Below are 128240 nucleotides of genomic sequence, written 5' to 3' on the forward strand. Positions count from 1 at the left end.
CAGAAGGAGCTTTGAAAGTGTTCTTTATTTGGCTGAATTAAAGCAGATGACAAGTTCATCAAGCAAATCTCCCAAGTCACAGCGATACATGAATAAATAAATAAATCAGTTCAGTGAAACCCCCATGTTTTGAAAGTGATCAAATATTCAGTGAAAATTAGAAGGCTTTCCTCTGTGGATAAGATTGATATCAGCCTGTGTAAAATATTTACTTCAGTGAAAGTGAGAGGCTTCGAATAACGTCACCACTGAGGGGACACAGGTGATAGTTTGACCTCTCTTTTGTAAAGCAGAGATGACACGTTTTGATCTTGGTGTGACTCTCAGATGACCACATAAATACACAATTATCTTAACACATCTGGTGTGTGTGAAATAGAAAACATGTTGGCGATGCCTTTTTATTTTTAAAAACACATAGTTTAACAAGATAAGACAGCAAACTGCATGGTGTAGGTCAAGGTTGTCACATTTGATCAAACAAGGGGCCAAATTACCAAATACCAACTGTCTGTTACAGGGAAGAGATTGATCAGAAAATAAATCAGTAACTTTTATTAACAGTGTTGTGAACACAACACAGGAATTGTGATATTACCATTTGTGGAGGTTCAATTTACCTTAATCTTTACCAAACATTGCCAGCAAATTCCTTCAAACATCAGTTTCCCACTTATTAGAAGTATGTATAATCTCTTTCTTATCTTATATTAAACACTAAGAAATGACCATTACTTACTTACTTACTTACTTAAAGTCTATCTATCTAAATACTTCAATTTATTTTCTCTTGTTGCCTTTGATTCCTCGTAACTTTTCTTTGTTTATTTTCAAGGGAATGTTATATTTTTTTTAATACTTTTTACAGATTCAAATTAAATTTCTAAAAGCCCACCACTGTTGTACCTTCCAGCAGCGGTTGTGCTTGGATACTTTATAGAAAGGATGAAATATGGCTCAGGACTTGGATTTGTTTTTGTGCGATGCAGCAGAAATAAAGATGCACCAGATCTGAGGTCCTAGTTTAGATCTTCTACACCCATGAACGGATATTTTTATGTTTGTGTTCCTACTTCCCTCGTTTCTGCGGGTAAGGCTGTGTTCATCCTTCCCTGTTAAGAACCTGCCCTTCCACACACACATAGCGACCGTATTTATGGGGAAACTTATCTCACCGCAAGATCTAATGAACCTTTAAACACTCGGTTGATCGGTTCACTCTTGATCCCTGGTGTATAACAAGTCGGCTACACAACCGACAGCTACAAGCCTGGCACAAAAACAACTACTTTCGACACACAAACTGCTTCAGGTTTTAAACATGTCCCCATTAATTAAAACTCTAACAACAAGAGTCCTCGTTTGATCCCGCAACACACGCTCGACCTAGATTCCCCCCAAAAACAGAACAAAATAACTTTGATATCCTCAACCATCCTTCACCTACCATTCTTCTAACCCCCCCCCCCTCCGACCAGATATAGCCATCCTTTTTCATCCCCCCATTCCTCCATCTGTCTTCCTGGATGACACGGAGCAGCAGTAAAATACAATGTCAGCCAGGATAAACATGTCGTGTTGCAGGCGAATCATCACATTTACATACTGGGAGCAGAGGCGTTTTATTAGCACAGACGCCTGGAGCTCGACCGGGACACCGCGACTGTTACAGGATTAATCTCTTTTGAGACTCTTTGTTGATCAGCCATGTGTGGCCGCTCACGCACAACGATTAAATATAGTCTAGAAATATTTTGGTGACGTATGGCCATCATCGAGTGTCCGACATCGAATATTAGCGTAGATATTTTTACACAGTTGGTCCATATTTTCCACACGTTCTCTATTAAATCGGACGATCTTTCACTTTTCAGGGTTGACAACATCCCGTCATTTTTGTGCCTCAAATAAACTAGAAAAGCACAGAGACAGTGCATACTTCTTCCAAGGATTCATCATGTCACATAACTAAAAAAAAACACAGAAAGATTCGATCATATTAACGGCTCTTTATTAATTAAATGCAGTGTTTTATGTAGTCAAGTGGTTGTCATAGTCATAGTCATAGTTGTTAGCTACGCAAAGTGCCTTGTTACTAAAATGCTGCACCATAAGACGTCTTGCTGTCCCCACGAGAAATATGGAAGTTTATCATCACTGTTTATATCTGTCGCTTGATCAGACGAGAATGGTTAAACCTTGCTCTAGGTAAAGGGGGGCAATAGATTGGGTTTCTTTCTCACTTTTCCTCTCTTTCTGCTCAACAATCATGTCTGTGATTTCAACTAAAGTGATATTGAGTCCATCCCAAATGAATCACTTGAGACCTCTGGCGGCACACGCCACCCCTAAAGACATCGGTTGTGTCAGTTGCGAAATGAACCAAATGACAAAGAGATTGCGAGACATTTTTGAGGCGACATTAAAACTTGAGGGGGACAACAAACAGAATTATTATCGAGTCGACAAAAATTACTTTATTATTTCTTTATATTTGAATTTCTAATGAGTTATACTAATAGATTTATATTCATATATGTATTTCAAAATGTGAAAATATAAATGTACATTTATTTGCTGACCCTTTATCTGGAGCCTCCATTGTATTTTAACCCTTACATTGTGTCGCCACATTTTTTTATTTCCTCTCTAAAATGCAACAGTTCAGTTCAGTGTATAATAAATAACTATGTTGTAGGAGGTAACAAGCAAACCAGTAGCCAAGATTCTCCTGGAATGAGAATTAGATCCTTTATGGTCTTATTTATTTACACCAAATCATATTTTGATCAACTGCAGTCCTGAAGTAAAGTAGAAACAACAAAGAATTAACTAGGATTGTATCCATTTAAATATCAGTTTTGGCAAATTTTGCACGCAAATGTTTGATAATTGTGTCGTGGTCCTGTTCGTCCCCAAATAAATATTTTATGGACCTACATTAATAAAATATTAAAATAATTAAAGGTAATTAAAAACAGAGATTTAATATTTTATAGAGGTGGACATTTGGTCTTTAATGACTACAAAATGTAGTAAATTAATTTGTGTCTGTTATTTGAAACAAAATACTATAAGACGCTTCTCAAAAGACAGAAGCATCTTTGTTCACAATAAGTATTTTATAATCCACTTAGAAAAACAAAACAAAAAAACGTTTTAACCCCAATTCTTCAAAATGCCTTGGATGTACTTGAAACCATATTTAGAATTGAACAAAGGATGTGTTAGGATAAAAGAAAATGACATCATAAAATAAATAAACTTCAGATAAGATCCATTTAGCCTGAAAAATAACTAGTTACTGTTAAAAGTAATCTCTGTAAATATCAATACATCAATGGAAAGTTGATAACTTTGACAAAAACTGGATCTAAACCGGTCAGCCTGGTTGTTTTGAATATCTACAGATTAACGTGGAGAGAATCTCAACAATGCAGAAAGGATAAACAATAATTAGACGGACGTATTAGGAACGAGTATTCCTCATCTCACGCTGCCTCTCCTCCGCCTCTGCGAAGAGATGGAGTTTCAAAGGTTTGAAGGAGGATGATTTCCTCGCTAATTACAGCCTTCATGACATCTCTGGCATTTCTTCAGTGAGACGAACACAAACACGAGCGCTCTCTCTGTCACTGCGTGGCTGCCTCCTCCTCGCCAGACTCAGGTTAATTGGCTGGTCCTGGTGAATGACCGCAAGTTTGTCTGAGGAAAGGAGGATGAAAGAGGACGAGAGGGCGCATCGGTCTGCTCTCTCAAATCTGAGTGAAAGAATGGTTGGCACAGGACGGAGGCAGAGGGACACCTGCCCGAGGTAGCAGATGGCAGAACAAGGAGAGCAGACATTGAGAGAGTGGGAGGTGAAGGAGAAGCTTCTTTTTTTTTTTTTTAAGTAATAATTCATTTGGTAATGAGAAAACAGAGAGGACACACTCGGAGGAAATTGCTTCCAAATTAGCATAGATAAGCTATTTCATTTCTTAATGTAAAAGTGGTGGTAGTGACTTGGAATACATTAGAAAGAGTGAAGGTAAATGTCGATTTTCAATATCAAAATGTGGCTTTTAATAGAAGGAGATTGGCTGAACAGAACCCCAAACAGATGCCATTGAGGTAGAAGGGATCTAACGTGGTAGGATTTCAACACACGTGGAAGAAGCAGGTTCTGTGTCAGCGACAGAAGACGAGGCCAGTTGCCAGGGAACAGAGGAGCAGACAAATACGATGCAGGAAGTGGACAAACTGTGTGCAGAAGTGATAAGTTGTTTACTGATGACTTACAGATGTGATATGATGTCATTAAATTGTAATAAATAAATTTAAGTAGCCAGTGGTGGTACAGCTTCAAAGCAAAGTTTAAGGTTTGTTCGGGTATGAGGGGCCGTTTGAGACAAAATTCAGTTTTTCTCTCAGACTTACTATCAAGTTCTCTCACACGTACTATCAAGTACTAATACACTATTAAGTGCTAATAAAGAGTTTGAAAGTAGAGGTGAGCAAGTTTGATAGAAGCTGTGAGAGGGTTTAATAGATCTGTGAGAGAACTTGATAGTAAGTCTGAGAGAAAAACTGAATTTTGTCTCAAACGGCCCCTCATATTCGGGGCTGAGGGAAACTTTTGGAGCAAACCCAGTCATTTTTGTGTGGCTCTCATACACCCCCCCCCCCCCCCATGCTTGCGTCGGCTTCCTCTAACTCAATTGTCTTTTTTAATTTAAAATAAATAATTCTCACAAGTATTTCCCTATAAATGGTCTGAGTTAAAGTCAAATTTCAGTTCAGTGTCATGCATGAACATCTAGGTGTGAGGGAATTGAGTTTGAGCACGTAGATGCTCCTGCCACAGGAGAATATTTTAGCATTCACTCGGGAATCCTGCTTCACAAATAAAACCACCTTAGCTGTTCTGTATTCATGCCGTGGGACTTGTTCTGTTGAGTCTGAAAGGTCAGTCGTCCTGAAGACTGACTTCCCTTCACGATGCATGAGGTAAACGTCTCCTGTGTCCGCCTCACTCGCAATCCACCGGGGAGGGTTTTTAATGGAGCATCAATACATAAATATATACCGTATTTTAACTTGTGGTGAAGGAATGTTTCAATTCAAACTCATTCATTATCAATGTTTAATTTAAATCCTAATACGATTAATTCAACTGTACACTGGATCTCATTAGAACTGATTAGAATCTTGATGTCGGAGAAGAGCGATGTACGCTTTCTGCACTCGTTTGTATTCACGTGATATTCACGACCAACAGGGAACACTGATTACTTTGAGAGGATTGGAACCTCCGCCCCCAAATGACTGAGACAACAGTTTATATAATAATTAGATGATTGTTACGCCTTGAGCGATGCAGAGCAACGTCTGTGTTTCAAGTTTCTGTGCAGATGTGCTGGTTAATATCATGGATGAAAAACAAATGCATATATTATTTAAAGAATAAAATACTCAATGTATTCTTTTTCTTTCTTTTTAGTTGTATTGTTTTATCCTTCATTTTCCAATGTTACTTTTTCTTTAGTCCTTGTGGAAGAAATGAAAAGTCTCATTTGAACGTACAATAATAAGAAAAAAAAGCAGAAGAAATCGTAAAACCAAAATTCACATACATTCATTTCAATTTCCATTCATCTTAACATGTTTATTTTGGGTTATTTTGCTTATATTTCAATTACGAGTATTGACATTTACATTTCCAAAAAATTGTTCTTTGAATAAAAAAACATCAACACTATTTGATTAAGTCGTTTTTGGTTTCCAAATATGTTTTTTGTTTATTTTTATTTATTGGTGTCAAATGAGTATTATTGTACATCTTGTGTATGTATAAACATTGACTGTTTTTGAAAAAATTGCAAATGATTTTCAAAACTTACCTCTGGTAATGAGCTGCTGTAGAAGTCTTTTGCTGACATTCTGGAAATGTCTGGACGAGTTTTCACTGAAATGGGTGTGATGTTGTGATATTTTTATAGTTTGGTGCTGCGAATAAAATGCACGTGGCGTCAGAATAACAGGAACGGGCCATTTCAAACTTTAGGATCTAGTGACCTGAAAACTTACTGCAAAGAGAACCAGCATGGACGAGGATTTAACTCCCACAGAGACGCTAATATTTCTTCACTGGCAAGAAAAGATACAATTGTATTTATTGGAATTTTTAAAAAAAAAAGTGAGCTTTGTCCCATCATGTCAGGCTCTTCACGCCAACTCGCAGCAGTTTATAGTGGCTGTCCTGCCCACTCATCCATGCTATTTCTACGCATTGGCCGACAGACAAAGAGCGCAGCAGTTTGTGGAGAAGCTTCCAGGATACTGGGATGCAACAGAGTGCGGCAGCCATCCAAGCGCCAAGAACAACACAGGAGGGATTTAGTCAAGTGCTCATTTAAATGTGAGCAAGCAACAGACTGTGGAATTTGAATGAGATTATAAAGAGAAAGCGGGTCGGATGAATTTCAATTTGAGAGCATTACACGTATTCTCCCTGTCTCTCTCCTCTCCTTGCTTCACCCTCCCAGAGGTGAGATAATGACTCCCAACAACGAGTAGGGGGGAGGCAGTTGGCAGCCTTGTTGCCATATAGCCAAACACAATAGTTATAATAGCATGTCCGCTCCTCCCCTCCTATTTACCGTGCACACACACACACACACTCACACACACACACTCCTACTATCAGACTGGGAACTAGGTTAACACATCTGAATGCATCTCATTTGCAGCATCTCTGCAGTGGTACGCATTGCACCTCCAAACCTATTCAGACCAAAACTCAGCCTCTCTCAGAGTGATGAAGATGATGGTGAAGATGATGAAGATGATGATGATGAAGATGATGAGGAGGAGGCTCGTCTTCGACGGTCAAATGAATGCAAGACGATGCAGAAAGAAGCAGATAGAGACAAATAAAAGACGATGAGGGTCAGGGATAAAAAGAGTGTAGCATGGTAGCAGAGAAAAAGAGGAGGGGAGACAGGAGAGAGAGAGAGAGAAATAAAGAGAGAGGGAGGGAGGGGAGGTTCATCCAAACAGACCGAAGTTGCATCTCCACGCTTCACTCAGTCAGGACAGAAGAATCCATCGCACAGGTGAGACAACTCTCTTGTTGTGGCTTGTTTTCTGAATGAAAGTGATTGAAAGTTTGTTGGAAGAGAAGGAAAAAAGGGGGGATAACATCAGAGGAGGGGGATATAAAAGTGTCACAGAAAGATGGAGAGAAGGATACGTGGGATACGAAGGTGTTCGTGCCATGGCGTTCGTGTGTGTGTTCTGCAGTCGCCTGCATTATTAATCTGCCCCCAAAACACTGACACCTGAGCAGAAGCACGTGTTGGCTCTAAAGCCATATGTGACAGCAATATTGATATGTTTGCAGCAGGCGCAGGGAACCCACGGCGCCCTCCTTGTTCCCGCCATGAAACACTTGCTCAGGTCTTGTTCCTCACATCTCAGGTTGTGGCTTCAGCGAGCGCGGGTATCCTATGGTTTATTTATTGATGGCAGTGACGGGGCTGTGGGGGGAGGACGCTGTGATCCAGTGACTAAAGCTCTGCCGATAGAATCTCTTTCATCATAAATGGGCTCCGCTGGCGGTGGGCTCTGCAGAACCATCTCCATCAGCATCGTTGTGACACGCGGCAGGAGGCTCATGTTGTTAGTGGGAACATGTTGTTAGTGTGTGGATATTTAAATGAGAAATTAGTTTAGTTTTCACAGCATGTGTATCATAATTAAGGAACTTCATGGTTCATGAGATGTGCTGCCTCCGCACTGAGATTTAAATGACCTGTCTACACAAATGTATTTCTCTAAGTTTCTTGTTCGGGGAGAAGAATAAGAAATGCTTTGGTTAAAGATAGCTCCAAAAACTACTGAGAAATGTTGGAAAAACAAGAATTATTTTTAAATATTGTTGGATTTTTTGAGCCTGTAACACTGGGACGTCATCAACCTTTGTTAGTTGTGTTTCTTGTGTTGTACTCTGCTATTACTGTAATTATTTCCTTTGTCATAACACTTGAATGTGTTTTGATTCTTTTATTTTCTTCACAATAGGTGATTGCTTTTTCCACTTCACCACAAACTAAATCCTTTTTCAATCACTGGCCATAAAGCTTTTGTCTGATTCTGATCAGATTTACTGTTAAAACCCAATGAGACGTACAAACGTGTCTTGAAATATAAGTCTTATTATGGCTATTTGACATAATCTTAGGACTGGAATGGAAATTCCTAAAAATTGTGCTAATTGTTTAGAAGCACATCAGGACGTTACATTAAACAGACCTCTTTTGTACGACTTCCTTTTGTCTCAGATGCTATAAACACTTTAGTCTGCAGAGGAAAAGGGATTTGTGGGTTAAAGGTTGGGAAGACATTCCATAGATAAATATGCTTTGTTTCCAACTTCTGAATCAGATGATTCTTGGTATGATAATAATAACTATAACACCTCCAGTTACCACCAAAAGGTCAAAATATTGCATTAATAACGGTGTAATAACTCAAAGACCCTTTAGGAATGTTGGGGTCACAAATGTCAATCATGAGCCAACACACATTATTACATTAAGAGTGGGTGATAATTACAGTTTTATATTTATTCACTGAACACACACCTTCAGTGATATTTTAAATACCTTTGTTTATAAGTGTGTTAAATATTTTATAACTAGTTTTGAGTAGTGTAGTAAGATTTCCCCTGGAGTACTGCAGCAGCCAGAGAGACCTGCACTGGAGGATGAACAAGTGGACTTTATTTGGCTAATGAAGCAGCTGATGTTGTTCTGGACGCTGCGGGACAAAGTTGTGTTGTAGGGAATTGAAGCGTGACGCTTTTTTGTTTTAGTTTGGGAGGGAAAACAGTAGAGGGCGATCATTATTTTAAAACTAAAAGATGACATATTCACCAAACTAAAAGTTGTTTTTCTTAGGAAAATGTATTTTCTTCCATTTTCCTACTTCAATTTAAACGCTATTATTTCCACTACGGATATGCCATCAACAAAAGAGAATAATGGTCAAATTAGAGCTGAATAAACTGAAAAGAAAGAAGAAAGAAAGGAACCTTGTTTGGCTAAACTCACCACCCAATATCTAATAATATAATATATTAATATAATCATTTTAAAACATTTTTTGCAATTGACAATAATCATGATTGAAATGCTGAATGAAGGAATTGTGATGAGAAAGGGAACAAATGTTTGTGCATTTTGTATGTGTCCTAAATCCGAGATAAAGAAGTGGAATTTACATATTGACACCAAACATGGAAATGAAGCTAAATCTAGCCTCCTAGCAAAAACAGTTAATCACCACAAATTTAAAAGGCAAAGTAGTCCAGCATTCTTTTCTCACGACAACATTGCCAGTGATCAATAAAAACCCTATTGGAGCCATGCAAGCATAGAGATAGACGAAGGGATTTTTTTTTGATTCCTCACACCAAAGGTGTAGTAAAGTCTTGGTTGAAAACATACTTTACAGTCAGTCACGCAGAGAAACCCTGGAAGCTCCACATTATTTAAGCAACATTACGAGAACGAAAAACTTCTCTGCACCAATTTCCCTCCATCTCTAAAAGGAGAAGTCTTCCAGGGCTGCTGAGACATGCGGGGCGTCATCTCCTGATAATCCCCTTGTCGCTGTAATCCAGACGCACCTTTAACATCAGTCTTAGAAAGCAAATCTTCCACAACGGCTCAACAAAATCTATCCACAAACACCTCCAAGCATATTGTTCTGCTGCAGCCTGGTGAGCAATAGTTTGTGATGAAGCGTTGGCGTGCTTCTATATTTGCCGACTAGTTCCTGGAACTGTGACGTTGCTGCATTTGCTAATGGGATTTTGGCATCGCTTCATTGAATAAGTCGGGAACCAGTGCTGAACCGTCGGCTGGATTCCTTTGGCAACTTCCAACATATCGATTACAAAACACTTTAGTGACTTTCCTGCTTTGGTTTGCATTTAAACATGTGATGTTTGGCCAAAGATAGGTCGGTCCGGGGGATCTGAGGATGGATACTCTGTCTTCTCAGATGATGGATTACATGTTTTTGCTGCAAAACCTGGCCTGGGAGCCACTTGCAAGTTTTTTTCTGGCCCATTAGGTCAGTGCATGAAGCATAAGCATAAGGAAATGTTACTTTTGTTTGTTTGTGTTATTTATTATGGATGCATTTGATAAAGACGCACAGATAGTGCCGGTGTGTAAAAAGTGTGTATTTCTGACTTGAGGATGCGGCGGAACAGAACTCATTACATGCTGGGAGCCTCGCTGTGCAAAAGCGAGCCCTGGCTGCATACAGCAAAGATCAGGAGCTTGCCGCAGCATTCACTTCACAAGAGTGGGTTTTAATAGAGAATATTTTCTTTCTCTCCATAGGTCAAGGCAGCTGTATATAACCTGCATCATAAACGTAATGGGTTTTTTCCATCAAAAACTATTTTTCCCTCCACATATGTTGTAATTCATAACAAATACCATCAACCTACACACACCTAGTTTCAGATCATTAGAGTGATTCAAATGTAGCTTTTTTTTATTCCATTAACATTTTACCTAAATAGTTACTTTTTGGAGACTGGGGGCCGCATCTGGACCTTTGCCTGTATTTATACGGCCTTTTTAAGATCAGCGTAGAACTGATGATAATGATCGTGCAGAAATGTCTATAAGTACTAACTTAATTTAATTTTGGATAGTCTCTAGTTTAACTCTAAAAAAACATTTTGTTTGTTTAAGGACTTCTATTGTCTTTTTTTTCTCCTTTCTTTTTGAGTATTATCATTTTTTTTAAATAAAATTTTCATTTTGTCATGAGATCATTACGCTTAAAATATATTCTTAATATATAATAATATATATATATAATATAATATTAATATTAATATTAATATATAATATATATTATGTCTTTTTTTTTTACTTCTTTCGATCGTGTTTTGGCTTTACACTTCTTTCTTATGGCTTGACTGCCCCTTACAACAGTCTATAATGTGGCCCTTGAGAAATTTGAGTTACACTCCCTTGTTTTACAACAATGCGTTTCAAAATTAATTACAAACATTTCTTTAAGAAGGTGGTCTGAATTGGTGTTGTTACCAACTTATGTGGATCTTAATGCTATAGACAGTATTTCAAATAAAGGGAAAAAAAGAAGTATATTACTACAAAAATTAAATCCAAGATCTGTTTTTCGACTTTTTGTATAAACAGCATCACTTCGTGGCACTTATTAATGTATAGCTAAGCATCTAAAAAAATGTAATTTCTCTCTCAAAATAATGAATCTGGAAAAGGTCTGCTGAGAATTCGGGACGAACTGTTGATTTCTTTCTGACAAGAGACTAGGAATGATCAGTAATGTCACGGTAGGAAGCAGGAACACAATAAGCTATTATGAATCCAACATGATTCCTCCGCCTGTTACCTGTCTCACTTCCTCTCTGTCAGTTCTGCAACCAAAGCCTGATCATTAGTGAAGTAACTCGTAGTCAGCTTTACGTTGAAAAAAATATGTTTTAGGAAAAAAAAAAAATCAGTGTCTTAACTGTCTTGCTGCAGATGACAAAACTTGGCTTAATGCTCAAAACCTGACTTGTGGGTCTCGGTTTGTGACCATCCTTGGCCACAGCTGAGCAGGCAGCTGACAGCCAGTGTGGGGAGAGAGAAGGAGGGACTAATGAGGGGGACGACAGCAGCAGGGGACTGTCACTGCACCTCCAGATAACACCCCTGTGGGCGCCTTGATATCTGTCCCGAGTGACCAGGTCGCTGTGCCGTCAGCTTGTTCTGAAGGAAGGGGGGTGGAGGGGCTTATTAGCCATGGCTGCTCTTTTTCTTTTCACTCTTTGTGCGGGGAAGAAGGAGGAGGATGTGCGATCTCGGATCAAAACCCGCTGGACTGAAGAACAGACAGGGAAGAGAGGGAAGAGAAGTGTGGAAGGTTTATCAGCACTTGGTGTGGAGTTTTCAGATAGTTCCAGGAATGTCGTAAATTGAATTAACTAAACAAAGAAGAAATCCGTGAAATTTAAGGTGCAGGAATTAACTAATCCGACACATTGTTTCATGTGGTCATTATCTTACAGGAAACAAAAATACAAAGCACCAACACAATTGAATTATATAAACTTTAATATGAGATCTTCTCGACACCAGGGGCCAATTGTCAAACTTTTTAAATCATGTTTTTTGCCATGTAGGAAAATGTAATCCCAGTGTTTTTAGTATTGGATTGAATTAACCTGATCCAGATACACAGTTTTTAGGGATTACATGATCCATATCACCTGTGCTCTAAATGGAACAACTTATCAATGTGGGCTTCTAGTAATGAAATAACAAAAAAGAAAAGTTGTGGGGTTACTTTAAAGAGATAGCTCACCCTAAATTCAAATTTCAAGAATGAAACGTGAGCTCCGGTTGCAAAGCCTTATGGACACACATTTTTGCACATAACTCAAGAAAGACACCCTGAGCCAAGACAAATAGCAATGAGGAGATAGAATGGATATTTTGAAAGCCTTTAATTAAAAGAAATGCTAAATGCTCAGTGGTCCATACAAAATAAAGAATGTTCAGGATTCTTCCAGCTAGGAGAGACCAGTAAGTTCTCGCTATCAGGAGTTAGTGTTTATTGAAATTATTTTTAATAAAGGTTCATTTCTTAGGATTGTTTCAATATTAATATACAATGAAAAGAAATCTATTTAAAATATTATATATTTTTTTATTTCATGGGTCAAGATTTTTATTTTATTTTTACTTTACTATACTAACCTTTATCTACTTCATCACTGTAGCAAGTAAACAAATCAAGTTGAAATAAAGTATGTACAAAAGTACCAAATTTAAAGGTTTGGTAAATTTCCTTCCTGAAATTCACTCTGGAATCTCTACTACAAAGTTTCAAACAACACAAACTGAAGGTTTGATCCAGAATAAAACTAGGATTGTGTTACATGATCCAATCCTTCTTTCCCTTTTGAACAACAGATTTTCAAGATCGGATCCCATCCAACAAGTAAAATCCCTTTCAATCACCTTTGAACGACTGGCCCAAGAAGATTCCCTCTTCAATAAAGTTGAAATAGACCTTCCATGACATGTTAAACCCAATTGTTCTTCTTGACCTCAAGCCAATTCTCTAGGGAGAGATCGATGTGCAGCTAACAAACAACTGTCAGTTACATGTTTTCCATTTGATACCATCTTTGTCTGGAACATCCAATATTTGGAGTAAATTATGCATAACTGAATCATTAATGTAAGAAGCAGGCCAAGGTTTCCATCGCCGCTTCTCCGAGATGTTAATCGTGACTGACTTTGATAACAGTGTGTTCTTGAATTTCTGGCAGAATTATTTCTCAGGTTCTGGTTAATATTTTGTATATAGTCTCTCTCCTCTCGCTGTTGGTAGACGTGGTCCCTGCTTCATACAGAGGGCATGACAGATGTATATAAAATGGGACTATTGTGGCTGTTCTCAATAAAGGAAATGTTTGATGAGTGAAACAAAAACCAGCACCTGCGGCCATGGTGAGTCGATGAGCCTGAGATAAAACATTCATTAGATAACCATCAATAAATAAGTCATTCTCTCCACTGGACAAACTATTCCTCACACAGATGAAGACAAAGGTTGTATCAAAATGCAAGACAGGGTTTGGTTTCATGAGCAGATATTTCCTCCTTCAATAAAGTCTGTAGAGTCAACATTATATTCAGAACAATCTTAATATCATATTTAAATCCTGCCATGATTGGTGTTTCCTCAGGATATCCTGTTAAATATTGGACCTAAACTTATCTGGACTTCTCTCTATAGAGCGATTATGAAGTGAAGCCTCTTTTCTCCACCTCCCCATGTTTCTCTTCCTTTTCCCTCTCTCCCTCTCTCTCTCTGCACATCCTGATAAAGGCGCTGGACTCAGCACTTTGATGTGTGTCTACAACCTAAGTGCACAGTTTGATATAGATTTTTAGCCAGAGGTGTATTGTTACATCTATCCTTCCGCTGGAGCTCATCCCTTTGATTCGACTCCTTCAGAAGATCAGTGACTGTCCGTCCTGTTATGGAGGGATAATGCTCTCATTTTGCTGAATAAAGTCTGTCGTGTAAATCCACAGCAGCGATTATTGTCATCGTGACGGGTCAAACGTGAGGCTTGACTCAGAGGTGCCAGTCTGGGTGAGTCTGCATTCTTTCCCTCATCCCTCAAGTATTTCACATTTGTGACCGACAATTATGTTAAAACTCTCTATTTTAACATAAGACACAACAGTTTTTTTTAAGGGTTACTGTACATTGAAGTACACTTTTGCTCCCATTTTTTATGAGATGTACTCAAAGATCTAAAACGTGTTCTACATACACAAAATAACTAAAATATTGCTTACAAATCTGTGATGGTGAGCACTTCGCATTTGCCGAGATAATCCATCCCACCTCACAGGTGTGGCATGTCAAGATGCTGAGTCGGCAGCATCAGTACAGCACAGGTGTGCTCAGGCTGGCCACTATGAAATGTTCAGTTGTATCACACAACACAACGCCACAGATGTCGCAAGTTTTGAGGGGGCGTGCAATTGTCATGCTGACAGCAGGAGTGTCCACCAGAGCTGTTGCTCGTGAATTGAGTGTTCATTTACCATAAACTGTCTGTAAAATGTTTCAGATTATTTCGCAGTTCAACCAAACAGCAGTACACAGCTGTGTCCCAAATGGCGCACTTCTGCACTCACACTAAATATTTTGAGTGCACAAGTGCGTTGCAATGAGCAGTGTGCGAAAATGTAGTGCGCAATAAGCCAGAAAAGTTGAGTGTGGATCGATGGACACTTTCCACCCTCAACGACCGGCATCTCAGTGTCAAGATGACTCTAAACGGAAGCTGCGTCACTGACAACGCGTCTTCAGAGAAGATACCGGCGTAAATGTCTTGAGAAAACACAACAAAAAATAACACAATGAAACAACTTAATATTTTGTTTCGATTGGTGAAAATTGCTGTCAAGGGTCGGCGATAGTGTTCCAACAGCTGGTTGCAATTTGCACAACTTAAAGTGTACTGTAAACCAGTGCACTTAGAGAAGGGCGATTTGGGACATAGCCCATGTGTAACCACACCAGCCCAGGACCTCAACATCTAGCATGTTCCTTCACAAAACAAAAGGGTTAATATTTTTGTCCAGTGTAGATATTGATGGTAGGTTCCTTCCTCACTACAATACAGTTGCTTTGGTAGGATATATATATATATATATATATATATAAAAAATAAAGTAAAGGGGAAATAATTCATAGTATAGAAACCATAAACTGTCAAACCACACGGCCATATTTGCTATTAACCCTTGTTCAAAATAATTTAGCACAATGTGGAAATACCATAATGTGCAGGCTTATATAGTATTAAATTTAAATTTAAAAAAAGTTCTTTGATGTAGCTTAAATCACAGAATACTTCCATGTTGAATACATATGAATGTGATGTAACCTGTTAATTCATTAGACACTTTCTTTTCTATTGCTATATATTATTTTTCTATTTCTACACATTACTATGTTTCTTCAAGTTGAGTTATAATATGTTAAATAACCGCTTAAATGTTGGGTTCTCGTGTGACACTTTTTGCTAGAAGTAAAGATAAAAGCAACCATCTTTAAACTGAAATGAAAAATAACCTTTACTTTGATGTGTCTCCACAATTGAGTTTTCTTTTCTTTTTCTTTTACCTCCACATTCACATTCGCATTTGTTGTCGTGTTTTTAGACAGACAAGGAGGTGATTGTAGGCAGGCGGAGCGGGTCGCCCTGAGATTGTAAGTCGCCCCATCTTCTGATGTTAGCGTGAGCAGAGATGCGTTCTCGGGTCACTGCGATGTGTTTCATGTCACTCCTCCACAGCAGCGTTTGAAAGGAACAATGATGGTATGTGTCTGACAGAAAACACATCACACTTAGATGACAACGATAATAAACTTTTTTCTTTTGATCTTATTGTTTTGGAAGAAGAGCATAAAAAAGAATGGACTGGAAGATACTAGCACAACAAATTAGTCAAACATTTATACAGATTTTGTTGCATCCATGCAGGTGGTGGAGCGGTGAAGGAAAGAAATTGGACTTTCAAAATAAAACACCTTTCAAAGAGTAATAATCAATACAGCCACAAGTATACACATTTGTTATTACTCTAGTTTTGTTGAAAATTGTTGACGAACCATTGAGAGGATGTAAGATAATAAATAAACTCTCAAAAAGTCTATAAATAGTTCTGTCTATTTAATCCGAACTGGGAATCCGTCACTATACCACACCTTACAAACTATTTAACAACTTTTCCTGAGGCTTCACTGCACCGTGCAGACGCCATCTGTAATTTCCACCTTGGGATTATTAATAAACCTTCCTGTTTTTTCTGCAGCAGAAGATGTGTGGTGAATCCTGTGCGCCCGGTGAGGTTTAAGAATGAAAAGATGATGACTCGGCTGTCACATGTGCACCGAAGCAGGAGAGTGATCAGAACATGAACAGACTCTCCAAAAGACTTGAAGCAACATCCACCATTTATCCTCCAGGCAGCCGGAGACGCTTGTTTGGCTTCAGTCTGAAGGTCTAATGCGTTTGTTATCACCTCCAACAGATGGCCCAGCGTGCAGGGGCTCACGCAGGCATCTTCACAGACGCCTCACCGACAGTACAGAAGGGGCGTATAAATAGACCCATAACTTTCTTTGGCTACTTCCTTAGGGCGAACTTTTGGAAGGTCATTTCAGAAGCTTTAGGGTTTCCTTACATGTGTGTGTTCAGTGTTCACAGACACAATAGGCTGACCTAGATCTAGTATTACAACTATCTTGAAACACAACTCAACACATGATTCATTCATTAAAAAAATGAATTCCCAATTCCCCAAAAGATACGTTTAAGTTTAAAGCAATATAACATTTCACAACAAAATTATCGTCAATACAATAAAGCTCCTCAAAATAATGATGGTCTGTAATAGTTGTGTGTAAATATTCAAGTGTTTAACCATATACGATGTAATAACTCTCTTTTAGTCCAACAATGGACGTACAGTAGATCATTCCTCAGAATAAACTCTGGTATCAATTATGAAATTATATAAGTAATGCCTAAAGCCAATTGTTCAATGTTAAGTTAGCCTATTCCTCAAAACATTGATAATGTTTTTTATGGCTGATGCAAAAAAATATAAATAAATACCCCAACACTGACCAAAAACACATATTTTCTTTTATCTCATTTTGCTTTTCTTTTATCATTGTTTGCCACTGACATGCTTTACAGACAACTTGAAAAATGCTTTCCATTAAACACGGGTACTTTTCCTATATTAATTCCGTATTTTTATGTATTTTTTTTGGCATTTTTCTTTCTCTTTATAATTAATGAATACGTGTGCCAGGGTTCGGCCTTGGATTTGGAACCCTACCTTATCCCAGAGTGTGTTTCCATAAAAAAACAACAAAAAACATTTTAAGTTGTATGGTTAATACTGTAGTGATCGTCAGTTTTAGTCATTAGATGGCTGGGCGGCAAACGTCACAGGAGCTGTCCAAGCGGATTTGGAGTAACCGTTGCCAAGAGTATTGTTTAGAGTGATAGCACCTCACATACTATTTCAATATTTGATGTTTCGATAAATGACCGCCCTTGTCTAAGGAGCTGAACTAAAGACTGTTGGGCTTAATTCTACTCATAGTCATGGTTTTCTGGTGCTCGCTACATGAACTCAAACACCCGGACATGTTAAGGATTTTATAAACTCCCTCTGGATAGGCCAAATAGCTTAAAAGAGAACATAACCAAGAAAAATTGGATTATGGTCACCCTTGGTGAAAGGGATTTAAACGAACCGTCTGTGTAAAATGTATTTTGATCATTTATTTCCTTACGGTGTCATAGAAGTGGTCGTCAAAACTCCTTCATAGTTTGTTTCTGTCTCCTCTTCTACTTTCAAGTATTACTGAGACTCTATTTTTAAATGACAAACCCTTCCAATCATCACAGTAACTACATATTGTACTAGTTAGCATTAAGGCTACCAGGAAAAAAACACATGAATGTTAAAACTCACCAAGAACACCAACTGTCTTCATGGTTTACTTCCATTTCAGGTCATAAAGCATCTGGATACCGGCCACTGCCTCTACTAGATTGACTTTTTATCAAATCCATTCGCTCAGGGTGTAAGTATGAATGTCTTAAAAGTCAGTGTTGGTAAAGTAATGTAACTTAAAGATGGCTATATTTAAATAATTACATTCTGGTTTTAAATGGGTCAATTCCTCCTGTGCTAAAGCTTAAATTCTAGAATTCCTGACACCTCATGAAAGCATCACTAAATAAATGATGACCTTGGAATATAAGCTCAAAAGAAGTAACTCTTCAAAACAATGTCTTTGTGTGCTCAGTGTCTTCAGCATCAATCCTCAAAGCTCGCGGCACTTAAAAGACAGTTCTACGAAACTGATCCGTCGTCGTAAATGTAGACGTTTACTTCTCTGACGTCTGACTTGTCTGGCTCGTGATGGAAGAGTTTTAATTTTAGCTCATTGAATAAGGTTGTTTATTTGAAATAACCTCGGCTTCTTTGGTCCTGTCTTACATTTTAAAGACTCGCTCCATCATCGGTTATTGATCTGTCTTCTGGCGTCTATTTATAGTCGCGGGCAGATCTGGGAGTGTGAAAACAAGCGACGTGGTTGAGCTCTGATGTCGCGATGCTGCAGGGTGCCACTTGGATTGATGGCCGCCCGATGTAAAGTGTCATTTAAGCGTGACTGTTTTGAAAGGCAGAGCCTGCTGGAGCTCTGGAATCTTCTCAGATGTCATGAAGCTAACAGCGGTTTTTGCATTGTTGAATAAGAACCAGCTCAGCCTAAAAATACGGCTCTATTTGAAATGCTGGGAGTGTTGACCTTTTCGTTGACTAAAGGGAGTTCAGCTGTCATCTTTCTGCCAACAGGAAAAACACTCAGATACTTGCGGGCGCGTTCAGTAAAGCCCGTCTTATCTCCCAGAGGGCACGTCAGTCCTTTAAAGCCGAGACAGGCTTTAAATGTCAAACATGGTTTTTATCATAGAGTCGTAGATTCAGTTTTGTCTCAAATCTGAGTCCGACTCTTGATTGGTGGGATAATGAGGCCGCTGACGGCGAGCAGGACCAAAGAAACAACTTCCATCCGTGTAGAATTTCATGAACTCATTCTCAATGCTAGACACCTGCTCCTTGTCTGGCACATCAGCCCCACGGCAGCAGTTTTGTCAAGCGTCGATGGGCAGAACCAGCCGAGCATGCAGAGAGAGAATGTTCTGTGGGGACTACCTCGCCTTTCACGACCCCCTCCCTCCCAAACATCCTCGCTGAAACAATAGGGATAGGACTGGTAGGAAAAGAAAAATACTTTTTTCTTTTTCCAAGTGCTTTCTCAAGAGTGTAGGGATTGACTGTAAAATATACAGTTTGATATAATATTACTAAACGTTCAAATATTGGTCACAACCTAAAAGATAAGAAACATTTCATATCATAAAATTCATGGATGTGAATTCATGTTTAACTAATATTATTATCTAAACAAAAAGGTCTTCATGAATTTTATCCTTGAATCTTTTCAATATGTTCTTCTTAATAGTCTGTGATTGAACGAAATGATGCAAACAGTTCATTTAGGTTCATGAGCTTCAGCTCCAGCAACACTGGTGTGACAAGGTTATTGTGAAGGTTGTTTTTCCAACAACCTCCCTGGCTTCCAGAAATATATATGCAGTGATGGAGGTTGTTCACCTTGACCCTGAGATAACACAAGGGATACCACAAACACATTTGTTTTCGGGCCTCCAGGTAACTTTGACACTAAGATAACAAAAGGGTTAAAAGTTGCAGATGCACATGAGATATTTTCCACATTTTCTCAATCGAAAAACCACTCACGTAAATGAAACAAGCCTCCCTGGAAGGAGGAAATACGACGGGATGTGAAAGTGGACGTGATTCCTCATTATGACGGAGCGGCTCACTCATCAGTTCCGACAGCTCTGTGTCACAAATCTTCCGGCAGAAGTGACACAAATCACTTTCTTTATGAATTTCTACCAGCAGCTTCTGGCATCCTCGGAGGGAATAGGTTCTGCATGTTAATAAGGAAGTGAGCCTCTGTCTCAGGAGGAGTGTTTGACTCCTAAAAAAACAACAAATCGCTATCATTGTGAGCTCGCGCTTCGCATCAAATAGCCACGAACGAGGTTTCATAAACACAAAGTCGTAGGCTGATGGATGTGTACATGTTTACTGAACAGCTTGTCACAGACGCTGGTTAAGCAGGAAATATGAGTCTCAACACAATGTGACATCAGTTCCCCGTTTAGTTGGAGGCTAATTTTAGCTAAAGCATCTCTGGGCTTCTTCAACACCGACTCTGACTCACAGCAAAACATACGCTTGTTTGTTTTTTCTCCCCGCAAACTCACAGGCATCTGATGTTCTTCTCTCGTCACATTCCCTTCCATATGAGGAATCCAGAAGTGTTGAGATTAATTTTTAATCTCCGTTTGAATTTGGAAGCTTTAACTGTAATCTTCAGAGCTCAGGATTTTATATTTTTGGTGCACTTATATAATATTCAATTAAAGCCAAATCCATTTAACGCTTTCGCAGGCTGTTTAAAATGACTCGGCAGACTGGAGCTGGTCTAAGTGTTTAGAGCTTTTACAATTAGAATAAATCACTCTGATCTTTATGTTAGCTACTGCAGATATCTGGCCGAAGAGTTGCTATAGCAACATTAGGAATGTTGACTCACTGCTTTTAGATTTGGTTGTCGATTGTTTTGCCAATACCTGAGTCATTTGTTAAGTTGAAAACTTTTTGAGTAATCTCATTAATGTCAGAGACGTGCTTCTAACAACTTATGTTTTGTGAGTGGGTTGATAAGAGAAGTGCTTGTGTATCTCAATGTTTTACTTTTCTCTATGAATCCTTTTCTTTTGGTTAAACCCTTACCCCTTTTAGGTCCTCTCCCGGAAAGCTGGGACAGTCTCTAGGAGAACTTGTTTTATGACATGAAAGGGTTATTTTGTGATTAAGTATATGTTCATGCTTTACATCAGCAGCTTCATCAGAGAACTAAGTCTAACCCTCGGACTAGAAGTTTGATACACATTCAAAAGTACATACATTGATAGTGATGATCTGTTTGCTCTCTTGGCTGACAACACAAAGACAAATAATAATAGATGCTAAGCAGTATGGAGTTTAGGGATAAAACAGATCATGAATATTTGATCAATCGCTAACAAAAAAAACAGAATCCTTTCTCTTTTTCTACCTCCAGTAATTGTAAACTGAATTTTTGATTACAATTTTGAAGTTAACTCATTAAAAGTACAGTATTTTTTTCAGGTATTTAAGTGCCATAAATAAAACCTTGTTAAGTTAAATGCAATTCCTTTTTTTATTAAAAGTGCATTTAATGTAAAAACCCCAACTCTCCTGACTCACTCACATATTTTAAATGTTGAAGTCTTCCTCTACAAGATGCAGTAAGTCCCGCATCATGACCATGTTTTAAAGTTATTACTTTATAAAGTCCTCCCCTGTATGAAATCTCAGCGAACAAGAGGTTACGAGAATAGAACCGATTATGACCTAATAATGGTCTTCACTCTCCCTCCAGCCAGCTGTAATCATGCCCCGCTTTGTTTATACAACGAGTCCATTGTAAGGACTTCCAGGATTGATGGCGCGCGGTGACAAACATTGACGTTTGACCAATCGTAAAAGAGTGGGCGTGGTTATTGTAAACATGATTTCATCTCCAGTAAAATGAATTACTTTGGATTTAGTTGCCAAATAGTAGCTGTGAAATAAAACTGTTCCGTAACAGGAAACTTTTAATTTTCAGGGTACATTTTTTTTTTTTTTTTAATTTCGTGTATTTGTAATAAATAACTGACAATTCATAAAACATAGCTTAGAAATCTTATATTTTGGTGTATAATCACCTACCGTGATAATAAGAAATGTCCTCTCAAAAGAAGGGTCTACATTAAAGATTCATGCTGGTGTACTTTGGAGAGGATGATCCTGCGCCACTGTTCCTCCTCCAACGCTTCTGTTCTGTTTGACTCTCACGGGAGCTCATTATGGGAGAGGCCTGTTTGATCTGTTCTTTCATTGCCGTTTCAACCTGAGGAGTCTCACTCTCCGAGGGGCGCCATCTGTCAACACGACTGAGGAAAACTGATACAATTACACAGATAAACACACACCAGACAAAAATCCCATCAGACAAACAGACCTCGTCCCCATTTCTTGATTTGTTTGCTTTTTTAATGTTGAAGTCATTCTTATGCAGCAGAATGATGAAGTTGCTCATTAGATGAATATAATTTCAACTCAATTTTATAATAGAAACACACCCGCTGTCCCGGGTGAAATTAATTTGTAAATTAGCCTCCCAAAAGAATGCCCCTGACTTTCAAGTCAGAGAGTTATTGAGCTTTTTTTTTTTCAATTCTTTGTTTTTTACTTAATTTTCTATTACATATTATTGTTTTTGGACAGCAAAATTTTGATTTGTCTTTGTTGTTCATTTCTATTCTGGATGTGTGTACACATAACTGTTAAATACATCCATACAAGTTATTGAAGAGTTTGCTATGTAGGCTAATTGTTTCATAAAGAAATTGTGTCAAATGCAGTACTTTAGTGCTTATGATATTCGTCTTCTTCTCTTTGCTTTACCATCTTTTTCTTAAATTTCCCCCTCTTCCTCTACTTTCCTAAACCTTATATATGTTTTATGCAGTTGCTGCAAAACTCTGCAACGAGAATTCTGACCCGCTCTAGTAGAAGAACTTCTCAGATCCTTAAAACTCTCAACTGGCTGCCAGTTTCTTTCAGGATACATTTTTTAATTCTGGTTCTAAATTTCAGATCTATTCATGGTCAGACTCCTCCTTACATCAGTGATCTGATCCAGCCTTACATCCCAGCTCGGGCTCTGAGGTCTGTGGATCAGGACCAGGACCTCAGGACCAGAGGAGAGAAATCCTTCCAGGCTGTTGCTCCTAAGCGTTGGAATGATCTTCCTCTCTCTCTGTGTTTGATGATCTACTGACTCCTTCAAGAAACATCTTAAGACATTTTTATTCGTCCAGGCTTTTCCTTGATTCTCTGAGACTACTGTGATTGTCTTACAGTATGTGTCTTAATCTTTTAAAGTATATATTTCATTGAGTATTGTTTTGATTGTTTAAGCAATAATTTCAATTTTGAATAAAATCACATAATGACCCAGATTGAGCCCCTGGCTCCTAGAAATACGTATACAGTGGTGGAGGTTGTTCACCTTGACCCTGACATAACACAAGGGTTAATACATATTTTATCTCATGCAAGAGCATAAAATGAAATAAGACCTTGTGTCCAGTCTTGTGAATTGATCAAGAGTAAACCACCTGAGTCCGACTTCTCGAGTATCAGCGGCTGTTTGTACAGAAATATAAACGCTGCTAGATTGGTCGTAAGAACCTCACAGTCATGCAAAGATTCTCCCTGGTCTTAATACTCAGGGGTTAAAAGAAGATGGGGAAAAAAACATTTCTAACTGTATTTCAGTGTAGATGGACAAATAACGTACTTGTTTGAGAAAATACACAGATGACATCAATAGTCATTTCTGTTTCCAGTATCATTTCTCACACCATGTGTGTGAGTGTGAGATAAGGAGACTGAATTGCCTTCAAATGATGACCTTGTTTTCACTAGATTTTTGTGGAGCCTGTGTTTGATCACAGCAGCACAGGACTCACGCTATCTACAACACACAAATGAAAAAGCTTTCCATTAGCTTGAGTATTTCACAATGTTGTCATAATGAATCGAAAGCATTATGTGAGTTTCATTCACGCGATGATTTCATCGAGGCCTGATGAAACTCATATCATCCTCCACACAATGATCCGACCTAATGACTCAGATGCTTCTTTTGTAGGTGTCAATTAGTTTCCATTATGGTGGATTCATCAGTTTTTTATCGTTCTTTTTCACTGCAAATGAAAATTAAACATCATTGATGAATCAATTGTTTAATAATCACAGTTGAAATTGTTTAATCAGAAATACACACTATTGAGATATTTAGCTGTTTAAATATAAGACTGTTTCTCAGCGAGATCAATGGCTGCCCTTTGATACTGATTCAGTTCCTGACTTTAATTGACATCATTTCTAGATGTTGATTTGGTGGTCTCAAGGTTGGATCGCTGCTTTTTGGAGATGACTTGTTCCGGTTTTCATCTGGCCTTGAGCATGACATCTCCCTGAATCACTTCACAAAAGAGTCTGGAGTGAAATTCAAAATCAAAGTTCAAGGTTCTACGCCAGAACGTGTCAGGGATGAGATCTTAGCCCGAGGGTTGAGGAGGGACTTTGGTGAAGCTGCTCCGCCACGACCCAGAGATGATACTGCAGTTCATTAGAGACTTGTGGAACGATCGGTTTACACCAGCTGACATTTAATCCTCAACAAAATCATGGCAAAGGCAGTCAATATTTCTATCACGGTCAGGAAGTGGCCTGCAAGTTCAGCATGGAAGTACATTACACTACAGTATTGGAGGAGTGAAGACCTTCAACATGAAATTCAAAAGAAAATACATTTACTCCATCTCTAAAATATTATTTTGGGCTATACTTTATCTTATCTTGAAGTTCAAAAATGATGATCATTTGTTTCAATCTATAGTGATCCAGAACTGCTCTTAAAAAAACATTATTTATGTTTATTTGCACTGTAATAGATATAAAATATTAAAATTATAATATTTAATTATATAATCGAGCGAGACAGCGATCCCGGACAGGACACCAGGACAGACAACCAGACAACCATTCACACACACACTCATAGCTAAGGACAATGTCCCCAAGTTCCCAATCAACCTCTGTAGTTTTTTGACTGTGGGAAGAAACCGGAGTAAACCCACGCAACACTGAGAGAACATGCAAACTCCACAAAGAAAGGTCACTGGTCGCCAACCAGAGAACCCCCAACCTGGAATATTAACAATAATATTTTTTTGTTATAGATTTAGGGAGGAAGGTTGTGAATGGTTTTACTGGTTTATAGGCTCAGCTGTGGTCGTAAGAGGTCAACATTTCATCCACATTAGTCCACATTTACTATAAAAAATGGACATATGAGGATTTTTATTTTGAAAACTTGGGACAACAGTGACCTTCTCCGACTCACAATGAAGGGAAATCTACTGTTCTGTTGATGAAATCTTCTGTCGTCATCTGTTTGATGGATCTGCACAAAGTGTTCTCTTCATCTGGAGTAAGAACATTTTGTTCTCCTCTTGTGCAGATACGATGCTGCTGCAAACGCTGTTGAGCGCGCTGAGCCTTCTCCTATCGGGAAGCGTGTCGGGCTTCGATCGTCTTCCCGATGCCGCGGACCTGCGCTCTGCGTTCTCGGTGGCCCGCACCAACAGCATGGAGGGAGGGCCGAAGATGACAGTGACCTTTGACACCGTCTATGTGAACATCGGCGGGGATTTCGACGCCAAGGCCGGCATGTTTCGCTGTCGCATCCCCGGAGCGTATTACTTCTCCTTCACGGTGGGGAAGTTCCCGCACAAGGACCTCTCCGTGATGCTGATGAAGAACCGGAATGAAGTGCAGGCCATCGTCTACGAGGAGAACGCTGGAGAGGAGAGGAAGGTAAGTTGCATCATCAGCATATAAAAAACATTTCCTAGTCTTGAAACCCACAAGTCTTCCTGAGTTTTGTCCACCATGTTCACCCCACTTTCTCCTCACAGGTGCAGAGTCAGAGCGTGATGCTGCAGTTGGAGTTCGGCGACACCGTCTGGCTCCGTCTCCACGGCGACCCTCGCTACGCCCTCTACAGCAACACCGGTCACTACACCACCTTCAACGGGTACCTCATCTACCCGGACATCTACGACTTCCAGATGCACCACAACGCCGCCAAACCCCAGCAGGAGGGGACCCCGCAGGCCGAGGGCAACCGGGCCACCACCGAGGGGACGATGGAGGCCCCGGAGGAGGAGGAAGAGGAGGAGGAGGAGGAAGACCGGAGATCAGCGTTCTCAGTGGGGCGCACGGAGAGCATCGTGGGGGTCAACCAGGTGGGTCTCCCGCAGCATCACCCGGTCAGCTTCGACACGGCGTTCGTCAACATCGGCGAGGATTTCAACGTGACGGAGGGCGTGTTCGTGTGCCGCGTCCCCGGAGCCTACTACTTCTCCTTCAACGTGGGCAAGCTGCCGCAGAAGACGCTGTCCGTCAAGCTGATGAAGAACCGGCTGGAGGTGCAGGCCATGATCTACGACGACAGCCAGGGCGAGAAGGCTCTGCAGAGTCAGAGTCTGATGATGTCCTTGAAGGGCGGGGACATCGTCTGGCTCTACTCGCACCAGAGGGATGGCTTCGGTGCCTACAGCAACCACGCCAAGTACATCACCTTCACCGGCTTCCTGGTTTACCCGGATCTGCCCGCCGGCCCGTCCGGCGCCGACAAGAAGCCGTGACGTCTCTCGACGGTGGAAGATTTTTGGAAGGAATTCAGGCACAAATGAACCCACAAAAGATCCAGGATTCGTCTTTATTTGAATTCCTTCTCAAAGTTTCAGGGACGTTGAACTGAGTGAAAAGCTATAATACGTTTTTCTTTTCTGTTATTGGCTTCCAAGGACCTGCATCAGTACGAGAGTGAGGATGGATTTGAAAGGCTTTGGTTCTGATTCAGTTCAGTTAACATCACCTTTCTTTACCAGGAAGAAACAAACACATCCCATCATGCAACATTTCAAGAACACTAACTTAGAAGGTTCATAAAAAGGCTGTACTCAGAAATGTTAACCTTTCAAACTTAGACATTCTCACATTTAACGTTTATTTTGTATGACAATGAAATGATCTGAGGATTGATAACAAATTGTACCTTTGATTTCAGGATCAGAAAACAAACATCTCATAAGTTTAATTTAAAAAGAAGATCATATTTCGATTATCTATGCAAGTTTTCTAAATGTTCTTTTTCTTACTGTTGAATCTTAAATTAAATCCTTCATTTGACATTTTATCATATTATTTCTATCAGGTTTATTCCTACTAACAACATTTTTGAACACATTTTAAGCAAACAAGTGCTTCCACATCACATCAGAAGTTGAACAACACAATAAAGCAGAAGGTTGACATAAAGTGGACATTAAGATTAAAATGTTGAATGATTAAGACAATGAAAATAAAAGAAAAAAACGTATTTAATCGTTATTTTGGCGGCACAAACTGTTCCAAACTCAACATGAATGTCTAATGGTCTCAGTTAAAGGAAACTATATCCATCCATTTCTATATATTAAGCCAATTCATGCAATATTATTCACTCTTGTAAATACTTCAGATCAGACCTTTAAAATCAGTCTAAATTGTAATGCAGTGCACTGAGGTAGTTAATGTGAGAGGGAGTTAAAAGTTCAACCGTGCAAAAAACATCAAGTTCGAAAAACAAGGTTGTCGTCTTTGACCTCTGTGGACCTGCAGGGACACGAGAGCTCCTTCTTTATTTCTAACTCTAGCTGCGTTTAATTCATCGCTGAAGATGGAAGTCGCTGTGGGGAAAATTGAAAGCTACAAAGTGTGTGTCATTTTCATTTCACACTGCCGGGAGCAAGACGACAAACTTGAAAATTGTGTTGAACCCTGACTTGATGAAATTAGTCTCAGTGGGAGAGTGTGGAAGTCGAAGGTGGAGGGGAGGTTGTGTGGGAAACAAACAAGCTCTTCTCACAAACAAACTTTGAGCTTCGACTACTGACATTCTAGACCAGATCAACCAACACAATTTGCATCGTTCTTCAGATATCTTATCCAGTCTCTGAAGGACAATCCACACACTCAAACATGTCAAATGCTTCTCACTAACAACGCCACCAACATTACTAGAAAAAAGAAAGTGAGAACATGTACACGTTAAATATTTAAAATCGTGTCTTAAAGGCTTGAGCTCTTGAAGGAAACTATCAATGATTCAGTCGGTTGGGTTTTCATTTTTCCCTCTGTGTAAGGTAATGTTGTTCAATGAGCTGAAACAATTCAACGGACAGATATCGCTGAGCGTGCATTTTTACTTCTTGATGACTAAAGGAATGTTAAAGTCAACTCATGTAATATTCTTTTATACCGGTGTTATTTTTTTATAAATGTTTGAGATATTAAAAAAAAAAAGATGAAGAGAAGCCCAAACATGGAGGGATGTTTTTTTGTCTGAAGCATGTTGAAGTCAGACAGGTGTTGACTGAGATCCTCCAGCTCGAGGGGAAACAACATCGCACCTTTGAAAACAGGCCCTGGAGCTTCACGCCGTGTTGCCAATAATGGACTTTTTCCTTCACGGCTGCAGAGATTAAAAAAGAGTTGTGAAAGGATGCTGCAACAGCACTTGATGGTGGAATTGTTCATTTTCTGTTGGCGTCATGATGGATCATCATTTATTAGGTGACCCCCAGCAGCACGTTTGTGGTGCATGCATGTAACCGAAAATGCAATGAATTTTAAAAAAAAAAAGAAAAGAAAATAGACTGCTGGAAGCCCAGTCGATGCCTGTTCCTGTGTTTTTATCCAACAGTAAATAGCGTGTAAAGTGACTGACTTCATGTGGCGTCTGTTCCACTCGTGTTTACTGTTGACGAGGATCAGAAATGAACTGAATGTACAACTGCAGCTCTGAAAGCACAAAATCTGAACACAATCTGTCTGCAATATGTCCTCCGTCTGCTGTTTAACTGGTGTCCCTGTGTTTTCGGTATTTCTTATACGTCAATTGAATGCTTCGGTGAAAGTGTTTGACAAAATAAACATGTGGAAAAGTACAGTTTCAAATCCTTTAACTAGACCTTTTAACATACAGATCTACAGCAATTCCAGGACATGGTTAGTTACCGTTCTCAGTGGCTTAACAGTGCCACCTGCTGGCCACGAACCTAATGTCATTTAATTATGAATCGCTGGAGGGGTTGATGGTGACATAATAGCATCTTAAAAAACATCTGCTTAATCAATCAATCTATAATGTACCCGTTTACATATACTGTGCAAATGCACTATTAAGTATCCATGATGAATCAATTTAATTAGGTGAGGTTAGGTTAGGTAGAACTTTATTGATCCCTCAGGAGGTCTCCTTCAGGGAGATTAATGAAGGATTTATAGATTACCGTTTCGATGTTTAGCACTACAGTGTCGTTATTATACGATTTAAATGAGACTCTTAGGGAATTTACTTTAAATTATTAGTGTAAAATATTGAACAGTAAATGCGTAGTCCTGGATTTCAAATAAAAGATGATCGCATGCACCATTTAGTTTGTTTTGAGGAATGATGTCCAAAGTAATCAGAAATAAAGAGCAAAATAAGTATATGAAACAAGCAGGAAAAAAAGAAAAACGACTTAATCCTGATTCATATAATATGAAAGATACCGCTGAACTCCGTCTACAATCAATGTTGAAAATTAATCAATTGCAGACAAAATGGACAGGTTTCCGTTTTCGAAAAAAATAAAAATAAAAAGGACATATTCACACAAATAAGAGTTGTATTATTATTTTTATTTACATAAATATTTCAGGTGGGGCTTCCAGACTGGAAAAGACTTGACAACGATGTCTACAAGCAATTTCACTTTTTCTCCGGCTCGCCAGCCTCCAGTTTAGGTGCAGCCTCTTTGGCCTCCCTGTGAGCTGGGAACACCTCCCAGGGTGTGTTGAGGTCGAACTTCCTAAACTCCTGCGACAGCTCCACTGGTTCAGCAACAACCCTCTTCACCTCGTCGTCATAGCGCACCTGCAGAGAGAGAACAAAGGTTTGATAAAAGGTTTGATACTTGATGTTACCATTTGACAGGCACCTGTCAATCATCCTCATTTTCCTCGAAGCTGTACCAACATTAGCCGTTTCATATTTGGTCCTGAAATCATGTCATTATGTCTTTGTTCAACTAGTCGTTACCTACTCTCTCCCCTTAAAGCTCATATGCTATCCCATAATGCACTTAAACAGGTGACGCTCTGAGAACTGATGTTACACAAATCAAAAGTGTTAAATCAAATTTAAATTATTAATTAAAATGGTCACTTTCAGAAAATCTCTTTTGGCATAAGACCATATTTTGACACTCTGTGGTAGAGGGAAGTGTCCCCCGGGTAATTTGGAATATTTAACACTACTTTCTGCATTTTAAGGACAATTTTTGTGAAATAAAAAGGCAGAAAATAAATGAAAACCCCCCTATGCCGCTTGAGACACAGCGTCAGGGCCCAATTCCCACCGTAGGGGATCAAAATCACCTCCTAGAGGGCCCCTATGCTGAATGGTGCTGGCGAGAACCCAGCACACACCCCAACATGTCCTCTAAAAAAAATAGAATTTAAGGATGCAACAAAAGCAGAACTCACCTCAACATATCCCGAGAGAGGAAAGTCCTTCCTGAAGGGATGGCCCTCAAAGCCATAATCAGTCAGGATGCGCCGCAGATCAGGATGGTTGGAAAAGAAAACACCGTACATGTCCCAAATCTGGAATTCGCAAAAACAAAACAATTTTTATATTAGTTAAAGCTTCAGGTATTTTTATTACTACATAAATTGTTTGAGTGTCTTCTAAACACTAAATTCAAGTCACCAAGTCCTGATTTACCACCTCCATGGACATTATTGATTTTACCATCATTAGCAGTCTCTCCTCCTGTTCAAACAATTGTACATTTTCTCTATAACTTTGTATGAGCTTCTCCACATATGCCGTCTGACATACTGAGTCTCTCAACCACAAGTCATGACTGACCCGACAGCTGTGCCCAACTGTTTCATCCTGCCTACACTCTTCTTCACCACTTTTAATCTCTGTCGATAAGATCTTGATACCTCATCTGTCTGTACCATGATTACCTGAATAAAGTGTGCATTATGAATAAACTCTTGAGTTCGACTCACCTCCCGCTCGTACCAGTTTGATGCTTTGTGGACGGAAACAGAAGAATCCACTGGAGTCAACTCGTCTGTGTAGGTCTTTACACGAATACGGGAGTTAAAGCGCAGCGACAGAAAGTTGTAAACAATCTGCGAATGATGGGGAAGGAAAAAATAGAAAATTAGAATTAATAGAGTACAATTGAACAAACTGTTAAACAAAAAAGTCGAAAAAGCTTTTTGTCATGGGAAATGTGGGTAATTTAATTATATGATCTCTTACAGAAAGCTATGCAAAGAATTCCATTTGTTACATGTTCAAAATATCCCTTTTACTTTGTACACGGCACGTGACATGGTATGCTGTGGCCCTCTGGTTTTTAGGTTTGTAAGAGTGTAAAGCAGAGCAAGGGACTTGTTTTTGTTCAAAGTCATGTCAGTGATGACGTTTAAATTGAATAATTTGTATAGCTTAGATTACATATTTATTATGGTATAGATTTCCAAAAAAATACAAATAGAATTAGATAAAACCAGAATCTATAACAAAGAGACGGATACACCTGTACAGGGTTTGCTTCCAAAGCTCTTTGCTTTTTTTTTTTTTTACCTCAAAGCGATTTTGGCGCGATGGGATGTCCACAGCGGTGAGGTCAGTCATGTTCCTGAACTGAGCATTTGTGTGATCCCTGAGGAAAGTTAACACCGGGATCACTCCATCAGGATGGATCATCACCTCCAGCTCATTGTAGCATGTCACCTAAACACATAATCAAATAAAGGTTGATCAGTTAATCATCAAGGTTACCTAAGGAAATTATTAATTAGAACCTATTGGGAACTATGGATGAATGAGGTAATGCTTTGGATAATTAACTCACCTGGACCTGCTGTACATATTTGGGCATTATTTCAGCCACATATTCTCCAAAAGCTGCCAACTGATTGTGGGTGACAGCATCTTTGGGACGGATGGTAGCTGCAGAAATAAAAGATGACACCTTAAATTTACAAATCTGCACATATGCATAAATATTGGCATGAAACAGTTCATTCTAAAGGATATTTTGATTTAACAAACTGGTACATGGGCAGACTCACGCTTGGTCTCGGTCGTGGAGCTCTGCAGCCGACTCTGCTGCTGAAGAAGGCAGGAGGTCCTCGCAACTTTAGGGAAAAACAAACCAGGAACCATGTTATTAAAAAGGAATTCTAAATGCCAACCAAAAACATAATATTGACGTTATTTTGTGCAGAATGTGATCAATAAATAATGCATTTTTACGTCATTCGTCAAGATAACAAAACCCTTAACCAAAATAAAAACATGTTGTTCTTATAATGCTTTCAATGTTTCAACAGAAGCAACGACGTCAGATTCTCATGTTTTGATTCAGATTCACCACCGTATACCATCAGGGCCATCTTTACACCCGTCTACTCCATTTAAGATGAACAAATATAGCTGTTTTTAACGAGAGCTGGCGATTATGTGATTGTATACAAATATATTAATATATATTATTATATTATAAGACAATTCCGACACAACATTTTGCAGCATGTTAGCTATAGCCACCTCGAAGGTCAAACCCCGGCAAACACACACAAAAATAACATGTAGCTAATATCTTACGCCATCCCCCCTGTCTTCAGGATAGATACGAACACTTTTGCGTTAAAGTAAATCAACACAGACACATGAGTTTGCAGGCTCACCGTTCAAAGTGCGTCCGAGACCTCCACGGACCAGCCTCACCAAAGACGCCGCCATGTTGTGACTCTGCTGCCGGAACAGCGTCTATGATTGAGGTGATGCCCCCTACTGGACTGGAGATGAAATGTCTTTCTTAAATCTCATCACGTCAACGCATTTTCTTAAATACTACCAGATCTACCTGATATTAATGAGACGTTTTATTAAGGCATTAGGTATTAAGGATATTTGACGTCGGACTCCATTGGAATGGGAATGTTTTTAGTTTCTAATCTTGGTTTTTTGTATTCGTATGTTGCAGTACTGCATATAATATTGAACTTTCTAGTAAAATAGATTTGTATCTTAACGAGACTAACCTGAATAAGTTACGGATAAATTAACATTATTCATTTTGGAATATATATATATATATATATATATATATATATATATATATAGACAGCCCACTCAACAACAAAAAAACAAGAAAATCAGCAACTTCCCTTAATAAAATTTTAAACAAAGGCATGTACATTTTATTTTATTTTATTGCAACAATTGTACACTAAATGGATTATATTTGGCGTCGTAGTTCTTCAAATTCCGTTATCAGTGTCTTCTTTTGCAGGTTGAACTGAAAATATGAAAAGGTAAAGGTAAATTAGTGAAGACATGACTTTCAAAAAAGACATGATGTTCAGAAATACTATTTTAATGACTTATCCATGCACTGAGTGGATAATTTATAACACTTTCAAAAATGCATTGTACTCGGAGACAATGCATTGTAAAGAGCTTACCCTGCTTGTGTATCGAAAAAATATATCTGCCTCAACATGCCTGCCCATCTGAAACACATCAAAGATGTTTTTCAAACCAGAAATCAGGGGAATCACGCTTAAGTGCAAACAATAGGAGGATTTAAGGAAAGCTAATCCTTACCTTAAGGTAGGTCAGAGAAAGATAAGCCCAGACCTCTGCATTTTGAGTGTTTAAATGGTTTGCCTTTATCAAAGCTTCTTCTGCCTCATTCAGTTTTCCAAGCTGCACAGACAAGCACCACAACAGAGATGAAGTTAAAAACTGCTGTAAATAAAAACATATTTCAGTGTTGAAGGCCAACCTTGATCTTGTTTTCCACAAAAGGGCAAAATCTAATTCCAAATGTAGGAAAAACATTTAAAAAAATAACAGTAATAATTGTTTTTTCAATTAAAATATATAACAGAAAATTTGAAAGTAATCACATAGTAAAAATGTTTTTATGGAATGTGTGACCTGTTTTAAAACTCTCCATTTAAACTTAAGTAAGCTGTGAAACCTCACAAAAACATATTTCCTATAATGAAATAAACTGCTGTGTTTTCTGTGCAATGACAATAGAAGAAAGTCTAAAGTGTAAAGATTTCAAGATTGGTTTTAAAGGTTCTAAACGTTAAGGTAAAGGTTGGTCAATTAACAGCTGTTGAGAAATAGTAACTGTAAATGATTACAATCCTTTTTAATGCAGCTGTATAATCTCACCCTGTAACAGGCAACCCCCAGTCCCAACCAGGTAAGACAGGTGGGAGAGTCTTCACATGCTTGCAGGTAAATGACTTTGGCCTGAGCAAACTGAAAGTCAAGAAAATATAAAACATGAAGAAACAATTCTAATCATCTTCAGTTGTTCTTTGGTGACCTTTCCAAGTTGAATGTAAATGGAGCCCAAACGTAGGAGAACGAGGTGACAATCAGACGGAGTCTTTGTGAATTCCAGGCTCTGTTCATAGCTCTCCTGAGCATCTGGGAACAGCCCACGCAGGAAGTGACAGTGGCCGATCAGAGCCCACATATCAGCGTCTTGCTAACAGAGAAACGGGAGTTAATATCTTAACTTGTGTAAAGAATTAAAGACTAACGAGCAACTGTCATGTGTATTAAATTGTACAGTTGGATGGCAATTCATTGATTTAGAAAATAATCACCATAAAAGTAAACAACTTTGTACCTGGTCAATGTGCAACAGCGCCTCCCTGAGGCTGTTGGTGGCGCTACAGTAGTCCTCTCGAAGCAACTGCAGATGAGCCAGATGTTGAAGGTAAGAAACGCTTCGTCCTCCTTCTGGAGACAGAAGTTGTTTGGACAAAGCGCGATCTGCCATCTGTCAAAAGAGAAAGATATGTAATAATTTAGGGATCACATCTTTACTGACATTTATATTCTTTAATATATATTGATGCACATTTTAACAGGAACAAATACTTCAAGCCTATTTTAGATGCAACATCTTCCCATCATGCCCTTTCTTTGATACTTAAAGCAACAGTATGTAACATTTTTCTGGATCTACCCAGTGTTAGAACAGTTTAACTACAAAAATTGTGGCTCCTCTGTGGTTATAAACCACATTTGCATTTGTTAAAAAAGAAAGAAAAAAAGCTCTGGTTGCATCTGTTGTTTTATCTTCCTGGTCGATTTGAAAAAATCAGTAATTCCAATGAAAACACTTTCTCTGATCCACAGTTTGAGGTATGAGTTCTACTGCATGAGTCAAAGTTGACTATAAGTTAAATATTAATAAATAATGTGTAACTGTTTATGTGATGCTGCTTTAAGTATTTAAATAATCCACGGTACACTGGGCAGGAGTTGATTCCACTAGGAATTTTGACGAAGTTGTTTTTTCAGTTGTCAATCACAACTCACAACATCTTACAGTACACGTTCAGAAGACAAATATAATGATATGTTTTGTACAGTGTCAAAACATATATAATGTACAATATAATGAGCCACAAGCTAAAAACATTGTTGGCAGTGACAGTTACTCTCTAAAACAAATGTTATAAATAAGTACATTTCCTAATAATACAATATTAAAAATGAAGAAATAACAGTATAAATAAGCCAACAAAACAAGTGGACTAAAAGATAATTTGATGTGTCATATCCATGTCACTTGATGAGCTGAAATATGAAGAATGAGAGAATATTATTTCAGAACTCAAACTTCCTAACGCTGATGTTCAGTTGCAGCGAGTCACTCTGACCTGCAGGGCGTTGTTCTGCAGCAGGAAATGAAGTGTCTCAGTGTAGATCGTTGAGGAGCGTTTTTCACATGATGAAATGTTAGAGTGCGGCGGAGACCCGACGGCTGATTCTGGATCTTCAACTTCTGGATCAATATACCCAGAAAAAAAAACACATTTATTACTTGTGATCACTCAAGTCATGTTCCTCATCTCCAAATAATCATTTTCATTCCCACCTTCCTCCACAGAGGGGGGATGACAGGTAGAAGTTTCATCTTGTTCATTCTTCTTTTCTTGTCCATCAATGTCGTCTTTTTTTTCAATACCTGTTGCCAGTTGATTTTTGGCTTCCAAAAAAGCTGCTTCTGCTTGGAAGTGTTTATTTTGACTCTCCAGGAACAACCCTGTGGATTCATTCATACATAAAAATATCACAATAAACCATGCGACAGATATAATATATTTCTAACATCTTACCAAGTATCGTCCAGGCAGCAACACAAGGGGGTTCAGCGCTTGTTGCCATCTCCAGAAATAGTTCTGCTTCCTCAAACTTTTCAAACATGGTTGCCAGAATCCCACACATCAGTAAACTGTAGAGAAACAAAGCAAACATTCTAATTAAAAAAATATATTTGATAAAATAATCAATAATCAAACACGAGCAACACAATAAAAAGTTGATAATTCACGGCTTTAGTTCTTTTTCTGACCTCGGCTGGTGCGATTGCTCGATGGAAACAGCTTCATAAAAACACTCCTTAGCTTTCGTGTGGTCTCCTGATAGCATAAAAAGCCTCCCCCAGGAAAACCTGTGCTCCGGCTCTGAGGGATGCCGCACCAAGAGCTGCAAAAAAAAGAATGTTAATTTTGCTCCATTATAACTAAAGTTACTTGACTTTATATAGTTAGTATTTGTGTCCCAGCTTGAAGTAGAATGATGCAGAACAGAAATAGCAGAAGAAGGAGAAAGAAAAAATGCTAATAGCATAAAAGTGCTAAATACGCAGGACTTATATTATTAATGCCACAGAAAGAAACAAGGTTGACTAGTAAATTACAGCACATTTTGAATTTAAATATTCACCAATATTTAAATTTCTCTGAAACAATGTGTTTAAAAAAATAATGATATTGAAAGAGGAAAATTCAGATTCACATAAATATGTTACATACAATTAACTACAAATAGAACTTAAAACAAACAAAGGCAGAGTCCAATAATAAATAAAGAATACCTCTTGGTAATAATGAGCAGCCAGCTGAAAGTCTCCAGTTAGTTCAGCTTCTCTGGCGAACAGTCTGAGCTGAGCTGACCTCAACTGGACCTCGCAATTAGAACCTTCCACAAGCTCCCCAAAATAAATCTGACAGTAGAAGAAAATCAAGAGCAAAAATGTGATTAAATTGCAATAGCTTCTTTATGTTTTTACTGCCATTCTGAAATTATTTTATACACAAACAATGGATAGTCTCACAGATTCTTTTAACCCTTGTGTTGTCTCTGGTTCAATGTGAACAACATCCCTGGCTTTCAGAAATACATATGCAGTGGTGGAGGTCGTTCACCTTGACCCGGAGATAACACAAGGGATACCTCAAATACATTTATTTTCGGGCCTCTGCAACACGAGGCACAAGGTTAAACAATACCTATTATGATAAACAAATGTATTTGGTTGTTAAAATACAATGTTGTGTTTTGCAAGTCTTTTCCAATGGCATTCAAAGACATAAACCTTGAGCACACATTAACATTTTATTGAGTGAAGTACCTTCCGGAGAGACGTGTGCATCTCATCTTGCAGGTAAATATAGAGCTCCCGAATAAACGCCTGGAGGTGCTCAGCTTCAGTCAACGGCTGAGTCTTCTCCATCTTGTCACGAACAATCCTCACCACCGCGTGCTGCACAGCAACGAGCAGCATCAGTATTCCCTCCATATTACGACGTGACGGGCGATAAGCTGCACAGCCTGTTTTACCTTCAACTGTTGCTTAAAGGCAAAATATCTTCCGGATATATTGAGAGCTCCCATTAGGTTAACTGTCACTTGCTCTCGACTGCAATGTCGCTCACCTCCGAACAATTCCACATACTGCTCTGAAACCTGAGAGACCACATTTCTCACCTCTTGGTGGAACTCCTGGACGGCCTGGTACGACATTGAACAGAGATTTTAGAGGGCAACACTGCAGAGAACTTTATCATAGTCTTAGTGTTTGAGGGTTGGTTACTCTCTGTGCACGAGTGGTCCCCGGTGGCCTCTGAGATGATGGAGGGATCAGAACCTGCAGCCTGCAGGAGACAAAGATTAATTTTACTGAACAGTACTCAGTAATATACATGTACAAATACACAAAAGGTATATGATGCATGTATGCCCAACACAACTGCAAGCAATGAAAATAAGTTAATTTATTATAGTTTTAGGAACTCTTCCAGTTCCTCTGCAGGGATATCTTAGTTACCTAAAGACATAATCTTCCATATGTACATGCCGATAACCTGAGGCATCCGATGAACTCTTTCAAAGGTGAAGCTACATTTGAGAGCCTCCATGACAGCTAAGCTGAGAGTCCAGTCAAGGCCAACGATCAGCATCGTTGTTTATTTAGTAACTACTACCAAACGTTAGTGACCGTGGCTCAGAGTAGAATTATGGATTGACAAGTAAAATGAGAGTGTTGACCACCTTATGAGGGACAACCATGGTCTTCAGGACAGAAAATGCTGACACAGTAAAACACTTTAAATAATTTCAAAATGGAATGTGGAATATAACAAATGTGGGCTGAACTAAAAATGTAAACATCTTAACAACTTAAACATTGTATACAAACTGAAATGATAAAATGACATAACATGACAGCTGGAATATTGCACTGGTGTGCGTACATATATAATATATATTAATCTGTAATTTAAAGAATATTGTTAATTGCACATTAATGCTGCTCTTAGTATGATTAACTGCTTCAAAATAAAAGTTTCCAAAGTGCAAATACAGGTTTTTAAGGTGTAAAGATACAGTATTAGTAGTAGATCTACAGTGTTACCGTTTGGTCAGCTCCTCTGGGCTAGTTCTGGGTACAAGAGGTTTCTCCAGAGCAACTTCCACAATGATGTATGTTCCAGATCCATCATACGTCTGTGATCATGAGAGAATCCCAGTCAGAGTTGTTTACTACACAGTGAAACACACAAGTAAGTACAATTCTTACATTTGGTGTTCCTTCGTCAGACGTAGCCATTCTGCTCTGTTTGCCTTTCTGGAGGTAAAAAGTACATTTGATATTTGGGAACAATTTTAAGTTTGTAACATTTTCATTTAAACATGGAAGTGAAACAAACACACCAACCCTGTCAGCTGACCTCCTGACTTCTCTGTGGTTTCCATTCAAAGGTAAACTTTTGAGCAGCTGCTGGAATACACTGAGCCTCCTCTGAGTCTAAGCAGGAAGTTCAATGAAAGAAAACAAGATTAGTCGACCATGTGATTCCATCTTTGTCGTTTAGCTCCATTTTTGACTGTGAGTGTTTTAAACGTATGAGGAGCATAAACAGAACATGTGGGTCTAACCTTGTTTGAAAGTTCAGTTGTGGAGAATGAGTGTATGCTGTACAATCCTCTGATTCTTTTGACTCCAGGATACAAGAGTCGACCCAAGTCCATGAACGCAACACCATGGGATGGGATATGAATGTCCTCCTCAGCTGACTATTTGAACGACAAACAAGTTCTATGTGGTTACAGATGTGACCCAAATGTCGTCTACTACCAAAACATTGAAATGCATATATGAGCAGAGGCGTCCAAGTGGAAATTGCCTAAGTGAAGAAAGCCAGATATAGAACATGAATTGATTTAAAACTTTGAATTTATTTGCATTTAATAGACTCGGCAATTCGATAATAAACAATATTATTTAACGATTATCAAATGTATTTTGTAATTTAAACAAACAAAAAAAAACATTTGTGATTTTCTGTGTGGCTGAAGTACTCTAAGAGTAAATGGTAGTAATCCAGAAGAAAGCTAACCATATATTTAAAGATTGCTTGTTGAATAAAGTAGTTTATACAGCGAGTATTATTGTTACCTGTTTGGATGATGAGGTCTTGTCAAGAGGAATCAATGACCTTGTGACCTCAAGGGGCCAAAGTCTCTGCTCAGTGATTCTTTGACGCAACCTTGGGTTATGAGAAAAATACATTTGTTTAATGTTTTCATTCACATTGCTTGGCCGTTTCTTTCTGTCTGATGTTAGCTGACGAGAAATCATTTTTCTGACCTAGATGTTCCTCCTTTATCCAAAAAGCAGGTTATTTCTGTGTCCCAGCACACTCGATCCTTCATCGTCTCTGCTTCACTGCGGAATTTACGGTCCTGTGTACGGAATTCTCTTTTTTATTTTCAGCTTTGGTTATCACACAACTGTTTTGAATAATGTACTTGTTATTAGCTATACTGTAACAGCCGGTTACCTTCACTTCCTCATGATCAAAAGTACCCGCATGTATGTAAGTATTAGGCAGGAAGTGGTTCCCGGGGACGAGCAGGGCCTGATGGGGCCTCTTCTTCTGTCGACCCTCGATCTCCCTCTGCCCTCCTGTCTTCTGCTTCCCGTCACCGAACACCAGCACTTGATCTTTCTGATGGTCAGTAAATGATAAAAGAAAGATGCAAAAGTGAAACTTTTTTCTTCTTGGTTTTATGTCTATCCTATTTATTTACTGCCAGGTACAAATTAGATATATTGTAGACAATTATAAATCATAAATAAGGTTAATTATAATCCATCGATAATTTTGAAACATAGGGCAGAAGATGAATGCATCCATCTGTACCTCATCAGTCAATGGAACCTCAATAGCAGCCGTGTAGATCCACGAGTCAGAACTCGAGGGTAAAGTCCAAGGCTCGGGGAGAGAGTAAGCCGTCTCCACTGTGACCCGCAACAGATTAGATCTTTCCCGATCCAACTCTGCGAGTGAAGGCCCCGACACACTGACACACACTTCCAGCATCGGCTCCTAGAAGTAAAAATCAACACTTGAATCTCCAAAATATCTCTTTATCTTCAATTGGTTTCACACTATGATTACTATAGATGTTCTGTCTCTTTACTCATCAGAGACTCATCATAATATTGTCATTTCTTCCTCACCTTAAAGTCAGAGTCCTGTGTTGACTCCAAAGTAGCTTGTATCAGATGAAGAGGAACCGAAGAGGAGAAGTTACACTGACCTGAACCATGACACAAACCTTTAGTACATGCAGAGGGAACTGATTTATAACTAAATACATTTACTTGGTAAACATTTGTTGTTTTCCCTAATATAGTTCAACTCAATGAAATGTGTATTGAGTTTATTTACCATGCAGCAACGGCAGAAGGTCTATGACAGCCTGTCCAAGAACAAAAGTCTCTGGTTCTGTTTTCTTGTTATTGCGCAGGAATTCTATTAATGAAACTGTAAACAAAACTGGATTTAGAGCAGGTTTTTAAAGCAGGAATTTATATAGATATCCATATAGATATCTCAAGTTTACATTTTTTTTTTCCCTCAAGCAGCGCTTGAACTTTCACCCAGTGAAAGGTCAGGTGTGTTTTTACCTGTGACTGGTCTCTGGGTGACGTCACTAAGATCTTGAGCTCCGCTGACGTAGAAGCCACAGGTGAGGTTAAAGTTGACGGACACGTCCTCCGGGTTTACAAGCGTCTTGTCTGACTCCCCCAGCAGCGAGGAGCCGTGCATGACTTTCAGAAAAGTCTGAAAACATTCCGTTTTTGCAATATTCTGAAAGCAAAACCACAATACCTTGAAATATTCCTTTACATTAGTGGTTCCTCCAGAAACGTGACGAATGAATCTGGCCTCAAGTCAAATCAATGGATCGGGTTTTGTAAGGAATGGTAACTCTGCAGAACACATTTGAAAAATTCTTCCATGTTTTTTGTTTATTAACAAACTTACCAGGTTAGTTGCGCGGGTGATAGTTATGCGAATATTATCTAAATGCACTCGCTCCTCGACATCTCCATTTATTTCCATTGCTTTGGACACGTTTGCTCAAAGATACGTCGATAACCCCAGCTAGAGTCTTGTATCCATGGCAACAGTGATGCGTTCAGGCTCTGTTGACTTGGACCGAGACGCCTCCTTGAATATCGCGTAGTTTTTTCCTTTTTACATTATAAATGGTTTACGGTCGAACGACGAATCAGGGTAAATACCTAGAAGAAAACTATTATTTAATACTTAACAAAATACTTAGTCAAAATGTTTGCGTACACACATTTCAAATCTCAGTAACATTTACCTTATTTTCCTAAATGTTTATGATAAAAACTCACACAAGGATTTTTAACTTATAATAGCGCATTAAATATATGTGCCAAAATGACACATGGTTTACCTAATTTCAGTTTTACAGTGATGTGCGACAAGAAAACTTTTGCCATTCTTTATGGCTAATATCTTGTCTTTTTATATAAAGCCAACTAAGGCTTTTTTAAATTAGTTGCCCAAGTCGATGACTGTAGAAACATTTTTATATTTTAAGTAATTACCTTCAACTTCTTAAAAAACTAAATTAACTAGTTCAACAAAGATTGTCCATTGGATTGCAATGCTCTAGTCATTAAAAAAATGAACCTTCATATGCTTTACTTGATATTTTGAAACATACAACATTATTATTATTATTATACAGTGATGAACTACATTTACAAAATGTATCTTGGTCAAGAACCACAATAGTATTATTAACAAAATGGAGTTTACATTTCCCACAATATATTTTAAAACATGAAAGCGTTTTGTCAAGAATATACAACAACAATGTTTTTTTTTATTCATTCACTGAACAAAAGATATTTTGGTACCAAACTACCTATTCAAAGGTACACCATTCTTCAAACCTCCAACTACATCTGGGTGACATTTCCAAGGTAAACAACAGATAATAGTCTTTAAAAACCCTTTTGGAAGTTCTCAAAAAGTGTCTCTTTGGTAGAAGAAACGGCTGTCAATGGGTTCAGTCCTCCAGCTGTGAGATGGTGCAGTCCAATCTGTCCTTCTGGCCGTCTAACTGGATGATCCACACACCTGCTGGTGGTAGACCCTGAGGACCTCTAGTTGAGAAGAGCGCACCAGGATGTGTGGTCGAACAGATGCCAGCTTCTGACAGGCTTCCTCTGGACCGACGCAATGGAGCTGCAATCACCAAAACAAAAACATTATGCTCAAACTACATAGAATTGTTACTTGAAAAAACCCTCCATGAAGTTCAGGAAATTGAATTAAGGATGATAACTGTATCATTCAATTCATAATGTGTGCTTTTAAACCGACCTTAATAAGGTATGCAGCAGCAAGGGTGGCACTACGAGAACGTCCAGCCTTGCAGTGAATATAAACACTAGTTCCCAGCTGTCGGTGCTGAAGGGCAAACTCCACACCCTTGTGTAGGTTCTCTAGACTGGGCACACCGGTCAGGTCCACTGTGCTAAGCCTCAGCTGTTCCACACCAGCAGCGTTCCACTCCTAAAGCCAAACACATCTTAATTGATTTACACACACCTTAGCTATTGAAATGTTTATTTTACACGCTGAACCAAAGATAACATCTCTTTTTTTTTATATATCTTCCCGTCAATTCTGTTGAGGATAGCATTAATACATAAGTAAACGTTTCAGGGAGAAAATGTAATAAAAAGATTTTAATAATCTGTTTTACAAGTTCTCTTTTAGATCAATATTGTTATAATAAAACGATGAGTGTTTGATTACTTAAAAACAAACTTGACTGAAAATATTACACGTCACTTTTGCAGAAGGAATGTTTTAAGAAGTCTGTTCAAACATGCAAATAACTCACCTCAGCTGAGTTGCAGAAATAATCTGTTTCATAGTTCTCATTCATTGTGATGACCCCTCTGATATTTTCTGTTTCCACCAGCTGCAGCATAAAATATACATCTTCTGTTATTTATTTATATAAAAAGGTGATCAGAAAAGTTTTGATCTTAAGTTATTCCTGTTGATCATTGACAATAGTGACACTATTTAAAAAACAAACATAAAAACAGTACAGACACAGACTGAGATACAACTGTAAACCAGTAACATGTCGTCCCTCATTTAATAATTTAATTTAATTCAGCACGTGTGTCCATCATTTCTGACCTGTTTCGTCATGGATCTGAACGGAAGAGCTCCCAGAACCACCGTCTCGTCCACTCGGTCAAACCACCGTCTCGACGAAACCTTTTCCATCGCAACATTGTAGGCTAATGTCGGGTAAAACAGTACCCGAGCTAAAACAGCGGACATCTTGCACGTTATCAATGCAAACGTAAAGCCGTTTGCAAGACAGGATGACCGGTGTCACTCCACGTCCTAGAGACCGCCTCACTTCTGAAAGAGCCCGCCCACTCAAGCGCTGTTTCCGGAAACAGCTAGGCTTCCGGTGACAGCTTTCCAGAGTAAAATGGAAACTTTGAAAAAAAGTTTTTTGAAAATGTTTTTTTAATTTTTTTTATTATGTTGGTCCTGACGTCATCTACCGTCAGTGATAGGCCAAGAAAAAAATGAAAAAAGGATGAAAATAAATCCTTAATTTGATGGGAAAATAATTATTTTTTCAAATATTGATTTTAAAAACAAATATATACATATATATATACATTAATGGAAATGTCCTAAAATTAGTTTAAATTAGAAATTAATAGTACAAATAAATAAATAAAATGGTTGGTCATCATAATTCAAGTGATCAATTGTATAGTTTTTATGATGACCACACAAGTTTAGTCAAAAGCAAGCATGTGGCCCTCAAACAACACTTTGCAGTGGTACGCATAAGACAACAAACTCTCGACATGCCTGTGGTAACGGAGTCATAAAAAATAATGGAGTCAGTTTCGGGATTTTATTATTCCTTTACATTTCATTGATGGGAAGTGTACAAAACCAATTGCAAATTAACATAGATGCCAGTAGTGTGCTCATTTGTCAACTGAATAAAAGTGAGTAAAGTAGGTATATAAAAACACATGTAAAAGAAACATTAAAAGTTAAAACGGCCCAAGCATTTAAGAACACCAAAGGTGACAAATTACTTGTACTCAATGTGCAAAAGAGTAATAGAAAATACCTTCAATTTACTGCACTACAGTGCAACATTGTTTTAGCCATCAATGCAATAGAACAAGTGAAGTTAATATAACTCAGTATTTACAGGCAAAGACAGAAAAGTAAAAAAGCAAAAAAGAATTTTAGGAAAAAAACTGGGAGCAAACAATTTTGTGCACGTCCACAAAATATATTATCTATATTTACATATACAAGCAGGCGGCAGAGAATGACTCATTGAGAGACTTCATTGGAAGGATTTGGCTGTTGCTAGGAGAGGTCAGAAGTTGGTGGAGTTCAGGATGTTGTGCTGGATCTTGGGGTTAGAGGCCTTGGACAAGTCTCGCTGTGGAAATAAGGAAAATATACAAGTGTTCAAAGATGATGGAAGGCAGACAATGGAACTAAATATGTGACATTAATCAAGCTCATCAATGAAAGTGCCACTGGGTAAACAACCATTAGTCTACAACAATAACAAATACAAAACTGACTTTGAATCTTGTGTGGATAGAGAATGTTCTCCATGTGTATTAAAAAAATAATTAATAATTTATTTTTGCCGACTCTGGACTGTTGGAAGTTGGCATCCTATTATCCCATAGAAAATACCAACCAAACAGTTTACCTTGTTAAAATAATAGTCTTTCAATTGGGTTAGTGTCAAAACATAAGTTTGGGTAGGATTCAAAACTCTGAGTCACTAAGAATGCATAAGTTTTAGTATCAACTTTAGGTTTCACATCAACGTTGTCAGGTCATAGTATATTTTAATCAATTTTACAAAACTTTCTAGATTTTAGTAGGCGAGACATAAAACCAGCCTTAAATTATAATCATTATTGGAATTAATGGCTAGCAAGCATAAGAAACATGCAAAGCTAGCAGACAATTCCATATGAATCAACAGTGTTTTAGCAGGAGTAGCATTGCACTGTAACACCCTAAAAGCATGCAGCCTAGTATGATTAGTGCGCATACAGCAGCGTACGGTTTGCAAAATCACCTTGCCTGAGGGTTCACCAAGTCCATCTAAAATTATAACATGATCATGAAGCATCTTTTTTTAACATATGAAGAGAGAAGAGAGAAGAGAGGAATGTCGCATGCAAAAGCAAAGGAGACAAAAGAGTCAATTACCACAAATTCTGAGTATGTGCTGGCAACTGAGTTTAGGCTGATGTTACACTGTTGACTAGCAGTGGTCGGCAACCCACCACTCGTTGGTGTCCCCTTCACATGGCCATCATTCTCCTTATTAAAGTTCTGCAAACGAGGATGGGGAGGTTTGGCTTGGACCCTTGATCCTGGAACCTGGAGTTGACCGAGAAGAATTTGTTCAACAAACTGGAGCGAGAAACCAAATAAAAACAATGGGCTGGACATTTGGTGTGAGGCGGCAGTAAGAATCGACAAAATGAACACACACCTTGTTGGCGAGAGGTGTCCTGGGCAAGGGAGAACGACAAACGGTTCCACCGAAAACAGAGCGCAGAGTGCCGTTGGAGGTGGCGTTGGAAGAACAGGAGGTGGCATTAATCTGAGGGAAACTAAAGACGTTAGACCTCTGTTTGCGTTCATGAGAGATGTGGCTATAAAACGGTATATTACACCTTTTTTACTTTGTTTGGTGTCATTGTGCCCAAGAGTTTACGCTTGGATGGCGTTTTGGTTGTTCCATACAGCATGTCGATCTCAATCTGTTTGGTCTTCTTTTGTTGCTGAAATTTTAAAAAGAAAGTTTGTTACATGTTCCAAAATAAAAGGAGGATTTTTTTTTCTTACTCTTTCTAGTTTGTCCTTCTCTTTTTCAGACAGGTGAAGCTCCCATTGCTCGGCCACATATGACAGAAACTTCTGTCCGTGGATTAAAAACTCTCGGCTCTGCTCGTTCTCCCACCTGTCTATTTGGACCTTTAGCTTCTTTTCAAGCTGAAAAAAAAAGAAGTAGGGTCAAATACTTGTAAATAAAATCAGTCTTAACAATGGCGAAATCTCACCTTAGGTAGGTTTTTATGCAGATCAGATCTCTGCTTCTCCTCTTTAAGAAGATTTCCACCTCTGTTGGCGAATCTTGAGGGATCGGAGGCCTTTTTCTATGATGTACATTTCAAGTTAACTTCAATCCAAAAGCATTCTCCTTATCTGCTCCCTTACCTCCAGGTCTAGATAAAGCCTCCAGCTTTTCTCCCACTCGTCTACGCTTTCAAAAAGATCTTTGTGATCCTCGTAATGTTGCTTGAGTCGTGCAATCTCAGCGTCGTGCAGGGCCAGGAGCTCCTCAGTAAACACGTCTGAAATACGAAGTTATTCAGAACGGATGTAGATGTCGCACATTGCATGTGATGATTTGGTTTAGGATGGTTTTAGAAGGATAATGCAAAGTATGATAAGATGACAAAAAACACTCACCACTAAAATATGCTTCAAAGGCCTCTCGTTGATCAATGCTGAAGAAGCATTTCTCCCAAAGCACAGCGATCTCGGAGCGTATTGCATCAATGACATGGCGAATATTTTGCAGTTTGAGTTCTTCCAGACGCTGGGCCTCTGTTTGCAACTACGTGACAAAAGTGAAAGCAACAAAATAAATCCACCAATCTGGACAGGAAGTTGTGAAAAGTAATGACTCTTTCGTAGTCCCACCGCGTCCAAATTCTTTTTCCTGGAGTGGACCATGTGTTCGTTGAAAGCTTCCCTCTCCTCCTCTGGGATCTGAAGGCGACTCCACAGCTGCTGGATCTTTTCCCGAAGATTCTCGCACAGCAACTCATTTTCTGCCTTGCGATTTTCCAGCTGCATAATGACAGAAGCACGCTCGGTAAAGACGGAACATTTGTTGAATGGAAGTTGTTTTAATGAATCTTACCTGAGAGAGAAACAGCTTCAGAGAGGTGATATTGTCATTGGAGAGGCAGAAAGCATCCTCATCTTCACACACTACATCCTTCTCAAAGCTGGTCTCCGGAATGTGATCCAATTCATCCATGTAGAGGACAATCTGCTTCTTCACCTCCACAAATTCTGCATATCGCTTTTCCTTCAAATATATCACATGTGGATAAAAAGTCAGAATAGGAAACAGAAATAAATACATCTAAAGCTTCTATTTAGCATCCTGGTTAGCTAGAAGAGGGATCTTACCTTTTCTGCATTCTGTTCTGCAATGTGTTTACGAAAGTTCTCAAGCTGCTCCAGTGAAGGGACGGACTCATTGGAGATGCAGTATGGCAGCGAGCATAGAAGGTCACAAAGGTCATGGTCCTTCTCCAGCAGAGTCTTTAGCTGCTGCATTCGAGTGGCTCGCTCCTTCACCAGAGCCTCCACCTGTGTGCGGATGTTCTTCTCTTGCTGCAGCATGGTGAGCCCTCTTTCCTCCTAGATACCATGAAATCAAAAATGATCAGTTTCCCCCTCCAAATATTCATAAACACATTATTTCATTTTCATTTCCTTTAGACACTATCGTCACCTGGAAGAGTGGACGTTGAAGTTCTTCACACAGTTTCTCCATTTCTGATCTGCATCCCTTAATGCTGTCCAGAAGCCTCCTCTTCAATGACTCCTCTTCTTTGATCATCATGTCAAGTAAACCCTAATGAATCACAGATTGATGTTGAGATGCATCTTACAAACTCAAGGCTGACAAATACATCTTCAAATGTGGGCCCACGATGTCATAGATGCAAAAACAAACAGATCTACTAGACATGTTTTGGGGATGCTATGATCAGACATTTTTGTCACGTCGTCTGCACATGTTATGACCGTTTGATTGATATACCTTTATTCCTTTCGCATTGGGGTAATTTAAGTCACAGTACACAAAAAAGACAAACAAATTATAATAAGTGATTTGTGATCTTTAAGTTCTCTCCATTGGCGAATCTTGTGGGATTGCAGGCCTGGTCTAGAAAGGCGCTTTACAAATAAGTATTACTTACTTACTTAATTATTATCAGTGAACAGAGAAGCAGGAGTTCACAGATTCATTCCTCGTGCTATTACACTTTATAACGGAGTTTTTGGGGCAGGAGCAGAGTAAAGGGATGATGTTATTCTATGTTTGTATTCTCTGTGTTATTTTGATCTATTCTTTTTATATTTTGCGCTTTGTTACCCATTTTCACTTTGGTCTCGCTTTTATGAAACTACTGTACCTTCTATTGTCTGCTGTGAACTGGAGATCTAATATCAACAAAGTCAATCTAAACTTATTGTAAATGTACACAAGTAAAAAACTAGAGGGAGGGAGTTAACATAACAAAATAGCTTGACCGCACTGGGCAAGAAGGGAGCAGTGAAATCTCTCCTTCCTGCAGTGCTGTCTCAGTCACTGAAGGTGCTGTTCAGTGGGATTCATTTGAAGGTCTTGAAATAAAAATAGTGCCTTCAATACCTTATCAAATGTAACAGGACATTGGAAGTTGAAGGTCAAGTTGGATTTTAAAATTATATTGAATACATTGTCAAATACCATTTCTACATTGTTTATTGTTTAGGTGCAAAACTAATTAGGTGTCGTCTATTTTTATCTCAACTATGATGGACTGGAAAACTCTTCACCTTGAGCGGAACCCCTGTCACACCATGACAGAAATGAGCAGGAGAAAAATACTCATCGATTGAACACAGTCGTGTTATGTTCTTTCTTTTCTCCCATTGTCCAAAAATCTAACTCAATTGAAGTGGATTTTTGATGGTTCACAACAACACCACGCTTGTCAACAACAAGTGTCCTTACTTTGATGTGATCCTTGACAACACTGTTCCTCTGCAGCCTCTGCTCCTCGGAGATACCGATCTCCTCCCAGATGTCCTTCAGGTGCCAGAGCGCCTTGTTTAGGGTGGACACCGCCTCTGTGGCGATCACCTCGCTATGGGCAAAACCAAAATCATCAAAGTGTCCCTGAAGTAAACATCCACTTTATCATGATTTTACAGTAAAAAAAAATGGACTGTGGGATTAAGCAATTACATTTAAGCGTTTAAAAGTACTTTCTTAAAAGAACTAACGTCTGCCCTGTTAACGCTTCAGTTCATTCGCGGTTAAAACACGTAATGCACCTTTATAAACATGACAATCTGTATAACAACTACATGTTCAAGTATTTAAACGTACCTTTTTCTCATGTTTGATATCCCCGATGGGCTTGAGGTGTCTTTTTTAAGACCAAATAAATCCGCGTAGCACACGATGCTGCTCCTAACCTCTCTACCCTCGTTCAAATCTCGCAAGTCGCGAAAGGCTCTCCTCTGATTGGACGATTCGGAGAACTGTGCGTGTGACGTCATGAGCGCGACACTCGTTGTCATTATTTGTCTCGAATCTTACGATTTTATTGTGATTAAATTAATATTTGCGTCTTAATTTTGAAATAAATAAGATCGATTAAATACATTTTTAAAAATATTAACTGATGTTTAACTAATGTTTTATTTGAAATACAGAGCCAACCAGTTTCATTCAGGGCGTGGCGGCGTCTGTAGAAACTCCTTAACAATGACGTCTTTGTTGATCAGATCAAATTCATGTGGACAGATTCTGTACTTCGGTTCGGTAAAAAACTAAAAGTCGTAACCACAAAATTACCGTTACTTAGCTCTGTTTCAAGAACACTCAGATATTACTTTTTTCATTAGGAAAAAATGAGCTAATAGGATTAAACCAAAATACCCAGAAATAATAGAAATAAACACACATACAATTACTATATACAACAATTACAAAACCTTTAATCTTAAAAAAAAGAATTTATTGATTTATACATGTTTACAGTTCTTTAGTTTATGGTGAGAAGGAATGTCTTGTTTCAGTCTTCAAGCTTCATATTTGGTTACCAAGCAACACATCGATGAGTCTTGAACTGTTTGTGATGGCAGTCGTTACCACGATGAATTTATAGCCTGTAACGGAGACAGACATTAACAGTTAACAACCAAGATGACATCATTTGCACCAAAAAAAAGGCATTATTGGTTATATGGACACTGTAAACAGGAATAACAAGTGAACAACATATTTATTAACTAATTAAAAGAAGAATAAAGGTCAAAATTCATCTCAGCAACTTTACTAAAAGACAACTCTATGTCTATTGTTCGATATAAAAATCCAAATAGATCGTATTTATAGTATTTCTCCAGAAAAGCTTGAGAAGGTTTCTTTGGAAAATGTAGTGAAACGCCTTTAAAATGATGTTATATTAGAATTAGATTGAGTTTATTAATGGAGAGAGGAGAGTTAAGATCGTTGCTGTAGAGCTATTGGAGAAGCTGCGGCTCTCTTACAGTGCTATTGTTGTTAGAAATATAAGTGAAGAACATTGTAAATTCTTTTATTAGTGCCATGAAAGTGCTTTCGTATTGACCTTTCTCTCTGCCAAGAAAACGCAACGCTGAAATCTCAGAGAAGGTGCAGCCACCGAGAAACATGATAAGAATGAGGCGCTGTGCATCGTTTTGAGCGCCGTTTTTGCCTGCAAAAACAAGAAGCATTTGAACAAGTCAAGACTTTTTTAAAGCAATTCAATGAAAACGAAACAATTAGTTTTTATATTGAAAATAAAACCGGCTCTTAGCATTTCTTGAACTTTATATATCACAACCTTGAAAATAAAACTTTTTAAAATCAAACTATGCAAGAAAATTGCTTTCTATTTCAATGTAATTACTTTTTAGTGTATGAGGTGGAATTAGTCTGTCATTACTTAGTATTTATACAATGTATCAAAGAATAGATTTGCTTTTTACACTTATTCAGCAACATAATGAAGCTAAAAATAAACAAAATATTCAGAAAAGCTTTCAAAACCTGTAACAACAAACTCCTGTCCGTTGAGCAGCCGAGTGACCTCTTCCAGCCCGGTCCAGCTGCCTCGCTCCAACACCTGTCAACACAAGCAGATTTTATGTTTACGATACACCTAAAGCAAAGCTTAAGTGGTGATTTACTAACAACATCTTCAAAGGAAATGTAACCTGTTCGATGAGTTTGCAGCTCAGAGGAACGTAGGCACCGCTGAAAATGTACGACATGTCCCGGGGAACACGTAGGTCATATTCTTCATCTGATTTAGGCACCTGGGAACAACAATGTGGTGTTTCAGTTAGATAGATATTTCAAAAGATACTACAATGACATGTCATTTTCACTCACCAGGTTGAGCTTTTTGCTCAAAGCTCTGAAATTGCTCTTCTTCGCCAGTGAGGAGAAGGTTTCAGTCAACTTCCCTGATTCATATTACACAGAATGAGAGAATCATTTCACGTAAAACAATTCTCACAAAGCAGGCAGTTGTACCTGCAGCCTTGTCGTTGACCAGTTTTCCCACTTTGCTCTCCATGACAGTGAGAGTGTCCCCGGGCTGCTGTTCCGTCAGCAGACCCAGCTGCTTCAGGTTAGCGAATGTCAGCAGGTGTTCGCTGCCATAGCTCTGGGAAAGCCAAGCACAACTTATTACTAGAAATAACATGTTTAAAATGTAAATGTACAATTTTAGATATAGGGCTAAAGGAAAAAATGTTTTGATGCCCTCTATACAAGTCAAGTTTTCGTTTGAACTGTTTTTAACTTGGTAATGACTGCCATTTTGTATATTTCAGAACCAAACAATGACATTGAAATCTTAGAGATTCAATTTCTCACCTGCAGATACTGTAATTTTAGTGATCGGTAATCTTTGGGTAGAAGACCTGCAAGATCACATGACCATTGAATTAACAAATAATGAGTGTTTTAGTCCATCAAACAAACTGAAACTGAACTCGCCGTTTTCTGTGATTGACAGAAGACAAAGTAACCGCAGGCTTTCTATCATGGAGATCTGTAAACAAAGACAAACAAATGTAAGGACAACAATCTTTTTTTCTTCTTCGCCAGAGTCAACACACCTGTCTGTTAATATGCTCTTCGATGTAAGTGATACATTCACGGATATCAAACCCTTCCAGTAAGCCTAGTAGAAGGTAAAAGATTTGAATGAATAAAAGCATAGTAACTTAATCCTCTTGTTAATCTACATAGTTCAACTCACAATGTTCCGTCTTGAGAAGCTCCTGGAAATCCTGTTTGGTTTTCTTCTTCATAATTGACTCACTGGCGCCGATGTCTTTTTAAAAGACGCACTCGTATTAGTGAGATATTTAGTGTAACTTGTTCACAAAGCTGTTTTCTCAACACTCACGGAGGCTCAGCAGACGATGTTCCTGTTTCAAGCCCTTCAACTCCTCCGACACGAACGTCTTCATTTGCTTGATGTCCATGCCCTGTCGCTTCTGAAGAAAGTAGAAAGTAAAAAAAAAAGAAAGTATGAACAATTTACTTCCTCCAAACTCAACTTCTTGGTGAACTTGTACTTGGTGTACATTTTTCTTTGTACTTAAATTGTTTGAAATGTTAACTAATCAGAGAAATAGGGATTTACTCACATCATAAGCAGACTGGAGATTCTTTGCTTTTTGACTGAGGAAACTGAAGACGTTTGAGAAATGCTCATTTCTAATTTCATTGAAGACCTGAAGGGCAAAAGGAAGAAGTGAAGGCGTTGCTACAGAAATTGTCTCTATATGATATGCGTCAACCTTACTTTGTCCTGAGAGTTCAACATCACTTTTAAACTCTTGTCAGACGATGTGACCTCAGGCCCGAATTCAACACAGCCTGAGAAATAGAAGACGCAATAAGACAAATAAACACACACACGCACAAACATGTATACATTAAATAAACACAAACATTTACGTAAATTAACTTGCACCACTTTTAGTTGGTCAATTTGACTTTGTCTTACATTTAACACCACACTCAAGTGCAGAGATCTGGAATATTTTTCAATCATTTTAGTGTAAAACAAAAAAAAGTCAATAGCTGCAGGGAGCTAAGCTCTCTTCGTGAATCTGAGAAATGATTTCATGATATTTTACTATCAAGCCTACTTTAATTGAACTGTAGATGATCATAAAACCAATAACTCAATTCACTTTTGCATTTCAGTTTCATAAAATTTCAGAGTACCATAATGTAATTCGTCATAAAATATTTCCATGAAGCATTGTAGGTTAATGTCAATGTTAAAAATGTTTTTCATTTTAAATATGACTTTCTTAATACCCACCACATTTAATTCTAAATATATCATCCACCAGCCCTTCATAAACCACCTGTGAGCACATCGGGGTGACAAAGTCCACGTCTGTAGAACGAAGAGAGCACAGCTGAGCAAAGCAAAGGTTACAAACAACGAGCAATGATTGAGAGACTTGTCACCTCTGTCGATCAGGAAAACATTCCCTATTTCAGCGTGACGAGGTTTTGAGTCTGCCTCCTCCACCTGTTCCCTCCAACACTCATACACCATCTAGGAAACATTTACTTTTACAGTTTTATCATCCCCTCATTTGGAAAATACTTTTGGCAAACAAACCTTCGAGCATCGTCCGATCCCATACACTTTTGAAAAAGGACCGAAAATGGAGTGTAGTAGGTTGAGAGCGCTGCTGGCCGACCTGACCCACCGTTGATCACCTGCCTGCAAAACATATTTAAACACTCCATTCGAATATGGACTTTTGCCTAGAAAAGATTATCACTAGAAAATGTAAAACTTCATAACATAATATCAGGTAAAGTACACCTACAGTGGCCTCAAGCAAATCCTTCCCACCCTGTAACACTTACTAGAAAGTTGTCTCGGAAGAATTCTGGGAGCTCCATACTAATGACGTCATCATCAAGTGGCAAAAGGTAAAACGCCCATTCATCTGTTGTCACATCTGAAGAGGATAACTCATTTTGTTAGCGCACATACTGTCAAACAGAGTCAGAACGAGAGGGTGAAACATACCACCAAAGAGACCCTGCTCCTCCAAAACAGCTTCACACGCATAAAACTAAAGAAAATAGATAAACAAGCAGGTAAACATCAATTGTTAAAACAAATATCAAATAATAAAAGAGATGTAATACCTTCTGTGGAGTAAATATGATCTTGTATCTTCTAACTCTGCCAGTAGCTTTGTCTGCATTGGCTATTTCTGCAGTAAAATAAGCTTTATTAGGCACACGCTCCGAAAGATAAACAGCTCTTGCATCAATTCTATTTTTATAATGTTAGATTAAATAAAACATCTTAATGAACATCTTCATATTTTTAAACAACATTATCTCCAGTTATAGAAGGTTCAACTGCGACTGTGAAGAAAATTATTTTACTCACCACATATCCATTTCACTGTTTTAATTCTGGGTCGTATGAGAAAGCATAATCTATAAGGAGATACAAATATTTAACGAATTGAACGATAAGCTCTTGGTTAATGTATTTTTTTTTCCAATGTTGGATTTAACCAACAATAAATGGCATTAAAATCCTCTAGATTTTCTAGATGTAAGTGCGGTACTTACTGATCAGAGGTGCTGGTAACAGGTTTGTATTCCACCTTGTAGAGCTTGTCAACTTCATGTTGCTGCAGAATGATGGTAAAAGATTTAAATAAAGGAAGATTTTAAACATTTTTTCATGCGGTTTGCGTCACAGGTAGCTTACCTTTAGTGTGGAAACGTTAGCGATACGATCAAGCGGGCTCATCAAATCTGATTCTATGAAGAGATCCTTCTTTCCTGGAAGCTGGGGAGGAAAAGGGGTGATGGAAAACACATAGGACCGAGGGGTTTAAAGCACAAACTGACCCAAAAGGCCTTAAGTATATGAATGATATTGCTTTACACAAAAAAGAAAGGTTAGAAAATATTGCTGACAGTAGACAGTCCATTTTACTTTTTTCTTTTTATTTATGATACTTTGAGTCACCAACGGTAATCAAACGTGGGATATTTTCGAGATGGATTCATTAACTGATCTCTTTCGTGGAGCTGTGAGGGCCAATCCCAGTAAAATGGTGCAAGATATAGAGGACAACCTTGTCACTTAAGAAAACCCAATTAATATGTGATTTAAATCCATTTTTTAATGAATTCACACTCAATTAATATTCAGTTAACTTCTAGAAAGAACGTAGACAATTACCAAAGACCATTAAATGTATTTGCCTCAACAGTAAATCATATAGAACATTTAAATGTTTATTTCCTGCAGACATAAATACATTTATCTGACAGGGGCCATCACAGGGCGTCCTGGTAAGTGATGAGCCATTTTAATTCAATTTTGATTCCACTAAATAATATGTGTAAGTCACCTGTTCCAGCAGATATACGAGTTGGTCCCTTGCAAGTCTCTTTAGAAGCGTGAAGTCCGGAAGCTCCGGTGGATCACTCCGGGAACTGTGTGCCATGGTAGTCCTCACCCTGTACACGTCAAATATTGCTTATTTAAAATTAAACATGAGGTGATGAGAGGATAAAACATCTATGCTAAAGAAAATTAGCTTGAAAGCTAAGTACAATATGTAAATATTAAACAGGTTAGTGTCTATAGATGTGCTGTGAGACAGTTGACAGTAATCCGAGAATGATAACGCACTAGTGTGAGGTAAAATATGGAAATAATCGGACCTAAATATATAGAAGAAAATGGATTTCAGAAAAATATGACAGGTACCTGCTTCCGTAGCAACAAAAGAGGAACTGGTGACAGTATCCGCTGTTTCTCTCCGGGCATCCAAACAAGCCGGTGTCCAGCGGAACAGCGATGCAAAAAGTGGACACTTGACTTTACTCAATAGTTTCGTTGTTACATTTAAGTGCAGCAATGAATTCGGACACAGCTTTATTTTTGGAGACAGTGTATTTTGCTGCGGAGAAACATCGCAGTCAACGGCGCAAGGACCCTGAGGCCACCCCGTACATCAACCACCCCATTGGTAGGGTTGACTTGACGTGGACTCAACACGGAAATGAACATAGTTATGACGTATTGGAGTGTATTGTTTACCTACAAAAAAAAGATTATAGCTTTACTAACTAAGTTTACCCCTGACTATAACTATATGTATATCTATAAAGTTGTCTGGATGTTTACTAACACTTCCAAGTCTCAGGCCTCAGTTCTCCAAGTACAGAACCAGACCTTGCATTTGGACTGGTTCTGGTACCTTCTAGACAATTTTCTGTTTAAGACATAATTGGATGGCATAGTGGGTTTACAATTTTCTCTTTATTAGTAATTTCAATATAAACAATAATTTGAGCCCCTTAAAATATGTTTTCTGCTTTTCGGTGTTCCTTCCTTTAGCAAAAATAAGTATATTTACGAGTACCGTGAGAAGCATTATTTGTACTAAAATTGATGGGGTATACTTCAAGTTTTTGACATACTTTACTTCACAATAGTACACTAATGTATACTTGAACTTAAGTACAGTAGGCTTTTTACTTTTTTAATATTTGGGCAACAGTAATATTGTGGTGACCCAGAATTGAACTGTGCAAAGGATTATTAGTGTGTGTGATGGATGTACACACATTATACTGTGCACATTGCACAAATGCACAAACACATTGGGAACATGACGGTGTCTTTGTCTGTCTTTCATTTTATGTTTGATGCATCCATTAAGTGCAATATAAAATGACTGGTTTATTGAACTATACTTCAATACAAGTATATGCTTTTTACGTTGGTAGTATAGAGAATAGTGTACTCTAAGTATACGTTTGTAAACTAATCTGTAAACTCCGAGTGTATTAATACACTGGTAATATAGAGATACTAGTTCTTTTGTAAACTTTGAAATGTTCCAATTCGTTTAGAAGTATCAAATTAGTACATTTTTAGTACACTTACAGTACATATACCTTGGTATACTTAATTAACCTATACATAAACTTGATATCATGAACTTCAATTATACTACTTTTTGCTGAGGGTTGTTGTCTTTTACAGGAGTTGCGAGAATCATAAGCAATGAAGGGGGAGTCACAGATATTGAGGTGTTGCAGGTATGTCTCCAAATGACCATTATTACTTAAGACTATCTTCACAAATAATTATCTGAGCTTTGCTTTCTTCCTGACCAGGCCGCTCTGCTTCACGACACCGTCGAAGACACTGACACAACTCCTGCTGAGCTACAGGCTATGTTTGGACCGGTGGTAGCCCGTATTGTGCATGAGGTGACGGACGACAAAAGGCTGCCTAAGCAAGAGAGGAAGCGTATGCAGGTGGAGCACGCAGCTCATTGCAGCCATCAAGCCAAATTAGTCAAACTAGCTGATAAACTGTACAACCTGCGTGATCTGAATCGCTGCACACCAGTCGGTAAGAACACTTCTACACATACCTGTATTCTTTATAAATGATAGTAAACTGTAAAAGTAGTACTTTTCAGGGCACATTTCATCCTCATTAATCACTTTGTTTACTTGTCATCTTTTTTGGACACATTGACGTTTGTCGCAAACATATATTTTATTATTAGAACCAGAAAGTGGTTGCATTTCACCATATCTTGCTAGTGAGTAAGAACTTATCTGGTATAAATGTGCAATCATAGATGAGATTAAAAAAAAAAAATCACAAGATGTTCTAGCAGTATGATGTATTATTAAGAATTTGAATGTTGTATTGACTATGTTTCTAGGACAGAACATACTTTATGTAGAGTAGAAATACCAAGATAAGGACATCAGTTCAGTAAAATGTATTTTATTCATTAAACTCAAAAGATTATATTTGTTGAATTCAATTTACTGGATCAATTGTTGCCTAAAATATTTTTTTCAGGAAGCAAAATAATACTAAAAACGCAAAAAAAGACAGTAGCCAATTTTTCAGGTGTTTATGACATATTACAATCCTGGCTCTGGTAGTAGTATTCATGTCATTTGAAAGAAATCAAATATTCTAATAGCTTTGGTTAACCTTTGGCAGTTCATTATTTGAACATCTCCAAACCTTTAGTTTTTTTACCTTCATAAATGATACTGTCTCTATGTTTTACTACTTGAATCAGGAGGAAAATGACTCTTGTAACATAACTAACTCTTCTCTTTCTCTCCTGTGTGTTTGTGTCATTGTGACAGGTTGGACAGCTGAGCGGGTGCACGAGTATTTTTTGTGGTCATGGGAAGTTGTCAAGGGTCTGCGAGGCACCAACTCTGCTATTGAGGGGGAGCTTATGGAGTTATTCAGACAGAGGGGTGTACAAATGTGATATTTTTCCCACAATTAAATATATTCAAATGTTACATTTGTTATATAATATTAATTTTCGGATTGGGGTTTTTGATGTCGTCTTCTACTACCTCTCCACATGTGCACCATTTTGATCAACACTGATAACTTTTTCTTTTTTTTTCAAAACTCTACTTCCAATATCAGGGTTTCATCAGCATAAATAAATGAAAAATATACAAATATCAATCTGTCCTGTGTCATTCTTTTGTCCAATCGTTTAAACTGGTGGGACAAACTGATATAAAAACGAGTCGCTCGTTTCCCCCATGTATCTCTGACTATGGTAACAAAAAATGTTCTAGTTGTGAAATTAAATTCCATACTTTAAATGTTATAATTGAATTTAAGTTTTTATATGGACTTAAGGTCAAGAATTTAAATTTAGAAGTCTAAAATGAATACGACGAGTTTCTATATGCACTCCACTGACGGAAATAGCTGTCGGACAAAAATATACATCCGTTCCGTTGGGTCCTCACTTCCGCTTACTGGTTACAACTCTAGCGAGTGTACATCTGTTTGGGGGAAAATACAGCTATTTATTTTTTTTGTTAGTAATACGAAGCCGTCGAGCAGACAGTCATGTCTAATCACGAACCCGTCAACATGAAGCTGCCTGCCATCCAGTCCACGGCTGGAGCTGTGCCGATCCGCAATGAAAAAGGTGATCTGGAGTGGCTAGTTAGCAACATGCTAGTTGGTAAAGTTAGCATGATGCTAAATAAGAAATACCTTAAATTGAATCACCATCCACTTCGTATTGCAATCATTATTATTGGTGGTAGTGAACATTTGCAATCTTTTATATTGTTATGTATAATGTTACGTTTTTATTCCCATGAATACCCTCGATATTCATATTATTTCTAAAGATGAGTGATACAAATCCGATGTTTTTTCTTAATAATTAATGAACAAATGATTTGAAAAAATGTGTTACTTGAGAAAATGATGCTTACTTCATTGCTACATTCCAGGCGAGATCTCCATGGAGAAGGTTAAGGTGAAACGGTATGTTTCTGGTAAACGACCCGACTATGCTCCCATGGAGTCATCGGATGAGGAGGAAGAAGATTTCCAGTTTGTCAAGAAGGGAAAAGAAAACGAGCCGGAGATCGAACAGGAGGAAGAGGATGTTTCCGACCCCCGACTTAAACGCTTGCTTAATCGAACCTCTGAGGATGCGGAGGAAAGGTACTATTGGTTTCCCTACTAGAATTATCGCCGCCTTCCATTATCATACAAACGGCTGACATCTCCACCTCTGTGATCTTCACGTAGACTTGCAAGACATCGGCAGATCGCAGAGCCTGAAGTTGTTGCAGAAAGCAGTGAAGAATCTGATGAAGGGACGTGGCGCCCTGAACGACAAGAGAGTAGTGATGATGAAGAAGAGGAGGAGGAAGAAGAAGTGGATGATGAGGTCCATATTTTTTCATTCTGGCACATTAAATAATTCAAGGTCTGCCAGGTGAAAATTTGTGACATGCGTCTTCCTGCAGGAAATTGAGCGACGACGACAGATGATGCGTGTGCGAGCTGAGGAACGAAAGAACGAGGAAATGGAGGTGATGGAAGTGGAGGAAGAAGGAAAATCTGGGGAAGAGTCGGAGTCGGAATCTGAATATGAGGAATACACAGACAGCGAAGACGAAGCGGAACCACGACTAAAACCAGTATTCATTCGAAAGTAAGAGCCAAATCCCAAATCATTTGACATTACTTTTAAATAACAGTGAAACATTGACTTGAGCATTAAAATCTATCAGATTTTTTTCAGATATAAGTGTATGAGAGACATTTAATGGCTACATAAGTTGACCTATATATGTATAGAGGTTGATTTTAATAAAAATATAGTTGTTTCTAGATAAGAAAATAATTGTTCTCCATTGTATTACTGTAACTTCCAGAATATAGAGCACACCTGGATATAAGCGACAGCTGTTGTAACATTTTAAAATGATATATTTATAAAAAAATGTTGTACACATTATCTTTTTTATTATTATAAATGAAAAGGAAACATTGTATAGACTGAAGGCTTTCAACCACGTAAAAATGGTGGCTTATACTCCCTTCTAGTAATAGTATAAGCTTAACATGTTGTCATTGTGTGTAACAGAAAGGACAGAGTAACAGTAGCAGAGCGTGAAGCAGAGGAACTGAAGCAAAGAGAACTGGAAGCAGAAGCCAAACGTATACAAGAAGAGAGACGACGCTACACACTCAAAATTGTGGAGGAGGAGGCCAAGAAAGAATTTGAGGAGAACCGCCGTAGTCTTGCTGCGCTGGACGCCCTGGACACTGATGGAGAGAATGAGGAAGAGGAGTACGAATCCTGGAAGGTCCGTGAGTTGAAGCGCATCAAGCGGGACAGAGAGACTCGAGAAGCGTGAGTATTGATACCTTATTGCGATCATTTTGAAATCAGAGCAAAGGTCGTAACAAACTGGTCTTGTCTGCAGCTTGGAGAGGGAGAAGTCAGAAATTGAGCGCTTCAGAAATATGACCGAGGAGGAGAGACGGTTGGAGCTGAGGAATAGTGGCAAACAGGTCACCAACAAGGCCATTAAAGGGAAATACAAGTTCTTGCAGAAGTACTACCACAGAGGAGCCTTCTTCATGGTGAGTCACTGGGATAGATATGTAGTGCACCAAGACATGAGGATCCAGTTTTAACATCAACAATATGCAGTTGAAATTAAAACAAGATCATAATGAAGTATACTGAATTGTTTTAAATCCTAATGACTTGTGTTTTAGGACGAGGAGGAGGATGTCTACAAGAGAGACTTCAGTGCTCCAACTCTGGAGGATCATTTCAACAAAACCATTTTGCCCAAAGTCATGCAGGTCAGTGTAATACTTCCCTTTACAGACACCAGTGTGTTGGTTTGGATGGTTGCCATTTGAGCAGCGCTGGAGTATTCAAGCGTCAAGATGATGCTTTAATTTCAAAGATGTACGAGCACATGACCTTGAATCTCACCACCTTCATTTCCCTCATCTCAGGTCAAGAACTTTGGTCGGTCTGGTCGCACCAAGTACACTCACCTGGTGGATCAGGACACGACATCGTTCGACTCTGCCTGGGCTCAAGAAAGCGCTCAGAACAGCAAGTTCTTCAAGCAGAAGGCAGCAGGTGTGAGGGACGTGTTTGACAGACCCAACGTCAAGAAAAGAAAGGCCTGAACTAACAACTTGAACTGAAGACTGTTCCATCAGCCCGATTGCCTCCAATCAACAGTTTAACTTATGATGCAGCTTTTTTTCATGTCACTGCAGCATATGTTTTTAATAGTGTTGTGGCAGCAAGATGCAACTTTGTACATACGTGTAAGAACTTTGTTTAGTATGTGAACTTTGACCTCATTTGATCTGTAAATAAATTTTTAAAAAACGTTTGACATTTGTTTCACCTTCAAAGAGGCACAGATGTTTTCAGCGTCGACAAGAAGTGAATTTGTGAAAAGTGAAGACTTGTTGCTTCTAGTACAAACACTTAACCATGGACTATACATTTTCAAACGGACAGTTGGGCTTTAAATAACTTTATTTAAAAAAAGATTTGAGCAGAGAAAGCATTTCATCCCGTTTAGTTTGTGAGTGCCACCAGAGCTTCCACCACATTTCCCATGTGTTCCCTCAGACTTCTCTCTGCTGTTGCCCTGGAGATCTCCATCTCTGACATCTGAAAGACATAACAGTCCATATTTAGTTATTGCATTTATTTAACAACTGATAACTTCAGTGTTCATGTAGCAAAAATCACTGATGTACAAGGTAGTCAATTTGTTTTGCTCTTCAATTCCATATGTATAATTTGTACATATCTTACTTGGACAAAAGTGATAGTTATCTCCATGGTAAATTATCCACCATCTTTGTCTTATCCATGTTAACAAAGTATTTAATTTCTTCAATGTTTTTAATGGATTTAATGTTGTTTTCCAAGGGCAGTAAACACAAGGCGTGCACTTACAATGAGTTCGACGTCTTCTTTCTTAATGGTGACTTTGGCCAGCTCCTTTTCCCTGCAAAACAAAAGCGGGATGAAAAACATTGCAATCTTTCCCTTGACTTCCATTTATGGATTACATTTGAAATGTATAGAGTGAGAAGGTTTTGATTGTCAAACACACCTTTCCTGTTTGGCTTTCTGCTCACGCGATCGTCGATCTCCGATCACAGACATAGCCTGCAACATGGAATAACATTACTATAAGACACTTAAGTGACACATACAGATAAACACTGTAAAGCTTCAGGTTTCCAAGAACACAAAATTATAGAAACATTGTTCATAACAGTTATTCGGTGCAACTCTTCACTGGCTTCCAGTTTCTTTCAGGATCAACTTTAAAATTCTGGTTTTCACTTTCAGATCTATTCATGGTCAGGCTCCTCCTTACATCACTGATCTGATCCAGCCTTACAACCCAGCTCGGGCTCTGAGGTCTGTGGATCAGAATCTATTGATGGTTCCTGAACATGGTTCAGGACCAGAGGAGAGAAATCCTTCCAGACTGTTGCTCCTAAGCTTTGGAAACATCTTAAGACGTTTTTATTTGTTCAGGCTTTTCCTTGATTTACTGGAACTCCTGTTTTGTTATCAGTTTTATCTTGCCCTTTAAGTTATATACTTTATTGAATATTGTTTTGATTATTGAAGCGCTTTGTGACCCTGGTCTGGAAAAGCGCTATACAAATAAAAATTACTTACTGACTTACTTACAATTGGGGAGACAAGGAATGCGAAAAATACATTTCTCATATTTTGATTCGTTTACGATGCCTTTTTAAAAAAAAAAAGTTTGTCTGTAGTTTCTTAGATGTAATGGTCTCATGTAAAGTCAAACATAGATGAAACCCTTTGCTTTTGGTTGCTTAAAGTAATTATTTATTTTTGAAACATGTCTATTCAACAAGAATAAAACCGACATGTTCAAAAGTAATACACCCCGGCCTCATGTTTGCTAGTCCAGTTAGCATCTCTCACCGTCTGTAGATCAGAGCTGGAGATTTCCTTTTCCTCCGCATAGTCTGTGACCCTCTCCAAGTCTGCCGCGCCGCTGTCATGTTTTCGGGGCTTTTCTGAGGGTTTCCCGGTGCAGTTTTCTTCAGCTTCTAGATCCAAATCGACGTCTCCTTCTGCTGCCATGTTAGCTTCACTCAATCCGGAACAAAGAGAAAAGTTCCGGAGCACGGCGGAAGGTAAAAAGTGTAGTACCGGAAAACGCAATTGCTTTTCTACCGGTCTTTTAATTCTTGAAAGAGTCTGGTCATATTCTTTTGCCAAATCTGACCTCAGATATTTTATAGATACTTTAATAAAACTCTTCGTAACAAAGCGACATATTTTTATGGTAATTTCATAATTTATATTTATATATATATAAGAACATAAATTAAAAATAACACGAATGTTGTTAGATCGTAATGTTCTGTAGATAAATGTTATAGTTAAGTAATCGCATATTTTTTGTCCACTAACATTTATCTGTGATTTGTTTAATATTTTTGAATTGGAGTAAACAAAGATACTATCAGTACACGATCTGAGAACGCATGCGCAATGGCCTGTCAACCAGACTCCTCCCACTAAGATTTATTTTACTTGGTTGCGCCACACCTTTGGGGTATATAACACTTTGACAATATACTATACACAATGTATTATCCAACATAATAAACACAACTGAAATATGCAAACTTTGAGCAGAATGTGAAAAAACACAACAAATGGGGTTTCTTGGGTTTCTGAATTTTGAGGGAAGTCCATAGCTGTGTCTCAAATCGCATACTTGCGTACCCAAAGTTAGTATTTTTAGTGTGTAAGTGCGTCTCAATTCTTAGCATGCGAAATGTAGTGCGCCATGCACACTAAATTGTTGTACTAAGAACTATGGTTCGAGGGACACTATCTACTCTAAACAGCTGCCATCTTAGTGACGTTGACGTTGTAAACGGAAGTTACGTCATATATATATGCATATATATATATATATATATTTATATATATGCATATACTTAAAGGTGCGTTTTCAGCCAGCAGTAGAAGGATGACATCGGTGCTGATACCAGCGTAAATATCTCGCAAATATTTGTTTTCTCAAAATGTTTTCTTTATTTATTTTTCCAAACTGGCAAAACGTGCTGCCAGCAGGTGTCGATAACGTTCAAACAGCTGGTTGCAACCATCGTTAAATAGTAGTAGAAGAAGAAGCTGTCGCGTCATTTCCGGTTAGTGTGTAGCAGCAGTGTTTGATTTGAGACGTACTATCTGTTGAGAATTTGCGTACTAGTGAGTGCGTACACAATCCTGATGCATACTAACTTCTAGTATACTAAGAGAAGTATGCGATTTGAGACAGCTCATGTAAGTGATTTGGAGTGGTTCTTTAGTCACAATTTTACAACGAGCAATGTCGTCAATGAATTTTGGCCACAGTGCAGGATCATCTGATATTATTTGAGGGCTCAAAGTACCTTCTGTGGTGTCATGGGATGGTGAAGAGGAGCTGGCAGAAAGATGCAGTGTGGCCTCAAATTGTGAAGGTGCCAATGCTGCTGCTGGTGCAGGGCAGTGACAGGCACATACCCCATACACATTAAAATGTATTAGAAAAGATTAAAAAAAACTGAAATACTTCTTCTCCACATGTTAATATAACTTTAAACATTAAGCTACATCTGAAAAACTGTCATTAAAGGATTTGAATTAAACTTGTATTTGAATTGAGCTAAACATAATTCTTGTCCCAGATGTTCATTTTTAAATTTCCATCAAGTTCCAAGAATGTTACAACATGGTTCTTTTCCTCAGTTGGAAGATGTTGAAGCTGCTGGACTTGAAGATGGAGCAGATTCTGACGATGAAGAGCAGAAGATTCAACGTTGAATTTAAAGTGTGTTGTATGTCGTGAATGTAAACATTGTAATCACTAATGTCTGTCCTGGTGATGTATGATGTAAAACTCTGTAAGAAATGAAATGTATAACTAGCTTATGTTGCCAAGCGAACACTAATTAATGATGTCTTTATTGTGTACGTATACAGTGGTGGTCCCCAACCTTTCCCATCTCACGGCCCACTTTTAAGTCTCAAAAACCTTTGTCGCCCACCTCCTAGCCCATAAATACAAAGGCATTATAATTCGTTCTCATTTCCTTGTCACATGTATAATACTCGCAGGAAAAACAATATAATGAAAAGAACATTTGAATTTTTAAATATCCTTTTAAACTTTATTATACATAATCCTAAATGTTAGCATGATTGTCCTGCAGATCTAATGCTAACTTGACTTTATCTCCTAGCAGATGCTAATGCTAACATGGCCTTTCTGGGTAATGTTCAGTTTCAGTTTATTTAAAAGGACAATTTGCAAGTGTTAGATTAAAATTATTATACACTATATGTATACGCCATACTTAAATTAATGCTAAAAGATAATCAAAATATAAAGTATAAATTACTCGCTTCATCTAAGAGCTTAAACCTTTGAATACACATTCACAATCAACATTACACTCAGACTGATTCACTGGTTCGAGGCAAGCTCGGATCAGAATTAGAGATACGACACCGGTTATTTAAAACATCTGTTTATCTGCAAATCACACCTTAAATCGTAGATCAACGAACGAAGCAAGACACACTTGGGAATGGGGGGCTAAAAGATGGAAACCCCCACTCGAGAACATTTGAATGATTAGATTACAAGAAAACCAATTAGGATGTCTCTAAATGGGGGATCGGGACCCAGGGAACTTGAAAGGACCATTTGGCCGGAAAGGACGACCCCCTGGGCGGGAAATTTGCATTAAATATAGCGATTTTTCTACAGATCGGACCCTTTAGTCCCGGGACTATTGACCTGTACAGTCGCCGGGACAAAGTGCGTCTGATCGCGATCGTAAAGCTTGACTTGAAGCGGTGAATAAACGACCCGTGACACACTCTGGATTGTCCATCTCTCTCCACGAAGCGAAGCATAAGAACCGGAACGGAACGGACTCCTTTTTTTTTATTGTTTTACAAGTGACTTCTGTGCCAAGGATGAGTAGCTAATGTTGACATGCTAAGGCTAATGTTAGCATATTTGATCTGCAGATCTGATGCTAACTTGACTTTCATTCAGAAGATGCTAATGCTAAGATTTTTGCTGCAGGTGAGGTAACTGCTGTGCTAAGGATCAGTAGCTAATGTTGAAATGCTAAAGCTAATTTATAGACTTTGTATAAATATTGAAATGCTAATTCTAATGTTTTACAAGATTTTGCGTTTGCATGATTAACCAGCAGATCCGATGCTAATTGACAGTATTCATATTTGTGTAAAATATATTAACTCTCTCTCTGTAGGTTCTAATGATAACTTTGGCGTCTGCTGGTGATTGACACATACGTTGCTAAGGTCAGTAGCTTCCTTTAAAAGCTAATGCTTATAACTAATTTTGTGTAAATATTGTGTTAGTATTAACATGACATGTTTAAACTTCTAATCTTGATTTGAATCTTAATACTTTTATCTGCTATTAACTAATTTGTGCTCTAACAGGCAAAACCAGCAGATGACTGTTATGTGACCAGATCCTGAGGTCTTCTTGGTTCCTTGATTGAAAGTTTTTTTTTTATTTGTAGTTTTTTCTTCCCCATGAGTGAACACTTAAAGTTCTCTTAAAGGGTGATTCTTGGCCCAGGACGATCAGAAGATATAAGAAGACCATTTTGATGAGACTCTTCACATCCATCTGACCTACTGTGGATAATCCTGAGTGTAACTTGTGCATTTTGTTTCATCATGACTAACACACCTCAGCACACAGAATTCCGAACATTTAAAGGGGCAATAAAACTGATTTAAAATGTCTGTCATCACTTGAGATTTGCTTCATCAGCTCATGATTATCCAAAAATAAATAGAACTAAGACAAACTCCCTGTTTGAACCATTCAGGGTAAAGCATTGAGGGAATCTATTGGTATGCATGTATTGCATTGAAAAACATTTTATTTATCATCAAATCGTCGATTTTATGAAAGATAAATAGGAAAACGAATAATGGAGTCTCTGTTCATTTACTCTTAGTTAAAACATGACACAATTAATTGAATGTAAGTTTTTTACTACGATAATCAACACAAACAACTGGAGTTTACGTCATGTTTTCCTCTCAACTTAAATGGACATGATGAATGAATGGACTATTCCAATAATTATACTAATACCAATAATTTAAAATAATTATATAATTAATTAACAAACTATATTCATAGAGACAATCTAGAGTAATAGTGTGTAAATAAACCAAATTGTCATTAATTTTAAACACATCAGTTTTTTTTATCCAGAGATGAAAGTTAAGTTACAAGAAATTAGAGATGCTAAAGATGTCAGAAATAAAAGGCACCTCAAAATATGACAGCACATAACGGTACCCTCAGAGGTTTCAGGAATCAGAGGCACGTCCTCTTCCTGAGATGCCAGGAATCAGACGAACCTTCTGAGTTGCCAGGAAAGATGCCAGGGATCGGAGGTACCTGAATAGATGCCATGAATCAGGGGTACCTACATAATGGCCATGTATCAGAGGCGCCTTCATAAATGCCATGAATCAGAGGTATCTACATAGATGCCATGAATCAGAGGTACCTCCAGATATGCCAGAAATCAGAGGAATTTTCAGAGATCACAACGACGATGCCAATCAGAGTTTACTCATTAGATGCCATTAATCAGAGGTTTCTCTATAGATGCCATGAACGTGATGAACACAACATTATCTTCAAACAATCTTAAAACAAATGTATTTTTTTCAACAAATAAAGCTTTACATTTTGAAAAAACAGGTTGTACTACACAAGCTGAAGAATGAGCCATATTCATCATTGTGGCATTTGATGTTATGTTATTAAGACGTTTATAAATACCAGGCTTTTCTGTATGAGCTGAACATTATTTTTCATTTTCTGATGTTTACATGATTTGTCTTGTGTTTGCAACAAGAATAATTTTGATTTCAAGGCAAGCTAGGTGAGATGTTTCATCCATAAAATCTAGTTTATTCATCTAGATGATACACTTTAACCATTATATTTCCCAAAATATTACTCTTGTTTCAAACATGTCACCAACATTCATCTTATTTAGACTTGATGATGAGGTCAAAGGTTCAGTCAAGTAAGACTACAAAACCTTTGACAACTATTCATTAACTGGATTAGAGTTTGGGTTGTTATACCTTCTTTTTTTCAAGGTCTTTTAAGAGGTTTAAATGAACAGAAATAAACCAGTCGTCTGATTTCCTGTGTCTGCTCACTTTTCCTGTTGAGTGCTTGAGCGTTTCAATCCATTCTCAGTAATGAGATTAAGGAAACAAGGCTCTGCACTGACCTGTGGACCTCACAGTCTCATCTCTCAGACTGTACTGAGATGTGGATGTGTAGCATGTTAAGGCATGGCAACCTTGCTGCTGAGATATTGTTTTAGCTCTTCCAACCCCTTCATATTACTTTATGATTGACAGCTATCACTGTCTGTGGATATTCTTTGTTGCTCGCCTGTTGAGACTCAGGGATGTCGAGGAACTTTTACCGATCTCAGGTGAGGCATTAAACTCTTCTGGTAGATGGAGCGAGTGATGAAAATAAAGTGAAACAATATTTTTCAATTTATCATTTGTGACTCATACATTGAAGTGGCCTACAGGGCAAAATTACATTTTGTAATTTAACAATATTTTACATTGTACATAAGGTTTAATGGAATACAACAAATGAGATGAATAAAATAAAAGAAGTCTTATAAAAGTAGGCTAGCAATGCATTCAGGTGCTATTTTTTTTTACAATATTTGCATTCAAAGAATAACGAAAGAACAACAAGAAGCAGGATAATCAACCAGTTAAAATCCTCTTCTTCACCAAAATACTAAATTATTCCATTTGAGATCACTACATTATTATTATATAATCTATGTTAGTCTTTGTATCCTTTGTCTTATTTTTCTTTGATACATGTTCTTTATCTTTATCTTTAGACTCAGATTGTATCATCTTGTTCTTTCTCTTTATTTCCCATTGTTCTTGTTCTTATTTTATTTTTATTTATTTTTTTATGAAAAATTGCTGTATTTGCTGTGGATAATTGGAAAAAAACAATTTCCCGAAGGAGACCTCCTTAGTGATCAATCAAGTTCTACCTACATACCTACATTACTAATGTACACAAGCATGACAAAGACATTCATCTGCACGACTCAATCACAAATAGTTACATACAAACTACTTTATCATTTTTTTGATGAACAAAGCTTGGAACTCCGCCAACTGTTCTTGCGCAAGCCTATTGAAACCATAGATTAAACAGTTTCACTCAAGCGCGATTTGCATCCTCTAATTTGCTTTTGTGTGTTCCGCCTGGCACTTCCTCCTCTCCCACAATGCAGCAGCAATTATCCGGCAGAGACAAGGGGCCCCCAGGAATGCTGGGTTGCAACTGACTGCACCATTCAGACTGGCATGTGTTTGTCACGGGGAGCAACTGGTTTAGATGCTCATGTTGGAAGTTATAACAAACAAGAGCATGTTGGAGTGAACACAACGTTGGCTGTTGATTGAATTCATGGTCAACATGGTGCACATATGGAGTAGGTTTATCTGAGGTTGATGGTTGTATGTTGGGGTCTTCAATTCAATGGGTTGACCAGAGAAATGCTTCTACCTGGTGGAGTTGAAAAGGAAAATTAATTTGTGTTGCAAAAAGACTCTTACTAGGAAGGACGTGCAAAGGGGCCATAGAGGGATCTATAGGTTGTTGCGCAACTAGTTTCATACTCTAGGAATGGTTTGTCTTTTTATATTACCATTTACTGTGCTGAGTCAAACATGGAGATTTAAAGAATTGTGGCACTACTTTTTCATATATGATGTGGTCCACCATCCAACAGATCGAACATTAAAAACACCAGAAAAGGGCAAAAATTGCATTTGTTATCATCAAGACCACTATTCATAATTAAAAATGGTGGACTGTGCTGTATGACAGTTTTTTCACAGTCAAACTTTATTTACACTGTGGGGTACCGGAGAAAAATGTGTCTTAATTTTCAGATGATTGGACTAAACTCTGCTAGTTAAAAATGAACCAATGGGCCGCTTTCTTTGTTATAAGGTAAAAAATTGAATTGGTTTTGCTGACAAAAATAGCTGATTTAGCGTTTCAAAGATCGCTGGATTCTACAATGTTCTTATTTGCATCGACCCAGATGACTCATTCAGTGCAAGTCGTAGGGTCAGGTTATAAGAAAAATGTACATTGTTGTGTTGTGCAATGTTGACTTATTGACTTGTCATTTTGACTTGTTCATTTTTCAAGTAGCTTGCTTGCTGAAAAAGTTTGAGCACATGTAATCTAGATTAAGGGTATGCAGGTATGCAAGCACTAGGGTGTGCTCAGGGACCATGAGATTAGCACACGTTCCTGTGCAGAGTCTTTGATGAGTATCGCTTAGCATTTATTTTTACAAATTTATAAAGCATACAACTTTGATTATTTTGTTGCTGGTAGTAGCCATTAACGTCACTCGAAAACCCCTAGTCTAAAGTAGATGATTAGATGTCTGATCTTCTATGAACAAGTTAAGTCATTTGGTTGGCAATTATTTAAGTGCACTTAAACTTTTCTTTTCCACTTACTCTCCTGATCTCACACACTGTCTGACCTACAACTGTTGCTGCGAGAAGCTTCTGTAAGATGCTTCATTCAGTCGGTTTTAAGCTTCTTATCTGATTATTTACCTCTTGTTTGTCATTTACTTCCTAGAAAGCAAGAGTGAACAGTCGGTAGCTTTAAGCAAAACCCAGAACATGCAGCAGGACAACAAGATAATGTTTTTTATTTAAGTCAGTATTGGAAAGTGTTATTAGGGAAATCTTGTATAATAATATAGACTTTTGGGCTCTAGGATTAAGTAGATTGGATTTCACGACCTCACCTTTTTTACACCACTAAGTGGTTTATTGTCAACATTATCTTCACAAACAAGGCTGGTTTGTGTTTGGCAGATACAAACAGCCAAAATTAAACATTAAGTGCAATTGAAAAACTTCTCACGATAAAAGTGAATAAGCAGAAAACTTCTACTGGTTTCTGTGCACAAGATGGTACCATAAATTAACTTTTTTTCTGTCACTCAATTCTGAGTGAGGTTAATGGCACATGCTAATGCTATTTTAGAGACGAGTCATATAAAATATCTCTCTCACAAAAATACAGTTATGTAAATCACGTTTTCGTTGTGTGCTTAGTAACAAACGCCTTATTGACCAGTACATGGCTGTTAAAGAATTCCGATTCCAAAAAGTTTCCTGGTTTCTACCCATCCGGAACACCATAGATCATAATAAATTATAAACATTAGACACATTTTTATCTCTGTCTACGATGACTTACAATACTCAAACCTGAATATCCTATTGTTTTTAAACTATTACCAACTTAACATTTTTAACAAGTGTATACAAAATAAAGATGGTTTATGTTTTATTTTCAAACCCACATTTAATTTCACCCTTTAATAAACTAGGTTGAACACAAGTTAATCCAGCAACACTCTTCATTAACTGCCCACCATGAAGCCGGGGTCAATGAAATATTTCAGACTACACAGGTGGACGAAGTACAGTCGGTGATGCAGGGGAGAGTATTTGCTCTACTTTCCCGCTAGTGTCCCGTCAGGGCAGTTGAAGGTTGTCCTGACTGAACAACGCTGGGATTATCCTGACGCTCCGCCCAGCACACTAACCCAAATCAAATCTGTCTCTATAAACTGAGCTCCGTGATCTATTTTCCTCGGACACAGAACAACACATCTGCCATTCATATTTCTACATCGATGGATACTTTATTGATCCCTCAAGGGGAAAATGATTTTATCTAAAGAGCGGGAGAGAATAATGCAAATATATAAGGTGCATAACTTGAATTCTGGGAGTTTACATGTGAGAATTTCATTTGTCTAGAAAAGCCCAGACACAAGAAAACACTTAATAGGGTTTCTCATACTTTCTCAGTCATAAACACCCTTTTAAACATAGTACATCAATACTTACAATACAATTAAAAACAACAGGATATTGACCATAATCTAAGAAGGTTTTAGTTATTTCAGGATGACCCGAAGAAGCATAAATAAACCAGGTCTATCATTTGCAACAATTCGAAACATAATTTAAAAAGATGTGCAAATTGTTTTTCCTATTAAAAGTATATTGAAGTTTCCTTCGTAGAATTTAATAAAGTCTCCCTATAGTGTCGGTTTAGAGTAACAGCCATGTCTTAAACTCTATGTTTTGCCATAGCCAAATCTCTGCGTGTACATTTGTTCACAAAAACAGAGAAAGACATTTGCTGTGTTTAAATCTTTGTATAAAGAACCATATTAAGTAATTGATATAGGATGTAAATGTATTTACCTCCTCCTGTCATGGACGTTTTAGAAAAAGTATGTAATGGCTAGTCTAGCAATTGTACTTTGAAATCCCCTTTGTCAACCTTGAACTAGAGTTGTCGTCTAAGGTACAGAAACTACATCTGAATTGAACGACAATAATGTTTTTTCTGGGTCTAAATCGTGGTGGGATCACGTAGTTATTATGCACCAACGGTGGGCATCCTGAGGTTTAAAGGTGTGGCAAATAGTATTGAACCATAGCAAGGGGGGTCAGATGCTGATCAGGGAGAGGAGGGACAGATGGGACGGACACATGATTCCGACCGACCTCGTCCTACACACCCCTCCTCCTCCTCTTCCTCCTCCTCCTCCTCCTCTCGCACACTTTGCCTAATCTCAGGGGGTAGGACGGCGAGAGCAAGGGGGAGGGCGGCGGGCATTTGCCACCTCCTCTCTCTTTTCTGGCAGCACCTTACACAGCCGCAGAGCCAAAGCAGGCAGGACATGGGTGAAACAACAAGTTATTCCCAAATGAAGCCGGACGGAGAAGGACTGAAGCGACACCCATGCTGAGGATCTGGACTACAGGGATCCCAGTCCAACTAGATTTACAGCTAATCCATCATAAGGAGCGTGTCGGGACAACCTGCTGCAGATTGTGGGTTTACTTTCTGAAAAACTGAGAGCAGCTTCAGGCCTCGTAGGAGACTGGGCCTCCCGGAGGGTCTAAGGATGCTGAGTTGAAGGCTCTCTAAGGAACATCGGATCCCTGCTGGACATTAATGGCCAAATGTAGAGTGTTTGCTGAAGAAAAGCAGTTTGAAGGAAGCATGTCAGCCAATCAGGGGATGAACCGTAGCGGCATCTACAACTACTTCCTTAACATGGTGGCCTATCAGGTGAGAGCTGGGGAGAAACTACTCGTCCATCCATCCACCCAATATTTTTCCATCCATCCTTCCATCATTTACCTAACCATCCATGCATCCCTCTATCCATCCAAATATGCATCCATCCATCCATCCATCTATCCATCCATCCATCCATCCATCCATCCATCCATCCATCCATCCATCCATCCATCCATCCATCCATCCATCCATCCATCCATCCATCCATCCATCCATCCATCCATCCATCCATCCATCCATCCATCCATCCATCCATCCATCCATCCATCCATCCATCCATCCATCCAAATATGCATCCATCCATCCATCCATACGTCCGTCCGTCCGTCCGTCCATCCGTCCATCCATCCATCCATCCATCCATCCATCCATCCATCCATCCATCCATCCAACCATTAACCCCATCCTTTTTCCATCCCTCCATCCACCCACCCATCTATCCATCCTTCCATCCATCTACCTGACCACCCATCTACCTAACCATCCATGCATCACTCTATCTACCCAAATATGCATTTATCATTCCATCTGCCATTGCATCCATTCGTTCATCCGTCCTTCCATCTATGAATCCGGCAATGTATTTATCCTTCAATCTGCCAATATATCCATTCATTCATAATTCATCCATCCTTCCATCCATGTATCCATCAATCGAGCAATGTGTTAATCATTCCATCTGGCAATGCATCCATCAATTCCTTCATCCATCCTTCCATCTATCAATTTATTCTTCTATCCATCCATTCATCCCTCCATCCATCCATCCAACCATCCATCCACCCAACCATCCATCCATCTATCTTCTTCAGCTTTTGGTGTTTCCAGCATTGTCTCAACAGGTTCTGCTAGAAGAGACTCAAAGCTCAATGTAAATTATTGTATTTTCTTGCATAGGTTTCCTACAGAAATTAAGAAATAAAAAAAATATATATATTTATTGAATTCTCATTTGATGTGACGGGTTGTCTGTCTATTTGCTCATGGTTCCCAAAAACAGATATTTAGTCACATTTCAATCCACCCTTGAGTAAGTTAAATCACTTTATTCTTTACAATACACACGACTATCCAACTTAAGCAACAGCAAAAAAAAAAAAAGATGAATGTTGTTTGCCTCATCATGACAATATAACATCCTGAACAATTTAATCTGCTGCTCTTGTCGGGTGTTCAGGCAGCAGGTTCAGCCGAGGCCAAGAAAACAGATCGTTCCATGTGTTTGGTCGTTTTATTTTTACTCTATAATTACTCTAGCTTGTGTTAATGGACAAGTTCATTCAATCTGATCCTGTTTGTAGTACTTTTGTGACCATCGATCACACATCTATCATAGCAAGAATCTGAGGGAGTTTTTGTCAAAGTTTTTATTCTGATTCTCATCTTTAGCTAACTGTGATGCGTAAACTTATAACAATCCTTGTTTTTCTTTTACGAGAAACATGTTATCATATTCTAAGGTGCTGATCCCCATCCTTGCCAAACAATAAACAGGAACACTGTAGGGAAATCTACTTCTCAGAACCCTAAAAACTATTTTGAAAACGCTTGTTGTGTCGTTTTTATGACTAAGGTTACCCCTCATGCTTGTGACAGTGTGTACGACTCAGACAAGCACCAGTGGTTTCATGTGTTGTTGTTAATAACGGAAGTTAATGATGAATATTCAGAGTTTAAGGCGTCCATGCAGAACACGACGTACATCCTCTAATAATGATTGTTTGCCAGTCCGTCCTCTCTAGTCTGACCTAAATATTCTCAGTGACCCAGCAAAGTATTTTGTGAATGCTTAACTCTTTGTCACATCCCACAGTCATTACCCCGACGAGAGGCTTCTAAAATCTGACCCTGATCCTGAGCTTTGATTCAGGCTGAAGGACCAATATATTCAACTTTAGATAAAGCACTTTATGTTGAAGGGGAGCTGCATGAATTTAAAATAGTTATTAATATTGTGATTATGTAAAAGCATTTGAAGACAATGCATTAGCCTGGGAAAGTGTGTGATCAGTTGTGCTCCTAAAGAAATAGAAAGTTATTTTCAATGATCTGTGCAAGATGAAATCATGTTCGAGTGACTTCCTATGATTAAAGCTCTATTTTTATTCATTATTTCCTGAGAAGATGTTCAATAATCTGTTCTGCTTGACCCATCAGATTATAAGTATCACGTGACGAGTTATAATGCTCTCCCTCTGGATCACTCCGTCCACGAATGACAACTTCGATTCATGGCGTTTTATTGACCATGATTTCTGATGAATGAGTTTTCAACCAATCACAGGCCTCACTGCTCCAATTCCACTCTGTGGCGTCAGCATCTCTTGTGTTCTCGGTGTGATCATGTAAGAGGGAAAATAATGAGTCACTGTACGTTTGTATTGGAACAGATGTAGGCCCAGGTCTTGCTCATTTGTCATTGGCTCACTAAATGCAGCTGCAGGAATTAATCAGACAGCAGCGGAGCTGATGCCAAAATACAATCTAGGTTGTCTGCTGCTCTAAATTCTTTCATGCAGTCAACAACTAACAAATAAACCACTTTAATTTGATGTGAACATTTATTTCATAAATCACATTTAGCCTAACTGAAGAAAATACATTTATTATTAGGTTTATGTTTTTGTAAATCCATTTCTCAACAAGTTTTTCTCTTCTCAGATCTGCTGTTGCTGTGGACCGGCTCCTTGTTCGCTCTGCTGTGCCTTCTGCCCGCCGGTCAAATCTTCCACCAGCACACGGGTCATGTACACCCTCTTTCACATCATGAGCTGCGCTGTGTCCTGCCTCATGCTGTCGCGCACCGTGTCTGAGCTGGTCAGGGAAAATGTGAGTCTGGTCAAACCTTAAGATAAAATAGTACAAGTTCAAGTCGCAAACTTGGTTGCAGTGTTACATATAAACACTCTTAGAGATGCATATGTAAATTAGAACATTTGTAATTGCATTTGCATATATCAATTAGAATCAGAAACTTGTATTGTGAGTGTTGTAAACACAACATAGGATTGTTTTTCTGGCGCCAGTACAGAATAAAAGAATGAAATAAGTTCAGACACAAAATAAGCAATAAGAAAAAACAGATCCAAGCACAGAGGCAGCCATTCTGCTGGGCCATTTTTTTTATTTATGATTACATGTTAATATTATTCTATTTCCCATGGTCCCCATAATTACTAATTTGTGAATGCAATTTACTTTTCTCTAAATCCTGTCTCAGATTTTTATACTTTGACTCAGCTATATTTACATAAAGATATTATTAATATATATATATATATATATATATATATATATATATATATATATATATATATATATATATATATATATATACAAGCTTTATTCTCCACACCACATTGCTTCCCTCAAAGTGTATTTATATATTTGACAGAAAACACAGTATGTTGCTTTTATTGTCAAGACATGTAAACATAAAAACTCTTAATTACAACCCATCTTGTCAGTGACTCTGATAAAAATCCATTGGTATAACAGTTTAAGAGTTTTAAATAGCTCTATTATTTTTCTGTTTTATCATGTTTTTAATCTGTATTAAATGAATGTTCTGTTGGTTAACGATGTGTGTGTGTGTTTCAGGTGCCTTTCTTCAACATGGTGTGTGACCAGGCTCACGGCGGGGGTCACTGTGAGATGTTGGTGGGCTACTCGGCCGTCTACAGGGTCTGCTTTGGGACTTCCTGTTTCTACCTGATGATGGCCATCTTTCTGATCGATGTCAAGTCCAGTCAAGACTTCAGGGCGCTCATACACAACGGGTCAGTGAGTTTGTATGTATTTGGCAGTATCTTGACGTATATTTAGATTAAATAGTTTAAGTCACTGTTGAGTAACGTCTCAATGAAACGTTCTCCTGCCCACTCATCTGCCTACAGATCTGTTTTTAGCTCTGTTATCACTCTTGTCACTACTGGGCTGTCAGTCGGAGCAGTGACGTGCTCTGGATTAGGATTTAAGCAACTGGCTTGCTGTTCGTCTCTGGAATAAATCTGCTCAGAGTAGTAGTCTAATCTGGGACCCAGTGAAAGGCCTCGGGGTCTTTAGTGGAGGTTTAATGGAGCTCGGTGGTTTGCGAGAGGTCAGGTGGTGACCCAGTGACGGACTGGTCGACCCACAAAGGTTGTCTGGATCACACATTTACACAAGGGGCCAATAAAGAAGTTGCATAGAATTATGAAGTGTTAAAATCAATCAGCAAGAGCATTTGAATTGGCTTGATTTTAGCTATAATATGCAATATTACTTTATTTCTTAATTGATGTGTTTTACTTACATTTGTAACTCTCTTTAATCGTTATGGACATTTTTCCCTTTGGTCCGCTTGCTTTTATCAGACCACAGGATACAAATTATATTTTTATTTAGACTAAAGGTTAACTGTGAAATAAATGTATTTTTACTTTTCATGAGGTATATTATAAACCAGTCCACCTTCCAAACAAGTTTGACTTTTAATGTAACAAACATAACATAGTTTTGACTTATTTAACACTTCACGTTTACAAATAATTCATCTTCACGACGACAATGTATTTAGTTAAACATTTAAATGGTTAAATTACGTTTTATTATGTTAGTTATTTAAAATAATGTGTGCCTATACACTCTTGTTGTACGTTTTATTTACACTTTGCCATTGTGTTTTTTTCAATATATTTTTCTAATAAAAGTGCTTGTCTTGTTTGGTAGGTTTTGGTTCCTGAAGCTGATCACTTTGCTCGGGATGTGCGCCGCTGCCTTCTTCATCCCCACAGAGTCTTTCCTACATGGTGAGAACAAGCTTTTTGCTCATGCGCTACACACGAAGCCCTGCTAGAGGGCAGCAGAGAGCTTCAGTCAACTTCATGCTGATGGTAAAAACTTTGGTGACACAATAATCCTGGCCCATCTTACATCTGTCAATAACACCAGTTTGTTTTCATTTTATTGACCACCATGCACTGTTTTATTCTCTCATCAGCTTGGCATTACGTCGGTGTGGTGGGAGGGTTTGCCTTCATCCTCATTCAACTCATCCTCATCACTGCTTTCGCTCACACATGGAACAAGAACTGGTGAGTTGGATGATGAGTTTTATCTCACATGCTTGAAGGCGGAAGATGTTGTCATGGCAACAAGTTTGAAATTAAAAATATGAAAGCCTTAAGGTCTCTTCAGTTGAACAGAATACAATATGAGACGGCCAGTCCAGCTCACTTGCTTCATAGTTTGATCAGAGCATGTTGTTTAAATCAGTCGTATCTTCATCTCTGCTCACTTTGTGCTACAATGGAGTCTAGATCCTAAGACTTTGAGCTTTTTATTTCACGTGTAAACAGTAGAAATTAGTTAAAATGTTCACCCAAAGAAACCAGCTGATCCAGAGTATATTCTGGATTTAATGTAGACCTGATCACAGCGAGCAGAACAAGGGGACCTGCCTCTCCTCTCTGAAGGCTCAGGAACGACACATTCTTCAGTTGTAATTGTTCCACTTGAGCCATTGCTTCCTACAGATGGTACCTGATGTGCTTCCCAGAGCACTTGAGATAATGATCAAACCCTCTTCAGCGGGCTGGAGTGTTTATCTCCAGTTATTAGCGGCAACATACCTTTGTGTTATTAGATACAACGTGGTGTGTGTGTGTGTGTGTGTGTGTGTGTACTGCAGTTGCAAACATGCAGAGGTTCACATCTGGAGATCAGTTTCTTTTGACTACAACTCTCCTGCTGCTGATGGATTCATACTTTGCCCACAAGAACTGAGTAAATCAAAGTCTGGCTTTGCTAACATCTGTCCTAACTTTAGCCGCATCTGGCCCAAATACATAAATACACAGACATGGAGAGAAACTTTCATCTATAGTATTGCATCCAAAAATCTACAGGAGAGAAACATTACTGTATTGAATAGATATTGGTAGTATCTATTTAATTAAAAAAAAAAAATATATATATATATATATATATATATATATATATACTGTGTATGACACACTGCATATATGGAAATTAAAATGCAACTTAAGACGTAACATCACAGCACATAATGACATATTTACATCTTCACGTCTCACACTTGTGTGTGCATGTGTAATTGTGCACACATGGTGGCAGTGATTGGAGTGTGCACAAGGAGAGGTAGAAACAATCAAAGATACCAAGGAAGAATGTTTCGTCCCAAATGGTTAATGCAAGTATATGCAATCCCATGCTTAGATACAAATATCATATATCAAAATATCATTTAAATCAGTGGTTCTGTTAACGGTGACGTGGAGATGAACTCTTGTTTACCATAACCACACCCACTCTGCTGTGATTGGTCAGGCATCGAGGTTTTTCACCACGTGTCTTTAATCATGGACGTCTCTACCTCCAAAGGATTTGTTGTATAAACAAAGCGGGGTGTGATTACAGCTGGCTGGAGGAGGAGTGAAGCCATTATTATGTCATAATGGACTCTGCTCTCGTAACCTCTCATTTGCCTGGATTTCAGAAGAGGGAGAACTTTATAAAGTAATAAGTTCAAAACATGGTCACGATGAGAGACTTATTGTATCTTGGAGAGACACATGAGTGAGTCAGGAGAGTTTGGTTCTCACGTTATTTGTCCTATAAGATTACAAAACATCTATTCGATGAACCACCGCCACCTGCTGGAGATCATCAACACGTGTCATTCTTTAATCAAGATGGTCACTGTTTCGTCAGGTTGACAGGAGCAGCAGAGAACAAGCGTTGGTATCTGGCGGTGACGTGTGCCACGCTCTTCTTCTACACCATCGCCACCATGGCCTTCGTCTTCATGTACAAGTACTACACGCACCCCGTCGCCTGCCACTTCAACAAGGCCCTGCTGTGGATCAACCTGGCCCTCTGCGGCCTCATGTCCTTCATTGCTGTCACTCCCTGTGTCAAGCAAAGTGAGTCAAGTAAACAGAACAACTTTCATCGCCGCCGATTACTGGAAAAATACTTTTCATCTCACACAAACACCAGCTGAAACCCTTGATAATTAAATGGAGGCCATTATTATCATGTTTATCACAGCTGCTCTGATTTGTCGGCACTTGTTCGGGTTTTACGACTACAACAACAGCTGTGAGAAATGTTTCACTACATCTACTCTGTAAGGCTGCAGATCATGTGTTTATTCATCTTATTTTTCAAGGTATTCTGATAAGAAACATATTCTTGATCATAAGAATGTTCTTGAAACATTAAGAGCCTTGTTTAAGTCAAGTTTACTCAAAAGATAAACCTGTAAACCAGTTAAAATGAATGAAACACATACAGTATTCAATTTATTTTGACTGTTTTTATCTGAAGGTTATAAGGCGTGAATAAGATACTAATGTTAAAATGGTGCAAAAGAAGTCAGGAACCCCTTGAATGATGTTTGTAAATGCTGGTTTTGCATTGAAACTCAATGTAACATGTTTGGTTCAAATCGTCTAAGATTAAGCCTGTAGCATCTCTTCATCCTCCATCGTCTCATCGTCGGCCCACATGCTCTCCTTTCTCTCGCCTCTGCAGAACAGCCTCGCTCTGGTCTCCTCCAGGCCTCCATCATCAGCTGCTACGTCATGTACCTCACTTTTTCAGCGCTCGCCAGTCGCCCACCAGAGACAGGTCAGCAGCGACTCTTGTTTGTGTGGATCATAAACAGTTAGAACCCATCATTATTCAAGAGAAGGAGATAGAATTAAACAAATAATAGTTTTAATTTAGATGTCAGGTAAATCCAATATATTAAAATATATTTAATTACTTGAAATATTTAAAACAGCCAGATGTACATAAGGGGCTATCAGACAAAAAACACTTTTAATACTCTTTTAATTCATGTTGATGGAAACAAATACTCAAAAAAGGAAAAATAAAAGGAGGAGAAGCAATGGAAATTACTTACTTACTTACTTGCTTTCTTTTTAATGAATGATGAAAATGAAAATTTACTTTTTTAAATTGTTTAAATTTATGTGAAACATATCAACACGATTATCTTTAGTCTTTTTGAATTCGTTTTTTTAACAGTACTAAGCCCACATCATTGTAATTATTTCAATGTTGTGATATCTACATATTTATATCTTAAGATATTCGATCTCCTTATATTTGCGTTAATTCAACACTAATTATTCTCTGGTAGCGATGGGACAAATAGTTAATTTGTAAGAATGTTACATTCACTTAGTTCACTGAGTCTGGTTCACCAAAACAATGGTCTTTTTTCCAGTTGATGTTCATGACTGTTGTTATTTAATTTAGCCACTAAGTGGATTCATTTGTTATAGAGTGTTTTTCACGTTGGCATGGGAACGTTTCATCTGCTTAGAGAAGTTCTCTTTTATAGCTAAATGAAGGAAAATGTTGACTTTCTTTCATTGATGAAAGTGGTGTTCAAGGTGACTCCAACACAGTCAACAACACAGAGATATAACAATTAATATAATTGTTAAATATAGATTGTTCTCTATCAGTATCTGAAGATACCGATATCCCGACATTTAAAAAAAATGACAGTACATTCATGTCACCTCAGAAGAACACGTTTTTATTGCCTTACATTTCTATTTATTTAGCATCAAAAATAACAAAAAGCTTGTGACAAAAATGTTCCGGAACTTGCCTGAACAACTGACGCACTAGCAAGAACTGGGGCCTGAACTCTTTCTGCACCACAGAGAGTAACACACCTTTAAATGATCCATGGATCTGAATAGTCTTTTCTAAATAATTATTTTAATAAATGTTTATTTACACATTTAGAGGTAATTTAATTGAAATGTTGTGTTTTGTACAGACACAAGGTTGCATAACATCCTTGGTGAAGTTAATTAAGACATTTTAATTTAAATCTAAATACATTTATCTTTTCAAAAGCTGGTTAAAAAATAAGAATAACTTCATTATCTTAACGTTTTTCCAGGTAAAGGCAATGCAGACAGCATTCAACAGTACAGTATGAGATCACTTAGTACCACACACACACACGGGCATACTTAGAGAGTCACATGATGCAATCCTCTATTGTTTGTGTCTACTTTTATCCCATAAATCACCTGGTGGCTCCAGGTGAGACAAGCAGCCTCCACATGACTGAGACATTAGCGCAGCAGCTTGTCAGAGGCCCCATCTTATCCTGGCTTTACATCTGAATAGCAGCTTTTGAGTATAATGCGTACACACACACACGCACACACACACACACACACACACACGTTCAGATAATGTGCGATGAGATGTGCTCTGACATGCTGCCTGCAGGGATTGCGACCTGCAGCGATGGCAGACTAACGGATATTTGTTTCACATTCCTGGAGGATCCATTGACAGCATAATGATACAGGAAACAGCATCATTACACATGTTTCGGGGAAAGATGGACTCGCATGCCAGTTGGTAATGATATATCAGTGTGTGTTTTATGACCGCGGTGGAGGTCACTGAAGCGACAACTAGCACAAATAAGGGCAGCGGAATATGCATGAGCTGCTTTACCTTTAAATGTCATCAGATGAAGACTGAAGGAGAGAAACACTCTTGTCTGCTCTTGTTTGTATAAACATTTTTCAGGATGAAATTACACTTACTATTGTTAGTCAACTCATCCTACGAGATGTTACGTGTGTTTCTGAGATGTGCTTATGATCAATTAACGCGGTCAAATAGTACTTGCCAGAGATTGACATCTTGTCTTGTGAAAAGATGGAAAAGAAATGTCCACTAGAAATGATGATTTTAAAAAAAGGAAAATTTAACCGGTGTGTATGTGTGCCTGTGTGTTCACCTGTGTGTTTAGGTGTGTGCTTATGTGTGTGGGTGTTTTTGTTTGTGAAATTTTAAAATAATGTTTCAGTGAATTAGTTCATTGAGTCTCAATCAACAACATGAAGGAAATTATACAAAGTACGATTAGAAAAAGTAGTGTAACTAAATAAAATTGAGTGGTTTAGATTCATCTTGGTTTGTATGTAGCTGTGTGTGTGTGTGTGTGTGTGTGTGTGTGTGTGTGTGTGTGTGTGTGTGTGTGTGTGTGTGTGTGTGTGTGTGAGAGATAGATGGGGAGATTTCTTTCATAAGACACAACACTATAGACATTGTAGAAAATTGTTGTGGAAACATTTGTCTTTGTAATGAAACACCTCTTATACTGGATAAAGGAACACACAGACAGACACACACACGCACACATTCAGACACACACAACAAACCTTATTGTCTTTCATTTTTCATACAACTTGGTACGTACTTGTCTGATGATATTCAAGGATGTGTAAATACTCTTTGGGTTGTCCTCACCATAGTACACACATTTACAAACATAATTACCTATGATTAATAATCTATTTATTCATTAATTAGTTAATCGCTGATAAACTAGAAACTGATGCCATGTGGCTCTTCTCAGGTGAGAGGCCCGGGACACACTAGGACTTTTTGGAGAACCAAACTATTTGCTGCCACTACAACCGTTTTGATACAAACTTTTTTTTTTATATAGTAAATGATATATCTTATCTTTTCTCTGTACTAAACAATAATCAACATCAACATGTTCTCACAACGTTTTCATGAACACACATTAAACAATGTGTTCAGGTGTTACCAAGAAAGTCAGCCAGACCTTTTCTAGGAAATGAAACGAAGGAGAAAGAAAGTGACACTTGACCTTTGTGTGGAACTCTTTAGCAACATCAAGTGAACAGACGTTTTTTCAACAATTTCTTTCCCAAAGCTAATGTATTCTGTATATAATTGGGCCCAGGTTTAATGACTAAGTATGAGACGAGTGTATCAGTGGAACATCTCATGTGGAAAAGTCTGGAGACCAAGTTATTTCTGAACACTAGGAGAGGATAGTTAAGAGATGAGTCGGGTGAAATTTGTTAAAAAAGGAGGTACCAGGTGAAAGAGGAACCCAGGAAGTTCTTGGATGCAGTAAAGAAGGAGATAAACAGCAGAAGTGCCAAAAGGGATGTATGTGTTTATTGTCCAATGATTGATGGTCATTTATCTTTAAATATGTTGATGTGCTAGATTGTGTGCTTTAGAAGTAGTGATGAAAGTTGTGTTTTGGAAATTTCAAAGTGGTTTGATGTTGAAAATAAATTGCTGAAGATGAACATCAAGTGTCATGAGATAACATTGACACTTATTTGACAATTAAAATATTATTGAATAAATGTTCTTTCTCCGAGTTATATGACTTTTTACGCTCTCTATGATGAAAAAAAATTGATTCAGATTTTCTTCAAAAGCAGTTTAATTACAAATGTATTTCATTGTAATATTTAGTGTAAATATAGTTTAAATCTTTATTTGTAATTCTATATTTCGTCTGGAAATTATATATTATTAAGTCGATATTTTGAAATACTTTTTTGTTTTTCTTTGATGTTTTTTCCTTCTTATTTTTCAATCAATGTCATTTTTGTGAATATTTATTCCTGAAACTGTGTTGAGCTGCATAAGTGTGAATATATTCACATTTTACTACAAACTATGATCAGACAAATATGGAAAACGTTAATTCAATAGATGAAGGTGATGTATTTTATTGTCAACCACCTGCTTTTTCTCTCCGAACACAGTGATGTATCAGGGCATGAACATGACCGTCTGCTACCCCAGCGTGGGTCAAGATGGTATCCAGAACGAGGGCAACGCTGTGGCCATCATTGGAGCCGCCATCATGTACTGCTGCGTCCTCTTTGCCTGGTGAGGAAACAACAAGCACAACTAAGACAAGAAAAGCTCCATGAAAAGTAACTAATATCGTGTGTGTCAACAGCAATGAAGCCTCCTACCTGGCGGAGATGTTTGGCCCATTTTGGATGATCAAAGTTTATCGCTACGAGTTCCAGAAGGCCTCCTGCTGTTTCTGCTGCCCCGAGGAAGAAGAGGGTGAATATAAAAACAAAAACAAACAGATTTACTAAAAAAAAAGGTCCGTTTTGAGAAGAATCTACTTTAAAATCCTCTAAATGTCTCTTGACTTCAGCAGAAGATGAGTTTGTGATCGACGACAACTTCAAGGGCTGCCAGAAGGTGATCCACAACGAGACCCAGAGAGTGGCCTACAGCTACTTCTTCTTCCATTTCGTCTTCTTCTTGGCCTCGCTCTACGTCATGATGACGCTCACCAACTGGTTCAGGTGAGTCACCACCAGGCCTCTCGAAAAGAGAGACAAAAACACCCCCGAACCTAACTTCTCTCACGCCTCTTCTCAGCTATGAGTCGGCGGTGCTGGAAACAACCTTCACGCACGGCAGCTGGTCGACGTTCTGGGTGAAGATGTCCTCGTGTTGGGCCTGCGTCATCCTCTACCTGTGGCTGCTGCTGGGCCCGCTGTGCAGCTGTCAGCCGGACGCCAGGCCTCGACGCTCCCGCATCAAACGCCGCTCGGGCTCGTCCCGCCACGTGACGGTCAGCGTGTGACGGACACGTGAAGATAGGAAGGAAGAGCATCTCTTCACGCTGGAGATGACATGTGACCCAGAGTGCAGCGAGAAGACAATACGAGGAGAACCTTTTATATCTGACCTGCACTCTTTAAATTGCCAAAGGGATGAACTGGTGAAAAGTATGGGAAGTGGCTGGATATGTTCTATTTTTTCGATTAGTATTTTTTTTAATGTTTTAGTTAGTATTGAATTATAGTCACAGTCGTACACGCAAACCTGGTGAAGCAACTTTCCTCAAAAATATATAATAAATAAATGACGGAGAGCTGAAGGAAATAAGGGAAGGAAATATATATCTATGACAAGGTTCAAGGCCAAAATGATGTCTGTAAAGTCTTGAATGTTTACACTGGTGCACATGGAAGACTTTGTAGAGCTTATTGAGAAATATCCACCCACAGTTGACGCTTTCTGTGCCACTTTTTTATAGTAAACTGTTTGACCAACTCATCACTGTGACAGATCTGAGATCATCCAGTCACTGTTTTAGGAACGTATGACTTTAGCTATGCTAGCGCTCTAGATGTTTGAGCAGTTTGAACATGGAAAGATTTGTAGATTCTCAGAAAAATAATAAGAAAGACACTGAAAAGAGAATATTACTGATACTGGGGGTTTTGCGAAGGCCATGACGACTTTAAGCAAGCCAGAACGATCCAAGGTATTACAGCAATAATTCAGATGATGTCATCTGTGTTTTTTTACCCAGTTCAGTGGTGCATGATGTCTTAAGAATGTGCTTCGACTGCTGTGAGAGAAAAGCTATGAAAATGTTAAAAAGCTGCAGCTTATTCGACATCCATTTTTTTTAAGGGAAAACAAATGTGTAGAAAAATATATCCTTAATTAATACAAGTAACACATTTTCTACCAAATGATGACAACTCTAATCATTTTTAAATTCTGTGTATTTAACACCACATTTACAAGTATTTACGAGTGCTATTGGTGAAAGGTACTTTCTGAACAAAAGAACATGACTAATTGTTCATCTTTGGATAAATCGATTTAGGTTGTGTAATTGAAAAGAAGCTGCGGTGGAATAAAACATGTTGTAAAGTCAAAACAGCCTGCATTGGGAAAAGAAAATAGCATTTATGTTTTTGATTTACATTCCTTCTTTTGGTTTTATGTTTTATACTGCGATATAAAAGTTTAATGCCCGAAAGGATTACATTTTTTTTGCTTCTTGCCTTCAGATAATGTAGATTACTGCAGCTCTAAATGGCCATGAGACGTATTAAGAGAGTGGAAGACACGGGTTGATGATATTATGTTTAATACTGGAGACCAAGAAGTTGGTGTTTTTTACTATTGACTCCGAATATTCCACAAACACTGCAAAACTGAAATCTAAGCAAGTATGTTGGTCTTTTTTGGAGTAAAAATCTTATAAGAAAATGTTCCTTACCCTATTTGCAGAGTCAATTAAAAAGAAAACATGCTTTATTTTAGTCCAATATTCTTCAAATAAGGTTAGTAAATCTATCATTGACAATAATGTGATATTCTTAATCAAAACAAGACAAAAACACTTATACACTCAGATTTCAGTTTTGTCAGTGCATGTGAAGGCGAAGTCACCATTTGGGGTCCATACCATGAACTTTCTAAACCTCTTCCTCTGATGTACGGCCGCACTATAAACAGTTATTGTTCAAAACAATGCTCCTGTCGACAGGTTTACTTGCGCTCGTCTCTCTGCTGAAAGAAACTGTGACGGCGGGTGTTTTTATTTCCGTTATTTTCCTCTGTTCTAGCTGTGAGTCATTTTCAAAGTAAATATATTATTTCTTACAAATGCTTTGTCTGTTATTTTGACCATAAATGAATGGACACTTTTCTCATGTTGTCATTTATGAACAAATGTCTTTCATGTGAAGTTTTCAGGATCATTCATCCAATAGATTTCAAAGGTTCTCCAGTTGAATGCAAGACACACATTTACCTAAAAAAGATGCTGAATTCAATCTTATATTTATATTGTTTCTGCAACTGGAGATGATGGAAAGTTACAAAAATCCACCTTATTTTTGTGTCAAAGCGAGGATGAAGTACTGTATAACATGACTCACAAGCCAGAAAATTGGAAACACAAATACACAGACTAATGAAATCAAAGAAAGTAGGAAAGGGAATGCAGACAGGGAGGAATAGGGTAGAAACTCTTAAGCGGAGATCTGTGAATGCAAGTACAAAGACGAATCTTTATAGCAAAAGTATGTATGTTATCTCCATTTTTTGGTTTATGTGAAGCGTCTTTGCTTACCTTGAAAGGTGCTATAGAAAACTTGGGTTTTATTATTATTATTATTATTACTATTAAGTAGAATTTAAAAAAAATGCATCATAAAAATGAACAAACTACTGAAAATGAAAAAGCGAGTATTATAAAAGCACATATAAAACTATTAAAGCTTTATAGTTTGTTTCAACCCATAATAGCTTGACTTTAGGTAAATGAGCACAAATAGATGAACCAAATGTTTAGTAAACATATTATATTATTGACAAACATCAAAAGATCGTGAAGACAAAAAGCATAACAAACAGATATTTTGGCAAACATAGATGAGGTTGAACAAATCACCATTAAAGTAATTCGTTTAAATGTACACTTTAAAGTCACACAGAAATACTTTACAAAAAGGCATTGGAGACATAAGTTGTGTGTCTGTTATGGTTTTTAACACAATTGTTTATACAGGTATACACTGAAGATATTGGTGCACAGCTATTGATGCCATCATAAACCTGGATGTTTAAATGTTTTTTTTTAATTGGTGCTGGTCACGTTGAAGAACACAGAGGAATTTTATCCATAAATATTTCCATGATAATTCATCCTCACCTTTTACATGCCTCTGGTACTAGCTTTGACACGGGCCCAGGAAACGCACATGTCTACAATTTTGCAAAAAATAGCTAGCTTAAGTGCTAATGTGGCAGAAGTGCTTTGTGTAAACAATGTTCAGATGCTACTTATTTTTGACTGGATTCTTGAGGATATTTTCAGAATAAATCGTATAACTATCTCGTACAGTTATTCCGAATAAACGTATGATAACATTAACTGTGGCACTAATAAGTCCAACTGACCCAAACATGATTGTTACTATTTTATGTCTGCAAAACCTGTAGATATAAAAATATGCATTTCCTGATTATGTAGTTTCTGGACCTCAAACTGATGGCCTGTGGGCCAATATAGGCCTGTTCAACAGTAGTGCGTTGCCCGGTTTTGACATCAAAGTTGAGTGTTTTTTTTTTTCTCAGACGTCTCTCTGCCAAGTTGTTCTGCATGTCGTGCCAAGGCTTGTGACAGCCAACGCCAATTAGTCACTTTGTTGCTCATGTCTGCTCAGCAGGGGAAACATCTTGAACAGGAATTGCCTCCCACCTCGCTGGAGCTCCAGAGGGTGTTCAAGTGTGTTCTTTTTGGAAGGGGGGAAAACTTGGAAGGGAAATATTTGCGGGAATACTTGATGCAGGTCAGCGTCACGCCGGCTCTACCTCCAGCGTTTGAGAATTAAATAGTTAATCTAATTTATTATAGTCCTTTGAGAGAAGCTGGGTGGAATATTGTTACAAGTTTACTATCAAGAGTGTAAAAGAGAGATTTAAAAAACACATGCTTTATGGACAATATTAAAAAAAACAAAAAAAGTCAAATTTTCAGTCAAAGATCTTTGGTTTGTGTTTAAAGGTGGCTGCATAAATGCCACCTAAAGTGCTCTGTTACAATAAGCTGCTCATGCTTTTAAATTAAGTTCTGTGAGTTCCAAGTGTCTAATGACAATTGCGTGTCGTCGACATGGAACGACCAGATCCTGTAGCTGGTGAAGGAGGTACGACACTGTGTGTTTTTTTTTTTTAAAGCTTTTCCTCTGGTCATCCTCCACTGGGCGCCGCTTGGTTCTTCAGTCCTCTGTTGCTGCAGAGCTTCTCCAGCTGCCGCAGCAGCTCGTCCTCCCTGGGTCGGTACGGAACCACGTAGCTGTCCTCCTCCAGCAGGATTCGGTTCAGTGTGTGTTCATAGTTGACGTGCAGACGCACCATTATTATATACTGTTTCCCGGTCTCCAGCTGAGGGCAGTCGCACGTATTTGGGGCCCACAGGAACTCTCGGTGCTCCAGGCGGTAGCGGTTCCTGTACGTGTGGACGATCTGGACGTCGTAGCGCGTCTCCTCGCCTCGGTACAGCTTCCCGAAGACTTTAGCGCGGAAAACTAATGGATAGAAGACATTGTTGCGTCAGATTCAGTCTCAAGTCATTTCCACTCAAACTTACCGAAATCCTTGTGACAATACTGCCTCTGGCGTTCCCGTCGACCTTTAACCCGGTAACATTTACCGCAATTTCCTGCAGATCAGAAAATCTAGTTAACCCACGAGTATACACAACTGACTTCTGTTCAGTTACTTTCTGGTCAAACTTTATTTTACCTACTCGGTCACAAACTAAACCATAGAACAGTGTTATGTGCTGATGATAGCAATGAAAGGTCAATTTTATTTATACACATTCGTGTCGGGTATAATATCTGAAAGTTGGATCGAACAGAATCTAAGATGCTTTACATCTTTTTGTTGGTTTTTGCAAATGTGCTGAAAATGTTTAGATTCTATTTATATATCATTTTTACACTTTTATTAACAATTGCTTTTTGGTGGTTTTCTGTAAAAAAATTGTATTTGTACAAAATATTCGAAGGTGTTGACCTTCTTTGATAGCTTCTATATGTAGCTGCTGTTAAGAACTACGGCATCCCTAAAGGCCCAAAACTGGAAAACATGACTTTAAAAAACATGGTTTACAATCATTTATTCAAATAAATGAACTTGCATGTGACTAGTTCTAGCTCAACACTGCAGACAACTGACCAGAAACTGTTTCCTTCAACTGAGAGAAATCTCTAAACTTAAAATAATAATGTCACAACACAATCTGGTGCTTATAATCCATGGGTTTATGTCTTCTTGTTTAGTCTATTGTAACAGTTTATTTTCGTGTCTAAACAAGAAGGAGCTGTTTCGCCTGCAGTTAATACAAACCTCTGCAGCGAGAATTCTAGTAGAAGAACTCACATTTTTCCGATCCTTAAAACTCTTCACTGGCTGATACTGTTTACAAATAACCTTTACTTACTTACTTACTTTATTGATATAATGTGTACTTAGACAGCCAGGTCATGCATGTTTAGTTGGTTAAGTGTCAATACTATACTTAAATCATACAAGTAGATTTCTTCATTCGAAACGTTTCATAAATGAAACGAGGCCCTTGGCAGAGGTGTGCTTTGTTCTTTTCTAGTTAAAAATATATTGGCATCTTTAATAAAAGTTCACATACTTCCAGGTGAGGGCTGAGGCAGCAGGTTCCTGTGGTTCTCTTCACGCTCCAGGCGAGGCACGATGGGCTGGTGAGGCGGAGCACGAGGAGGTTTAACCGGACTTAAAACTGCAAGACAATGTTTTTAAATTAATACTGAACATGCATTGCTTTTAATATTTCAATTACTGGTCTGTAAATCAATCAAAAAACATGTGATCATTAAAGTGATTTTAATATAAACATCTGACTTTATGAACCTGATTATTTGAACCTGATGGTGTTAATAAATAATGGCTGGCCTTTAGAGCACTCGTCATATAAAGAATACAAATTAAGAATCTTTTTTTCTAAAAGCACAACAAAAATAAATTGATGAATCATTTTTCAAAGCAACATACTGCAGAATTCAAGTTTTTTTTCAAATAGCACGACCTGCTAACAATCCACAAATGGCTTTGAACGTTTTTAAAACCATCCATCAAAATGTTGCCGGTGGCATTCTGTCAAAGATGATTGGTCATTCAGTTGTGTGTGTGGTCGAGTGCCACGGTAACCTCCAGTAACACTTCCAATTATCTACCACACACAACTGGGTAAATAGAGACAACTACAGATACACATTATCTTTCAACACAAAATCATTACACATTACGGATAATAAAACATTCAGACTTCGATTTTTAAAGCTTAAAATCTCACAATAAGGGCTTTTGAGAAGCGTTGATTCAAGCCCAATGAAAATAAGCAGTATTTATAATACTAAATCATTATAGTAGTTTGTTTGGTGAAAGCATATAATTAAAGCTTGTGGGATCAAATCCTTAAATAATAATAATGATTCTTAATTTACATGGCAACAGTTTTTCTCTCTGGCCTGAATCCAGCAGCTGGAAAATGTTTGTGGAGGTGACCAAGATTTATTGCGGTACTGAATCAACTTGGACAGAAAGCACAAGTCCCCCGGGCTGTTTCCATGCAAGTGTTTTCTAGCAGAAATCCTACACATGTGTACTGCAGACTTATCGCAGATACACAATCACATTCCTTAGAAGCAGCAGCACGTCAGGTTCACCTGACTGAGAGACGTGTTTGGACTGTGCGGGACACTGATAACATTTCAACTTTCTAATAACAGTCTCTATTCATGTATTATAACATTATCAATATTCTAAGATCTCAACGACTGAACATTGTCCTTATATACATCATCTTTTTTTTTCTTACCCTCCAGCAACAAAAAACAGCCAATCACAGCAATTCTCGTAAATATTTCAAGGCCAGATGAGATCTTTAAATAAATCATCTATAGGAGCAGAAATTTCACATATTCCTTTTCCAAATCTTTTCTTGAAGAAAACCGTCTTTTCCATGACTCCATTTGATCAATATTTCATCATATCTGCTACATTATAAAAAAATACTGAAGCCTGTGAATCCACCGTTCATACCTGTGTGCGTCTGCTGATGTAAACAGGATGTGAAGATTATTTATTGAACACTGGCTTTTGAAGTAAGAAAGATACACAATTTTCAATGGACTGAAAATCAAGTTTGGCAACACAGTAGCAGCAATTCTTCATAATGATCATAGGGATAGATAAGGAGAGTGGCTTTTATAGTCACGAGTACTCTGAGTTTGGAGCTGAATCACAGCAAAAGCAAGCAGAACTGAGACATAAATCAAACAAGAAAGGACAGGAAGGACAAACATACTCAACTAATGGTTTTCAACCACTTAAAAGAAAGGATGCAGTTTTGCATCCCTTCAGATCAAATCAGTCATCTGTGGCGCTCGACCAAACTTGTGTTTCCTCCCTAAACCATTTTCAAAAGAAACTCTCAGTTTGCTTCCTTTCACACCAGACAGACGTTTTGTCCCTTCGTCAAGGTTGTTCAAACTCAAGTGGTGTAGGATCCTGGTCGAGGCCACAGACCAGTAAAGACATACATTAATGTAAAACATCTGTGGGCCGTATTGTTGTGGTGACAACATGTGGCTCAATGGACCGTTTGTTGCCAAGTGCTCAGATATTTTTAGAAGTTCACAAGTTGTTGTTGCTCAAAGGAAGAAGTCGACATTCCCTTCGTGCTACGCTTTAATGTGGCTGTGGCTTTATCTTATCTGGCTTATTATAAATGGCCCATAAAGTACCTTTGTGGTGTATTTTATTCACTGACCACAATTGAAACCCACAAACACCACTCTAACTCTACGTCCCATGATGCATTGCAACAGTTTAACAACATCTTAAAGTAGTCAAATGATGATTGAAGGCGTTTGACCAAGGACATTCTTACTCTCTTGCCACAGATGATCTGTAATTCAAAGCATGTTTATTTTATTCACATTTGAAACTAAAAAGTACTAAAAAATCCAGCTAGGTTTTGGATCTTCCGTTCTCAAAAAGAAGCTCTTGCTTGTAGTACAACACATCAACACAGTGAATGTTACTTAAATGTGACGTAAATATATACACGTTTTTTTTAAATAGGAAAAAACTGGTTGTTCTTTTTCCACATTTCAACAAAAATGGACTTCCAATAGAGTAGATGTTAGCAAAATGAAGGAAGTATCTGAAGGAAATTAAGAAATAACAATTGTTATGTATTATTTAACTTATTATTTAACTGAATTACATTGTATACAGTGATACATTTGTTGATTCTATGTGTTGCTTGTTCTGTAATGGGGGTCGTGGGGGGCTGGAGCCTATCCTAGTTTCTTAGGGCGAGAGGAGGGGGACACCCTGAACAGGACTTCAGTCTGTCACAGGACACACAGACACACAACCATTCACACACACACACTCATACGGACAATTTTCCCAAGTTCCCTATCAACTCTCTGTATGTTTTAGGAAAGCGGGAGGAAACCTGAGTGCCCAGGGAGAACATACAAACTCCACACAGTTGGCTGCCACTGGACGTGGAAGCGAACCGGCAACCGTCTTCCCTTGAGGCGATTGTGCTAACCACTGCATTACTGTACATGATATAATCAAATATATACGTGTAGTTTCATTAGAACTATAGTGTGGAAAAATAACAATACTTAAGGAAAGCAATTTAACTCTGAAATTCCTTTTATTTTAAGGGAAATGTTAAAAGCCAAAAGAAGATTAGATCCTAAAAAACGACATATTTGGATTCTGAATTTTAGGACGAGTCACAAAGTGTTCAAGAGAAAATCTGGAATTGTTTACAAACGTGTTGTTAGTTCACTGTCAAACTTTTAATTAAATTTGACTCGTGAGAGCCTGTTCCAGACATTCAACATTTCTATCACTGTGTGTATTTGTCATGCATTTATCCCCTGATTTAAATCTATATTAAGACCCATGAATGTTTTAATCTGCTCAATGAGGAATCTTGTTTCATATTCTCAGCGGGAGTCAAAAATAACTTAATGTGATAATTGTGTCAGATGTGTATTTGTTTGTTGCTACAACAGCAGAACGGACGACCAGGACACGAGACACACTCTAGTTGAGATCGTCTGCATCCATCAGTGAAATACATGAATGAACCAGAAATGTTTGTTGAATGTCGTGAAACTTACACCAGTGGCTTCGAGGGGTGACGGGGTGAGGACGGCTGGTGGTGCTGGGGGCTCTGGTGGTGGTCGTGCTCGTGGGTTTCCCCCACGGGTTGTAGCTGACGGTGTGGTGGTTCTGACGCAGCGGACTCTTCCCATGGTAGAGCTGGTACTGGTCAGGTGGTAACCAGTACTCGTACTCGATCTCTGGGTCTCTGTCCGTAGCCAAGACCTGCGGTGTCAGGAACAAACGTCGTTTGTAGAGAATAAAGTGTAATACAACTTCCATGGAGCTGTTACACAATAAGTACAACATATCTGGACATCAAGAGAAAGTATTTCCTCATCTTGGATGAATTTAATGTTCTTCTTTGTGTTATCTAATAAAAGCACTTTGGTTTGATCAGGCATCTGTCACAATAACAAGTTCCTGTTTTGTTTTCATACACGCACGCAACATTATGGAACTTTCTTTTTGAATTTGAACAGAAATGCACATAAAACAGTTACAAGAAAAAAGATCTTTGTGTTTTTAATCATCACTGAAGTCTATATGTTTACCAGAAGAGTTCGCAATCATCTGCTTCTCCTCCAATTTAAAGTACATTCACGAGTGGATTTAATTACAGTGTAATGTGTTTAGGCTGAAAGAAACAAGATGCATGTTCAAAAATATAATCTAAATGGTTTAATTAAAAAAATGAAATAAAAACAAAATAATTACATGTTGTACAATGCTGTTCCAGTTTTGTCTTTTAAATGTTATTTTAGTGAGCAGTAGCTGTGGAAATGTTCTGTATATGAGAATGAATTTAATAGTGGCCCATTATGTAACAACAACCATTTCTTAATGATTTGAAACTAAAATGAATCATTAAAAAATGTGAGAAAGAAAAACTTACTTAAAAGAAAAAAGATCATATGGGCTTAATTACTCATGGGGAATATTCTAAATAAACTGTGCATTAAACAAACAAATGAAAGTCAACAATGTTATTGTTATTTAACAGCACGTATTTATATTATTATTAACATTCCAACTTAATACATGTCACACTGAAACTTCCCTCTCTGCCATTTGTCTATGAAATATGACATGTTAAAAGGATTCATCAAATATTGCCAAAAGTTGCTGAACCATTTGAACCCTTTTCCCATAATGCTTTGCAGCCAAAAGCAGTGGTCTAAACCTAAAAAGTAAAAGTGGAAGAGTCTCCAGCGTAAATGAGCTGAGGAGTAAAACCACAGGCTGAAGGTTCACCATGAGATGCAGGTCTTCCATGGTCGGCCCCGGGACCTCAAAACTCTCCCAGACGTCCGCCGAGCGCCGATACAGCAGTTTGGTCCCGGCTACGCTGTATTCGCCCGGAATGTTGATCTTCCAGTTGCCGTTGATCACGAACTGGGAACGACCGTTCTGCAGGGCTGAAGAACAAATAGATTTGATTTCACGCACAAAAAGACACACGTGAAACATCTCGCAGGTGGTCTGAGGCAGGAACGCTGCAGCCCCTCCATATAAGGCGGCTTCTCCCGCGCTCCAGAGGGATTTTCCATGACACAGAATGGAAACAAGCACCTTCACCTGGCTTGCCCCACTGGCCACATTAAGCCCTTCAGGAATCTCTTTCAAGCCATCAGTGTGTACAATTTCAGGGCACTTATTTTGGTCTCATAAACAAGTCCAGAATAGCCGGCCTTTGTTTCTATGCACGGCGGAGACTGATCTAGCAGCTTGTCTCTGCGTAGAGGAAGAACTAACAAGCAGGAATGACATGTCAGATTTATTTGGGGCCGAGGGGTTGAATGTGACAAACGCAGTGACCCACGTGGCTTCTCAGTGCTTACCCAGATAATTCCGGCTGTTATCAGTCACACGGATGTGAGTGGCTCCAGCTGGAATCATGGCAACCTCGTTGTATCCAAAAGGGCCGCCTGGAAACAGAGACTCACTTTAAATACCTCGGCGCGGGGTTGAGATTCACATTTTCACTACCTGCCGTAATTAAAGGAAAACTCTTTTTATGACCTGGAAAATGAGTGGCGATGTTGCCAAGGACGGAAATCCCTTTTAAACAACCATCATTTGTTACAAGCCCGCGGATGACAGATGAATATATCTAAACATGTCATGAGTGGAGCCGAGGGATCCAGATTAAATGTTCCAATAAACACCTGGATGTTGACAGCAACACAAAGTCAAACTTCATTTGTTTGAAAATAACAGAGTCTTGCCTTGTTCCAGAAAAAGGTCAAGGGATGTTTCTCCCCTCTCTTTGTGTAGATCTCCTTTCAGCTTTCATGTCATTTTATGCAATTATTCTTTCAAGTTTCAAGTCCATGCAAGCATGTTCAAGAGACGGTAAAATGTTTAAAACTAAATTACACGGCCTTTGCATTTCTGCTCTAAAATATTTTTGTGATTTTGTTTCCTAAAAAAACAACTTAGGGGACACGCTAGGTACTTCAACTAGTCATTCATCTTCAGCTTTAATTACTGTCTATAGTCAAGATGCAACATATTTATAAAAAGAAAACACAGTAGTTTATACAGTATATTGGATGGAAATTGAAAGTTCCAATTTAAGCATTTATTATTTTATTGAACTACGATACATCATCATGGACGTTAGCCTTTTTTTCTGTCCAAATTCCTTTTAAATTTGTCAGATGTTGACACATGTGTAAAAACAATCAAAGTACAAGAGACATTGAAAATATCTAAACCAGGAATACAGGGGTCCCTCGCTATGTCGTTGGTCACTTTGTGCAGTCTCGCACGTCATTTGTTTTGCACACAGTACTGCATATTTAAAAAATATTATAGTCAGGAACAGCAAAGCTCCTTGTAACTGTTCACTGTAACAAACAGATGGTTTATTTGAACAGCAGATAAACTTAAACACAACCACAGAACTTAATGTAGGGCAATCATTACCACAAACACTTTACTTGCCAACGAATCTCAACTCCCATGATGCCTTTATACACACGGCTCTATTTAGTGACAGCTGATTGGTCAATACAATACTGTCTTTAAGTTATACATCTGTTGCCATGACAAAATGATCTACAGCTGTTGGCTGGGCGGCAAAGCATTATGGGAACCCTATATGCAATGTTGAGTTTGAAAGTTCATGTTGTTAGAAACAATGTTTATATAAACAAGTGACCAATTAAATAGTTAAAATAAAATGATACTACATAATAAAATATGATCAATATGACTGTTGAATGTTATTTTATACGTCTTATTTAAGGCCAGGACATGTCCTTTATATATTGAATTTTAACTTTTAAAGATGAAGGTTAAATTAAAGTTAGTCTTATTATTATCACTTGAAAATATAGTGAAACCACCGCTTCAGTTATGTTCATTTTGTCATTGACCAAAAGATCACAAGGACAATAACCGTAAGTCAATCCCTGTGAACACAACAGATGTTCCACTAAAAAACAACCCTTTCACAAAACCATCTTTGTCAAAGCGTTTAAGAGACGGTGCCTCACAATCACTGAACAACTGCCTTATTTAAAAATCAAAACTCTCCATCAGGTCCGATGTTTGACTTCACAGGCGCAACAAAAGAAGAAGCAGAATTGTTCACAGTTCAGACGTGATGAAGATGTTTGGTCACGGCCTCTGAACGGCGTTTAACCTTGGTTGCTCCTGTCGACCCGCTTCAGAGGCCAACTATGCGTCCGCCGCTCTATAAGGACATTGTAGCTGGGAAATGTCACAGCCACGAGCAGAAGGGATGACACCATCTGACCCACGGGGTTTTAGCGTCACCGCCCTGACGGACTCCTCCACTCGGGAAACACAGCTGCCGGATGAGGAAAAAAGCATCTCAAGGCTTTTTCGAGACGCCCAAACAAAGCCGACCTTATCAGACTGTTTTCAGCGCGTTTCAGTGTGAGTCACAGTTCACGCTCCATCTGTGGGCTCGGCTCTGCCCACACGCCGGGGCTGCAGAGGAAGCCACTGTGAGTCTAACACCACTGGTGCTGGAGACTCTCCAGCTGTGTGTTCGTGGTGTGAGAACTCTCAGACCAGATTTCAGCAGAGGGCGACACAGGAGGTGAATGAATCTCAGACTCGACCACTGACAAAACATATTTTTGTCATTGATCAGCATCAGTGTATTTTCTGCCTCCGAGTCCACAAACAAAAACGAAAATATGAAGTATTATTTCAACACATAATAGATCCATCCATCCATCCATCCATCCATCCTCCCACCACCAGCCATTATTTTCAAAAAGTAGAAATTATAGATGTTTTGTTTTTCAATTTTTCAATTAAAATGATCTTAAAATAAATTAACTGCATTGTTTTAAAGATACACAAATCGATAATGGACAATAGATTAGGGATACTTTTAATTTAATGAAAATAATTCAATGAGAAAAACACACTTAATAGAAATGTACAGGAAATAAAATCAAGGACAATAGCAGGGTCTTCTGTATTTAATATCCTTGCACACATATGGTGATATGTTTTAACATATTATTTAGAGATGAAAGTGATTCTTTTCTAGTAGTTAAGCTTCCAAATTAAACCTAATTGTATAACACATTAGATGTGTGCAGGGTGAAGGTGTAGGCACAAACAAAACACTACCATCTGTGTTGTCAGTACACACACACACACACAAACACAAACACACACACACCAGTGGTTAATGGTCCATTACTGGAAATTAGCCATTGTTGTTTACAGCCGTGTTTTTGGCTTCAATAAATGTTCTTGGCTTTCCTCAACAAAATAATGACTGTTATTTGGAAATCCATGTTCTGTCTCTCTCGCTATAGATGGGAAGGCAGCCAAACCATGTGAGTAACTGTGAGAGCCGACAGACTTGAGATCAAGGACGTGATGACCTCTTGACTGAACTTGCATGACTAACAACACCTGAGTTAAAACTTCCCTTTTTTTTTTTGATTTCCATTTAAGTGCCGTAATCAACGCCTGTTGGAACAATTACATGATGATACGTGTGTGTGTGTGTGTGTGTGTGTGTGTATCCTACCTGCCTCTAGGCCGTTACTCTGGTAAACACTCCTGTGGTGTAGGCAGGTGTTGTTGTTTCCTCCACACACCATACAGGCGTCTTCCAGTTGCTTGGAGCCCAAGATGGAGTCACAGCCAGCTTTCTGAAAAATCATTTAATTTTATTGAATAAAAACGGAAAACTGAGAGATAATAATAATCTGTCAATAATAACAACATTGTTATTTTCTATTCATCATTTCATACACTTTATAATAGATGCTCTAATTTAACATCGTTCAGAACAGAAAAAAGGCTTTTTAGAAAAGACATAATGGACCATTTAGAAAACAGAAGGATGGTGTGATAAAAGAAAACAATGTCTCCAGGGTTAGCAACAAAACCTTCCAGAATAAACATGTAATTGAAGAACTCTTGGGGGGGTTACATAAAAACCTGGGACTCCAGCCGTGGTTAAAACCCAGTAGGTGTGGATAAAGCCTGTGGCTTTATCTTAACTTTTCCCTATCAATAAACCCTTTGTATTTACAATCCCAAAATGTCTACGCGATGATAACATTTAAGGTCAATAAATGATGCAGTATTAAAGGATTTATTTTTCATTCAACATGCTTAACTTTCGTTTAGGTGAGAAATCTGGAAAGCAGAAAAATCACTTAAATCTTCCAAAAATATGAAAATAAAAACAATATTATCACAGAATATTGATGGAATTTTTTATTTAAGCCACATTTTCCGAAGACTTTATAAAAAATGTAGTTTCTGTCCGAAATAAATGGTATTTTTTTTCGTATTATTTATTTGAGGCTCTCCTAGTTCTTTCTTTCACTCTGGTCCCTTTGTATTTTTCCCTCCATTTTAAACATTTGCTCCGAGTATACGGCGGTAAAGAGCCGCAGAGACAACAGAAGTCTCTGTAAATGTCAGAGCAAAGAGCTCCAGGATGATTTACAGCTTGTGATGACTGTTATTGTGGGACTGATTACAGTCACAGATTTGCTTCATCTCCCTGCCAACCGAACGAGAACTCTAGTTAGAGAAAGAAAGAAATTCCAGGCGCATTCTTCAAGCACTCAAAAGCATCCGAGAGTGCATGAAAGTAGATTAATAACTAGTGACGTGCAACAGTGGTCATGCAGTGAGTTCAGTGAGCTGTAAAATTTGAAATCACTTTTTTTATTTGATAAAACAAAGGAAATGTATTTGACAATTGATAATTCTACATTCTAAATGTTAACTGGGTGAGATAGTATTAATGGCCATAGCATGGAATCCACTAGTAAGATTGTATTATGTTTAGTTTACTTAAAATACTTGAGCTTTTCTCAAACATCCAAAACATAGAGATTAATGGATAAAAATATGTCTTTAGTGTTTCTCAACCTAATCTGCTTCCTGAATACTGAAAACTACAATAAATTGATTTGCACGTTGACAAAAATCCATTCATTTTCGTTTGAAAAAAACTCAAGCAGCTTAACAACGTGACTGCAGTGTAAAGACTTCAAATGACATCTCAATTAAACACGTTTGCTCCACACATGAAGTGACTTTTATTATATCCAACACTCAAGCACCATGTGACTGGAAAACAATCAAGAATGCATCATTATTAAACTACTGTGTTATTTCGTTCGTCTTCCAAAACGAATTTCTGTGATGGAGGAACATCTGCAGCAGCACCTGCTTCCTGTCTTCGCCGCTCTGACCTCCGTCTGGTCGCGTTACAATAATTTACAGCGCAAACTTGCAACTGCACACATGTGGCCTTATATTATCTAAACACACACATGCAATAATCCCGCACTTATTGTTTAAAAATAACAGTCGTGTACAACCTTCCGTTCCTCTGGCGTCTGCTGTGAATTATGGGCCGTGTGTGCAATTACTCGGCATGTGTTGCAGGACCTGAGGGACTAAAGTTTACTTCCAAACCTCCACATCTGTAATGGGGGGAGAGGAGGAGGGGGGACATGCTGGAGGTGGGAGCGGAGCAGACGGAGCTGTAACTTGATGGGGCTGTATCTTGAGGGCAGTGGATTGGATGAAGGTTCCTTTCTAGAGACCAGCATCACTCCTTTTTGGTGATTAATAGAGCTAACTTGATCCAAAAAACCCTTCAACCTGCACCTGAACTTAGTCGCGCCCGCACACACAGGAGAACACAAGTCCAGTTGTACCAGTTATTTACTGGGCAAGGACGCCCATGAGTGGGAAGTAAAGTTGAGCAGCTGGAGGCGAGACCACATGACCACGAGGGTAGAAGTAGGGAGCGCCTCAAGCCGTGCCCGACAAGTGCTATTATTCATCCAGAGCTAAAGAGCTTGTGCAAACCTCATTGAACTAATTGAATAAGTGGCGAATAAAAGAAGTGAAACGCTGTTGATGGAGCTTGAGTGTCCCGAGAGAACTCGCCTTGACAGGAATCTGCTACAGATTTACTTTATCAAAAGCACACTGTCACTGTGGGTCACCGCTTACAATGGTGAGGTATTTCTGTAATAACATTCGAGGTTGAGGAGGAAGAAGACGAGAAGAGAAAAGGCCTGATTGATTTTTGGAGAACTGGAGCGTTTTTACATGACTGTTATTAAAGCAGGAGCACGTTTTTTCGTTGTGCTTACCAGGCAGCGTCCGTTCACACACACGGCTCCGGGTTCCTTCTCGCAAGCTGTGCCGTCCAGCACGCGGCCAAAGTTGTAGTAGAAGTTATGACCCAAGGCCAGGCAGCTGAGCTCACAGGGATCAGAACCTGGCAGGGGACGGTTGAGTCCGTCAGTTGAATGTGGGAAAGTTGAAGAAATGGACTTTTTGAACATGAAATGAAGTTAATGGTCAGACAGAAAAGAGTCTCACAAACATCAAGATGGTAACTTGATAAAGCCCACACTATTCATCAGTTAAATTCAAATCAACTTTGTATGCCTGATTGGAGATGTCTGACATTCCTTCATAATCATAATTTGTTACTTTAAGTTTGCAATTTCCACTCTAATTCCACAACAAGTAAGGTTTTCCTGATTTTATTTGGTCCAAGTGTTGTTTTTCACTGTTTTGTGAATTTCAAACTGAAAAACATGTCACAGCAATATTAAAAATCATCATTTCAGAAAGGGGAGTTTTAATATATGCCTTTTTAATGCCTATATTTGCCATCATAAATTCTATTATAACACGTCTCTTCTCATTCAAGCATTCAATTTTATTTTCTCAGATATGCATAATAACCCTTTAAGAACCGATTTTGGAATGCAAATGTTGGGTTATTCACAGATAGTAGCAACATCACTAGATTATTAGCTGGTAATAGACCATTCTTGCTAAAAAGTTTTTTTTCTAGGCTTCATAAAATCTAATCAAAATAATTATTTGTCTAATAAAAAGTAATCTATAACAAGATTTTTTCTTAGCAGCGGTGATCAGAATAGTGGAATCAAAGATATAAAAAATGTTATAATATGTTTCTTTTTTTACAGTGCAATGTGAAAAAAATGGTTTTCTTTGTAGTAATGAAGGAGATGTTCATGTGCCTCCGACTAACACTGACCTCCATGAAATGTCGTCCACTTGAAGGAGCTTCCAGTCACCAGCGGCCGGTTATTGAAGGCAGCACACTGCATTTGTCGGAAGTCTTCTGACCCCGGGGGACACTCCTGCAGACATTATCATTTGTGAGGATTGAAACATCCTGTTCAGATATGACAATGAATCAGAGTAAATGTTGGGAACAGCTAGACCTTGAAAAAGTAATAACTTAACTAGATACAAATAAAGCATATCCAGACATTTATTGTGCATTAATTAATGTTTTTTAAGGAATTATATTCCCTTAACAACCTCATTTGAATGTAGAATGCTTTGCATCATCTCACCAGAGTTGTCTCACTTAATAATTTCAACGTGCAACTGGAACACACATTCTAACGCGCTAAAACAAGCTGAAACCTATCTCCACCCTCAGCCTTTAATCCACGAGGGGCACGGAGAGGCGGCCTGTCCAAACACACACACACACACACACACTCTCACAAACACACACACCGTGGCACGGCTGATACCTGACTGAATGAAATTCTAAACCTTGATGCCATAAAAAGTTTAATATGTCGTTGAAATTCCTGATCACACCCACAGAGAGCGCCAGGTTCAATGACCACACCTTCGCTGCCAGCATGAGCAAACACCAGAAGAACATTCATTGAAGGAAGATTTTTGTTTTTTTTAAACTGACCTTGGTGTTGCAGATCTTGTATTGTCTGGGATCTCCTCCACACGGTCCGCCCAGCGGGTTCCTGTCAATCACAACCACAAGGAGAATAATTAGGCTAAAATGTTTCACTTATTTACCTCCAGTTACTATAAGGGAATTAAATAATAGTGTCTTCTTTAAACTATCCATTAAAAAATTGTCCTATATTTTGTGTTAAATTGAAAAGGTAAATGTGCCAGATAAGCTGCCAATCACTTGCGATGGATCTTCCCATTTCTGTCTACATGTTTATAATAGACAAGACTCAACACAAACTTGACCTTTAAACTTTGACTCCCAAAACTCCGAAAGTGTGTTTATAAGAGCTACGAATCCTCGGGTGGGTTCAGCGAGTGTCAGACTTGTTTCCACAGAGAGCCGACGGTAAAATGAGCCGAGCGATAATTGATGAGATTCTCCCGCTGCTTCGTCCCACCTGGTTATACAGGTCCTGGTCCGCACTGATGCTCCCGACCCACAAGTGCGAGAGCACACCGACCAGCCGCTCCAGCTGGCCCAGTCATTCCTCAAGTGCAGCTGCCGGCGCACTCGGGTCAGTCTGCTGGACGCCGCTTCGCCAGAGTGAGCCCACACGGGTCTCCAGGAGGACTGGGTCGGAACAGAAGAACAAGTAGCAAAACTCAGGTTAAACACGCAGGACTTTTTTTGAGAGCATTCTTAGATCACAAGCTCACATCCTATCCCTTCATAATTCGAATCTTTCTTGACTCTCTTCGGTCTGATTTGACGTACCGCCTGTCAAAGGCTGCCGGGCAGCAAATGGCAACTGTCAGCAGGACTTAAGCTAACATGGGGAAAGTGTGCGTGCGTGAGTGCAGCAGGATTTAACTTGTGAGGAGAAAGAACAACATGTTTCACAGATCAGTTCAGGCTAAAAAAAAAGAAGAAGAAAATCATGGCCAAGAATGTTCCGGGCAATAAAGCCAATTTGAGGAGTCATCGGTGTATGAAATGGAGCTGGAGAGCCGGACACATCTCAGACAAACAAAAAAAGTGATTAGAGGATTCTCCATGACACTCCTCAAACACATTCCGCAGTTTATTCCCCGGAGGACGAGCGAAACTGGCAGCGTTCCCTCCTCTCTTCGCTGACGAACTTGTACACACACTTACACACAAGTGTATCGGCTGCCGGTGGACTGAGGACATCTGAAGACTGGAAATGTGATTGAGGACATTAAGAGATGAAACGTCTCCTTGGTTTACCACCATTTACATTGAGTCAGAGTCAAACTTGTTATTGTATGTGGCCCGCCGGATGATTCGCTTAAATCAGTGGAAATTAATTTTGATGTTGTTGAGAAGGTAAAGATCAGATATAGGTCAACAAATGTTCAAAAACTTCCAATAAGAGTTGAACTGACATCTTAGGAAGGAATAGCATGGAAGAGCAAAGATGTACAAATAATCACGATGGTTTAATTGACAATATTACAATGAGATACACACTTGTCACAGCAAGTTCAAAGGTTCCCATCACTGTTTATCCAGTTATATCCGACTTAAAAAAAACATGTGCAAAATAAAGTAAAAATGATTGAAAGATACTTTATTGTAAAATATTTAGCGAGCTGATTAGAATCCATGTATCACAGGGACATACAAAAAACACAAGTACTTTCATCACATACTTAACTGAGCCGCACACACACACACACACACACACACACACACACACACACACACACACACACACACACACACACACACACACACACACACACACACACACACACACACACACACACACACACACACACACACACACACACACACACACACACAGCTGCAATTGACCTTTGCTTTGAATTCCCATCATATCTGATGGACTAGGTCACCTCAGGATCCCCTCATTAGTGTGAGCCGTCCGTCAACTTAGCGTTGATAACAGTTGGAGTCGACGTGACCAGCCGTTCTACAGGAATGAAAATGACTTTTGACCTTCCAAGTAAACCCTTCCGCTTTACATTAGCAGAAATATTTTGGAATTTAAAGGCAACATGTGATGTACTGTAAGAATGTAAGCATATAGGTAACAAGATAATAAACGTCTTCAATGAAAATATGAATTGTTAAAAAGAATAACTGGACCAGGATGACATACACAGATACTAATGAGAATTCCATTATAAAACGTTGTTAAGCAACAAGGGAGCCAAGAATAAAATTCTCAATCATAATACTAAATTGGTTGTATAGCCTTTAAAAATAACTGATCTGTGATGGTTTCTGTTATTGGAGACGTGCAGACGTGACTCACCTTTACTGCTCTTGTATATAAAATATTATTACTCTCATTAAATGAAAGGATTCCCTGATTCAACATAATGTCAATAGGTTCTCTGAAAGATAATTATATTATAGCTCATATTAACACCAGAAAAAATGTTCTACTACACAAGGTATGAGTGTTTTTTTTAAAGAATATAGTCGTAATCAACTTTTGCATTTGGTTGAAAGTGAAGCGATGGAAAGAAAAAAAACTTTTAAGCAGATTTAATGGGAATTGTTGAACAGTGGGAAACTCAACAATCTATTCAACATACATGAAGACGTTGAACCGCAGCTATCACATTATTGTTTATAATATAAGGAATATTAATCATAATGAAACATGGAAAAGAATACATGAGAACAACAAAAACATGTCTGCTTACAAAAAGCAAAAGTTTGAATGTGAAATTTCACAGCAGCAGGAATAAGACTAATGATAAAGTGTGAGGCTGCTGCAGGAAAAAAAAAACACAATATGAAATAAGAATATAGTTAAATAAAAAGGTTATGAGCACTGGAAATGTGTTTACCAGTCTTTTAGAATCATCTCTTTAATGTAAGAATGTATGCAACAGCTACGTAGCAACATTAGCATTGGTTGTTAGCCTCGATTGATATTTATTTTCTGGTGAAAACAAATGAAAACTTTCATCACAACTGGTGTGTTTATGTTCAACATTTCACACCGACTTTTTAAAAAGTCAGCTGGAAGTGTTTCCATCAGCCACTGGCAGATACGTCTCAAGTGTGTCGAGTCAACACTACATTCTTGGGCTTGATGTCGTGAGTCCTATCTCGTGTCTGGATACACCGTGGGCCCTCGGAGACGAGGGGGGCGGAGGGGGTGGTCGTCTCCGTGGCGACAGGGCAAACGGTGATGAAAGATAGACGCCGCGGCAATCACGGAGAACACTTCCGAGACAAAATAAACCCCGAAGATAAACACGCTACAAAAACAATCTAATCAACTCCCCGCAGGACCCGTCGACCCGCTCGCGTCTGAAGCCGCTTTATTATCCAAATAATCTCCATTTTACTCTGTCAAAGCAAAGACGCAGGAGATTTTCTCCACAAATTAGCTCAATTACAATCAATTAACTCCGTCAGACGGATCACGAAGGTGAAAAATTAGAAACAGCCTGAGGTTACAAGTGGGGAAAAATCAAATAACGGACAGATATTTATTTATGTTTCCACATTAGGGCAATAAAAGTAGATTTGAATGGAGATGGAATCCGTGGTTTTTATTTAATTGCTCAGTTTAGTTGGATGAAGCAATCAAAACACATAGTTGTGTTAAAGCAGAGAAAAAGCAAGATTTTGTGACTTTAAAGTTGAATTTATTAGATAAATATTGATTTGGAAACATTAGTTCATTGAATAAATGTATTGCTGAGGTGTTTCGATTGATTTTTTTAATTATTTGTTCAGTAATACAAGTTATCTTTTTCTCAATATTGACTTTTTATCAGAGTGAAAACAGGACCAACATCTATATTTAAGGAAAAACTTGAGGCACTTCATGATCAGAATCACACATCATGATCAATGTCTGAAACTTCACTGTGACACGGTGATGCTGAGGATCACCGTCGGTGAGTTACTTACTCTCTGCGACGAAGAGGAGGAGGAGGACGAGGAGGAGGTGCAGCAGGCCGGGGCGAGCAGCAGCAGGATGAAGGTCAGAGTCTGGCACAGAGAGAACTTCCTGTTCGCACAAAATAAACACAATAATTACTGTTCATTTAACGCTTATGAGAAGACTTGATTGACAGCTCATTAGATCTACAAATAATCACAGACGGTCATGTCAAGCTCGGGACCAAAGGTCCGGATCATTATTCCACCGGAATTTTCGCACAATTATGATCGTATTACTCTGAAATAGATCAAATGACGTCATCTACCTCAATCAACTATAAATACGCTTTATTATGGTCTTTTAATATTATTTTTGTCTGTTTGCAGATTGAAAAAAAGGACAAGAAAGTTATATTATAACAAGCAGGAGAAATATAACTTCAATGTGTCAACGATGGAAGTATCAACTAATGTTGTTGATGCTTCTTATCTCACATTATGCCAAGATATTTGTTTTATTATTATTTATTATTTTATTATTATTAATTTTACTTTCAGAGCATCAGCTTTGAACAAACTGTTTGAACTTTTTACAGTTTATTTCTCCCTAAAAAAATCTCCTCCGGCATTAAGATAAATTCACAGATTTGTTTAAGAGATTAATGTTCATGTTGAGCTATAAATATGCCAGGTTAGATAAGGAGCAGACATGATTGATGTCAACAATCGTACAGAGAATACCTAGAGAGTAAAAAAGGAGTAAAACACATATTGAAGGAAAGGAATTCAATGGGGAAGTTAAAAGAAAAACACAGCAATAATTAAGATAAAGTAAGTCTCAAAGAATTAAACATCACACTCGTACTTCCAGTCATAGACAGTTTGGTAAATACACAATTTTATTGAGTTGGTTCATCCAGGTGTATAAAGTTGAGCTGACCATTCTTTCAACAGAAGTAGATGAAGTGACAGACTGCCATGAGAAGCAGGAGGAACTGAAGACCTGTGCTCATAACAAAAGTGAAGCCGTGACTTAAACCTGAAGCGATGTTGATCTTCTTGAGTCATCGACTCATCAAAGTTTAAGTGGAAGTTCTCAGAAGTGACACCGATTCCCGGAAAAACCCACATCCCTCTCTGACAGACGGAGACTTTACTCATGACTTTATAGGTCCGTCTAGATGGACTCACTCCTCTGATGCACACATCTGTCCCTGGAGTGTCGACACGACACACACACACACACACTTTCTGGAGCTGGCCCAAGTCAGTAGTCATCCATCCAATTAAACGATACACATCTCCCACACGGTCCGGTGAGCAGCCTGGCCCTCTAAACAGCCCGCTTCCTCTTTGGCAACACTCGGGAAGTGATTTGTGAAGAAGGTCGTCTTGACCAAAACAGACGGAGGGAGATAAGAAAGAAGGGAGTGACTGCTGTGAAGGTATTTTGATCGAGTCCCGTTTAAAACGTGAGCTGCTTTCACGTGGATACCAGTTTTATCTCAATATATTCTGTGCATCAAGAGAGACAGCACATGAGATCACAACCAGACTGACATGGTCTTGTTTTGTTGAAAGTCATGACACACCCGAGCCCAAGAGACTTGCTACTGGGCCAGACTAGGTGGTCCATCTTTAAGGAAGTGCATATCTATGAGGTCATTCCAGGGAAACTGGTTAATTTGTTTCCAGCCTATTTCATCAAATCTCAATTTATAAAAAGTGTTCAAATGACATAATTCATGTTTTTTGTAAGTACAATTGGACACTATTAAGCCATTATCACCAAGATCGTGGAAAATTCCCCAATGTTGAGAAAGTTCCAACTGACATAAGAATTCAGATGTATCTGAAATCTTCTTGTATAATAAAATTCTCTAATCGTGGCTTCAATACAAGATGGACGTAATAGACGAGCACCATGGAGGTGTTTGGATATTTTTAAGTGTCTTTTTTGATGGAGATGAACACCAAGACAACTGAGATTTATAATTCAATGGACATACATTTTTGTCTAGAACTCTAAAAAGGACTATATTACTCTAAAACCAATAATCCCAACTCTTAGTCCACATGAGAGTGAGTAGAAAATAAGTGAAATTTTAATTTTGGTTGAACGAACCGCAGATTATACCAAAGAAAATCCTGCGGTAGCCAAGTAGGCAATTTCCCACCAAAAAATGACCATATTCTAATGTATTTGCTGGTTTTTTTTTACTTTTAACATATCGTTAAAAAAGCTAGCAAACGACTGTGCTACCCCCAGACATTCAAAGGTGAATTTAACACTTTGTATCTTTGTATATTTTAAAGATTAGCATCTATAGTAATAGTATCAAGTAATTCTCTATTTCAATCACAAACCAAACCATTTTTATAACAGGAAACATTTGTTTCCAAATATATATATATATTTTTTGAATTATAATATTTACAGATATTTTTGCCTGAGGATGAAAAATATTTTCTGCAGATTGTATCCATCTCAGATTAATAGATTCATTTAAATGTATTGAAAATGTTTTTTTTAAAGAAGAAAAAGCCATGGTTTTGTAGAACTGCCCTACTTCAGTTATGTTGCAATGGATGCTCGCCTGGTAACCATCAATATGTATCAACTCTTCCAATATATGTAGCGGGTGAAGAGCTGATTATCCAGCTCTCAAGAAAAGAAAGAAAAAACTTCAAGTTTTGTATCTTTCAAAGCGTCAAAGCCTTCTTAAAAAGTCACCATAATTGCCAGATAATTGTCTCATAGAAATAAAACTGTAGACCATTTGTCTTTTAATTCATTCTTCTTTTGGCCTGCATCAAAATATATTTAAAGTTTTGTTTAATTGATTAATTGAACAAGAACACTTTAATGGCTGGATTATAAAGTTACTAAATTACATTATTGACAAGGACTCGTGGCTGTCAAGCATAGAAGGAAGAGGCTCAGTTTGACTTGCCACGGATCAGATTAAAGTACTAACAAATGGAGCCAATAGGAAACATCCACTCTGGGATGATTCCACAGACAGAAGTAATCCACTTAATTTCAAGTATTTATCTAGAAGATGAAGTCGTTTTCCAGAGTTTTGCTTGACCTTTGCTTTCTGTCAGTGAGCATGAAAAGAGAGCAGTTCTGGTCACTGACTGATTGGCCCCCTCACCACAGGGGCCCTTCCAGAGGTGACAGGGGTCGGCCCGCCTCCCCGCCTCTCGTTAAGCCTATATAGCAGCACATGAGTGAATGGCTTCGAGACATTGGGAGGGAAAGACTTTTAGAAAAAAAAAACTTGTTTATTGTAGCTGCAGTCATTTAACAAAAGCAACACCTAACTTCACTTTGAAGGGTCGTCATTTCCTAAAAGCCTTAAACTGTTCCACTTGGCTTCAGGCAGGAAAACATCAGGAGAAACCGCGGGAACACTTATGAGATATTCAGCCATCACAGAGGCAGCTTCTCTTTCAAGTATCGTGGGCGGCAACTGCACTAGGAAGTGACTTGTGATCTAAATATAATGATGTTTACAATGTTTAAGGAGAATTGATGCTGGTTGTGCTGCTTGTATGGAAATGTGAAAGGTGATAAGATAGTATAGTAAGATCACATGATTGCATTGCTACTGAGAGAGCGACAATTTAGGAGAAATAAATCCTTGTCAATCCCTTCAATGGGTCGGTTAAAATGATCGGACGATGTTTTAGAGTTAAAGGTGACAGTTTAAGACAGTGGTCCCCAACTGACCAGTACCAGTCTGTTAGGCATTTGTTGCCAGGACTCACAGAAACAAAAATTAAATCATATAATTTCTGTTCCACCAGTTATTACTTTCTCAAAGATGTTTTTGTTTCTTCCGAAGTAACATTATCCTGCCACTCTTGACAGGTTTACTCAAAAACTGAAAACTGTGGTGCAAAAAAGGTTGGGGACCCATGGTTGTAAGAAATGTATCCGATCATGATCATGATAAAGTTATTGTCTGATGTTTCAAGTGTCAAATCATTTTGGCAAATTGTTAGTTATAGAATTTGCTGACCAAAAATATAATTTATTTTTTAAACATCAATTAATGCAGAACTTTCACGTAATTTGCCCGATATATTTTTTTCTGGGAAAAAAAATGTTCAATGGTTCTATGGTTTTTCTTTCACTGTATAGTACAGTAATTATTTACAGAATATATTGAGTCATATGTGCAAACACTGTATTTAGCTGATAGATTGGGCCAGCAGTTAAAAAGATAAAAAAGTTTCCTAAATTATTATTATATTATAAAAAAATATATAGCTTCAATTAGTCTCTACAATATGTATGCGTCGGGAAAGTCAAAATAGGTCTAAAGTAGGATTCAGTCAGGATCTGATAATCCCGTCTTTCTTCGCAGCGAAAAGTGGCTTCTCCGGAGGTTGAACTCACAAACCTTGAGATCGACACACCCTGACAGTCACGCACGCACCTTGCACAAATAAACAACCCTCCACGTTGTTATCACGCAATTACATTGCGGCTATTAAGGGACTGCAGTCTGGAAAAAACTGCATGTGAGAATGTGACCTTTGACCCCAAAATAGGTGTGAGTCACATCCAGGCTGGAAACACCTGACGGCGTACTAGGATTTTGGACTTAAGCGTTTCTGCATGGTGACCCTCAGACGTCCTTTTTTACAACAACCATTGAACCCGCTGGGCTTGGAAAAGCAAAGCTGTTGTGCCAAATAGGGGCAGGTCTCGACCTTTGAACCCGCTCATTGAGACTCGTCTTTGACCCGCCCAGGGTTGTGGACGGCTCGCTGGAGGGTCCGATGGTTATATGGAACACAGGGCTGAATCATTTCACACAAGCTCTCACAGATGTTGACGATCAGATCTGCGGCTCGACTCTGACCCCTCCATCCGTGGCGGGGTTGAATGCGGGGAACACAATCGACCCCGGACTCTTTCATGAGCGTCTTTGAGCACTTGTTCGAAGATTCTTTGTTGAGCTGCAGCTGCTTCACTTCGATGACAAAGTGCATCACTCGCCCTGAAAACAACGTTTTAACCAACCAGAGACACATTATGTTGGATTTTCACTGTTGCCATACTGTCTAGACTGTTGCTCAACTCCAGTCCCTCCACTTTGTTTTGCTTCACATCGCTTCACTTCTCTCCGCGACAGCGAGGACAAACTTTGTGCGACGTCATACCTCAGGGATTATGAGATTATCCTTCCACAGCCACTTTGAATGAAGCCAAGCCTCTCAGGTCCTCTCGCAAGATGTTGCCGAGATGAACACGAGTGATACTGGGACTGTTCCCAGCTTCAAAGGCTTTCCTTATTTCAACCTCCGCTGACGGGATCATTCTCAGGACATGTCAACATGGATCTAGTTAGTTAGAGATGATGACATTTTTTGGATGAAATCTTTTAGAAGCTGCAGCCAAACCCCATTCCCGGTTACAAACCGCTAAACTGATGATGACCCGGGTGACTGACTTCAACGACGCTCTTTGTCCCAAAGCATGTATTTTTCAAACTTAGATCCTCAAATCAGATTCCCTTTCAATGAACATGTGGCCTTAACTGAGAAGAAAATTAAATCTGTGTTGAATAAGAAATAAAATACAGCTTGTCCCCCCCAAAGAATTTCCCTAATGATTTGTTTGGTCTTTCTGCATCATGCATCATTTAAGTTACCCTAAACAGAATAGGTATTGTCTGTAATAAAGTGGACCCAGACTTGGGGAAAATAAATTTAAATGTCTTAAAAATTGCCATTTTTTAGTTTAAGTTTTGTAAAATAAAACATTTCATGTCCTTATTTAATTATAATTCCTCCTAACCTAGTTGTCACTTTATTATAAAAATCTAAAACCATGAAAGAAACCGGGACACTTTGGTAGTAAAGAAAGTAAAGTGGAAAACAGAAATAACGTCCACCATGAATGCCAATGAGGAACCCTAGGCTGTGGCCACTCCTAAGTAATCTCCTCTAAATCTCCTCTGGAAACCTGAAAACTGTGGTGCAAAAAAGGTTGGGGACCCATGGTTGAAGAAAAGTATCCGATCATGATTATGATAAAGTTATTGACTAATGTTTCAAGTGTCAAATCATTTTGGAAAATTGTTAGTTATAGAATTGACTGACTAAAATATATATATTTTTTTTAAACACCAATAATTGTAGAACTTTCACGTAATTTGCCTGATATACTTTTTTCTGGGAAAAAAATGTTCAATAATTCTTTGGTTTTTCTTTCACTGTATAGTACAGTAGTTATTTACAGAATATATTGAGTAATTTTTTTTTTTTTTACAAACTGTTTCCGTAGTTGTTCCTGTTGGATAAGTGCAAGATACTAAAACATTTCATGTCCGTATTTAATTATAATTCCTCCTAACCTAGTTGTCGCTTTATTATAAACATCTAAAACGATGAAAGAAATCGGGACACTTTGGTTGTAGAGAAAGTAAAGTGGAAAACAGAAATAATGTCCACCATGAATGCCAATGAGGAACCCTAGGCTGTGGCCACTCCTAAGTAATCTCCTCTAAATCTCCTCTGGAAACTCGGAGGCGTTCCCAAGTCAACTGTGAGACATAATCCCTCCAATGGGTCTTTTGTTTGTATCTAGGTGGTCATAACAAGGAAACCACAAAAGACAGACATCCATGAGACATTCTGACAAGATCCCAGAGCCCACTCAAATGGTTCTACTCAGAGCTTTTTCTAGATGACCAAGCTTTTCTGCATACTATTAAGGATGCATCCATCAATCAAACCACCTCAAGCGCCATCCGTCCACTTGTGAACAAGACCCTGTAATACTTGACTTCCTTCACCAATAACTCATCGAATCGACCTGGCATTTCATGCACCCCTGCGCCATTTAAGATAGTGGGTGTTTACACAAGTGTAGAAGTAATTGGAAACTACATTGCCAAATGGACAGTGCTAGTTAGCATTAGCGTCAACGTTTACAAGCAGCAACTCTAAAATGTCTTAATCGTGATCTCTACGCATTATCCGTTATGAGGGTCTCAGGACCAGCCACCTTTCCTCCAGGTCCAAACCCAAAATAGGTAACTAGGTTAATCAAGTTATATCACACACTTCAAAGTATATGTGCAACACTATTTGTAATCCCAAAGTAGAAGGACAAAAAGAAGACGAATGTCTCCTTTAGGTTCATCACCATCATATTGTCAAAAGTAGATTCAAAACAAAAGATTCTGGACTCGATGAAACTGTTAACCAAACCATAGAGTATGTAACAAAGCTGTCAGAGGCTATGTTCCAGCCGTCAGTCAGATTTACAGCCGTCAAGAGTGAGGGATGGATAAATCCACACCAAAAGAACTTAAGGAAGCCAAGTATTCTCCATAAAAGCTTTTGAAATACTAGTTGACGTGTATAAAAATATCAACTCTGCGGTTACTTAACCAGATATCAGCAAATCCATGAGTTACTTTTTCGGATGAAAACGAAGTTGTGATCAAACCTACGGAGAGAAACATCAGCGGAGCATCATTGCCAACACCTTCAAGCTGTGAATCAAACAGATGTGTTTGCATCTGGAGCCCATCATGGGGCGTCCCTCCCCGTTAAGCTCGGCAACAACTGCGACAAATTAAGTCCGGACGAGAGATCTTTGCTTCAGCGTTACATTGGGTCTGACGTGTAGAGGGGAAATATGTCAGCTATGAAATATCCAACGTGGATCAGTTGTGACTTTCAGTGCATTAAAACAAGTTCCTCAAAAGCTGTGGTTTCTCTACCGTGTTCCCAGTTCACAACCACAGGGAGAAAAATTCCTCCCTGCAGGGAACAGTGACATCATCACCTGTAAATTACAGTCCTGGTTTTGAAGCTATATGCCCAGTGTTCCATGGTAAGTAGATTAAATCTGTTCACGGTGCTGGTGGCTCATTCCCAAACATTCTTCCTAAAGTAGACAGAAAGGTGCCCTGAGCCAAACTTCCTGACATCTGACAAATACCCTTGCACACTTCCTTTGACACTTTAAACTCGGGGCATAAATGTACTTTAAATGAAGGCTCAAATGAAGACCAGAAAGATACTTTATTGCCTCCAGAATTTACGACTCTTGGAGCAAAGAACTCAACTTTCAGCAGCCATTCAAGTGTGTTTGCTCTTGCAGGGATGAAAGTGGATCAAATACGAGTCGTGTATTTATAGATGCTGACATTCAACAGATAAAGAACGAGTCTCTGAATGGATGGAGTGCACAGCCAACAGTTGCACTATCACAGCAGTAGCTACATGTTCAGCTGCTGCCACTTTCTCGAGGTTCAAAAGTCAACTTTTTTTTTTTTTACAGACATATATATCATGTCTGTCAAGTCACTGGGACTGTCTGCCCTTAAAGATGGTAAATATTAACTTACATTCGTATCTCACAGGCAGCAGGCTTTAACTTGATACTTGAAAGTTAAGTTGTGGATCGTGTTATTTATTGATTAATCAAATTGAATTATTGATTATTTTTTAATAAAGTTAAGAAGTACATTTCATAAACAAGACATTAAAGAACATACTTGGTGAGATAAAAAGAACAAACTAACAGTGACTTATACTCTCTTTATTTTAGAAGAAACACGTCATTTTTATGACTTTAACTCAAACTTGCTGCAGGATTTGATCGGAAAGACTCTTACCTGTCCAGTAGCGAGGACATAGTAGATCCTGGCTGCTGTCAGCGCGGTGTTACATTCACGGTCAGGTGCGGCGCTGCTGCTGCTCTATCGAGGCGAGGATCTCCGCGGCTCAGATGCGCGCTCCATCCCCGGAGCAGGTCCAGACTCACGGCTCTCGGACAAAAAAACATCCATAGAAGCTTCCCTTCTCCTCGTGGGATACTTTTCTTCGCTTTGTAATTTGTTCTTTGGGTGCAAATGAAGAAGTTATTGAGAAGAGCGCTTTTAAATCCCACTCCCTGTCAGTGTCTTAAACACATCACGTCAATTGAGATATAAATAACAAAAACAGCTTCACCAGTGATAAATTACAAAACAAAACAAATGATCGACTAAAATCTAAATCTTCTCATTGTAAACAAGTTCAATTTTACCATTGATAAAGTCCTTTTTTCAGTGATAAAGTCCACTTCAGTCCACTTTTCTTTTTTTTACATTCCTCAGTTTCAAAAGTTAAAAAAAAGTACCAGAAAAAGTCCAACTGAAGCTCAGACAGCCGGTGTTTAGTTTGCAAAGAAGTTTCCCTCCGTCTCCTCGACGTAGAGGAGCAGCATGGTGTGTCTGTGTGTCCGGTATCTGCCTCCACCTGAGCAGCAGTCAGACCGTGAACGCACCGCTTCCGTCCAATCAGAGATCAACTATCTAAAGGGGGCGTGGCTGTGCCCTACTATTGAAAAAATAAGTTGTGTTTACATTTGATTGCTATGGAAACGTAATAAAATAAATAAATAAAACATGTGTCAATAAGAGTGCTATCAAAGTAACAAATTAATATTGAGATAAGATAAAGATAAAATAAGTTTTTAATAAAATACAAAACTGTGACTCCATTTCTTTTCAATATGATTCAAATCATTTTTTGGTTCAGTTGTTCTATTGCTGTCGAATAAAAACACACATTTATACAAAAACCCAGCAAATACTAAAAAACGTAATTCATTTAAGGATGGTTGAATATATTGACTTGTTTTAAGATTAAAACCAAAGTTTGGCTTTATTTATATCCTTGTACAAGCGTCTAATTCGGCCACTAGAAGAGACAACATGACGTGGAGGTACAACAACATGGCCTCTGGATGACCGGGGCAGGACTGTCTCCGTCTGTCAGAGTCCCTATCAGCTCCATCAGACTTGCTCCACAGTTGCAACACACAACCTTGAACTATCACCTGCAGCCATTCAGACTAAACACTGCCAGAGAAGCATGTTTTGAATCCTGAAATATTTCCTACTCCAGCATACCTGGTGGTCATTCCAGAGTGTGTGTGAGCTATGAAATAAACTCTGAGAGAAGCCATCAGATCTACTGTAAATATGTTGTTTTTTTTAAACACTTGTTCCAAGGAAATGGCTGGTTTCATGCTAGGAGGCCTCTTTCTTGTCCTGGCTTGCAGAACAGTTTTTTTGCTCTCCTTAAACTTCACCTCTTCGTTTCTGCACTTGCTTCGTCCGCACAGTGTTTACAGTAATCACCGCATTCTTGCACATGTACTCCGTGTCACTGTGTGTGTTTGACAAACTACACTGAGTGGCATTATAATAAGAAGTCTGAGGTTTGAGGCGACACGACGCTGCCCCTGCAGGACATGAGCCTCCGGTCTAGGGTCCTAACCGCCCCCCTCCCTTTCAGATTCTCCCCCCGACCTTGGCCGGGTGCCAGCGGGAAATGAGGAGCCTGACGGGAGGACTTGGTTTCACACACCATCCCGGATAAAAGCCCGCCGCTGCTGGTGTGAAAAGTCAAATACATTACCGAGATTTAACACAGCTGCGGCCTGGAAGTTACATGTGTGCATGAGTCACTGTTGCTGGGGAACAACTGTCAAGATAAACTTTCATTTGGAGCTTCTCTAGAATAATGTTTGTCTTCTGGTTCCCATTGGTGGGAGATGAATGGGGAAATATTTGAAGTGCATATGAGGATATTACAAGTGCATTAATATGGAAAAAGTAATATTTGGAAACTTTCAAATTTCACAATGTAGAAAATTAAAAGTATATAAAGAAAAAATTACATATATATCATTTTATTAAAAAAAAGTGTGAAATTCATATTTATTGGATATAATGCACAGCGACCTCAAAGGTAGGGTAGGCGTTCTTCAAAACAGTGTGAGTAAGCCGCATTTCAAACCATGCGCAGCAGCGGTGTAAGTTTCTTTCTTGAGAGGAAGGACAGGACAACTGGCATTTGATTGACACAACACTATCAAATCAATTTAAACAAGCAAATGACCGTACAGTGTTGTGTATGAATACAATGTTTTTTATTGTTGGTAAAGCATTAAATCAAAGGCTGTGGGAAAACTCTCTTGAATAAATGCCACATGAGGCCATTTCACTTTATTTAGGCCCTTATGAAATCAGGGTAGATCATTTTAAAATATACATTACTTGACCCTTGTGTCAGCTCAGGGTCAAGGTGACCCAGATGCCTCAAAACAAATGTATTCGAGGTATCCCTTGTATTGCATCTGGGTCAAGGTGAACGACCTCTCTGGTTTCCAGAAATAAATATACAGTGGTGGAGGTCGTTCACGTTGACCCAGAGGCAACACAAGGGATACCTCAAATACATTTGTTTTCTGGCATCTGGGTCACTTTGACCCTGAAATAACACAAGGGTTATGTCATTGTCATTGTTTAGGCCTTTTTCCCTTTTATTTGTGTCTTTTTGTGAGTATTTCTTGTTATAGAAAATCATTTAATAATATATTAAGATTAAATAAAAAAAAACATTATTATTTTATTTATTATTTTAAACTTATATTTAAAAATACATTTCGTATGTGTTCTGAAAAGTTTATATTTGATGTCATTTGCATAATTAGGTTTAATTTATTTTTATTGTTGTTTTTTGCCCTTTAGAAAGTCTAGAACATGCTTGAACACAAACGACTCCCCCAGTGGAAGTGTATGGAAGTTCAGGCAAGCATGTGACCCAAGGCTGCTCTCCAATTGGTTTCTTCTGGATTCACTAATGCATAACTGTGGCATATATTATCCTTTAATTTGCAGTGCCTTTGAGCAAGGTTTACATGGGCACATCGAGGTGAAGCACATTCGTCTCTGATTGTTTGTTTGGTTTAGTTGCAGCTCAGGAAGTGGAATAAGCTTCACGTCTGTTTCTTGTCTCTTAGAAGGAAAAAAGGTATTGATGAGGTAAACTAGAGGTCAGTCCTTACATCGGACTTCAGTACTTTAAAGAATGATTTGTCTTTCTGTTGCTGGTCATTTGTTGTGACAAGCTTGAATGTCAGGATGATGCAGTGGAGTGAGATTGCTATTTAAACGTCTGCAGCTTCACGTGTCTCGGCTGAGTGGCGTTTAAGGTTCTAGTAAACTTTTTTTTTGGGGCCGCGTGCAGTAAACATGGAGTAGTCAGTGGGTCCAAACAAGACCAGTGGATGTGAAACATCTGCTGCTATGTGCCCGTCCTCTGACATTATCACACCAGTAAACAATGTCAAGCCCGCTGGAGATCTGGGCGGCTCATCAGTTGGGAGGTAGAGCAGATGTAGTGATGTTTACACCAGCAGGACGGTAGTCAGCGACGCCGCCGCGTGTTTACATCTGCCTGCTCCGACAGCTGCGGGGACACAAGTGTCCGAACCGATGTCATTGAAAGCGCCGTCAGATCATAAACACAAGCGGCCTCCATCACGGCTCTCAGATGTTCACTCTGGGAGATCAACAATCAAAAGCATGAAAACAAACGTAGAAACCCAGAGTGAAGTCATGAACAGCACCAGAGCAGATGCTGCACATCACAGCTTGATGGATGGGATCTTGACAGATCTATTTGAGTCAATGCAACCGACTGAATCAACTTGCTAAAAATACAAGAATCAAGATGGACTATGTTGTGACTAAGAGTCCAGCTGTTGGACCCTCCGCTGTGTTTTCTTGTATTTACACGTTGAGCTGACAAATACTAACCTGTAACCAGGCTGATGGAACTCTGCAAATAACAAAGCAGATACAAATAACCATCACCGTTAACTTGGGCTTGATTTAAAAGACTAAGGTTGGATTTAACAAAATGATTAAAAGTTTAAAAAAGTAAGAGTAAAAAGTGTTTAATAGCAAACACATAAAGCCTCTAAAAGAACATGAAATTGTCACATAATTCTCACTTTAATTTTTGAAGCTAATGGTAGCATAAAACTAGCATCTCCATGGACCAACACATGCTCATAACACAGTGATTGTTTTATTATTAAATGAGCTTCTGCGAACCAAAAAGTGAAATGACAGGAAGCTGAATTTCAGAATAAAATACAGAGGTATCAGAGGGAAGAACCACTTATTAAAACTGAACAGAATATTTACTTAATACTTAAATTGATGTTATTTTATCTATTTATTATTGAAGTCATAGAATAGTGACTATGTGTGAAACTACATCATATATTCACAAGACACTTGTATTCAGGAAAAGGGGGCTAAATATTAGTCAAATTATCTCTTGATTAATTAAAATGTTTTAAAGAAAGTCCAAAAGGTTTTTTGTTTTGGTATGTTTATACCTTCTTACAATTTATATCAAGATTTTGCAGGAGAAAACCTAATTGTTACGATAACTAACTTTGTATTTTTATAAAAAGAATAGAGTTTTTCTTTGAACAAAATTATATATGATTATCTTAAGTACTACTTTAAATGTTTGTAAAGTAAAGTAAAGTAAGTAAGTAAAGGTTACTTGTAAAGTTCCTTTCTAGTCCAGGGTCAAGAAGCGCTTTAAACATCAAAAACAATACACAGTTAAAATATATACTTTAAAAGATCAAGACACAAGTAAGACAAACACAGGAGTCTCAGAGAATTAAGGAAAAGCCTGCACAAATAAAAATGTCTTCAGATGTTTCTTGAAGGAGTCAGTAGATCCATCAAACACAGAGGGAGAGGAAGATCATTCCAAAGCTTAGGAGCAACAGCCTGAACTGAAGGCTGAAGGCTGAACAGCTTAGTCAATTGTTTGATAGAAATCAAACAATGTCTGAGTGAAAACACTTCACAGCTAAAGGTGGACAAAACTGAAACTCTGGTGATTGCTCCTGATGATTATGTTCCAGAGTTAAGTCAGTATTTGGTTCACTTAGGTCAGTCTGTTAAACTGAACTGAGAAACCTGGGTGTTTTATTTGACAAAGACATGTCTCTAGTTCAACACTGCAGAAAACTGACCAGTAACTGTTTCCTTCAACTGAGAAAAATCTCTAAACTTAGGAAAATTGGATCTTGAGCTTATGATCCATGCAATTGTGTCTTCTCGTCTGGACTATTGCAACAATTTATTTTCATGTCTTAACAAGAAGGAGCTGTCTCGCCTGCAGTTGATACAAAACTCTGCAGCGAGAATTCTGACCCGCTCTAGTAGAAGAACTCACATTTCTCCGATCCGTAAATCTCTTCACTGGCTTCCAGTTTCTTTCAGGATCAACTTTAAAATTCTGGTTCTTACTTTCAGATCTATTCATGGTCAGACTCCTCCTTACATCAGTGATCTGATCCAGCCTTACACCCCAGCTCGGGCTCTGAGGTCTGTGGATAAGAATCTACTGATGGTTCCTGAACACGGTTCAGGACCAGAGGAGAAAAATCCTTCCAGGCTGTTGCTCCTAAGCTTTGGAACGATCTTCCTCTCCCTCTGTGTTTGATGGATCTACTGACTCCTTCAAGAAACATCTGAAGACATTTTTATTTGTGCAGGCTTTTCCTTAATTCTCTGAGACTCCTGTGTTTGTCTTATGTGTCTTGGTCTTTTAAAGTATATATTTTAACTGTGTATTGTTTGTGATTGTTAAAACGCTTTGTAATCCTGCTCTAGAAAGGCTTTTTACAAATAACCTTTACTTACTTACTTACTTACTTAATCAGTATATATTCACTTTTTGTCATTGTTTTCAGTGACTAGTACCATCTTCTGGCACCTTTGCCCTATTTTTGAAGCCCATTTACTGAGTGTCATGAACATGTTCATGGGATGTCGAAAGGAAGTTTCAGGAGACTGTCGTGACCATTAAAGGAAAAACTCTCTCATTAGTGTGTGTTTTGTGTTTCTGGCTCAGACCTTCACAGCAGTGAGCACCATAACCCAAGCTGAAGTGTCATTATCCCGCCTCTATTTGGGAGTTACTGGAGGAGAATTTAGAAGCTTATTTCAACACAAAGCATTCTCCAGACCTGTTGAATTAACTCTGCAGTTATGAATGTTTTCATGCTATTTACGTACAGAATAATAGTGAAAAATAAATGAATATTTTATGTTTCTCATCATCCTCTGTAGCGAAGTTGAGTTGTGTTGCATAATTTAAAATCATATTTGGGGAAAGATTCAAAAGATCATGACTTTAATCCTCTCGCATAAATAATTGAAATCGTTTTCAAGGGATTTTTTCTTTTTTTTGAGTCGGATCTTGTCGGATGATTTTACAGTTTGGCTTTAATCATCTTCAGAGCACCACAGATAGCTCCAGCGTGCCGAGACAACAGACACGCAACTGGCTGCTTGGATGATCCAGAATGTTTCCTTTATGAACTCAAACATCAAAAATTGTTTAAGTCTTTTTTTTTTGTTGTTCAAAGCGATGAAAGGGTTTCTTCAGTTCACACGAATAAAAGACGCAGCGAGACCGAAATGTTCGCTTCAGCCTAAAACACAATGGATTTGATGCGAGTGTGTGAAGTTGACAAGCTTCAATCTCATCTCAAAAAGCAATTGAAGTGGAAATAAAGCAGTGACACACATCACAGCAGGAACCCACAGTGCTGTTTAACCCTGAGAATTGTTTATTTGTGTTTGTTATTTTGCTGTGTCCCATCATGTTTGGCTCGGACTCAGCAGGTGTCACTGCACTGTCATGTTCGGAATGAGAACCATCCATAATTAAAGACAACCATGCTAGAGCGCTTCGCTTCTTTCAAGAGGGAGAAAAATGTTTTCAATATTTTTCTTCTTTAAATTCTCTTTGAAACAGCTGGTCTGTCTCACCACATTATATCTTCATGACCTCTGATCAATGTCGAGTTTTAAAAGAGCTAGTTCAAAGAACTTCTTCTAAACGTCTCTCGCTTTAAGAAATGTATTGTTGCTTTTTTTCATCGATTAACAAGCTGTATTTCAACAGTTACCACTTGATGTGAGAGAAAAAAAACAAACGTGCATATTGTTTTCATTATATTAACTTTTTAAATTCAAGTCACCAGTTTTCATGATTATGCTTCATCAAGTCAACAAGTCTTTTCTTGGACCTATAATCCACATTTAGGGACACTATCTTACGATGTGATTACAATATTTTGATTTAAACGACCATTTCAATGAAAACACAATTGCAGAAATTTTAGCAAAAGACTTACACAGCAGTAATAATACATTTTAAATCTATATATTTTTGAAAAACTATAGGACAAAGTATTTAGTTTGATACGACGTCAATGATCGTTCCAAATCTTAGGAGCAACAGCCTGGAAGGATTTCTCTTCTCTGGTCCTGAACTGTGTGCAAGGAACCATAAGTAGATTCTGATCCACAGACCTCAGAGCCCGAGCTGGGGTGTAAGGCTGGATCAGATCACTGATGTAAGGAGGAGTCTGACCATGAATAGATCTGAAAGTAAGAACCAGAATTTTAAAGTTGATCCTGAAAGAAACTGGAAGCCATTGAAGAGATTTAAGGATTGGGCAAATGTGAGTTCTTCTACTAGAGCGGGTCAGAATTTTCACTGCAGAGTTTTGTATTATCTGCAGGCGAAACAGCTCCTTCTTGTTTAGACACAATACCGTTGCTTTTTATCTTTTTATGCAAATATTTCGAATGAATGCATCTTTTCCACTTTTAACATTATTCGTGCATGTGACATTGAAGTGAACTACATAAATTGCAATGGCTTCCCAATGCTAGTGTATCGTAACATGTGAGCAGACACCAGAACGTACAGTATAGTTCTACAGTTTGAGGTACAGCTCAATTCCTTCTTAATCAGCTGTTTGTTCTTTTGTTTCATTCATATCTGCATTAAGTTATTTTTATTTTTTAATTGTAAAAAATATCTTATTTATGTATTCAATCAAATATTAAAATAGTTTGCTTAAAAAATTCACCCTACGCTTTAATGAAGTATAAATTGTGATGATTTTTTTTTGTTCTTCTTATCTTTTTCTTCTTCTCAATGATTTGAATGTTTCATTCTAATTTTGATGGAGTATTTTAAATGATGTATGTTCGAGAGAACACCGCTGAGATTTACAGCTTTCCACAGCAGTGCAGAGAGAGACACATAAACATGATGCACACATGGTTACAACACAGTGAAAGTTGAAGACGGTGGTCAGTGAGGCCAGTAAAACTTCAAGAGCACTTTGAGAAAAACAACAAGGATCAGACAAAGTGAAAAGAAAATGAAAGGGAAAGTGCTGTTTAGTGGTGACCTGAACATAATCCAAACTGTTTGGTCAAAAAAAGAACCAGAAAAGATGAATGTCCTCAAAGCACCTGAATCTGTCACAGTCCTGCACCAGCTTAGACCAGGACTTGTTTTTGGAAAAGGGTTGCCTGCTGCTTCTGGAATCATGCTGATGACAGGAGTGATCATGAGCAGCAAAATGAACGCCCCGGAATTCTTTGTAGCTTTTAAGGAGAAAAAGATCGCAGTCAAGATTAAAAAATAGAAAAAATCTTGATGATCGATAGGTTTTCAAGTCTCTACTACTACTAAAAGATAAAAGTGAACTTATCCGTGTAAAATAATCAAACATCAAAATGATAAAGATAATATAACAGTTACAAAATAAATAGAAAACTAATGGAAGTAAATAGATGAAGATAATATAAGAGTAACAAAATAAATAGAAAACTAATGGAAGTTAATAGAATATCAATGTGTACATTTGATTCGTTTAAGAAAATAACTTTCCTGGTTACAGCTGAGAATATCTTTGTTAACTACCCGTCATTATAGAATCAACAACAATGAATCAGCAATAATATTAATATTTTTAGATGAAGTCATAAAGGTCTTTTTAAGAAAACAGTGAGGTTTTTAAAAGCTCAAAATAAACAATTTCTCAGACATACGTCCTGGTTGATATACACTCCATTCAGACATGATGTATACATGTATTTCCAAAATAAATCAAAGTTTCACTGGCATGAAAACATCCTCGATTTGATATAAGATATTATATGCTTGATGAAGAAAAAAATGTATTCTAATGTCTCCAAAAAAAAAGTGTTTGTGTTTATACTTTTTCGTTAGCATCCTTGTAGCTAACACTGTTATCACTTAGCTAAACTAGCTAGTTTATCATGCAGTTTAATTTTTCAACATTGGCTCTACATGTTTAAGAGATTGTTAAATGGAACACGAAAGGCTCTCGCTTGGAACCCAGATAAGATTGTTTAGTTGAGAGTCAAATATCTACAGGAGGCAACAACCTCGGTGGCAGCAGCAGCATTAACATTTGGTGCTAGCATCTGCAGCCGCAGCATTAACATTTGATGCTAGCATCTGCAGCTAGCATTAACATTTGGTGCTAGCATCTGCAGCTAGCATTAACATTTGGTGCTAGCATCTGCAGCTAGCATTAACATTTGATGCTAGCATCTGCAGCTAGCATTAACATTTGGTGCTAGCATCTGCAGCTAGCATTAACATTTGGTGCTAGCATCTGCAGATCGCAGGCTTGTTAACAGCTTAGTGGCGAGTGTTTGACAACAACTCTGGGTTACAGTTGCTAACATCTGTGGACTCCTTGAGTCGTGTAAGTTATTGTTGATAATTCAACAGATTAGAGAGCATTAACTAATCCTGAGGAATCACTTCTAGCGCGTTATGATCTCTAAAAGCTAAGAATTGTTCAATTTGATGGTTGGTAGTGTAGCAAGAATTCATTAATTACTTTCAGCTCAGCATTTTTACAGGTTCCCACCACTGAGCGACACACACACACACACACACACACACACACACACACACACACACACACACACACACACACACACACACACACACACACACACACACACACACACACACACACACACACACACACACACTCACACACACACACACACACACACACACACACACACACACACACACACACACACACACACACACACGTACACACGGCCCTTAGGAATTTCAAGCTGGCATCATGACCTGCCCAGACTGACTCAGTGGACCAGTTCCAGCTCTCTGACTGATGACTGTGATTATCAGTTCGCCTCCCTCTCTTACTGGTGGTGGTTGTGTGTGTGTGTGTGTGTGTTGTTCTGTGCATACAACTTGGCTCAGATCTGTTGGCCTACACCACCCATCTGCCAGCCTGTACTCCTCTCACATATTCCATTTCCTCCTCTCACCCACTGACTACCAAATGTCACATTTAGAACTGAGACCCTCGTTTCATTTTCCGACCTGATTACAAGCAACGTGCTTCTTGTTCAGACGCTGAATAGTGAATAGTCTCTCTTGAAACTGACGACCCCTCGCAACAGCCTCAGTAGAAGACGGACCCCTTTCACACCCCAGGACACATGGATTATTCCAATGGGCCCCTTATGTATATACTTTATTGAATATTGTTTTGATTGTTTAAGCGCTTTGTGACCCAGGTCTGGAAAAGCGCTAT

At 38.4% G+C, this 128240-nt stretch overlaps 11 protein-coding genes across 14 annotated transcripts; 4 read left to right on the plus strand and 7 right to left on the minus strand.

The window, feature by feature from the left end:
- Positions 1-7003: 7003 nt before the first annotated feature.
- Positions 7004-28963, plus strand: c1qtnf4 (C1q and TNF related 4). The gene is made up of 3 exons (XM_087794355.1): positions 7004-7097; positions 25429-25784; positions 25886-28963. The coding sequence occupies exons 2-3, from the start codon at positions 25434-25436 to the stop codon at positions 26615-26617; spliced, it is 1083 nt and encodes a 360-aa protein (XP_087650481.1). The 5' UTR covers positions 7004-7097; positions 25429-25433; the 3' UTR covers positions 26618-28963.
- A 718-nt stretch (positions 28964-29681) lies between these two features.
- Positions 29682-32847, minus strand: ndufs3 (NADH:ubiquinone oxidoreductase core subunit S3). Its single transcript, XM_087794356.1, has 7 exons — positions 32781-32847; positions 32163-32228; positions 31943-32040; positions 31672-31821; positions 31086-31211; positions 30549-30668; positions 29682-29937 (listed from the first exon to the last, which is right to left on the minus strand). The coding sequence occupies exons 1-7, from the start codon at positions 32833-32835 to the stop codon at positions 29773-29775; spliced, it is 780 nt and encodes a 259-aa protein (XP_087650482.1). The 5' UTR covers positions 32836-32847; the 3' UTR covers positions 29682-29772.
- A 469-nt stretch (positions 32848-33316) lies between these two features.
- Positions 33317-41834, minus strand: cfap70 (cilia and flagella associated protein 70). Its single transcript, XM_087794357.1, has 26 exons — positions 41757-41834; positions 41396-41579; positions 41157-41252; positions 40946-41025; positions 40626-40811; positions 40263-40430; positions 40070-40164; positions 39878-39968; positions 39358-39495; positions 39137-39226; positions 38999-39046; positions 38834-38925; positions 38012-38072; positions 37759-37929; positions 37550-37681; positions 37013-37141; positions 36488-36621; positions 36252-36367; positions 36011-36178; positions 35793-35917; positions 34751-34903; positions 34442-34606; positions 34285-34374; positions 33703-33804; positions 33561-33608; positions 33317-33394 (listed from the first exon to the last, which is right to left on the minus strand). The coding sequence occupies exons 1-26, from the start codon at positions 41832-41834 to the stop codon at positions 33335-33337; spliced, it is 3000 nt and encodes a 999-aa protein (XP_087650483.1). The 3' UTR covers positions 33317-33334.
- Positions 41835-42432: 598 nt separating this feature from the next.
- Positions 42433-44165, minus strand: ptpmt1 (protein tyrosine phosphatase mitochondrial 1). Its single transcript, XM_087794361.1, has 4 exons — positions 43971-44165; positions 43663-43743; positions 43137-43328; positions 42433-42998 (listed from the first exon to the last, which is right to left on the minus strand). Exons 1-4 carry the CDS (start codon positions 44115-44117, stop codon positions 42870-42872), a joined length of 549 nt encoding a protein of 182 aa, XP_087650487.1. The 5' UTR covers positions 44118-44165; the 3' UTR covers positions 42433-42869.
- A 536-nt stretch (positions 44166-44701) lies between these two features.
- On the minus strand, positions 44702-50133 carry prc1b (protein regulator of cytokinesis 1b). Of its 3 annotated transcripts, XM_087794358.1 has the most exons (15): positions 50041-50133; positions 49663-49795; positions 48391-48513; positions 48063-48296; positions 47788-47958; positions 47565-47714; positions 47331-47478; positions 47076-47212; positions 46919-47014; positions 46704-46850; positions 46532-46639; positions 46348-46458; positions 46059-46232; positions 45925-45950; positions 44702-45264 (listed from the first exon to the last, which is right to left on the minus strand). In XM_087794358.1, the coding sequence occupies exons 1-15, from the start codon at positions 50049-50051 to the stop codon at positions 45216-45218; spliced, it is 1818 nt and encodes a 605-aa protein (XP_087650484.1). In that variant the 5' UTR covers positions 50052-50133; the 3' UTR covers positions 44702-45215. The 3 variants fall into 3 exon arrangements, with proteins under 3 accessions (XP_087650484.1, XP_087650486.1, XP_087650485.1); XM_087794360.1 differs by lacking the exon at positions 45925-45950 and having other exon boundaries at positions 46136-46232; XM_087794359.1 differs by lacking the exon at positions 45925-45950.
- Positions 50134-50634: 501 nt separating this feature from the next.
- vps33b (VPS33B late endosome and lysosome associated) lies at positions 50635-56583 on the minus strand. Its single transcript, XM_087794362.1, has 24 exons — positions 56480-56583; positions 56118-56226; positions 55466-55546; positions 55324-55385; positions 55136-55185; positions 54886-54953; positions 54764-54809; positions 54598-54692; positions 54344-54448; positions 54187-54277; positions 54035-54112; positions 53507-53580; positions 53349-53435; positions 53105-53195; positions 52955-53029; positions 52812-52876; positions 52690-52744; positions 52567-52613; positions 52222-52354; positions 52078-52151; positions 51900-52001; positions 51733-51808; positions 51290-51397; positions 50635-50825 (listed from the first exon to the last, which is right to left on the minus strand). The coding sequence occupies exons 2-24, from the start codon at positions 56211-56213 to the stop codon at positions 50746-50748; spliced, it is 1839 nt and encodes a 612-aa protein (XP_087650488.1). The 5' UTR covers positions 56214-56226; positions 56480-56583; the 3' UTR covers positions 50635-50745.
- Positions 56584-56606: 23 nt separating this feature from the next.
- On the plus strand, positions 56607-59238 carry hddc3 (HD domain containing 3). Its single transcript, XM_087794363.1, has 4 exons — positions 56607-56741; positions 57764-57819; positions 57898-58138; positions 58903-59238. The coding sequence occupies exons 1-4, from the start codon at positions 56630-56632 to the stop codon at positions 59031-59033; spliced, it is 540 nt and encodes a 179-aa protein (XP_087650489.1). The 5' UTR covers positions 56607-56629; the 3' UTR covers positions 59034-59238.
- Positions 59239-59538: 300 nt separating this feature from the next.
- On the plus strand, positions 59539-62463 carry mfap1 (microfibril associated protein 1). The gene is made up of 8 exons (XM_087794364.1): positions 59539-59720; positions 60034-60250; positions 60338-60479; positions 60559-60746; positions 61182-61451; positions 61525-61684; positions 61823-61912; positions 62072-62463. The coding sequence occupies exons 1-8, from the start codon at positions 59639-59641 to the stop codon at positions 62249-62251; spliced, it is 1329 nt and encodes a 442-aa protein (XP_087650490.1). The 5' UTR covers positions 59539-59638; the 3' UTR covers positions 62252-62463.
- A 131-nt stretch (positions 62464-62594) lies between these two features.
- On the minus strand, positions 62595-64258 carry hypk (huntingtin interacting protein K). Its single transcript, XM_087794365.1, has 4 exons — positions 64059-64258; positions 63202-63257; positions 63042-63093; positions 62595-62750 (listed from the first exon to the last, which is right to left on the minus strand). Exons 1-4 carry the CDS (start codon positions 64218-64220, stop codon positions 62655-62657), a joined length of 366 nt encoding a protein of 121 aa, XP_087650491.1. The 5' UTR covers positions 64221-64258; the 3' UTR covers positions 62595-62654.
- A 9655-nt stretch (positions 64259-73913) lies between these two features.
- Positions 73914-88870, plus strand: serinc4 (serine incorporator 4). Its single transcript, XM_087794368.1, has 11 exons — positions 73914-74415; positions 77089-77256; positions 78028-78206; positions 79138-79217; positions 79409-79502; positions 81142-81353; positions 81967-82062; positions 86028-86154; positions 86228-86340; positions 86438-86591; positions 86668-88870. Exons 1-11 carry the CDS (start codon positions 74299-74301, stop codon positions 86873-86875), a joined length of 1548 nt encoding a protein of 515 aa, XP_087650494.1. The 5' UTR covers positions 73914-74298; the 3' UTR covers positions 86876-88870.
- Positions 88871-89372: 502 nt separating this feature from the next.
- Positions 89373-118207, minus strand: adamtsl5 (ADAMTS like 5). 2 transcript variants are annotated; one of them, XM_087794367.1, is made up of 14 exons: positions 118071-118207; positions 117565-117789; positions 108941-109040; positions 105474-105646; positions 105020-105080; positions 104336-104441; positions 103413-103540; positions 100808-100931; positions 97620-97706; positions 97033-97196; positions 95796-96003; positions 92255-92362; positions 91193-91264; positions 89373-91130 (listed from the first exon to the last, which is right to left on the minus strand). In XM_087794367.1, the coding sequence occupies exons 2-14, from the start codon at positions 117582-117584 to the stop codon at positions 90793-90795; spliced, it is 1689 nt and encodes a 562-aa protein (XP_087650493.1). In that variant the 5' UTR covers positions 117585-117789; positions 118071-118207; the 3' UTR covers positions 89373-90792. The 2 variants fall into 2 exon arrangements, with proteins under 2 accessions (XP_087650493.1, XP_087650492.1); XM_087794366.1 differs by having other exon boundaries at positions 117978-118169.
- Positions 118208-128240: the final 10033 nt, after the last annotated feature.

Source organism: Callionymus lyra, chromosome 6, assembly GCF_982586985.1.
Source record: "Callionymus lyra chromosome 6, fCalLyr1.hap1.1, whole genome shotgun sequence".
In the NCBI taxonomy this organism is placed as follows: Eukaryota; Metazoa; Chordata; class Actinopteri; order Syngnathiformes; family Callionymidae; genus Callionymus; species Callionymus lyra.

Excerpts from the sequence above, each read along its gene's own strand:
- c1qtnf4 (XM_087794355.1), top strand. The coding sequence starts at position 25,434 with ATGCTGCTGCAAACGCTGTTGAGCGCGCTGAGCCTTCTCCTATCGGGA. Across the intron at positions 25,785-25,885 it reads ACGCTGGAGAGGAGAGGAAG|GTGCAGAGTCAGAGCGTGAT; the intron begins GTAAGTTGCATC and ends TTCTCCTCACAG.
- hypk (XM_087794365.1), bottom strand. The coding sequence starts at position 64,220 with ATGGCAGCAGAAGGAGACGTCGATTTGGATCTAGAAGCTGAAGAAAAC. Across the intron at positions 63,258-64,058 it reads CCAGCTCTGATCTACAGACG|GCTATGTCTGTGATCGGAGA; the intron begins GTGAGAGATGCT and ends TCCATGTTGCAG. Across the intron at positions 62,751-63,041 it reads AAGAAGACGTCGAACTCATT|ATGTCAGAGATGGAGATCTC; the intron begins GTAAGTGCACGC and ends TATGTCTTTCAG.
- mfap1 (XM_087794364.1), top strand. The coding sequence starts at position 59,639 with ATGTCTAATCACGAACCCGTCAACATGAAGCTGCCTGCCATCCAGTCC. Across the intron at positions 61,452-61,524 it reads GACAGAGAGACTCGAGAAGC|CTTGGAGAGGGAGAAGTCAG; the intron begins GTGAGTATTGAT and ends TCTTGTCTGCAG. Across the intron at positions 61,685-61,822 it reads ACAGAGGAGCCTTCTTCATG|GACGAGGAGGAGGATGTCTA; the intron begins GTGAGTCACTGG and ends CTTGTGTTTTAG.
- serinc4 (XM_087794368.1), top strand. The coding sequence starts at position 74,299 with ATGGCCAAATGTAGAGTGTTTGCTGAAGAAAAGCAGTTTGAAGGAAGC. Across the intron at positions 81,354-81,966 it reads CACTCCCTGTGTCAAGCAAA|AACAGCCTCGCTCTGGTCTC; the intron begins GTGAGTCAAGTA and ends TCGCCTCTGCAG. Across the intron at positions 86,592-86,667 it reads ACGCTCACCAACTGGTTCAG|CTATGAGTCGGCGGTGCTGG; the intron begins GTGAGTCACCAC and ends GCCTCTTCTCAG.
- ndufs3 (XM_087794356.1), bottom strand. The coding sequence starts at position 32,835 with ATGGCGGCGTCTTTGGTGAGGCTGGTCCGTGGAGGTCTCGGACGCACT. Across the intron at positions 31,822-31,942 it reads AATATGTACAGCAGGTCCAG|GTGACATGCTACAATGAGCT; the intron begins GTGAGTTAATTA and ends TTATGTGTTTAG. Across the intron at positions 29,938-30,548 it reads CTCTCTCGGGATATGTTGAG|GTGCGCTATGACGACGAGGT; the intron begins GTGAGTTCTGCT and ends CTCTCTCTGCAG.
- hddc3 (XM_087794363.1), top strand. The coding sequence starts at position 56,630 with ATGAATTCGGACACAGCTTTATTTTTGGAGACAGTGTATTTTGCTGCG. Across the intron at positions 56,742-57,763 it reads GTACATCAACCACCCCATTG|GAGTTGCGAGAATCATAAGC; the intron begins GTAGGGTTGACT and ends TGTCTTTTACAG. Across the intron at positions 57,820-57,897 it reads CAGATATTGAGGTGTTGCAG|GCCGCTCTGCTTCACGACAC; the intron begins GTATGTCTCCAA and ends CTTCCTGACCAG.
- prc1b (XM_087794358.1), bottom strand. Across the intron at positions 48,514-49,662 it reads TTGTCAAGGATCACATCAAA|GGTTTACTTGACATGATGAT; the intron begins GTAAGGACACTT and ends GTGATTCATTAG. Across the intron at positions 48,297-48,390 it reads TTCAACGTCCACTCTTCCAG|GAGGAAAGAGGGCTCACCAT; the intron begins GTGACGATAGTG and ends CATGGTATCTAG.
- adamtsl5 (XM_087794367.1), bottom strand. The coding sequence starts at position 117,584 with ATGTCCTCGCTACTGGACAG. Across the intron at positions 105,647-108,940 it reads CCTCCTCTTCGTCGCAGAGA|TCCTCCTGGAGACCCGTGTG; the intron begins GTAAGTAACTCA and ends GTTCCGACCCAG. Across the intron at positions 97,707-100,807 it reads GAGTAACGGCCTAGAGGCAG|GCGGCCCTTTTGGATACAAC; the intron begins GTAGGATACACA and ends CTCTGTTTCCAG.
- vps33b (XM_087794362.1), bottom strand. The coding sequence starts at position 56,213 with ATGGCACACAGTTCCCGGAGTGATCCACCGGAGCTTCCGGACTTCACG. Across the intron at positions 52,152-52,221 it reads GGTCAACGACAAGGCTGCAG|GGAAGTTGACTGAAACCTTC; the intron begins GTACAACTGCCT and ends AATATGAATCAG. Across the intron at positions 52,002-52,077 it reads TGAGCAAAAAGCTCAACCTG|GTGCCTAAATCAGATGAAGA; the intron begins GTGAGTGAAAAT and ends TGTTGTTCCCAG.
- cfap70 (XM_087794357.1), bottom strand. The coding sequence starts at position 41,834 with ATGGAAATAAATGGAGATGTCGAGGAGCGAGTGCATTTAGATAATATT. Across the intron at positions 39,496-39,877 it reads AGACCTCATCATCCAAACAG|TCAGCTGAGGAGGACATTCA; the intron begins GTAACAATAATA and ends TCGTTCAAATAG. Across the intron at positions 39,227-39,357 it reads CAACTGAACTTTCAAACAAG|ACTCAGAGGAGGCTCAGTGT; the intron begins GTTAGACCCACA and ends CTTCCTGCTTAG.
- ptpmt1 (XM_087794361.1), bottom strand. The coding sequence starts at position 44,117 with ATGTCCGCTGTTTTAGCTCGGGTACTGTTTTACCCGACATTAGCCTAC. Across the intron at positions 43,329-43,662 it reads ATTTCTGCAACTCAGCTGAG|GAGTGGAACGCTGCTGGTGT; the intron begins GTGAGTTATTTG and ends GTTTGGCTTTAG. Across the intron at positions 42,999-43,136 it reads CTGCTGCATACCTTATTAAG|CTCCATTGCGTCGGTCCAGA; the intron begins GTCGGTTTAAAA and ends TGGTGATTGCAG.